At 36.6% G+C, this 144,179-nt stretch overlaps 10 protein-coding genes and 1 long non-coding RNA gene across 21 annotated transcripts in view; 4 read left to right on the forward strand and 7 right to left on the reverse strand.

The window, feature by feature from the left end:
* Window positions 1-232: 232 nt before the first annotated feature.
* On the reverse strand, window positions 233-36,069 carry pi4kaa (phosphatidylinositol 4-kinase, catalytic, alpha a). 4 transcript variants are annotated; one of them, XM_065263763.1, is made up of 55 exons: window positions 35,859-36,069; window positions 33,676-33,792; window positions 33,457-33,550; window positions 33,285-33,373; window positions 32,858-32,930; window positions 32,028-32,287; window positions 31,723-31,789; window positions 30,324-30,472; window positions 30,180-30,245; window positions 30,008-30,104; window positions 29,735-29,926; window positions 29,555-29,655; window positions 29,056-29,185; window positions 28,793-28,925; window positions 28,462-28,557; window positions 28,114-28,297; window positions 27,919-28,019; window positions 26,467-26,635; window positions 26,230-26,280; window positions 25,140-25,248; window positions 24,890-25,026; window positions 24,642-24,775; window positions 24,478-24,560; window positions 24,119-24,189; window positions 22,985-23,109; window positions 21,098-21,179; window positions 20,939-21,022; window positions 20,766-20,855; window positions 20,571-20,690; window positions 20,282-20,374; window positions 20,034-20,190; window positions 19,806-19,933; window positions 18,242-18,400; window positions 17,162-17,313; window positions 16,936-17,043; window positions 16,693-16,820; window positions 15,808-15,966; window positions 14,561-14,640; window positions 14,275-14,474; window positions 12,129-12,219; window positions 11,554-11,721; window positions 8,579-8,632; window positions 8,359-8,479; window positions 8,153-8,282; window positions 7,962-8,032; window positions 7,805-7,877; window positions 7,631-7,701; window positions 7,419-7,528; window positions 7,042-7,146; window positions 4,735-4,860; window positions 4,493-4,613; window positions 4,188-4,347; window positions 3,907-3,996; window positions 3,752-3,835; window positions 233-1,569 (listed from the first exon to the last, which is right to left on the reverse strand). In XM_065263763.1, exons 1-55 carry the CDS (start codon window positions 35,952-35,954, stop codon window positions 1,518-1,520), a joined length of 6,291 nt encoding a protein of 2,096 aa, XP_065119835.1. In that variant the 5' UTR covers window positions 35,955-36,069; the 3' UTR covers window positions 233-1,517. The 4 variants fall into 4 exon arrangements, with proteins under 4 accessions (XP_065119835.1, XP_065119823.1, XP_065119832.1 ...); XM_065263751.1 differs by having other exon boundaries at window positions 16,600-16,820; XM_065263760.1 differs by having other exon boundaries at window positions 30,324-30,475.
* Window positions 36,070-41,190: 5,121 nt separating this feature from the next.
* On the reverse strand, window positions 41,191-48,228 carry slc25a1b (slc25a1 solute carrier family 25 member 1b). Its single transcript, XM_065263738.2, has 9 exons — window positions 47,961-48,228; window positions 45,175-45,282; window positions 44,340-44,439; window positions 43,822-43,960; window positions 42,737-42,821; window positions 42,363-42,467; window positions 42,150-42,265; window positions 41,983-42,056; window positions 41,191-41,748 (listed from the first exon to the last, which is right to left on the reverse strand). Exons 1-9 carry the CDS (start codon window positions 48,070-48,072, stop codon window positions 41,634-41,636), a joined length of 954 nt encoding a protein of 317 aa, XP_065119810.1. The 5' UTR covers window positions 48,073-48,228; the 3' UTR covers window positions 41,191-41,633.
* A 928-nt stretch (window positions 48,229-49,156) lies between these two features.
* Window positions 49,157-56,168, forward strand: LOC135745424 (non-selective voltage-gated ion channel VDAC2). Its single transcript, XM_065263724.2, is given in 9 exon segments — window positions 49,157-49,264; window positions 50,068-50,139; window positions 50,222-50,271; window positions 51,556-51,708; window positions 51,790-51,842; window positions 52,730-52,924; window positions 53,015-53,165; window positions 53,272-53,329; window positions 54,922-56,168. Coding segments are annotated over 8 exon segments (819 nt in total). The 5' UTR covers window positions 49,157-49,264; window positions 50,068-50,072; the 3' UTR covers window positions 55,014-56,168.
* On the reverse strand, window positions 56,076-60,956 carry tor4aa (torsin family 4, member Aa). Its single transcript, XM_065263716.2, has 2 exons — window positions 60,825-60,956; window positions 56,076-57,978 (listed from the first exon to the last, which is right to left on the reverse strand). The coding sequence occupies exon 2, from the start codon at window positions 57,976-57,978 to the stop codon at window positions 56,761-56,763; it is 1,218 nt and encodes a 405-aa protein (XP_065119788.1). The 5' UTR covers window positions 60,825-60,956; the 3' UTR covers window positions 56,076-56,760.
* Window positions 60,957-62,473: 1,517 nt separating this feature from the next.
* Window positions 62,474-72,962, forward strand: brap (BRCA1 associated protein). Its single transcript, XM_065263711.2, has 12 exons — window positions 62,474-62,813; window positions 65,450-65,611; window positions 65,707-65,887; window positions 66,091-66,280; window positions 67,639-67,752; window positions 68,110-68,258; window positions 68,881-68,956; window positions 69,039-69,177; window positions 71,053-71,162; window positions 71,241-71,330; window positions 71,411-71,514; window positions 71,860-72,962. The coding sequence occupies exons 1-12, from the start codon at window positions 62,735-62,737 to the stop codon at window positions 72,227-72,229; spliced, it is 1,764 nt and encodes a 587-aa protein (XP_065119783.1). The 5' UTR covers window positions 62,474-62,734; the 3' UTR covers window positions 72,230-72,962.
* Window positions 72,963-74,846: 1,884 nt separating this feature from the next.
* On the reverse strand, window positions 74,847-97,177 carry naa25 (N-alpha-acetyltransferase 25, NatB auxiliary subunit). Its single transcript, XM_065263705.1, has 24 exons — window positions 97,040-97,177; window positions 93,865-93,950; window positions 93,518-93,656; window positions 93,282-93,400; window positions 93,106-93,180; window positions 92,275-92,382; window positions 92,119-92,197; window positions 91,720-91,831; window positions 90,579-90,668; window positions 90,328-90,500; window positions 90,136-90,248; window positions 87,383-87,590; window positions 85,998-86,087; window positions 85,736-85,916; window positions 84,998-85,097; window positions 80,965-81,116; window positions 80,753-80,878; window positions 80,368-80,611; window positions 80,164-80,293; window positions 79,948-80,013; window positions 79,241-79,338; window positions 79,051-79,161; window positions 76,451-76,597; window positions 74,847-76,373 (listed from the first exon to the last, which is right to left on the reverse strand). Exons 1-24 carry the CDS (start codon window positions 97,095-97,097, stop codon window positions 76,251-76,253), a joined length of 2,928 nt encoding a protein of 975 aa, XP_065119777.1. The 5' UTR covers window positions 97,098-97,177; the 3' UTR covers window positions 74,847-76,250.
* Window positions 97,178-97,804: 627 nt separating this feature from the next.
* ddx55 (DEAD (Asp-Glu-Ala-Asp) box polypeptide 55) lies at window positions 97,805-102,867 on the reverse strand. The gene is made up of 14 exons (XM_065263700.2): window positions 102,658-102,867; window positions 102,502-102,552; window positions 102,328-102,414; window positions 101,759-101,850; window positions 101,608-101,670; window positions 101,372-101,521; window positions 101,098-101,287; window positions 100,931-101,013; window positions 100,719-100,850; window positions 100,540-100,632; window positions 99,820-99,934; window positions 98,780-98,948; window positions 98,398-98,687; window positions 97,805-98,242 (listed from the first exon to the last, which is right to left on the reverse strand). The coding sequence occupies exons 1-14, from the start codon at window positions 102,763-102,765 to the stop codon at window positions 98,063-98,065; spliced, it is 1,803 nt and encodes a 600-aa protein (XP_065119772.1). The 5' UTR covers window positions 102,766-102,867; the 3' UTR covers window positions 97,805-98,062.
* Window positions 102,868-103,796: 929 nt separating this feature from the next.
* On the reverse strand, window positions 103,797-107,890 carry tmed2 (transmembrane p24 trafficking protein 2). 2 transcript variants are annotated; one of them, XM_065263688.2, is made up of 5 exons: window positions 107,571-107,890; window positions 106,617-106,809; window positions 106,110-106,130; window positions 105,563-105,670; window positions 103,797-104,749 (listed from the first exon to the last, which is right to left on the reverse strand). In XM_065263688.2, exons 1-5 carry the CDS (start codon window positions 107,748-107,750, stop codon window positions 104,625-104,627), a joined length of 627 nt encoding a protein of 208 aa, XP_065119760.1. In that variant the 5' UTR covers window positions 107,751-107,890; the 3' UTR covers window positions 103,797-104,624. The 2 variants fall into 2 exon arrangements, with proteins under 2 accessions (XP_065119760.1, XP_065119768.1); XM_065263696.2 differs by lacking the exon at window positions 106,110-106,130 and having other exon boundaries at window positions 107,571-107,888.
* Window positions 107,891-108,764: 874 nt separating this feature from the next.
* ptpn11a (protein tyrosine phosphatase non-receptor type 11a) lies at window positions 108,765-121,184 on the forward strand. The gene is made up of 16 exons (XM_065263641.2): window positions 108,765-109,008; window positions 112,781-112,903; window positions 113,015-113,209; window positions 113,306-113,498; window positions 115,186-115,305; window positions 115,380-115,493; window positions 115,609-115,705; window positions 115,791-115,870; window positions 116,126-116,281; window positions 116,360-116,491; window positions 116,568-116,722; window positions 116,810-116,877; window positions 116,992-117,143; window positions 117,925-118,037; window positions 120,288-120,389; window positions 120,492-121,184. The coding sequence occupies exons 1-15, from the start codon at window positions 108,995-108,997 to the stop codon at window positions 120,355-120,357; spliced, it is 1,782 nt and encodes a 593-aa protein (XP_065119713.1). The 5' UTR covers window positions 108,765-108,994; the 3' UTR covers window positions 120,358-120,389; window positions 120,492-121,184.
* A 1,182-nt stretch (window positions 121,185-122,366) lies between these two features.
* Window positions 122,367-144,179, reverse strand: part of LOC135745359 (uncharacterized) — a 39,335-nt gene continuing 17,522 nt past the window's right edge. For 2 of the 3 annotated variants that reach the window (XR_010531185.1, XR_012337761.1), the window contains 3 exons: window positions 128,499-128,586; window positions 124,425-124,528; window positions 122,367-124,305 (listed from right to left, as the gene is read on the reverse strand). This is a non-coding gene — a long non-coding RNA (uncharacterized lncRNA). Of the gene's footprint in view, window positions 124,306-124,424; window positions 124,529-128,498; window positions 128,614-144,179 lie in introns of all 3 variants that reach the window. The other variant, XR_010531184.1, reaches the window with a different exon arrangement.
* rph3aa (rabphilin 3A homolog (mouse), a) overlaps window positions 128,631-144,179 on the forward strand; it is a 29,559-nt gene continuing 14,010 nt past the window's right edge. The window contains exons 1-4 of one of the 5 annotated variants that reach the window (XM_065263622.2): window positions 128,631-128,741; window positions 140,347-140,483; window positions 143,222-143,351; window positions 143,760-143,843. In XM_065263622.2, the coding sequence (XP_065119694.1) occupies window positions 140,359-140,483; window positions 143,222-143,351; window positions 143,760-143,843 (339 nt within the window). In that variant the 5' untranslated portion in view covers window positions 128,631-128,741; window positions 140,347-140,358. Of the gene's footprint in view, window positions 128,742-139,940; window positions 140,245-140,346; window positions 140,484-143,221; window positions 143,352-143,759; window positions 143,844-144,179 lie in introns of those variants that run through there. The other 4 variants (XM_065263619.2, XM_065263614.2, XM_065263627.2 and 1 more) reach the window with 4 other exon arrangements.

Consider the following 144,179-nt stretch of genomic DNA (forward strand, 5'->3'; position numbering starts at 1 on the left):
AGTTCATTGCAAATGACCAAATAATTGGTGTGATGTATAAGGCTTTTGTAAGTGTAATATGGTAGATCTGTAAAGATTAGCTCAGCAATTTTGTGGCTGGCTACAACAACCAATGAAATATTAATGCATCTGTATCTAAACTCATCCTCTTTACATATAACGCACACAGTTTTCAGTGCCTATAATCAATCTCAATGGAAATTTGTGTCAAAAACAACAATAAACACATATATCTGCGCTTATATTTTTATAGATGGTTTCAGGTCTTTCATTTCTGTTCACAAATACATTTATTTACGTTAACAGCAATGAAATGTTAAAAGTGCAAATGTGGACGAACAGCGTATATCATTGGTGACAGCTTTCATGTTGAGGTTCAGAAATCTCCAGCAGATGAAGGACAAACTTCAACATTTGACATGAATGAATTGTAATGGTACAGCATTACATCGGTTTCACACAATTCAATGAGAGACTTGATTGTCAATGATGCTAAAGATGTGATGCAAATTCATTAAAACACACCAGTTAAACAAATAAAACAGATAACAGACAGAAAAAAACATTCAAGACCCTTTGTATTTATGCTATATTTCTTAGATTTATAATCATTATATTGTCGTTAAATCTTATACAGCTAAAATAATCTCTAATTAAAGTAACAAGAAAATGATTTATAAGACTATAGATTGTTCCTCTAATGTGTACAGATTATATTCAATCTATTTCATTGATAGTCTATTAAAAAAGCTAAATTTAAGACAATATTTGTAATGAATTTAATCCTACAGCAAATTTCTGTAAACCTCACCAATGAAATAAAACATAATACTCTTGTCCCACATCTTCATTGCCAAACAAGCTTTAAAAAACATGCAAAATGTTCAGCAGCTATACGTTAGTCAGTACATTATATTGTCTTTTTCGGGCGGAAAATCCCTGTTACGAGTAAACAAACAGAACCAAAACATGTCCAGGTCACCCCTAAAATCGAAATAAATTACTAAAGCAAATTTTAAAAACTAAAGTGTTATTTCTTTATTTTGATTCTGGGGTCCAATATGACCTGGACGAGTTCTCGCTCGGTTTCACGAGCTTCATTCATCCAGTAACAAACACGACAGCGTTTTTACAACGTACACTGTACGAACACAGATGCATTGCATAAAACAGGTCATTTATTGACGGCACGTAATCTACAGTGCAATCGTTGCCCGTCTTAGAAATGGCTTTCTGGGTGACATGAACTAAAAACCCAGTCGTAAAGTTTCAAGTAGAGTTAAAGGACGTGGAATGTCAAAACTCTGACGGCAGATGCCTTAAAGGGAGATAAGACGACATACATGCATCGTAAAGTTCAGCAAATCACTAGAGGCCCTGAGGCGGCTCTACAGGAAGTGACACACCTATGATCTGGGCCAATCAGGATGGGTAAATTATTTATATCTATAAAGTGCTCATTGTTATGGACTGGAACAGACGGATAATGAGATGAGAGGAGACGTGCCGGTCCGATCTCAATATGGGATTTGGTTCTGGTAATACTGCAGCATGTCGTATGTTCTGCTCCTGCATTAGAGAAACACACAACAGCGTGAGTCACACATGTTAAGATGAATACGTGAACATGTACCACAAAACCAATCATTTTATACATCATCTGTAAGCTTTCCATTGATTTATGGTTAGTTGGAACAGGGCAATGTTCGGCTGAGGTAACTATTTGAAAATCTGGAATTTGAGGGTGCAAAAAAATAAATGTTGCAAAAATCGCCTTTAATCCCTTAACCGGCGCAACCCTTTTTGACTGGAGGGGTGAAAGGTGATGTACACCTTTAAATTAATATAACTCTGACATTTTTTGGTCTAGAAGCCTAATATTGGTCTTGTTTTAAAGAAGACACTTTAAAGTTTTTCCCCATGAAAATATTCTTAAAATATATTAGTTATGAATTTTTTTTGCGGTTTACATTTATTGTAATAAACAAAAATAATGCAATAAAGTATAAATTTTATACATAAAATTATGAATATATTTCACGACAGAAATGCTATAAAATTTAAGACTATAACTGTGCGTTCACACCAGGTAGATGCGAAAAAATGTGGTATTCGCGAGTGGTTGGACACTTGAACATTTTGAGTTTACTCGCTTTATGCACGCGTGAAAGCCGCGCATGAAATTCTATTAATTTGAGACATTCACGTGGAAATTCGCGTAATGGGAGGGGTTTCTGCGACTCCGCTCGCTTCCTGTAATCATGTAATCATGCAAGCTCCTGATTGGTTAGTATCCGCCAGTTCAGATTTTTCAACGCACGCATTTCCCGCGATAACGCTCAATTTCCGTATACCGTGCTGCGTCTTCGCATTGACTTAACATGTAAATAACTCGCGCATGCCGCCTTTTCCGCATCTGGTGTGAACACACAGTAAGTCTAAACTAGCTGTGATCCAAATTTTAAGTTAAAAGAATTACAAAGTTGGTTTTACCAACAATGGCCACTAGGTGTCTACAATTTGCTGCATACTCTTGTCATAAATTAATAAATGACTGTCACTGCATTATTATTACTGCTAAAAGAGTTTGAAATATAAAAACTACATTCTTAGAGCTTTAATATAGGTTAGAGTAGTGTTTTAGTGTTATAAATATGTAAAATCAAATTGTGGGCCCTTGACCTTTTAGAAACGACATCATTTCTTTCCCAAAATGGTGATGATATATAACAACTACACTCTTAGAGCTTTCCAACACTATATATTTGTCAAGATTTTTTAGGTTTAGAATAGGGTATTAGTGTTACAAATATAAAATAACAACGTGGGCCCACCTGTGGCATTTTAGAAAATGGCTCTCACTATGTCATTCCTTTCCCAAAAATGTGACGAGGAATGAAAACAACTCTCTTAGAGCTTTCAAATGGTATACAATAAACGTTTGTCACGATTAGATTCACATGCAAAATATTAAAGTAAACTCAGGTGTCCCGCTCACAGGACAGCGCCGTCCAAATGAAGTCCTTAGCATTGCATCCACTCACAAAAATAAAGTTTTGATATATTTACGATAGGAAATGTACTAAATATTTTCATGAAACATGATCTTTACTTAATATCCTAATGATTTTTGGCATACAATGTAATTTTGGCCTGTGCTACAAATATACCCGTGCTACTTATGACTGGTTTTGTGGTCCAGGGTCACACGTGATCTAGTTATCACCAAACCAAAACCAAAAAGTTCAAATTAACATTAATTGCCTATTAATGTACACAACCTTTCAAAGGTTTAGGGTCACTTGACTGAAATGATTTTAATGATCATAAAAATATTTTGATCTGAAAACATTGGTCTGAAAGTTGGTGTGCAAATTAAGCTGGATCTGGATTTGATCTTGACTAAGACTCGACTACAACACTGGTGACAACTATGTTTTAATTTCTTTCATTAAAAAAAATTGTATATAAAAAAATCTTGAAATGATGCATTGGACTGAGTGATAAAGAAAAATCAGTTTATAGATATTAACTCCTTCAACACAAAAAACATCTCATGGTGAAACTGCTTGATAAAAATGATGTTTTGATTTATTTCAGATGCTTTTAGTCACAAGTTGCATTTGTGTTATTCCATAGTTTACTATTATCCTAAAACATAATGAATAAGTAAATGACCCTAAACTTTTGACTGGTAGTAAGGAAATATAAAGGCACAGAATGTTTTTGGTGATTGGTTTGAGGTTTGTACCTGTTGCTGAGAAAACAGCGTTCAATGATTTTAATCATGAACGCAGCGGCTTCTTTCTCGCTCATGTTGGGGTTAAACCTTTGCCTGCCAAACACAGTAAACAGGTTAAACAGCTGTCAACAACACCCCACAGCCGGTACGTGAGAGGAACATACTTGAGATATTTGATGGTTTGTCCTCTGAAGCAGGGCAGCCCCGTGTCCAACATCAACGTCACTAATGACACCACCGCGTCCATGTACGGCCTGACGTGAAGAAAAACAGACAACAGCTTCACAACACAACAATCCAACAACGTGAAACATGCCTACAACCAAACCATCTCAACAGGTTTGGGGGGACAGAAATGGCACCCGAAATCTTGCCCGAACACGCTCAAATCTCAACATGTCTGAGCTCGATCATCATCTCTGAAATATTGAAGAGTATGTCTCACCTTACGGCCAGGTATCCGCGCACACACATCTCCATGAACCATTTAAAAGGCGTGGCCTCCATCTTTCCCCCCATGATCATCACCATCTCATCCGTCAGCTTGATGTCCGGCTCCCAGCCCAAATTCCCACCTGGAGAACTTTCGAACATGAAGCCGAAATCTGTAAGACACAGAAAATACACAGAATTGTTAAAATTTAAAACAAGATTTACTCATAAAAGTAAGAGCAGATTAATATGCGTGTGTCATAATAAAAGCCTGTTTCATTGACAGTATCAGAGAAAGAAAGTAAAAGTAATGGTGACCGATATGGATGAGGTGTCCTTTGCTGTCCAACATGATGTTGCCGTTGTGTCGGTCTTTGATTTGTAACAGGAAGAGCAGGAGACTGTACGCTGCCATACTGCGAATGAAGTTATATCTGGCCTGTAAGATACATTACAGAATATACACAATTTAATAAAAGCACTTCAGTATGCACAGAACATATCCTGTCAAATTTATAAAAGCAATCCATAACACAACTATTTAAAGTAATGCCGGTTACCTTTTGGAAGGCCAGCGTGGACTCATCACCGTACTGATTCCTGAAGTAGTCGTACATGCCGAAGTCTGTCTGCCTGCCGAGCTGATCGCGGGACTTACAGTCGGGGATACATTCGATCACACCGCACTGTAAGAGTCACACGGCACACGCAGGTGAGCAGAAGTTTAAAGGAAAAAAGATGTTTATGTCTTTGTTCAGTCAAGAAGTTTTTTGAGGAAAACATTCCGGGATTTTTCTCCATTTAGTGGACCTCAACAGCTTCACAGGGCTCTAAACGATCCCAACCGAGGCAAACACTGCAAAAAATGACTTTCTTACTTAGTATTTTTGTCTTGTTTTCAGTAAAAATATCAAAAAAATTTTAGATTAAGATTTTTTTTCTTAATGAGCAAAATGACCTAGGAAAATAAGTCTAGTTTTTAGACAAATTAGTGCTTAAAACATGCAAAAAAAATCTGACAATGGAATAATAAAAATTTTCTTGAAATAACAACTTTTCATAAACACTTAATTCAAAAATATTTTTCTTATTCCATTGGCATAAGCACAAATGCTTGTTTTAAGCACAAATAAACTTAACTTTTTTCACTTAAACTTTTATGTTTTTTTGGTCTAAAAACTAGACTTATTTTCTTGGGTTATTTTGCTCATCAAGAAAATACATCTTAATCTAAGAATTTGTAGAAATTTTTACTGAAAACAAGACAAAAATACTAAGTAAGAAAGTCATTTTTTGCAGAGTACAAACTATAAAAATGATTTTAAAGAAAAAAAAATCTTAGTATTTTTGTCTTGTTTTCAGTAAAAATATCTAACAATTCTTAAATTAAGATGCTTTTTTTTGATGAGCAAACCGACCCAAGAAAATAATTATATTTTTTAGACCAAAAATATCAAATTTAAGTGACTTTGTGCATTAAACAAGCCAAGTAATCTGCCAATGGGGTAAGCAAATTTTTCTTGCATTTAGTGTTTAAGAAAAATGTTCAAGATTTTTTTTCTTACCCCATTGGCAGATTTTTTTGCTTGCTTTATGCACAAAATCACTTAAATTTGATATTTTTGGTCTAAAAACTAGACTTATTTTCTTGATGAACAAAACGACCCAAAAAAAGCATCTTAATTTAAGAACTTTTAGATATTTTTACTAAAAACAAGACAAAAATACTAAGAATTGTTTTCTTGAAAATCATTTTTGTCAGTGCAGTGATTTTGTGCATAAAACAAGCAAAAAAATCTGCCAATGAAGTAAGCAAAAAATCTTTAACATTTTTATTTAGTGCATAAAATTTTCATGTTTTATAAAGTAAATCATTTAAATTTGATAAATTTGGTCTAAAAACTAGACTTGGGTCGTTTTGCTCATCAAGAAAAAGCATCTTCATTTAAGAATTTTTTGATATTTTTACTGAAAACAAGACAAAAAAAACTAAGATTATTTTTCTTGAAAATAATTTTTTTGCATGGTAAGGGTCTTATCTAGCTAAACAATCGTCATTTTCGCCAAAAAAAAAAAAAAAAAAAACTCGTCTTGCACTAGCCGTGTGATGCGTCAGCGTGACCTTACGTATTACGTTATCACATGGAAAGGCATGACGACCGCTCCAGTGTTTACAAGTGTGGAGAAAGAGGAGCGTTCGGACGTTGTTGTATGAGGAATGATATTAATTAATGTCTTTGTGTCAGTTTATTGTTTAAAATGGTCCGCAAATGTGCGTTCACATATGTGACGCGTGACCTTTCAACGTGATTATGTAATCACGTTGCGCTGGCATGTCAAAAAGTTTAAAAGTACATATTTGATGGTTTTGCTAGATAAGACCCTTAAGTCTCGGTTGGGATCGTTTAGAGCCTTTGAAGCTGCACTGAAACTGTAAACTGTTGAGGTCCACTAAAGTCCACTATATGGAAACAAATCCTAGAATGTTTTCCTCCAAAAAATGTATTTTCGACTGAAGAAAGAAAAACAAACTCTGGGGGTGACGAAATTATCAGATTTTTTTATGAAAGTGAAGTAATCCTTTAAAGGTGGGGTGCATGATTTTTGAAAAACACTTTGGGAAAGAAAGTCGGGCCGAATACACACTTGTAGCCAATCAGCAGTAAGGGGTGTGCCTACTACTAACCAACATCGTTGCCTGAGTTACGTATGTGTGGGACGGTCTATCAAAAAAAGGCCAGATTGTATTGGGGTAGGGGCGTGTTTGTTTAAGTGATTTCAAATATCAACATTGGCTTTCAGAGATCATGCACCCCCCTTTAACATGTGAACAGTAATGAGAGCGATGAGACTGGCAAAGGACTCACTCCAGGTGCGGTGGCCACCACACGGTATGGGAACACAAACAGGTCCAAACCCACCAGCTGGAAGATGTTTTTGAAGAGGCCGATGATCTGCAGGGCGAGCATGTCCTGACACCAGACAAAATCAGTCAATCAATTTAATGATGAAAAATAATGATGATTCAAAACAAAACCATAAGTGAAAAACTTAAGTCACTTTGAATAAAAGCATCTGCCAAGCGCATACATGTAATATGTTAAGGAAGTCAAAACTAAATATATATATATATATATATATAGTTTCCAGTTACGGTAATAAGCATGAGACTTCCTGCATTACAGTAATGAGAAATCTTCCTAATGAAGATGTTTAACTGATTTAAAAGGACACACACACACACCTGTCTGCAGTCATCGCCCACTTTAAAGATGGCCGCCTGCCAGCAGACCTTCTGAGCCGATTCAGGATTCTCATCCGCTTCTTCCAGAGAATCTGAAGGACAGCGGAGGCCTGCAGACAGCCATTAACATTATTACTGAAACTGTGTGTGTTGTGTGTGTGTGATCTCTCTCGCTCTTTACAACATCACATGATTGTTATGAAGAAACTCACCCTCTTTCTCCAGCTCGCTCACTCCACACCTCTTGACTTTGAATTTTGCTAGATAAGGGGCTTTAGCGGCGCTATAAAAACACACGAATGACACCGTAAATCACTGTTAAAATGTAAACGGTTGTAATACTGCCAATAGCCAGAGGACAGGAGAGCACGGGGTTAAGATGTTACCTCTGCATAGGAGTTCCCGACTTGTAGTCGATGTCAAGGACGATGGCTTCTGGATTGCTTGGTAAATAACATCCTGATGATTAGAGAATGATAATAAATACATCATTAATAGATCAACTAACTATTGAGGTTAATCTTCAAATGATGAATAACTGACCAGGTTGAACTTTGATTTCTGACAGTGCTTTTAAACACGCCCTCTTTCTTTCATCTCCTTTTGGAACGGGCCTGAGATACACAAACAAATCGGATGTGTATATGAGAGCGTAATGTAATATTAAAAGTGATTTGTTTTATTATTGCACCCCCTAGAGTACAAAAAGTGTCATGGGCGTGTTAGGATCATACTTGATGATAGCTGAGACGTTAGTGATCTTGTTGAAGAAGTCAAACTCGCGCTGGTAGAAGTCTTTAGCAGGACCTGACAGCGAGTGCGTGATCTCTTCCACCATCTGCTCCAACAGCTCACCGATGTCCGCTGAACGAGAGGAACGACAGGTTTTGAAATACTTGTGAGTTTTGATTCGAGAGTAAAGCACATCTTTATTACGTACGGTCTTTTTGATGCCCCTCTTCATCCAGGTAGATGTTGGTCTTCATGTTCCATATAAACTGATGAGCGAGGAGCTGGGACTTCTGGGCGGCCCATAGGATGTACTCACGCACGTAACCCATCTGTCAAAAAGCACAGCACGGGAAAGATGCATAAAAATGTGTCTAACTGCCCCAGGGGTGGGATAGTTCAAGAAAGGTCACAGTTCATCTCTGTCTCACCTTGTCATACCGCAGAGCCTGAACGATTTGAGGAATGTAAAACAAAATGGCGTCCTGAAATGACACAAAACACAGGAACGTCAATAGTTTTCAGTTTGATCTAAGACCACAAGTTAATTGTTCAGTAAGCACATGGGTCGTAAAGACAGAGTTCCCACTTGAAGCCAAATTTCCTGACTTAAAGGGCTAATTTTTACTCATTTTCCCGCTCCCCTAGAGTTTGAAATTTGATTTTTACTCTATTGGAATCTATTCAACTGATCTCTGGGTCTGGCGGTACCACTTTTAGCATAGCTTAGCATAATCCATTGAATCTGATTAGACCATTAGCATCACGCTAAAAAATAACCAAAGAGTTTGGATATTTTTCCTATTTAAATCTTGACTCTTCTGTAGTTACATCGCGTACTAAGACCGACAGAAAATTAAAAGTTGTGATTTTCTAGGCAGATATCAGCTGAATAGATTCCAAAACAGTAAAACTCAAATGTTTAATTCTAGGGGAGCCGGAAAATGTGCATATTATCAAAAAAAGTGGAGTGTCCCTTTAAAAGCTGAATTTCATGACCTATGTCTAAGACAGGGTTCCCACACCTTAGTTAACTTCAAATTCAAGGACCTTTCAAGGACTTTCCAGGTCCATTACCCCTTAAATTCAAGGACTAAATGTGGGTACACATTTCAAGTGAGAGCAAGGTTACATCGTGTTACCTATTAAGATACATTGTTACAGATCCCTTTCGAGGGAACTTGCGCTGTGTCACTGCAGACACTTTTGGGACGCCTCCAGGGGTAAGTGGATATCAAATTCAACCAATGGTGAGGCTTAACGACAAAGACAGGGTGACGTGGGAGCCAGGAAGTATATCGCTATCTGAAATATTGGCAAAGACGGCCTTACAGGGACGCAGGAAGTATGGCAAGGGAGACGCAGTGTCTCGTTCCCTTCTCAGGGAACAACAGTTACATACGTAACCCGAGACGTTTTCAACTATGCAAAAAAGCATTTTGGTATGAATCAACATTCGCATACAGAATAGCCTGGTTAGCCAGACCTACATCAAGATGTAAGGTCTGGCAACTCTTCACACAAACGGCTCAATGCAAGGGGCGGGATATAAGGTTGTCCCTCAAAATGCCTCTGCACGCAATAGGATAGCGCTATGACGGATCAGAGCAACGAAGAAGGTGACGTAGTTACCGTAACCAGTCGGCAAAACTCCAAACACATCTTTCTTGCTTAAAAAGGACTTCAGTAGGGTTTATTTGCTCTTCTCTCAAAGAAAAACATAAGTCTAAGTCCTCCAGAGTCGCGGCCAAAGCCGCTTCAAAAGATAGCTGTTCGCCAGCAGCAGCAGCCATTCTCTGTTTTCAAGTAGGAACCGTTGCAGCTCTGTCGTCATCATGTTAAGCCCGCCCCACAGACGCTACACACGATGTGATTGGCCTGACCAAATTTTGGTTTTTGGACCGGTTAAGTGTATTGTGAGTGCCTAGACTAAACCCTGGCAGCAAATATATTTTGCGGCCGCTAGGGTGCGTCTAGATTTCTAGGCTACATACAGAAGATATAAGCATTTAAAGCGAACAGTTTAGCACGTGTGCTTAAAAGGCTAAAATTTGATGATATTATCCTACACTACACAGGGAATAATATGGATTTTTTTCAAGAAAACATAAAATAGTTTCAAGCACTTTCAATGACCTGTATCTATAGCCCTATTCTGATAGGATTAGTTTTACAAGGGGACCTCTGAGAAAATCGTGCTTCTCAGAGGTCCTCTGTGTTTTTAATCCCGTCCGAATCGGCCATGTCTGTGTTTTTCTCTGACAACCTCTGTAAGAATTCCAGAGCAATTTACCTACTGTTTTTCGCCGAACTCAGAGGTCCTCTGAGAAATTTAATCCCGTCCGGATGCAAATGTCTGTGTTTTCCCGCAATATCTTTTGAAAACGCGGTTCATTTCGTGTTTTGGCCAATGTGATCTGCCGTAAGGTCTTACTAATACGCGTATATTGTATTTCCCGAGTCCTGTTCATTCAGATATGGATGTTTTTTCGCATTCGGCAAAATAAAATAATTAAATCAAGACGAGCTGAATATCAAACACTGTTAAGACTGGCTACTGTAATATCATTAACGTTATAAGAAACTCTGTTCAAAGTTGTTCAACTCCGGAATGGTAATGTAAATTAATAAAGATAATAAATTGTTATTAATCATTATTTCTTCATTTCTTTGGGTTTATTATAAGCAGACAGTTATATAAAACACGTAGGCTAACGTAACTTTAGTAGGATTTGTATATTTTATTTTGATTTGTTAAAATTAAATTAATAAATTACATTCTGTCATAATTTTACATTTAAAGCAAAATATTAAACATTACAAACACGCGTATCCAGAGCACGTGCTCTTCTGCAACGCCCAAATGCATGAAACAGACACTCCCATCTCTGGAATAGCCTGCATCATTTTAATCCCGTCCGAATCGGTACATAAAATCACAGACGTCCTGGGGGACACGTTGTTTGGAAAACTAATCCCGTCCGAATAGTGCGTATGTTTGTATATTTTCAAAAACTTCGCAAGGCCTTGAATTTTCTTCCCCAGATTCACAAACTTTCAAGGATTTCATGGACCCGTGGGAACCCTGCTAAGAGGCTGTGAGCCTGATAATAAAGTGTACACCGTGAGTTTATAAAAAATTTGCTTTAACTGTGTCAAATGAATAAACAATGTTCAGATTGAAGATTCACTTAAAATCAGTGGAGGTTTGGACCCAGAAATGGCATTCCTTATGTCACAACTTAACAAGCGGATTACATTTTTAACTAAAATTTAAAGTGACAAACAAAATCCCTGATATTTCATGACTTGGTCATGGTTTCAATGACTTTTTAAAATTCCATGATATTCCATGACCTGTGGGAACCCTGTAAAGAGGATGTGGGGCCGCCCTGCTGGCACGTACCGGCGGAAACGAACGCAGCACTTTGACTCCGTACTGGGCTGTGAGTGGATGCGGTGGATACAAGCTGGAGAAGTAAGAGAGACCGGTGGGGGGGTCAGCAGGTGCCCAACACAGGATATGACTCAGCTCTGGAGAATCAGCATCAATAGTGTGCCACGTCACCAGGAACTATAGGAATAAAAACACACATTACTTAAAAGAGTGATATTTAACAGCTGGTGGTACTCAATGGGTGCAAAAAAAATTTAACTATGAAAGATCCAGTTCTCTGAAGCTATATGATAGCAAAGGTGGTCGCTTTATTTTATGTTAAAGGCACAATATACATTAAAATATCCAAAAACAGTGTTATGTTTTATTCACATGTGAACAAGTACAAAAATTGACTTGCATTTCTCGTAATTTTCGTTTTACGGCATTGTGGGTAATATCAGCCCAAAACACATGCACAGATACCCCCTCTAAAACTTCATAGGTAATAACACATCCTATCTGCGATGGCATGACATTAACCTCTTTATCAAATCATCTGGCACACGATGTAAAACTTCGAGTACGTGTACAGGGACGCATACCTTCACAGCCTCGGGTACATCGCTGACAGCACCAGGATCAAGTCGAACCAGACGGGTCACTTCTGCCACAATGGCATCTGCGTTTTTAAACCTGGTAAGCCAGAAAAGGTCATCACGTTTTTATTAAAACAACTTGAATGATTTCTCAAGAGGTGTAAATCCAAGTTGCATTTGTGACCCATGAAGGCAAAACGAGTCAGAATACACACCGGCTAATTTTGAGCAAGACGCCAAAAAGTATAAAGGTTGAATTTGAAGTTTTCATAAAAATAACTACATAAAGCCCTCGTCTAGTGATCCCAATGCTCTAAACAGTCATCAAACATCTACAATGATCTTTATTTTTCTTCCTAAATGCTTAATCAAATACAAAAGACGGTTGTCCATCCACATGCACCTCTGACATTTTGGTTTTAAAACATGCATTAATTAGAAAGTAAAGTGCATGACTTGCTTGATGTTAAAATAGCTATGAAGAGCGATAAGACATAAAAACAATCTTACACTGACTGATAGATCCGAAGCCAGCACAGATGTGCAAGCACGCGACCCTGATATATACTAGAGATAGACCGATATATCGGGCCGATATTTGCGAGTTTTATATGTATCAGTATCGGCCGATACGTGGCTGCCGTGTTCGCCGATTTTTCCCGGGATTATTTACAGACAGAGTGCTGGAAGCTGCAAGCTTGCAGTTCATGTGACTAAAAGCAACTATAGTTTTTGTTTAAGTTCAATAAATGTAACTTTTTTTAAATTGAGACGTGTAACATTTGGCATCACCATTGCGTCATTTTTATTATGTAAATTGAGTGAGCAAAAGCAGTATCGGCTCCAAATATCGGCTCAAGAAAATCGGCAGCCTGTATCGGTCATCGGCTAAGGAAACAGCAATCGGTATCGGCACTGAAAAATCCACATCGGTCGATCCCTAATATATACACACATAAAAATATCTGATTTGACAGGAATTCACGCAGATATAATATGTTATGCCTTAAGTGAACGTTTGGTTAAAAATATCAGATTTTTAACATTATATTTGATCCTTCCATTACAGAAGATCTTAAAGCTGTCTGTCTCAATGTCAATCAAACAATAAAAGGAAGAAAACAGTTGAACATATATTTTCCTCTAGATATTGTTTCGGACTTATCTATAGTTTTATCAGTTATTTTAAGGTATGAATGCAGTGATTTTACTTTTGAACTTTCAAAAATCTTTAACTCAATTTTTATCAAAACCGACCATGCTACAAACAGGTTTAGCTGTCATTTTTTGTCAGATTGCATCAAGCGTGCCGCACAAGCCCTGAAAAGTGAAGCCAAAACGTCTCGATCGCCCCCCAGTGACTGGTCCCAGTATAGGTCATAAACCCCGCCTCCCCATGTTATTCAATGGGACTTGAGACCAACTAAAAAAATTAATTACACTTCAATTATCTTTTTTCCGAAGCTGGTTTCTGTCATTTACTGTAGTTTTTATCACGCTGATGTAAATTCAAATGTTTGTTTTTAAAATAGGTTTGTGTTTAGTTAGTTATTTAATAATATAAAAACGGTGGTGTCACGTCATGATTGACAGCTGTGATATCGTGTGATATGCGCATTCTACGAGAGCGAGGGCGGGGTTTTGACTTCGCGGCTTCCCTTCCTGCTCACTACTGCGCATGACTGGTCCCGAAATCGCTATTGCGCAGACTCAAGACCCAAGATGTCAGCGCCATATCGGGACACTGGCGGCAATGGAAGAGAGCGAACAGGCGTCGTCCATCTTTTTTTACAGTCTATGGATTGCATCAATCATACATCATTTTCAAGATACTTTTAGAAAATGTCCAAATATAAATAACACATTTTTGCCAGCACGGGTCACATTTAGTCACTTAGCAGATGATGCTTTAATCCAAAGCAACTTACAAATAAAGAAGCATTTTGCCTTTAAGAGATTCCTAAATTGTGTAGCGTCAAATATTTTTCATGTAATAGTTATCACCTTCTAATATCATAGTTTAATGCATGCACGCTACTATATAACATACATCTTTTAACAAATGCAAAAGATCGCCCCGGTGGTAGCACCTGGTACCTCAAAAACGACGCTTGATAATCATAACACTAGGATGAATGTATGCTTGCCGTACCTGGCGGGCAGCTGCATGGCGAGGTAAGGAGCGATGCTCCATGCCAGATTAACGTTGTCTTTCCACTGTTTCTCACTCAGATTGATGTATTTTGACCTCCAGTTTGAGATGCTGGTTTCAACAGACTGCTCAGTGGCGATGCTCAGCTCCTGCGTGGACAGCGGGTTATACCAGGTGGTCAGTCGCTCGATCTCACTCGCCTGTAAAACAAACATGAGAGCGCTCAAGACTCGGGAAGTGATTTAACACAGATTTTAGGAAAATATCAAGGTAAAGATGTCCATACCAGTAAGGCCAGCAGTAGTGTCCTGCGTTTCATGTAGTATTTGTGCAACTGGGTTCCTCTGTTACTCTTTTTGGACATCCCTATAGTGAAAGCAAACAGTTGAAGACATTAAACAAGCCAAACACATCTCAGATAAGAAATACAGAGCCGCTACTGAAATACTGTATCGCATTGCATTTTTTTCAGATGGTCTAAGTTAGGGGTCTTCAACTACTCTTCTTCGAGGGCCAGATTTAAAAATTGTAAATATGATGCAGGCCAAACTTTTACACCTATTTTTACCTTTTATAGATTTTAACTTTTACCTATCATATATTATTATTATATATGTTATAACTTATGTTGTTTTTGTTATAGGTCATATATAAACAAACATGCCTTTACAAAAAAGAAGCACACAACTTGTATACAGTATTTTACCTCTAAATGACTGTACTTACTAACTCATTTTTTTATGTTTAAAAAACAATAGCAGTTTAAAATGGCAATAGCCAAATGTTAATAACGCAAATATGAACATCACACAAAAAAAGTGCAAGTGCAATACTGTTAAAGTATTTCCAACATATATTCAGTCTTCTCCTAATGACTAAAATTGCACTTCATGTTTTCTTTTTTAATATTTTAAAGATATACAGGCTAAACTGCTTTTCACTGTACACTACATTTGGACACGACTGTTGGAGTTCGCCCCCTAGTGGCTGTCGTAATAAAACGTCCATTTAATTGTAAATCCGTGTGGGAGAGAAGCTCATTCCAGCGCAAGAGCCTTTAAATCTACGAATATATTTATACTTAATCATTTACTTATCAGTAATCAATGGTCTTTAAAGGATTCAAGTGTTTACAGATAAAGTTAATCAAAAATTGATTAATAAGTTTCACCTTGCACACAGTATTTTGATTGGTACACACTGAAGTACATCACTTCCAGTTGGCGTGCCGCATGCATTGTACTCAAAGTAATTTTTTTTATGCATCCAAAGCTTAAATTGGATGCGAAAATTACACACGCGCAAGTGGTTGGCATACCACACAGCCCCTTTCCGACTCTCTCTCCGGTTTATCATTTGTCATGTACAATGGAAAGGCGGATTTAAAGTAACCATGCTGATTTTAAACGGGCAGGATAAAGATTATTGTAGGGCCCTGGTCTAAGATAAATCTTAGAAAAAGAGGACACGGCTTGGCAGGCGATGGATAGTCGCATCATGTTTACAGTATACGGTGGCGTGTTCAAGCAATACCTGACTTCTTGGATGTGGTGGAGATGCCGCTGGACAGAGGATAGGTGTTGATCCATCCCTGAGCGTTCTGCTGCCGGGTTCCCACACTCATGTCCATGTTATTCCTGGGGTCGGCTGCGTTCATCACAGACAGACTGTTCAGAGACGGATCCTGGTTATCTGTGAAACGACACATTGTTAAGCAATTGAATGGATTCTCCTTCAAACGTATTCATGGGGTAAATCGCATCTGGGTCACAGTTTACTCCAATTTATTTTGCATAATGAAAATAGAGTTTATATTTAATACACCTTTTTCTTTAAAAAAATTTCAGGTTTGGGGTAAAGTGTGACCTGGATATTGGTTTTGTGACATCAAGTCAACTTTTCTTTACTCCATCATTCCAGCACTTTCTCCTTTTCCATTTCCAAAGACACAGAATAAAGCTCTACAAACGACACATGCGACGAATAAATATGAGGCGAAGCAGCTGATTGGTGGTTCTGTTTGATGATGCAACACATCACACGATGGAGGGGACGAATGTGGTCAATTACACCTCATACTGTGATGATCATGCATGAGACTGATGACACAATGCTCTCTACGATGGACAGAGAGGGTGATGACGGCACAAGGAGGGGAAAGACGGGGCGGAGCCATTTCTCAATTTGCGCCCAGCGACAAATTGATAAATAGGGCAGCCGGGATGACTGGCGTGCATTTATAGCAGAGGTTTCAAATTTGCGGGGATGCAAATTTGAAATGCATTAACATGCTCCTCCTGCGCTGTTGTGGCGAGGGTGGCTTACTTAATATCGATATCGGAGACGTGCTGGAAACGATTAGCGATCCGAAAATTCCCGTGGACAGGGAGCTTTGAGGGGGATTGGCACCGAGCTCACCAGGTGGCACGAGATGACTAGCGGCTAGGTACTTCTTATCAGAGAGAATGCTGGCGTAGAATTTGATCATGACGCTGATGTCCTCGCGGAGACGCTTGTCTCCCTGCGTAGGAAACTTGGACGCGACACTGAAAAGCAAAGATGAGAATTATATAATTCAAATATCTGACCGCAGACTGACCAATCACAATTCAGTATTGTAGAAATCAGTATAATAAAGAAATGAAACATGCAGTATTTTACCTAAAGTAATCAAAGGCGGTGGAGTAAATCTTTTCTCGGAGGACATTGCGGATGGTGGCGTTGGTCACTACGTCAGAGTGCAGTAAAGCAAGTCCGAGCGTCAACAACCTGTACACAGGAAAATATCATGAGATCTTATTGTAGAATCATTTTCTGCTTGTATTTATGGGACGGACCACAAAAAAAGAAGTGTTAAGAAGTGAAAGATAGTTGTGTTCTTGCTGACCTAAAGCGAGGACCGATGGCAGCCACGTGCCGGTTCAAACTGCCTTTTGGTTCGCCGACATTGAGAGACAACGACCTCTGCAGAAGACTGCCGAAAATCTCCACCTGATCTGCACTGCAGTACTTGGCAATCTCAAACCGCTGTACCAGGAACTGTATGATTGAAAGTAACCAAAACAAATTCATCAAATTAGTGCAAGTATTCTTATTTGTAAGACTAAATGAAATGTGTACGACAGATGATCTCATTTCTCAAGTGCTTTAGAGCTTAGCAATGATGTTTTTTGATAAATTAAAGGTCACCTAAAATTAATTTTTTTTAGATGTATTATTAGTCCCAGGTGTGCCCGAGGACGTGCCTGTGAAGTCTCAGGTCCAAATACTCTACAGATCATTTATTACACCAGTTAAAAAGTGCATTTTTGGGTGTGCAGAAAAAATGCTGTATGTCTCTTTAAATGCAAATGAGCTGCTGCTTCCCTCCCTCCCCATTTACTGTCTGACAAATATCTATACCAAAAACACACAGTTTTTAATAAGGCAATCACCTTACTTCATTGTTGATAATGATGATATGCACTGATGAATTATGTAAAGAAGATTTAAATAGAAATTAAGACCAAACTGTAGTCTTTGGACGATTGTGGGCGGGGCCTGCGCAAAGTGACATCAGTTTGCACAGAAAACACCAACAATTCATCCATGAGACTTTTAAGGTTTTACGGGGATTTAAAACAAAGTAGTTTTTATTATTACAGACTGGTTGTGTACACACACATGTGACACACATTTATGTTCAACATATAAAAGTTAATTTCTCATATTAGGTGACCTTATGTGACCATTCTACTATTTCAATTATCAGGATCTCTTTAAAATCTAAATATTTAACAGTAATTTCTGGAAATTTTATGTGAACAACTGAGTATTTACTGTGAAACAGTATTTTAAATAATTGATTAAAGTGATTTTTCTCTCAAGGTGACTAAAGGCTCAAAGTATCTGTGAAGGAGTGTAAATCCAGTCCTCTCACGACAGGCTTGCTATGAACATGCCGATAAACAAGTTAACAGCCGGTAACCTCGATCCAGATGTAGTGAGGCGTGACGTCGGGGGGACAGGGGATTGGTTGGCTCTCCTCTGATGCAGCGAGGGGGTCGGCCTCAACCTGGGTGTCGGAGAACAACCCCATCTTCAGTTCTACGGTCATCTGCCAGGCACCAGCCATCTCCCGCATGAACTGACATCAGAACAGTGGAGAAAATAATTTAAAATAAATCTGTGTAACAGCTATACTTTGTAAAACAATGCATATGCACATATGGAGTGGACTACCCAACATATATACTACTGACAGGCAGGTATATTGTTGTGGCCAATATTTTTTATTATCAGATTTGGCCAATAAATCTTTTAGTTCCTTAAATTATTTGTTTCAAATGAAAGACACTCAATCTACAACATACAGTAAAATGACCTATCATTATTGACTTTTTCATGTGACGTTAGCTTGTGTTATATCAAACAAAACTCAGCAAAGTCTTACTGTGTGTTCATACCAGACGCGAATGAAGCAAATAAATAAAGTTGGACACTTAAACATTTTGAGTTATTCGCGCATAAAATGTAGATGCAAATACGCTCAATATGCCGGCTTTTGCAAGCTTGTAGTCTCAATATGTATATATATAGCTCAAATTGAGTAAAGAGCCTTTTTTTACAGCTTACCAGATTTTCCAATCTCCTCACTCACTTTCTTCCAAGCAAGGTACTTATTATTCCTGTTTCTATAAAATACAAAAATGTGTCGTACAGCTCCGGGTGTCCACATACAGCGACAATGATTTTGTCCTCCATGTTGTTTCGTATTTCTGCCTCCGCTCACTACGTCGTAATCACGTCACTACTAAAGCAAACTCCTGATTGGTTAACGCGGTGGGAATATCTGCCAAAGTTAATATTTTCAACTTATGCGATGCGCGCAAATCACGCATTACGCACGTAAAATGGCGAAAATGCTCAATTTGCGCAAATCGGGCCATTCACGCATATCGGGCCATTCGCGCAAATCACGTAATTGGCGCAAATCACGTAATTCCCGCAAACACTTCATTTGCACAAACGCATCATTCGCGCAAATCACTTTATTCGCGCAAATCACTTTATTCGCGCAAATCACTTTATTCGCGCAAATCACTTCATTCGCGCAAATCACTTCATCCGCGCAAATCACTTCATCCGCGCAAATCACTTCATCCGCGCAAATCACTTCAATCTGGCAAATTTCGCCGCAGGATGTCTATCGTGTTCAACTTGTGCGATTCGCGCAACTCATGCATTACGCACGTCAAATTGCTAAAATGCTCAATTTGCGCAAATCGGGTCATTTGCGCAAACGCGTCATTCACGCGTAGCTGGCCATTCGCGCAAATCACTTTATTCGCACAAATCAATTTATTCGTGCAAATACTTCAATTGCGCAAATTGCGCCGCAGGATGTCTATCGCGTATAACTTGAGCTTAGCGCTTCATTTGCGTCTGGTATGAACGCACCATCATACATGACCTCACATCGGCCACAATGCTTTCTTGATATTGGCATCAGCCAATAAAAACCACCACACAAGTCCACAAAAGTCTCTTACCGGGACCTCCAGCCCAGTCCTGGCCGCCAGCAGCCACTCCCAGCAGGCTATAGCCGTTTCCATACCGTTCTCTGTGAACATCTTTAATGGAGACCAGCACAGGTGATGTAGTAGCTGGGGATCACACTCTACATGGATGAAAAAACCCTGAATTAAAATTGACTCCATCTAACTCAATGTAAAACTCACTTAATACTACTATTGCAATTTATATGATCTGTGACGTGCCTTTGGAGCTGATCAGCAGGGCGGCCATTTTGAACATGGCCTCAGTGAAGATCTCAGGCTGACTCTGATCCAAAGCTTCACTCATTTGACGAATCAACAGCTTGTTCAGATCTGACGTGCTCTTCGTGGCCTCCGAGAAATGAATCATACCTGCCACCTGCACATGTGAACATTGGATTAACACACACTATTCTAATAAAACAAACCACTTGAACAATTAGCATTAAAAGAGAGAGAGATGTCTGCACCTGTCCAGCATAGCGGTTTCTCAGATTGAGAGAGGCCATGAAGTTTGAATAGTCTTTCTTCACACATGCTGGTCTCTCTGTGAGCTGAGTGGTCTGAAAAAACAGAGAGTTTTACCTACATGAAGTCTTGGTTTTACTGTGCAGGACTGTCACTGAAACAACGTCAATGGCTGACATATTCCTTCAATAACCCACGATGCCAAATCCCACCATACATTTCGTTCGTCATTCTTGTTTCGTTTAGAAATAAATAACATTTTGTAGACACATATCGTGTCCGTCATCTTACACCCAGACTGGTGCTCTGTCGGTTGTATCCGGCGAAGTGCAGGATGCTCTCTGTGGCCATAGCGAGACCCGTGTGCTGGGACAGCCCCGATACCCAGTTCTGGTGTTTATTTAGGTACTCCTGCAAAACACAAAGGTGAGATTATCAGCTCTGTCTTAAAAATCCTAGAGGATGATATTGGTGTCAGAATCTGACCTGTAGATGAGATTTGGTGACAGACGGGGCCCATTTCATGGCCTCTTTCAGGATTTCTCCACAGCGGGCGGCGAAGTCTTTCACTATACTCTACACGAAACATATAACATCACATAACTTGTTAAGAGAGAAAAGACTATTGAACAATGCAAGCAGAAGTGGTGTAGATGTACCTCTCTGGCCTCGTATGTATCAGGCACGGTAATGCGGTATGGGATGTCAGGTATGTCATAATACGGCTGGTCTTTGTGTATGTCCTGAAAGGAAGTGTAAGTTAATCGTGATTTATGAATATTTGTAAAGTAGCTCTGAGTAATGCAGACAAAACCTACAGCGCTTAGTGAAAGAGAGAGAGTCTGCAAGATATCCAACATGGTCTTCAGCACGCGGCCACTCCACAGAAGATGAGGAAAACTACAACATCAAAGACACAATAAGATCCCAAGACAAAGCTGAGCATCTTAAATGTTCATGAAATACAAACTTTAATCCAAACCACAAGTAACACTTGGTTCAACCCACAGTAAAACATCCCATCATTCAAGCTCAAGTTAGGACACTGAAAAATTATCTGTACGTGTCAGAAATGTTTTGCATAACAATGAGCCTGTCCTCCAAAATAAAAGACAAAAGAGGTTGTTTGTGAAAGCGGCTATAAACAAATGCATTTCTGGTGGGCTTAAAAAAAAACGCATGAATCATGACAGTCACCACCGATCAAAATGCGGCTTTGTGAATGTGAATAATTTTTCCAGTATTTAAATCACAAAACTTGCTTTTGCATTCAAGCACAATAAGCGATATAAATTGCACTTAATGCTTACTTTTTATTTGTGTACATGCTGCTTGGTATCGAACCTGCGATCGTCACACCGCTAATGTGAGACTACACACTGAGCTACAGGAATCAGAGTTGCAATGTCCGCTTATAATACGCGACTTTGGGCTTCTTATTTTGGCAAGTCGCATAAAAAAAAATCACGGGTTGCGTTTTTTGGGGCTTATTTAAAAAAAAATAAGGTTGCTTGTTAGGAAAATCTGTCGTTTTCTCAATATCCAATGCATTGAATGACATTGTCTGCTCACAGGTAATATAAGTGCTGTGGTGTAATTCGTAAAAACATCCCACCAAATCCGCCCCCTTCTCCCTCTCATTGGAGAAAATTCATGTTCACCGTGCATGCTTTTTGGGAATCCCAAATGAAAGATTGACATCATAAAACAATCGTGCCGATTTCTGTGCTCATGGTAATCATCGGTTGTCCTATGTCGTACTGTGAGAGAGTTTCAAAGACGTCCGTTTTCCGGGTCTTGCGTCCTACGTTAGTTTTTTGACACTGTCGGAAATTCAGTATGATCAACCTGCGTACTGTTCATCACTAACACATGCCGGTAACGCGTGCTAACATGTGCCGCAGCCATCGCAGCCTCGAATTCAATAGGTGTCATCATCCAACAGTCTACTTGCTTGTCATACCCAAGTTTCAATTATCCATGTTGGACACAGTGTCTTATAAGAGAGCAAAAATCCTGCAGTGTATCCTGGTTTTAATGCTGCATTCACACCAGCCGCGGTAGAGGCGTCAAGCGCGAGTGATTTCAATGTTAAGTCAATCTGAAGACGCTTTGAGGCGCGTCTGGAGGTCTCGTTGTGCAAATGAGGCGTTTAGCGCGGCGCGGTAGATACGTTTCCGCCTCATTCGCGCCTCTAGTTTGAGCGAATTTAGCGTATTGAGCATTGCCACGGCAAACGCGCGAGTTCAAAATTTGAACTTTGGCGGAACCAATCAGGAGCTTGCTCTAGTAGTGACGTGATTACAGGAAGCGAGCGGAGTCGCAGAAGCCTATGGAAGGCCCTCCCATGACACAAATATCAGCATTAATGTCTCGATGACTAGAATTTCACACACGGCTTTCAAGCGCAAATGAAGCGAGTAAACTCAAAATGTTCAAGCCGCAAAATAAACGCGGTAGACGCGATTTTGACGCCTCAATCGCGGCTGGTGTGAACCCACGGTAAGGCGTAAGTTTCTGTTGTATCGCCTGCTGCCAGTAGGGGCGCTAATTTAGAAAACGCTCCTGTGAGTCGTATTTCAGGTAAGTGACAAATGACCGATTTGATTGTACAAGTTGGAGGATAGGTTATGATTCTCTATTAGGAATGTGAAATCAGATTCAGTCTTAAATCAAATCTGTTAGCATAACAGAGATGAACTCACGTCTCCGCAAGACCCGACAGATATTTGTCAGCGACCCGTCGGATTCTCTTGTGAATGTGGTTGAAGTTGACCAATAGGAACTGAGCATGACACTCTAACTCCTCCTCATGAGCTTTGGTCTTGGGCTAGAAAGAATGAAATCACGATTATTTTGGTAAAAATCATAATTGCGATTACTCTGTGACTTTGAAAACATGCATTTATTTAATCTTTTTATCTAGGAAGTGTTACAATCAGTCCCTCCAGAAAAACGTGATTATGTGAACGCATGATTCAATGCATAATCAGCCAGTTTTTCAAATACGCCGCACCTTCGCAGCATAAATTGCAGATTTCTGTGCGCAAAATATGCGGGCTTGCATGATTTTATAATCCCTGCATTTCATAGCAAAAATCACAAATATCTTAGCAGAAATTTTGCATTTACCTCACACAAGCGCAGCCATGTCCCCTGTTGCCATGGGAACGTTATGAAGTGACGTGAACATCATTCAAAAGCTGCAAACAGTTTTTGCAAGTTCCTCATCGCATAAAATTGCATAAATATCCTGCATATTCCATAGCTTTTTTAAAGAAAACGTGCCGCAAGATGAAGGATTTTTGCCCACAACAATCACAAAAAAAAAATCTGTGTTTTTCTGGAAGGATTACACGTGTCAAAGCAGTGCCTTACAAACACATTGGTACAGCGGCACACAATTTATATTTTAATCACACAGTAATTATTTTACTTAAAGGGATACTTCACCGATTTAGCATTCAGCTTTGTATCTGTAGAAACCCGGCAGTATTACTGAATGACCATGTTTCCCTCCCTCATTTCCCCCTGAGAGGAGAGATATCTGCATTTTGGTTCTGCAAAAAAGTCCTCCGATGATGTAATATGACGATTTTTGCATCATCGGAGGACTTTTTTGCAGAACCAAAATGCAGATATCTCTCCTCTCAGGGGGAAATGATGGAGGGAAACATGGTCATTCAGTAATACTGCCGGGTTTCTACAGATACAAAGCTGAATGCTAAATCGGTGAAGTATCCCTTTAAGATTATCTTGTTTTTGTGATTGTTTAAATAAAAAATGTATAATTGCACAGCCCTAATATAAAGTAGAAACGACTCATGAGATTTATTTACCTTGTCAGCCATCATCTGTAGAAATACATCAAAAACTTTATCCCCCACTGCAATGACGCACTGCATCATCCCTGAGAGAAAACACATAAAAAAATATTGAAGTTTTTCATTTCGTCCTAACCAGGATGAGAAGACATTTTTGGTGGGTGGTTGAATAATTGGTGTCAAATTTCTGGCAGTCCCACCTACATGCTGATTGACATAGCGATATTTCTGAATGACCCAATTAAGTAGATTTGATGAACGTATAATACGTGCCGAGAGCATTCAGTTAATATCACTATCCCCTCAAATGTGCTGTGATTTTTTTATCTAAATCTGATGTTGGACAAATGTTATGCGTGAATGGTCTAACTCACCTGATTTGTCTTTCTGGATGGCTCTGTCCTCAAAATAGCGAAACATCACTTGGAATCGATCTGAATCCAGCGAGCGTAACACCCTAAGATAAAAAAGAAATGAGAGGACATTTGACTTCTGCTGTAGGATCTGATAAACGCGTGATGTCGTCAGACTTTCATACCTCATGTATTCCAGCCGATAGACAGACAGCAGGTAAGTGGACATGGCAAAATCCAGTTTATTAATGAGAGCTGCAACTTCAGGAGGAGGATCCAAGAGATTTATGATGGTGCTTCTTAAATCATTCAGCTCAGCCTAAAAATACAACACAAATGTGTAACACACACATGTGTAAGTACACATTTTTATTTCTACTTCAAATAAACCACATTTAACAGGGTTAATAAAGGGCATAATGAATGGTAGTACCGGTGTGACAGTATCGTTCTTCAGAGCCGAGTTATACTGAAGCTCGGAGCGGAGAGGTTCTCCGCTCGGGAACGTCAGCAGCGGTGATTTGGTTGCGATCTCACACACTCCCTCGTACCACTCCTCTGGCCACAGACCTGAAGAACACATCGCCAAAACACAACTAACATGATGTGTACAGAAGCAATATCACAATCATCCATTGAAATATTCAGAGATTAATGTAAATAATAAATGAGAAACATCTGACCTGATCCCTCAACAGCAAAGCCCATGACAACCGAATAAAGCCAGAAATCTCTGAAGAGCTTCTGTAGTCTCGGTTTGGCCTCTTTTATGGGCGGCAAACGTCTGGTCAGCTAAAACAACACATACGATCAGATGAACTGATGACTGGACACTAGGGGTGGCACGGTTCACAAAACCCTCGGTTCGGTTCGTATCACGGTTCTATGGTCACGGTTCTCGGTTCAGTACGGTTCTTGTTGTTATTTTTTCTTTTAATTTTTAACACTCCAGAAATGTATTATCTTATTAATGTATTAATTATCCATAATTTAGGATACAGTATTAAAAAAAGTTATATGGCGGGGAAAGAGTTAAATACTGCAGAGAGAATATGTGGACGAGAGAGAAACACAACGTTTACACCTGTAATATTTAAATCCGTCTCTTTTGTCCACTTTTGACCACTTCTGTCCTGATTACTTTGAGGGGCAATTTCTGAAATAAGATTGCGCAACTTTCACACGCTAGCAAAATGAAACTACGCGGAAATCAGCCGCTTTGTTTTATCAATTAAAGACTAAAAATAGCGCTGAAAACGAAAAGACGTAAAACATTGTGTTCAGTACCTCAGATTAGATAAATGGTCGAAGAGAAGGCGATCTCCTGTGGCTGTTCGAACATATTCAACCCATAGACTGCAGTTCAATCTATTGTTTTATTTCCGCTGTCATCATAGGTAACATGAAATAAAAATATGTTTCCACACACCAAACTTATACGACGCTGGCGCATCCTCCAACTGCGGGCAGACTTCCTTTTCTCTCCCACTTGCCATTTCTACACGTAACATAACCTGCAGTACTTGACACTCCAAACCAGTCACCTCTTCTTTCGCGCGAAAGGGAAACACGCTGAGGTCACATACAGGGCATGAGACTACATTGCGCATGCCATGAACCGTTGAACCGTGCGGCACACACGAGCTCCGAACCGAGACAAGCGAACCGAACGGTTCGGATTTTTTTCATGGACCGTGCCACCCCTACTGGACACGATAATGTACAAAACACTTTATTATACATCCAGAGAGATTCCTATAAATCATCTCTTACCACAGCGATGACTGGAATGAGAACTCCTAAATTACCAGCACTGCTGGATGCCTGAGGACAAAATAAAAAATGTACTTTGTGTGAAAACTTCTATACTCTATATCACTTTAACTTTTTCATCATCATATGGTTTTTTATAATAAACAAGACCCCACAAAACTGTTTTTAAGATCAATGTCTATTGGTTTCTTATCTTATAACGCAACAGAGAAATAATTTGATTTTTATTGCTGATACCTTGAGGGCCGGACCCTTCTCGCTGGCTCTCTCGCTCGCCCGTTTGCCCTCCAGTCCCAGCTGCACAAACAGTTCAAGAAGATTCACCAGCAGCTCATCCACCATCTGCTCCGTCTGCAGGTTCGCTGCGATGTTAGCCAGCGCGTTGATCACGGCCAGAGAACAGTGTCTGTTAACATGTTAAGATGCAATGGTACTGGTTGAAATAATGACCTCAAGTCTTTTTAGGGGTGTAGAAAGTTAAAGGATTAGTTAATTTTCTTAAAAAAAACAGATAATTTACTCAACACCATGTCATCCAAAATGTTGATGTCTTTCTTTGTTCAATCGAGAAGAAATTATGTTTTTTGAGAAAAACAATCCAGGATTTTTCTAATTTTAATGGACTTTAATGGACCCCAACACGTAACAGATTTAATGCAGTTTAAAATTGCAGTTTTAAAGGACTCTAAACGATCCTAAACGAGGCATAAGGGTCTTATCTAGCGAAACGATTGTCATTTTTAAACCACAACTTCTCTTCTTCCTCCGGCTGTGTGACGAGCCAGCGCGACCTCACGTAGTTGCGTAAAAAGGTCACGTGTTACATATATGAAACGCACCTTTGCTGACCATTATAAACAATAAACTGACACAAAGACATTCATTATTATCATTCGACATGCAACAACGTCTGAACGGTCCTCTTTCTCCACACTTGTAAACAGGGCGTAGTTTCGCATTCGTCATCCGTGACCTCACTTGATGTGATGACGTCACACGACCGGAGGAAGAATAGAAGTTGTGGTCTAAAAGTGCATATTTTCTTTCTTGCTAAAAATTACAATCGTTTCGCTAAATAAGACCTTTCTGCATTAAAACTGTTAAGTGTTGGGGTCCATTATGTATTAAAAACATAATTCTTCTTTGAACAAAGAGAGACATCAACATTTTGGATGACGTGGTGGTCAGTAAATTATCTGGATTTTTTTAACTAATCCTTTAACTTAAGTCCTTTTTACACAGACATTATGGTAAAATGCATCCGGGATTTGTCCGGGATTGTTTTATTTTTGGTTCATTCACACAGGAAATAATTTTCCGGAATCTAGATGCCGTAAAGATCCCATAAAGACACTTGTTAGGTTTTTTTCTCCGTAGCGTCTGAAGTTTGCTAATTATCTGTGAGTGGATATTTAAAATCTCCGGATTTAAAGAGCTAAACAATATTTCTAGTTGCGATGACTCAAGTGCATTTTTGTTTATTATAAGCTCATATGAGTGCGAGAGATCCCAAAACATTTACAGGAAGTGTTTGTGTTCACACAGAAGCTTTTCTGACCATTTTAAAGAAATTTTCTGGGACCAAAGTGCTGTGTGAAAGGGATGTTTGATGCAAGCATAAAAAAAGAAACACATTTGTCTTTAGAGTAAAAATCAAACCAGAAAAATGTATTATTTTATTTGTATCACCTGTATCCATGATCTTTGTAGTCTTTGGTGGAGTAAACCATCGAGCTGGCCTTCACACTAATCTGCTGGAACAAGTTCCACACCTCCTGATAAATGTATTGCTGCCAGAATAAAACAAAAGATTAAAGGTTAGCACCATTGGACCAAAACGAAAACGTATCTATCTCACGCAAATTTGCCCGTATGATGTCGTACATCTCCCGTGATGACCATACATCCCAGCTGGTCTATGATTAAAACATCGAGCTGTGATGGAGGCTGACAGAACTTCTGCTGAAGGATTTGAAGTATGGGCACCATAACACGTGGAGTGTCTCTCAAAGCCACAGCAATGTGTCCTAATGTGCGTATGGTGTGATCGGGAATGAGGTGGGCTTCTCTGAGAAAAAGGAACACAAACACGTTTCTCACTTCAAAGCAATTAAATAAAATGAACGCTTGTCATGAGACGTTTAATAAACGATTATAATGATAATAAAAGAACATTTATTTAATTTCATGTTGTGTTTAAACACAATTGAGAGTCTTGAGTTAATAACATACTTATCGTTTTCCTGGGAGATGTACAGGCGGTTTGAGAGACTGGCGAGAAAAGCCTCTACAATGACTGAGTCCATGATCAAACCTGCTTTCAAACCCCTAGATACACACAGGAAAAAAAAGGTTACTTATTACTGACTAGTAACTTATTTCACAAATAGTTTACCATGTAATTCTGTTAGAAAAACATTATCTAAAGCTGAGAGGCTGAACTATATACAAACTGTCCGGTCGTAGGATGAAGCACAAATTTTACAAGCAACAAGATCGTGTTTTAAACATGAAATAAAATGAGATCTTGACACTGTGTCTGAAAAACTATTATGCGTTTTACCTGCAGATGTTGTCGATGGAGATGTCTCTGAGCTGCTCATACATTGACGGCTGACTCTTTTTACTGCTGTGAGAGCTGAAGGTGGACTGCGAGTGTTCATTGGTCACATGGATCTTGATCTCTCCAGTACCTGCTAAAGATTAAGATTCATAAACTTGTCAATCTGATATGTTAATATTTGTGGGTGTTTCATATGTATGCTGGAACAAGCTTGCAGAAGATGAAGATATAAGATTGATGAAGAGGTAAGATGTGGTCCTCACCTGTGGCGTATTGACTGTGGTACTTGTAGAGTTTAACCAACACAGGTGAAGGTACCACCAAAAACTCTTTTAGAGACATAGTGACTGAATGAGCCACTACAGGGAAACGCTCGCACAACCGCCCCAATCCCTGTAATAAACATACACAAACACACACACATACACAGATCAGATATACACATAAACAGCAACAAACACATACAGGCAGAACAACACACACACAGACAAATATACAAAAGCACACACAAAGATAACCACACAAACAAACACAGACAAAGGCAGACACACACACAAAAACACACGTACATACACACACACACACACACACACACACACACACACCTTACTGTATATCTAGGGTTTCATTAATTTACTGAAATGTAATCAGTTTTCTCCTTCTCATTCAATTCATTAGATTCACATATTTTTTTCTGTAATTTGCCATAGATGTGTTTCAGTGTTTGTTTACTATGAGAGGGGGCGGAGCTCAGGGACGTACCTGTAGACAGCATATGAGGAGGGGCATGTGTGCGATGATCACTTTACTGGACGTCTTAGACTGCAGTTTCTCCGACAGCTTGGTGCAGAGGTTCTCCGCGCCTACCAAAAACACCACCACAAACACAACATCAGACAAGTCACATCACACACCACCGATTTCTCTGACAGAGAAACTCACCCTGTTCTTCAGTGACGGCCCAAACCATGAGGTCCACGCAGGCGGCGTTGGCCTGACAGCGGAGTTTGAGCGGGTTCAGTTCATTGTGTAGATACTCCACGTCATGAAGAATCCTCTGAAGCTCAGACTGACTGCTGCTGAACTGCTCCAGGACAAAGTCATGAACCTCCTTAACAAACGACGTCTGGAGATCTAAAAACATGATGTTTTTAATGTTAAATGACAGACTGGATAATAAGATGTATGGGTCAGCTGCAACTATTTGACACTCACCTTTCATGTAGTATAACGTGTCCCTAAGCATTTTAAATATGGCCACATACAGCGGATCACTAAAGGACTTGTAAAAGAGATTCGCTGCTGGATCCGTCTGTGATGAACAACAAATCAGATTAATAAAACAGAACAAACACAAAGCTAAAGTTTCCAAACTAAAAACACAAACCTCCAGCACGTCAGCCATTGTCTGATCCAGCATCTTTAAAAAGGACTCGGACACACACTGCTCCACCTGTCCAGGGTGATAAACACAGATAAATACATGCATATGCTTCAAGTATGGCATGACGGATATAAAACAAGCACTGACCATTTTCAGGAGGCGTCTCAGTAGATCCAGAGGTACGTCAATCTCTTTACTGTTGCTGCCTGTGAAGAGAGGAGACACGGAGAAACTGGAGCTGATGGTGGAGAAATAATAGTCTGGGTCTACAGCGCTGCCATCGGGAAGATATGAACCTGCTGGAGAAAAGGCATTGAGGTTAAGACACATTAAATATTACAAGCACATCTCTGAGTACTGGGAGAGTATTGCGTGCCAACAAGCATTTCATTAAATTCATAGCCCAACCACAAACATCATTATGTATATAGTATGCAAAGCTCAAACCACAATACTTCAAAAACAATATGTCAAACCTGCTGCAATGACAGTGTGCATAATGTTTAAAATAGGGCTGAATGGAATATATTGTAGAGAATTATGATACGATTTAACATGCTAAACTATGCAATATGTGATAGGATAATGCTTAAAGTTTGTAAAATCTACTTTACAATTGACAGAAATGTATATAACAAAAATAAGTTTCACGTTTTTGCTTTTTGTTGATCATCTTACAGATAGATGGCACAGATGGCACACAAGCACAAACTTCTTGTACCGGTCTTTACTAAAGCAATAAGCCCCAAGAAGCAGTGGGTTACCAGTGCCTAAAACCCCCTTAGCTGTAATAAAATGCACTGTAACCGCACTGCTTTGCGGGGCTTATTGCTTTTATAAAACGGTTGCTTAATATGCATAGCAGGATTTCATCAAATAAAACATAAATAAGTTGTAATTATATTACTACAAATATTACTCTTCCGCTAAACAAGTAGTTCCTCAGAATCAAGTGTGAACTGCCATTTTATAATAAAACTTTGACTATACATAAGCTTTTTAACAGATTAAAATCATTCAGTTTAGTGCTGCCTCACGATTTGTTGCGACTAATCGTTTGCAGAATAAAAGTTTTTGTTTACATATTATATGTGTGTGTACTGTGTATAATAATTATGTATATATAAATACACACACATACATGCATAATTTAAATAAAATAAAATAATATATAAATATAAACATGTATATACACATGCAACGTTTCTTAATTATATACATCTATTCTATACATAATTATTATACACAGTACACCCACTTATATTATGTAAACACAAAGTTATTCTGCAAATTATTAGTCACGACTAATCATAAGGCAGCACTAATTCAGTTAACTATTGCTATATTCATATTGTGGTATGCAAATTTTCAATATTATGATAATTACGGTGTGTATATTGACCTGCCCTAGTATGAAAGCAAACAGCACGTCAGAGGAGTCTGTGATAAGAAAATGTTAAAATGGGTTGTATGTCCTGCTATGTCCAAACTTTTAAAGTATGAAACGACAGCAGGATCGACACACTCAGATATTATTTACAATTACCTTCGAAAAAAGGAGCAGAGGGGTCAGACGGTGAACTGGGAGGAAGCCCGGCACGCTCAGGACTGGCCTATGTGAAAGAAAGCAGGCAACATCAGATCATTTATTTTAACCCATCATCATTAATCATTTGTCACACATTACATCAAACAGCTAATTGACAATCCCTCCAAAAATTGTATGCTTAAGCATTTATTGAAATTAAGTTTTTGATCACACCATTTGGATTGAGCGTATTTGCACACTTTCGTTTAAAAGATGCATGCAGGCGCCCACTGCTCGTGTAAAACAGAAATGAACATTGATACCTGCTGAGAGATGCTGGCCACGCTGCTGGTTTTGCGGCGCAGTGTGTCGCTCTGGCAGACGGCGAGGAAAGAGCTCGGAAGGATGGAGCGGAAATCGTTGAAGGACCTCCGTCTTATCACCTCCGTCCCCTCTGTGAACAAAGGCTGTGGGTTCGCCCGCGGGAACAGCTTGGACAGCAGGGGCTCTTCAGTGTTGCTGTAGCGGCCGAAGGCTCGAACCGCCCCGAGCAAACAGGGCGCAGTGTATTTACACTGGAATTCTGCAGATATCAGACATAATGGATCTTTAAAATTAATATAATATATAAATATATAAAGTTAACATGATATTAAAAATCTTTTGAAATATCTTACTAAAAATTTCTGGTATGTTACTCATATCAGAGCAAATAAAAAGTTGCAAAAATGTTTCTGCTAATATAAAAAAGTTTCAAGAGTTGGGAAAACAACATGTCTATGCAATCGACCAAACAAATATATCCTGTGAAATAAAATAAAATCTTATGCTGCGTGCACACCAAACGCAAAGCATCGTGTTCCTCACTATAAATTACTTGTGGGATTTCACTTCGTGTCATGCAAACTTTTTGCTTAAGTTGAATATTTCCGACTTGCGCAAAGATGCTTTGAGGCAAATAGCACGTGTTTGTGTCACAATCGTGCCATTCGCATCATCCCGTGCGTGTTCGCATCTTTGCATTGACTTTGTATATAATCTACTTGCGCAATTCGTTGAATTCGCATTTGGTGTGTACGCCCCATTACTGTTACATTTTTTATGTTACAAAAGGGATTTCATGCGTTTGTTTGTGGTGCAGAAAGACACAGACCTTTATCTTGACCTTCAATGTTCTGACATGTTTCCAGCAGAACCTGCATGAGATTCATCACAGCTTCCAGAATCTGACAGAGATATGAAAGAAAAAGGGAATCGATCAGTGCTGTTCTCATATTTATTTTCATCTGAAATTTCAGTCTGTTTAAATATGTCATACTGTTGTGAAACTGAACTACTGAAATATGGTCTTAAATGGGGCTGTGCAAACTACGGTCTGTGTAATAAATGCCGCTCCATCTGAAAGCAGCTGATGGCAATTTAATACTAATCACAGAACCGGCTTTACTGATGACACGCGCATGATAATCGCAGTCGATTTTTTGCACAGGCTGTTAATGCATAATGGAAAGCGAAGATATTCCATCTCTCCAAATTAAATGAATGCAAATTTCCTGAATCAACATCGGCAAATGGCGCACCTGGATTCGCATGGACTCGTCCATCTGGGCGACGTCTGAGAGCATCGTCACCAAACAAAAGGAGAAATTCTCGGCAACAGGAAGCGTGTCTGAAAACACAAGTGAGACCTCCATTCATGAGCAGCGGAGCGTTAAATAACAAGATGTGATAAGAAAGGATAAAGTTACTAACCTCTTCCTCTTCTCTCTGAGGACTCTTCGATCCATTGCACCCTTGGCAATCCCCTCAGCAGACTCAGCAAATATGGGACAATAGTGTCTTTGTGCTGTAGACGTACATAAACACACAATGCAGAAATGCACATTACTGTTTTTTATAGTCGAGATAAACTGAACATCAAACAATTCTGTAATATTAAACCAGGTGTATCCCACTAAGGCTAACCAGTACCTGCAAGTCAGACTCCACCAGAAAAATGCCCAAAGCGATCACAGCATCTCTCCTCCTCTCATCCAACTGGAAGACACCACGAATGTCCACGGGACACATGCATTGTAGCTTCTGAACCTACAGTACACATACAGGGTGGAGATTCAAATAATCTTCAGCACTCAAAATTTGAAGAAATATTATATGTGGGTATATAAATGTTGTACTAGCGTGTTTTATCAAAAAACTTCAACCAAACCTTTATTTTGTGGTAAACACTGTGTTCAAAATAAAGGAACAGTAACCATTGTAGCACAAAAGAAGATTACAATAAAAAGTTTTCAGTTGTCAAAATTGTATGAAGTACTTTATCATGATTCATGTCTGAGACTGCAGGACATCACTATGATTTCTTCCACATTTCAGTAACTGTTGTGAGTTTCTTAACCATAACTTTGTTGCCAAGAACTTTCTAGATATTTTCCATTTTGAATTAAAACAGGACTTTCGACATGCAGGCCATTTTACGGTGCAAAAAATAACTCTTTTACTTATTTTTTTTGTCTTGTTTTCAGTACAAATATCTAAAAATCCTTAAATCAATATGTGTTTTTTGAAAAGCAAAATGACCTAAGAAAATAAGTCTAGTTTTTACACAAAAAATATACAATTTAAGTGAGTTTGAGCTTAAAACAAGCAAAACAATCTGCCAATGAGGTAAGACATTTATTCTTGAATTTTTCTTGAATTAAGTGATTTTTTTTTGCTTGTTTAAAGCAAAATTTCACTTAAATGTTATGTTTTTTGTCTAAAAACTAGACTTATTTTCTTAGGTCATTTTGCTCATCAAGAAAATGCATTCTTAATTTAATATTTTTTAAAAACAAGACAGAAGTATTTTTTGCAGTGTATTATCTCATTATTTTTAGCTTGAAGGACCTGTTTCACCCATTTTGCAGTGTGGCCGTAGGCATATTTTCCTACATGAAAATTGCAGGTTGATTGAGAGATGTTTGCAGGGCAAGAACCACATGTTGCCAATGAAGGTCCTGATAAATATTTGCATTCACTCTGCCATGTCCATTTAGCTGTATAAAAGGCCCAACCATCCCCAAAATCCCCATGACACTTTATAACCTAACATAATGTTCCCAATAAATTAGACTTGTTTTCATCACTACAGTGAACTTTAGAGGAGTTTTTCTTTGTCTGAACAACTTGTTCCTCTCTAAATATCACCCATGCATGCATAATGAAATCTCTTAAACATACTAATAATAGTAGTAAATCCCAATACAAAAGTTTCCCTCTGAGTAGATTAAGATCAAATGTCATGGACGTAATGGAAACACACCTGAATCTCTATACATTATCACATACAAATAAACAAGAAGAGAGCACATATTTTTTTACATATTTAGTTCCTATTTAGAAGTTGATCATATGACAGTAAATGTTAAATAGCTCTTTTAAACACTGTTTGAATTTGCCATACACTCATTGTTGACAAGAAGTTTTTTCAAAGACGTAGTAAAGCATGTCGTTTTTTGTGTAAAGATCCACCCTGTCTGGTTTACCATGTTCTGTCAGATATTAACAAAAAAACAGAAGCAATTCAAGACTGACTGGTTTTATAACCAAACATATGTGCCAGACTAAATGTATATAAGCTTTACATACAGATTGTATAAGTATTATATATAACAATTTAGGAAGCATAGTTTTTAAAATATATTATTCACAAGTAAATAGAGTCTTGTCTGAGCAAAGTTTAAATATAACTGTGGTGTGACTGATGTAATTGTGTTAAATGATTCAACACTGACAGATTTATAAATGTATATTTTACATTACTTCATGTATTATGTACAATTATTACAATAATTTACTGTCTGCGACTTGACAACTGTAACTGAGCAACAAATTCATTATTATATTATAGTTTGATTTAACCTATACTCCAAATCATGACACACTTATAATAATATCGTAAATATCTTCACATCAGGGTTTATAAAGGGAAGGATGAACTGCTAAATCAGTGACTTCACAAGTAATGTCGTGTGATTTTAATTACTATCAGGACAGGAAAGTTTAATATAAACAAAATAAGTCAGCGCTAATATGAGAGTTTGTATTAAATGTCGTTTTGTTTTGGTTGTTAGCTGTTAGCTTCAGATGCTAATAGGAAGTGAATCTCTCACCTTGTCGATGGGAGCGGGCCGATGAGCAGCCAGAGAGCGCGCGAGAGACAGCACAGTATTAAAATAAAAACCTCTCGACGTCCCCTTCCAAGACATTGTTCATTTATTTATAAAACAACAAACAAATATTTACATCTTAAAATGAAACGCTCATCTACTGAGAGCGGATGAGAGCTGCGAGTACGGAGAGTCTGAAGGGACATTTGACAAGGTCAATGCTACGAGCGCGAGCATCATACACACAACACTGAGGAGAATTAATATATCGAGATAAATATTTCATTTATACAGAAGAACTATGCGTTAGCTATATCTAAACATAATTACAGTGCATTGAAAATGCGCTGTACTGTTCTTACTGGGCTTTTTATTATTATTATTATTATTATTCTTCCAACCAAATTTCCGCAATTAATACGGCTCGAACCGCTTAACTTAGAAACTTCATTCAAACTCTCAAACGTGCGGACTATTCGGGAATAGTGTGCTATGACTTTTATAAGCGATCGGGGGTACGGTCTTTGCCCCAGGGGCGAAAAAGCAGCCGAAAAATCCCATTGACTTAACATGGAGACAAACTTTGACGAGTCGTAGCTCAGACCTAGAATTTCACAGAAACTTGTGACTTGCCACATTTGAAGAGGCTGGCAGGCTCTGTAAGAACATACCTCACAATGGGGTGTAAGTTGTACCCCTGGGGTGTAAGAGGTCCCCAAATTTCCCCATAGACTTATAATGGGGCAGGAATCATGCCCATATAAGGAACTAAAAACGTCCCGGATGGGATATCTTTGCAGCGCAGTGTCATAGAAACATAGAGACAGAGCGCCGCGGGTCATAACCTGAAAACCACGCCCACCGGGGGGGAAAACAATCCAACCGTCTCCATTGACTTTGTATTGCGAGAGGCTGCCTCCTTGTCATTTCTGGCTTATAACAAAAAACAGAATAATGCCTAAAAACTGCTGTGTGACAATATCTACAGCTAACAAGCCAAAGAACCCAGAAATAAGTTTTTATAAGCTGTCGAGCCGTAAAACCCTGTCTTTAAGGAGAATAAAGTGGATTGCCGACTACGTTTCCCCCTATTGGACGCAGTTCTACTAATAGTATTACTATGAAAAGTTGCCTGTTTCCATTTTTGTGTCTTTAAACGCTCGTTTTTGGGGTCGACAGCTTATAAAAACTTATTTACAGATTAAAATTAAAAACAGAATAATACATAAAAGCTGCTGTGTGACAAGGTGTACAGCTAAAAAGCCAAAAAACCCAGAAATAAGTTTTTTTTAAGCTGTCGACCTCATAAAACGAGCGTTTAAAGAAACAAAAGTGAAAACAGGCAACTTTTCATAGTACTTCTATTAGTAGAACTGCGTCCACTAGGGGGAAACGTAGTCGGCGATCCACTTTATTCTCCTTAAAAGCTGGGTTTTACGGCTCGACAGCTTATAAAAACTTATTTCTGGGTTCTTTGGCTTGTTAGCTGTAGATATTGTCACACAGCAGTTTTTAGGCATTATTCTGTTTTTTGTTATAAGCCAGAAATGACAAGGAGGCAGCCTCTCGCAATACAAAGTCAATGGAGACGGTTGGATTGTTTTCCCCCCCGGTGGGCGTGGTTTTCAAATTTGCATATCGACGCTCTGTCTCTATGGGGGTGGGCTCATTTTACTCAGGCATCCAATCAGTCCCTTAGGATCCTTATTGAGCTATCAAGCCACGCCCCTAGCAACCATTTTGGGCACCCTAGCAACATCTCCCATAGACTGCAATTATAAAATGCCCAGATGGATATCTTTGCAGCACAGTGTCACAGAGACATGGGGGTGGGCTCATTTTACTCAGGCATCCAATCAGTCTCTCACCATCCTTATTGAGGTATTAAGCCACGCCCCTAGCAACCAAATATGAGCAGCCTAGCAACATAATAAACAAAGCCTTATATCTCTGGATCCGGACATCATAGAGACATGGGGGTTGGGTCTTTGGGTCATATTAGCTTCATGCTAGCTTCATGCTAAGTCATGCTAGCTTCGTGCTAGTTTCATGCTAGCTTTATGCTAATTTCATAATAAATCTTGCTAACTTAATGCTAAATCATGCTAGCTTCATGTTAAATCTTGTTAGCTTCATGCTAAATCATGCTAGCTTCATGCTAATCATGCTAGCATCATCTTAATCATGCTAGCATCATGCTAATAATGCTAGGATCATGCTAATTTCATGCTAAATTCATGCTAACTTCATGGTAATCATGCTAGCATCATGCTAGCTTCATGCAAATTATGCTAGCTTCATGCTAATCATGCTAGCATCGTGCTAGCTTCATGCTAATCATGCTAGCATCGTGCTAGCTTCATGCTAATCATGCTAGCATCGTGCTAGCTTCATGCTAATCATGCTAGCATCGTGCTAGCTTCATGCTAATCATGCTAGCATCGTGCTAGCTTCATGCTAATCATGCTAGCATCGTGCTAGCTTCATGCTAATCATGCTAGCATCGTGCTAGCTTCATGCTAATCATGCTAGCATCGTGCTAGCTTCATGCTAATCATGCTAGCATCGTGCTAGCTTCATGCTAATCATGCTAGCATCGTGCTAGCTTCATGCTAATCATATTAGCATCGTGCTAGCTTCATGCTAATCATGCTAGCATCGTGCTAGCTTCATGCTAATCATGCTAGCATCGTGCTAGCTTCATGCTAATCATGCTAGCATCGTGCTAGCTTCATGCTAATCATGCTAGCATAGCATGATGCTAATCATGCTAGCATCGTGCTAGCTTCATGCTAATCATGCTAGCATCGTGCTAGCTTCATGCTAATCATGCTAGCTTCATGCTAATCATGCTAGCATCGTGCTAGCTTCATGCTAGCTTCATGCTAATCATGCTAGCATCGTGCTAGCTTCATGCTTATCATGCTAGCATCGTGTTAGCTTCATGCTAATCATGCTAGCTTTATGCTAATCATGCTAGCATCATGCTAATCATGCTAGCTTCATGCTAGCTTCATGCTAATCATGCTAGCATCATGCTAACGTCATGCTGAATCATGCTAATCATGCTAGCATCATATTTCATCATGATAACTTTTTTAAATCATGCTAGCTTCACACTAAAACATGTCAACAGCCAGGTAAACTACTAGACTCAATTTCTTTTACATTTCTGTCAATCAACTTTTTGCATTTTCATGCACTGGTAATTCCTTGGGAATTGCATATCTAGTTATTATATTTTATTGTATAATATCTTATATATATAATTTATTATTTATAATTTTGCACAATTATTTTTAAGATACCCATTCGGCAAAACATATATTTTCAAATATAATTTTAAATATAGGCCTATTAAAAAATGTACAAAATATTTCTTTAATGAAATATATTTTGAAATATTTTTAAAAAATTAATATAATTTGAGCCATTTATAATATATTTGGAAAAAAACTTTGTATGTTACACACCTGTAAACAAAAGATTTTAAAGTTTTTAAAAGATTAAAATTAAATATATTCTCAATTGCAAACATATCATTTTATATGTTATACATACTTATACATTTTATGCTTATATTTCATAGATTTTATACCAACTTTTATATTTTGGCCAGGAAAATTAGTTTTTTGACATATGGGTTGTTAAATTGTAACTAAATACATTTTCAAATTTAAAAATATATTTAATTAGCCTTTACTTTCTACAAAATTTAGCATTCAGAAAAATTCACCACAGAAATATATTTTTTGCTGTATGGGTAAACTTACATAAAATAATTAAAAGTTATATATTATAGTATTAGATAAGCTTAAGTATAAATAAAATTGTATTAATATGAACAAAACAATTACAGATGATATCATTGGAGAAAATCTTGTTTTATACGCCTCTCTAAATATATCAAACACTACAGATTTTATACATTTTCATTCAAAAATTTTAAGGTCACTTCACTGAAATTTCCTTATTTAATTTTTAAAAAATCTGAATATTGATCTAAACTTAAAAAAATATTTTGACACAAAAAATACATAAAATGACATAAAAGCAGCCTAAATCCTTCAAAACACATAACTTCCCAATATCCAAATATCCCAATGTTAAATGCATTGTATTGGGCTAATTAAAATGTCTTGCACCCAGTTTATTTCTACCTAATTTATGGGGAAAAAACAAGACAGATTCATTTTACGGTCAGCATCATTTATTCCAAATGAGAACATGATCTGAAGGCACAATATGCTTAAACATTAGATCTGTCCTCAGATTTAATTTCTTGTAAACATGTCAATTAATGCATGTTTAAGGTCACACATCTGGAATGCACTCTGATGTCAGAAACACAAAATAAAATCTATGTTAACATCTGGTATTGTTCTCCATCCCAACATGGGTCAGCTGCGTTTACAAAAGCATATACATACATTATATCCGATTTGGCAACAACACAATGAACAGAAGTCTGATGGATACTGCAAAATAAAGACTTCTATGATCCCATAACCACCACACATGATGCATGGTAAAGGTAAACAGCACACATTATTAGCTGTTCCCTCACCTGGGTACGTCTTACTCCAAAACTACTGCATATTATAAGTTAACACACTTGTAAAATATGAAATGTTTACATTATGGTTTACATTGCAATGATGAAAAGTAGACATTCACTTCTTAAAATGTCATCCATTATATGTTATTTTTATATCATGTTACTTTTCCCTCAAAGATTTTTTAGAGATTTTAATGTAGTCACTTATTTTTAGATATTTGAGGTAGGACAGCATAAGACCATAAAAACATCATGTGAATCATATTTAAGGCAAAGAGTAAACAGCATTTAAGAGAAACTGGTCACATTTGTTGACCTTTTTAACATCATTAACTACTGTACATTTAGTTAAGGCCAAATAAGTAAACATTATATTTACCATTATAGAGTAATCTGTCTCTTTGGTGATGCTCCCTAAAGTAAAAAGCACTTGAGTTTCTGGGTTAAGTGGTTATGCACATACAAGTATTAAAACATGTATTCAAATTCAGCCCAAAACAGAGCAAAAGTTCGGACACAATCATATATATAAAAGTTTTTAGTAAATGCGTTTACAGCAGGGAATAATTAAATGCAATTTATGGCAATTACTTAATGTAAACAAGTATAATCAACAAAAAAAAACTATATTAATATAGGCACTTCAAATAATCATTCAACCTGGATTACTACCAAATCTGAAAGTGCATGTGTTATATGTACCACTATAAAACTATTATTTATGTTGACTTCTTTAGATCATCCAAGGTAATTTTTTAAGATGCACAGTGTTTCTGGTTTTATGGTTAATTTTACCCACTCATTAGAGGTAAAGAAAATAAGAAACAGGAATGTTTGCAATGAGTAAATTGCACTTTAGAAACAAATTATTATTAAAAAGTAAAAAGAAAATTTCTGCAACACTAAAATGCTTTATAAAATACATCTGCTTCCCCAAAAATTTAGTTATCCCTATTCATTAAATAAATCTATCATTAAAATTGGTACTTGAGCTGAAAAAAATCCTATTTATCATAAATCTAATTTTCAAGTATTAGTTGTATTTCTCACATTAGCTGGGGTCTTGAATAAACTGAAAATTAAGCACATTCCAGTGACTCAATTGGTTGTTGTCCACTGTAGGCAAATATTTTGGCCCCTGTGTAAATGTTCCCGGTCGTCACACCAGCATGATGTCATGAGGGGCAGACTTCGCCCATCACTATGTTTGATCAACATCATTAATCGGTCTTCCAAACCTTGTTGAGAACTTTGACCACTTCTTCATAGATTATAAACACTATAGCCACGTCCAAACACACACGGCCTAATCTGGGCACCGTGCCTTTGTAGAATCTAGAGAGAAGAAATCAAATTAAAGTGAACAAATAGATGTTACTGTAAATAAGGATGAATTCCCCCCCCCCCCAAAAAAAGAAAATCCTTAAAAAGAATCCTAGTGTTAAAACAAATTTCTATTAGCCTATTAATGCTCGTGTTTAATTGTCAAGAAAATGATTAAAACATATTTTGAAATGTGACCTGGACTTCACTTATAAATATCTCGTGTTTTGTGATAGTTTGACTTACGCGGCTGGTCCCTCGTGTCTCATGATCTTGACGGCACAGTCAATGGTGCTCTTATATTTGTGAGCTTCTAATCCCTTTAAATATCAATATTAATATTAAAGACATCTCTTGGGCAAGCATAACTTTAAACATGACAGTCTAATAAATGAGGATATTTAATCTCACACCTGCATTCTTGTTTTGATCACATCCATTGGCGTATTTCCAAACACACTCGCTGCTCCCGCAACGGCTCCAAACACTCCGGTTATAAGAGGGTTGATATTCTTATTAGGGTTATCACCTAGTGTTAAAGTGAACACAAAGATATTCTGAAGTTCTGATCCTTTAATAGTTTTACTTCATAACTGTGATAATGTCTGTGGATGAGTTTCACACACCTTTGTACCAGTTTCTCAGCGAGGTCATGACATAAAATCGAATGGCCTGGTTGGAGCCCTGCTTTAGTACAGTAGCTGTTAAACCCTGATATGTTCCTTTAAGTCCTGAACACAGTAAAAAAGTTAGTTTAGCTTCACTCGTAATATACAAAATACATCAATAAGATCTTAAGAGTGCTAGTAAAAGAACATGGTAACATATCATTTATATAGGTAGATGGGTTTGTAGCCTTTGTTAACAATAATTGGTAAATTATTTGGTTAATAACTGGTTCATATGGTTTATAGCTGGAGTCATGTAAGATGATGGTTCAGATATATCAGCTGTTATAAATGTGTTTCTCCAGCAGGTGTCTCTGTGGTATAACATTCACCTTGTGTTCGGACTATTTCTCTCACACCGTGGAAAAAGCCTCTGTACTTTGGGTTTGCTGAGCATTGATCGTGGATAAATTTGACCTGAAATTGAAAGAAATAGATATATTTAAATCCATAAACTAATATGTTTGTGTCAATGCTGAATAAACTATTTTACTGCATCTTGTAAATAAAAAAACTTTTGACTATTTCCCTTTCCTTCATTTCTTTGTGTACTGGGTCATATTTCTTTGGCCAAAAATATGTTTGAAATATATGTTAAATACATTTTGTAGAAAGTAAAGCTTAATTAAATATATTTTTGAATTTGAAAATATATAGTCTTAATAGTTTAATATATTAGTTTTAATCTTCATATATTAACATATATTTCTAAATGTATTTCACAGGCAACAAATACATTTCTTATTTAAAATATATATATATATTTCTTGGGCAAAATATAAAGGTGGGTAAAAAGTGTATAAAGAAAAAGTATAAAATGTATAAGTATGTATAAAATATAAAAATATAAGTATATTTTTACCTTAGTTATGTTTACAGGTTTGTAACATACAAAGTTTTTCTTATAATGTGATGTGAATATAAATGCTTTTGTGAAATATATATACATATATATTTTAAAATATAGTGAAGTGAAAGTGAAAGAAAGTGAAAAAGTGGCAAATAAACAAAAACGGCTGAAAAATATGTTGGTTAAAAATATATTTTTGATAACATATTTCAGTACATATTTTTGGCCATTTTTTATATTTAATAATATATTTAAAATTATATTTGAATTTTTTTATCTAAATGTTGAGACTGAAACTTGTTATTTCTTGTTTATTGCCTTTTTTAGATGAGTCGCTTGTTATTGTCACTTTGGATAAAAGTGTCTGCCATATGAATAAATAAAATGCAAATATATTTTTATGTATTTTATCTGGTAAAGCATGCAAGCCACTGTTTGCAATTTAATATGATTAAACTAATAAGCTCCCATCGATCTTTCTTGAGCTCAGTCTCAGTGTAGACATACAATCCAAACTATTAATGCAATATAAAAACACCATCATCAGGTAAATTTTCTCATACACACCTTTATAGTCTCCATAGGACACACAACAACTACAGCTTCAGCCACACCTGCACCCAGCCCACAGATCAAACCACGTGTGCTGTCCAACTTCCCAGATTCATCCCTCATTTTGTTACTAAGGAACTCAAACATCCCAAACCTGCGGAGGACAGTTGATGACATGAAGGCTATATATATAGCATGTGCAGGGGTTCTTTTCAAGAGTACTTAAATACTCTACAAGATACCAGCCTGCAAAGCATGACATGTGTTTGAGATTTTAAGTTACAAATAAATCAGAACTGTAGTGTTCTTCCATTTTTGGGGGACTTGAAAACATTTATGGTTCTTGGACTTTTCAACAAATGAATTTCCAAACCTTTTCCATTAACAACATGTAAAAAACTAAACTCTGATTGGTTGTTTTCCATGCCAATCAGACAGTCGCTTTCTGCCTATGTAAGCAGAAAAATTTGCAAAGGCATCAAACCTTACGCAGGACTATGGTGGTTTGTCCCAGAAGGTCAGTAAATGCTTACCTCACTGCAGCTTTGGGAATGGAGCCATAGAGGAGAGAGCTCAGTCCCCTGTACAGACCCTTCACCCCATGACCCTGTACCGTCTGCTTTACACAATCAACTGTATGAGAAAGAAATACAAGAGTCACATGATTATTACTGCTGTAATAAACAGTAGATTATTAAAGAACATTCCAATCTGAGACCGTGGGACATTCAAAACGCAAATCATTAGTGGTATGAATTATTAAAAGCGTTCATTTAGCTTTTTGGGTTTGTGTCGCTCTGATCTCCTGCAGTCGAGTAAATCATTCATCAGTTCAGAAGAGAACGTGCCCGGTGTGAACGCTCAGACTCTCCAAACCTGGCACTGTGGATCACAGCTGTACTATTGGCTAACAAACAAACGTGGCTGAACAATCAGTGCAGATAAGCGTGATGTGAAAGAAGCCAGCATCTAAAGTCCAATGGCCGATACGCTCTGATCTCAATGAATCAGATTCTGAACCTTGAACTTTAAACCCAGGTGAACTTCAGATACGCTAGTGATTCTTTAATGATAGTGATTCAATGAAAGTTTCGAACAAACTCCCGGAACAATACTCATGCAACGGTCTTGACAAACCTTTTAAAGATGATTAAAAGGTTCTTCACAGCTACAGAAAAACACTTCAGATTCCTCAAAGAACCATTCAGTTAAAGGTTCTTCAAAGTATCTAATCTTATAATAAAGGACCTTTTGGGAATCAGAAAGGTTTTTCAGATGTTTATGGTTCTTCTATGGCATCATGAAGCACCTTTATATTTAAGAGTGTATAAGATGATAACATGCATCAATATTTGAGCAAACACTCACCGATTCCTCTGTATCGAGGTGGATTGGCCTTTTCATCTAACTGTAGCTGAGTTTTCACATATTCTGTAGGAAACGTGATGCAGATTTCAATGCCACCGGCAAGTCCACCTGCAAAAAACACAGATTACATTATTAATATCAAAGTAACAATTTAAAACCCATTTTAATTAGACCTGCATGATATTGTTGGGGACTGACAGTGGAATCTTTTGATTTTCTGTGATGTCTATTGCATATGAGAAATGCTGAACGGCTTCACCTAATAATTGAAAACCTCTGTTTTGCTATGCATTCCTACATTTCTATACAAAAGATATGCAATGCATAAGTTAATAACCCTTTTTTATGCTGATAAAGGCATCTGAAATTGCTTTCCTTTTGAAATAATACTTTGAGATGTGACTATATATGTTGTGCGAGGTCAATGCCGAAATGAGTCTTTGGTTGTAACAATAATAATGATTGCAAAGCAAAAAACATCTCAATTGTATAAAAGAACTGAATTTGATTGTGCAAGCTGTAATCGCCCATGCAAAACACTTTGCCAGAATGCCAGGATGTTGGTACAGTATGGGGTTGTTGAGGTGCTTGGAGCAGTTTGCTACATGGTTCCTAGGCACTACTCGAATCTTTTAAGTGCCTGCCAGAGTTTTATTGCCGTTTGGGAAAAGGGTCTCAAGGGTATTCTCAGTGGTTGCTTAATGACCCGGGTGACAAGAGCCCAACCCGTTGTCTCTTTGATATTGTGGTTTCCAGATCTGCAGGATCTTTACACAAATGCTGCACTATAGTTTAATATACAGCACAAGTGTCTGCAATTCTTATGGTGTACTTCTTGCAAAACTCAATTATCTGTCGCCTCCTTAAATGTCTCATTTCAGCACATCTGCAGACGAGCAGCCAGCAGTGATGGGGGCGGAGAGTCTTGCTGCTATTGGTTGGATATATTCTTCCCACTGGATCCGCCCATCTTTATCTTACAGATGGGTGTGACTACGCAAACGTCCTGCTCTTTAATTACTTTTTAACTTTGCTGACGCCTACTGTGCCATTCATTCGAATAAGTACAAAACTACATTCAAATGTGACTTCAGGACAAAAATTCATAGGAAAAGTTTATTGCTCAAGTTGTTTGAATGTTGTTTAAATCTATGACTTTCTTTTAATGAACATGAAAGTTACAGACTGAGAGTCTCAGTAACCATTCACTATCATTGAAGTATCAACTTAAGTGTCTCCTTCTTAAGTTAGAAGATATAAAAATACATACAAGTGAGACCATAATGAATGAATGAGACCATTAAATAAAACGCAAAGATAAAAACAAACACACTTTATTTCAGGTTTCGCAGGTTTACACATCCCTGACGACGAGGTCTTATCTTATCTGATCTAACTTGTTTGACTTGCTGGTTTCTTCAAACCATCAAAACTGCTTGGAGGGGTGCACACGTGGACAACATCATTTACTTTTATGACATCATGAAACCCAACACCATGGTCACATTCTTCCTTAAACACAGCCTGGGTCTTTCTCATATAATCACATGAAATCACCTGATGTATCAGTATTGGGGCAAATGTCACATCAGATACGAGTGCTCACCGGACAGCAAACAAACAACAACACTTTACAAACACTACAAGGATCATTAAGTAAAGAATGATTGGCTTGATCAATAGCACTGTATGTATGAATGATGCAATTAATGCTGTTTTTGTGTCCTAAAGTCAAACACACAGGGCATATATGATGCAATAATGACCTTGTGTGTGTGCACATGTTAACCTGTCATGTTTGCGTGGTTTTTTGCTGAGCCATTGGTTTATTCATTGTGAGCGTGTGAGAGCCTGAATGCAAGCACGTACTTTTATTATAATCGTAAAACTACTGTACTGATCATGATCACACAGATAATGAATTATGCTTGACAGCTAAATAATTCACCTTTTTAATATGACACCTACCGTAAGCAGCAATGACACACACCTTATATTTGCATTAAAACACACTTGCAATTAACTGCATTCCATGCTATTGTGTTATCTGTACATGCCAACATGTAAATGCTTTTGTCATCAAAAAAATCCATGCATTCATACAGTCAACCACTGAGTGATTGCTGAGACTGGGACAAGAAACATGCAGCACATGATTAGATATGAATGAAACTATTATGAGTTGCATATTAACTCTCACTGCTGTGAACGTAACACGTGCCCCGGCAAGACATTAATCCCACTAACTAGTTATTCAGACGCTGCAGGGAAGAGTGGAAAAACACAACTACACGTTCAAGGCAGACATCAAATAAATATTTGGTATCTCGGGTTTAAGGAAATCCTAAAGGAATGTAAGCAGATTGCGAATGGAATTTCTATTAGTATTGAGTCAGAAGTTAAATAGGAAGTGAAATTTGGTTGCATTCCTTTTGGATTTGTTAAACAGAAGACATTTAATGGATATTTAATAACACATTCAGTATGCAAGCTAATATTTGACTGACACATTCCACTGCTGATACAGTCAGCTGATGACCTCACAATCAAAAGTGTTACATTGTATCAAAGTTTCTTTTAAACTTTGTATCATTCAGATGTGACGCAACAGGGTGAATAAGACACACTAACATTAACACACATCACTTGAATACTCGCCTGGACTCAGATGTTCATCTACTGTCCTGTAGGGGATCAATGGAGTAAATAACTGTAAACAGCCTGCGTGACCGCGCAAAAACGCTGATCTGGAATCAGTCACTGAATAATAAGATACAAGCACTTACCTGCTAAAATGGCTTTTCCAGGGTGTGTGAGTTTAGTTTGGCCGGCGGGGGCAGCGGCGGATAGACAGTGGGGTCTGTGGAAAGGACTCACAAATTTCGGGTTCCCTGACATTTTGTTCGTTTTAAAAGCAGAGGCACGCGCGATTCATTCACAGCTGAGGCACTTGTAAGCGGGTTAAACGGAGATCATATGTGATGTGAAGGGCTTTCTGGAGCTCTTCTGATCTTTTGACAGCCTAAAGTTTCCTCTCTCACTGTCAGTGGATCAGATGAGCTCCGTGTGTTTTTAGGGAGGGGCGAGTTTCTTCTGTAGCGCCATATTTCTGACAGACACAACAGCGCTGTTAAGGTGGAACGACATCACAGGCTCGCGTGACTTTTACAAATTTAAACCGCTTTATATGTTTATTTTCAGTCATTTTATAATTTATACTGATGTTGTATAGACTTATTACTGCTAGTATTTATGATTTTAGTAATAAAATGTAGTATTTACTATATAGATATTTTTTAGAAAATACAAGTCTAAATACAAGTATTTATTTTAAAAGCACAGATGATTTTGTGTTGTGGATAATTTTGTGTGACACACCTTGGCTTGAATATCAAGGCTAAATTTGAATAAACTAGAAAACTAAATTTCTAATTTTTTGTGTGAGGCGAGGACATCTGCTGGTTGGATTTGAGTAATGGTCAACTAACGTGAAAAACATATTTACATGACACTAGTTCACTACACAATTTATGTACTGCTCAATACACTTAAATAAATTATTTTTATAAAATCGTTACGATTCACATAGATTTTTTTATTGTCCTACATCACTCCAAATTTCAGTACAAACATTCACAGTGATAAAAAATAATAATAATAAATATAATCATTAAATTATTCATAAAAGAAAAATATTTATGCAAATACAATTACATTACCTATCTATTTAAACTACCCATTTAAAAAACTTTTAATTATTATTATTTTTTTCTAATTGCTAAGTGTTTTGTTTACGATCATCAAATCTAACAATATTTTAAATAAATCTCTTTTTAAAAATGCTACGTTTTTCAAAAAATTAAAATAAATCAGATATGAATTATAATCTCCAGAGATTTGTTTTTACGTTCATTAGCTGAGGACATTTATTTTGAAATCTTACTCCCGCTGTGACGCCACTGCGCATGCCCAGTTTTGTCTCCTTCACTGTGCCTGCAGTAGTTGAGTCTCAAATCTAAATACAGTAAACTCAGAAGATTTTGCTTTTGCACATTATTGCATTTTTCCATTGTTAACAACAGCATCCACGGTACGACTTTATGATATTATTTTTAAACAAACCATCACTTTAAATTATACGAAATTAAATATTTGACAGTAGCATGTAGATATTGATCAGCTCAAACACTTGAATAAAATGATCTAAAACCTTTTTTTTCAAGCCAGCTTTATAGTTTTGTCCTGTAACAACTTTATTAATGATATGCAAAGTTTTCACCTGTCGGTTTAACGTATTAAGCTTCTTGCATATGATTAAGTCTTAAAGGCTTTCCATGATTAAGATTATGAAGCTGAAGGACACACCCCCTCCTGCATAAACATGACTATTCGTTTTTTCTAGTCGTTCCTGCCAGTTAGGCAAATATCTGATAGCTTTACCCAAAAGGGATGTAGCTATGTTTCATCACATCAACATCTACGTCCTGTGCAAAACCCACCAAACTGATAATGATCAGTTAAGCTGATCCTCTTTTTAGTCTCATCCCTCTTGAATGAAACATTTTATTTTATTTTATTTCAATTAAACATTTTGCAGACGCTGTTAATCTAAAGTGACCCAAATGAAAAGCATTTATCAGAGCATGCATCTATCATCTATCAGACCACGCATGTGTCAGTCTTTTATCTTTTATCATCAGTACACGTCAGATTGATCTGTTGATTGATAGAACAGATTGCATGCATAGGTTACATAAAATCTTGGTTACCATTGTAAGTACACCTTACACGAGGTTTACAGTAAAGTTTTGATGAAATTTAAAAAAGGTTATTAAATATGTTTAATTGAAGTTTGATATATTTTAGATCTTTTCCCTTTTGTTAATGTGTCAGGCACAATGGCTGTTCCCCCTACATACTCAGATTTGGGAAAAGCAGTCAGAGATGTCTTCAGCAAGGGTTACTGTAAGAACCCTCATTGTCTTCCAATGGAAACTCAAAAGTCAACAGTGATTCACGTCATGTCTGGCGCTTTGTTTTCTTTCAGGTTTTGGGATTGTGAAGTTGGACGTCAAGACTAAATCTCAGAGTGGAGTTGTGAGTTAAATTTTTTGACCTACTTTCTTTTTTTCTGTTATGGTAATGAGCGTGAGGGATGAATTTAAAGTGATGATTTGGGTGTGTAGATATTAACAGAAGTTATCACCTTGATGTAACTTCTTGGAAAATACATTTAGATCATATGATTATTTGAAGACAGTGACAGTTTATGTGGGCTGGTTTTACAGTCAGGACTGTCAAGCTGTTTCTGTGGTCAACATTACATCATTTACTCTAAAAGGGGAGATTGTGTCAACAATTTTCTGTGTGCAAGTATGAATTTGTTTTTAAGAATTTTAGTTTTAGACCTTATGACCATTTCTATTCTGGAACACAGAGATCCACCTCAGCTGTTTTTTTTTAGATCTGTGCCTTAAATAAATCTCATTCTTTCACATATTATATTGTATTAGTGATGTTGTGTGATCATTCAGCATTTGTGTTTTGTATATGTGAACCTAGACACTAGCTAGACCACACATAATTTTGATTTAATTGAGATGTATACCTTAATAAATAAGCTTTCCACTAATGCATGGTTTGTTAGGATAGGACAATATTTGGCAGAGCTACAACTATTTGAAATCTGGAATCTGAGGGTGCAAAAAATCTAAATGTTAAGAAAATCGCCTTTAAAGTCATCCAAATGAAGTCCTTAGGAACACATATTACTAATAATAAATACATTTCTTATATATTTACAGTAGGAAATTTACAAAATATCTTCATGAAACATGATCTTTACTTAATATCTTAATGATTTTTGCATTAAAATAATCGATAATTTTTACCCATACAATGTATTGTTGGCTATTTCTATAAATATCCCTGTGCGACTTATAACTGAAAGGTGCCGTAGAATGTAAAACTGTATTTACGTAGTCATAATAATAAGAGTTGTGTACATGGTATGAATGCAATAATAAGGAAACTTATAATGCTTACTTATCTGCTAAATGTTTGACTGTTATAAGCAGTGTATGATTATGTAATTGCAAGTAAATTTGGTGTACAAAGTCAATAAATTTGTAATTTTATTTGTAATTGTTTGAATAATTTGGTACTCATTGATATGGATGACAAGATGTTACAGACCATAACAATATCATATTTTCTGTTCGACTTGTCTTATAGCTGAAAATCATGATTTCCTGTTACCAATGTGTACCAATGTGTTGACAGCATGTAACCAAACTGGCCTGGATTTCACAGGCAGGGTTACAAATGTATATATTGTTTACCTAATTGTTTATGTCCTAGTAAACTCTTATTGATCTCCAGGAGTTTAACACATCTGGATCCACCAATACTGAAACGGGCAAAGCTTGTGGGACTTTGGAGACCAAGTATAAGATGAAAGATCTTGGCTTAAGTTTGAATCAGAAGTGGAACACAGACAAGACGCTCAGCACAGAGATCTCATTTGAAGATCAGGTCAGTAGATAAAACTCAAGCATTCATGTGAATCTTCGGCAAGCATTCATCTGAATCATCTGTCTTCGTTTATTTTCTCAGCTTGCCCAGGGTTTGAAAGTGGCTTTGGACACGTCATTTGTACCAAATACAGGGTGAGCTGGTTTAAAAGTGTGGATCACTCATCATTTTAACTCATCTTTTATTTGCACATTGAAAAAATTTAACATAGCAGGCGAACGGACAGAGCCGTAACAGTATCACAAGCAGAAGTTCATTCACTTAGAAATAAAGTGTTTAGTTGTTTTATTAAAGTTTTAATAAAACAGCAATAAAGGCAAAAGAGTATAATTTTTATAACTAAAAGCTTAACATTTCTTCTTTGGATCATGTTCGTCTGGCTACTACTGCGGGTTTATTTGGGTAAACATGTTTCCTGTTGTTTTAAACATACTGAGGCATGACTAAAAATAATTTTCTGTAAAAAAAAATCTTTGGCCAGAAATATGTTTTAAATATATGCTCAATACTTTTTAGTAGAAAGTAAAGCTTAATTGAATATATTTTTGAATTTGAAAATATATTTAGGTTTAACCTTTATATATTCCAAAAGGTATTTCAGTGGCAACCTATATGGCAAAAAAAAAAAAAAAAAATATATATATATATATATATATATATATATACGTTTCCTGTTCATAATATAAAAGTTTGTATAAAATGTGTAAGTATGTATAAAATATAAAATCATAAGTATATTTAAAAATATATATATTTTATTTTTATCTTTTCTTTTTCTTCCAATGTGACATGAATATAAATGCTTTAAAATATATTTATTTATAACATATGTTTTAAAATATAAAACAATGGCCAAAATATATATTGGTGAAAAATAGATTTTTGTAAACATATTTCAAAATATATTTCAGGCTATTTTTTATATGTTGAAATATTTCAAATTACAAATTTGAAAATATATTTTTAGGCGTATGGGATGTATCTGCTCTTATGGCATTGTTTTAATTAAAAATTTTCTCAGCAAAAAGAGCGAAACTGAAGAACAGCTGTAACAGCTGGATTTTGAAGGCCCGGTCATGCACTCGGCAGCAGTTTTGGGTTATGAAGGTTGGCTAGTGGGATATCAGATGGCGTTTGACACAGCCAAATCCAAACTGGTGCAGAATAACTTTGCTCTTGGTTACAAGGCTGAAGACTTTCAGCTTCACACCAATGTGTAAGGTAAAACATACATATATTATATGTTAGTATATTTCAAAATATTTCAAGCGTGTTACAGATATAATGTGTCTAATGTGTCCACCAGTAATGCTGGAGCAGAATTTGGAGGTTCAGTTTATCAGAAATTGAACGATCAGTTGGAGACGGCCATCACTTTGGCTTGGACCGCCGGCAGCAACAACACACGCTTCGGAGTGGCTACGAAGTACAAGATAGATGAAGACGCCTCTTTATATGTAAGTTCATGTTTAATAAAGAGATCATTTTATAGTTAGATGTGATATTAGGCTACTTTAGTTTTTGGTTACCAACCTGTCTGTAATTGTTTACTTCCTCAAACAGGCCAAGGTGAACAACGGCAGTATGATTGGAGTCGGTTACACTCAGAGTCTACGACCCGGTAATCATTCAATCTTCTGGTTTTCCCTTCTATAATCTATAATCAGTGTTTGATCAATGACTTTATATTACAATCACAGCTAAAAATAAAGGATACTTGAATTTAGGGGTGAGCGGTGCACAAACAAACGCAGGGTTAATTGCAACACGACTACTTTATATATTTCTACATGGCCGAGCAATCTGTGCGGTCAGAAGATATCCTGTGAATTTGTGAAAGTTTTGATGTGTTTTGGTTAAGATATTGAATGAGGAGGAATGAAAGTAAATTTCTTCATCTTACGGTTTTTGTTGATTTCTGAGTTGGGTTAAGTCACCAAATCTAACCTTATATTATTTTAATCTTGTTACCTAAAACCTAACAGCATTTTGAAACATGTCAGTAACTTCTAGTACTCCTGTCACTTTTGTTGTAATTGTATGATAACGGTAGTTCTCACAAAAAAATTTTAAGTGTTCATTTGTAGCAGAGATGTTTGTGTTGATTGTGTAAAAAAATTATTCATCTAACTTTAATATTTTTTTAATGATAGAGGCAAAGCCAAAAAGCGTCACTTTGTGCCCTGCTCTCCCCTACTTTTATAAATTTTTAGTACATTGTTATTTTTGTACACTACAAATATTGGGTCCGTTTCCCGGACAGGGTTTAGATTAATCCAGGACTACACTGCAAAAAATTATTTTCAAGAAAAAATTCTTAGTATTTTTGTCTTGATTTCAGTCAAAAATATCTAAAAATTCTTAAATTAAGATGCTTTTTCGTGATGAGCAAAATGAACCAAGAAAATAAGTCTAATTTTTATATGAAATTTAAGTGATTTTGTGCATAAAACAAGCAAAAAAATCTACCAATGGAGTAAGCAAATTTTTCTTGAATTTTTCTTGAATTAAGTGTTTAAGAAAAATTTTCAAGATTTTTTTGCTTACCCCATTGGCAGATTTTTTTTTCTTGTTTTATGCACAAAATCACTTAAATTTGATATTTTTGGTTTAAAAACTAGACTTATTTTCTTGGGTCGTTGTGCTCATCAAGAAAAAGCATCTTCATTTAAGAATTTTTAGATATTTTTACTGAAAACAAGACAAAAATACTAAGATTTTTTTTTCTTGAAAATCATTTTTTGCAGTGTAAGCAAAAAAATCTTGAACATTTTTCTTAAACACTAAATTCAAGAAAAAAATCAAGAAAAATTAGCTTACCGCATTGGCAGATTTTTTGCTTGTTTTATGCACAAAATCGCTTAAATCTGATATTTTTGGTCTAAAAACTAGACTGATTTTCATCAAGAAAAAGCATCTTAATTTAAGAATTGTTAGATATTTTTACTGAAAACAAGACAAAAATACTAAGAAAATGTTTTTTTGAAAATCATTTTTTGCAATGTAGGCCTTAGTTATATTAGGTCATTAAAGTATTGTTTTTTCAAACATGCCTTCTCCAAAAACAATACTGGTGTGCATCAAAACAATGTTTTCAGTTAAGACAAGCATGCATTTTTGTCTGGGACTTGACTTAAGCCTTGTCCAGGAAACCACCCCTATGAGTGTTTTAAATGTTAATCTTTAAATCTAAATGATCTTCTCGCTGTGCAGGGGTAAAACTCATGCTGTCAGCTGTCATCGATGGGAAAAACTTCAGCATTGGTGGACACAAACTTGGACTGGGCTTTGAATTGGAAGCATAAGTGCTTAAGATTTGAGACCTTTCGGTGAACCTCAAGTCATCCCAAAATAACTCAGCACACCCAACTAACATTCAATGACTAACAACCCTTAGCATGTTAATGATTAAATCTGTAAGACACTCGGTGGCCAACAATAACATTTGCCCTTCTAAAGGAAAATATTTAATGCTCACCTAATTTATTATGCAAGGATGTTTAATTTAAGATCAAATAAGGGTGTATGTGTAGAGCACCAAAATACATGAGAAGCGATGTATTAACGACTGTGGTTTGTACGTAATAGAAATATCGGAAGTGTGTTTAGTCATGCCTGTGTTTTTTTTTACGTGTTAACCATTTGGGGCGTTGATAAGAGAAGACCGGTAGTTGCATGACACGGCACTTGTAGGGCACATGCAAGGCTTCTGTAGTTTAACTTTTACAGGAAACCAAATGGACAGAATGTTTTTTATAAAGCTTGCACACTTTCTTAAACAGTTATTGATGGTTAAACTCTGTAGTGAGAGAAAATTTCTTCACCAGCAATCTAAACTTAAAAGTTGCACTGCAAAAAACGTCTTTCCTACTTAGTATTTTTTGTCTTGTTTTCAGTACAAATATCTAAAAATTCTTAAATCAAGATGTATTTTCTTGATGAGCAAAAGAAAATAAATCTAGTTTTTAAATATATATATATTTTATTATAATATATAATATATATTATATTTTTCTTAAACACTTAATTCAAGAAAAGTTTCTTACCCCATTGACAGATTGTTTTGCTTGTTATTAAGCATAAATTCACTTAAATGTTATATTTTTGTCTAAAAACTAGACTTATTTTATTTTTTATTTTGCTCATTAAGAAAATACATCTTAATTTAAGAATTTTTAGATATTTGTACTGAAAACAAGACAAAAATACTAAGTAAAAAAATATTTTTGCAGTGTGTCAATGTTTGAATATGAACCATACGGCCACAGATGTGTAATCCCACATATAACATACTTACATATTGTAAAACAAGTCTCCTAAACTCCTAAGAATGAATTTATTGAATGATATTCAGATTTACATCAATGCACTTCTTATGAGCACTATTTTGACTGCTATCTTGAGCTTTGAATGTCCTCATTTTGTCCAACTTAAAAAATAAATAAATGAAGAAAACAGTTGAGTTTTTTTTGTGTTATTTAGATCATAGATCTACTTCACATTGAACAGATGACAAACAAAATACTCACTCATATCGTTTGTTTGCACTTTTCAACTATAATGCCCAGTTGTAACATTTTATACATAAAAACAACAACGTTGCATAAAAATTAATGCTGCCTTCACGTGCCATAATCAGAATTATGGTAAATAAGAGTTTCCTATGGTAAAAACGTGAACGTCCTCTGATGTCGTGTTAACCTCTAGGATGTTAAACAATTATGTTGATACCCGAATTCCCAAGATGGGCGAATGATTTCTGCTATGCCATTAGCTTCATTGCCTTGTCGTAGCACATATTATCTTTAAGGACACACGCAACTTTTACCCACGACACATGAAAGTGAACCAAGTGTCCTCCATTCTTTCCGACAACAAAGCACCTAAACACACCAAGCTCGTAATCATGACTTCAAAAAAGATCCAATATTTGATAGCACGTGAAGGCAGCATACGTGAAATGATTGACAATAAGACACAAAATATAGACTCCCATCTGTGTCCAACACATATCACTGTCTTGCGTTGATCATCTGCACAGCAGACTTTGTTTCAGAGAAGATTCACCTTTGCCACAACTTGCCTGCATCCGCTATGAGAAAATTCCAGCTCGCCTACGGTATAATAAGAGAGTTCTTCTGCGAGTCTTTCTACGTGCGAGCGGTCGGGATAAAATCCTTCTCTGGACATCTCGTCTATAAAACAATCCATTACGTGGCTTTTCTCTAAAAGCGTGAAAGGTAGTAACTCCACCTCCAGGAAAAGCGAGTGATACCTTTGCAGGTAGTTGCGTAGCCACGGAGTGAGCTCCTGACTCAAACTTAAACGTCCCGACGTGGAGACGCTGGAGTTGTGAAGGACAAATTTGGTGATATCTTCATGTCCCAGATTGCTGATGAGAATGTAGATTGCGTTTAAGTATTCGTTGTTGTTATGGAGGTCAATGACATCTCGTAACGTATCCAGCAATTCGCTGGGCATGTGTTCCACTTCATCGAAGATGAACAGCGGTATCTTCTCTTCTTCTTCGGCCTGTTTGACCATCTCAGTGATCTGTGCGTTTAGATCTTTCGTGCATCGTGGGATGTCTTCATCTGTAGGGCAGTGGTGTAGCACAAAGTATTGCATGACTAACCGGTCGCCAACCACCGAACGGAAATGCTGAGCCAACAATCGCCCAATGTGGCTCTTGCCCACTCCCGTAGGTCCGTGAAGCGACAACATCAAAGGTTTATTGTGAACGTAAGTTGATAGGTAATCGTGTAAATGACCCAGAATGTGCTCCCTTGCTTCTTGTTGGCCAAACACTTCCCTTTTAAGAGTCTTTTCCAGTCCCTCCAGATCATATTTGATCACGTGGTCGTCCAGGTTTTCGATGGCATTGTAAATCTGTAGAAAAACGATGATGAATAACAAGTATAGGCAGTTCTTTGCTTGGCTTCGCTCTTTCGTTGGAACGGCCCTTAAGCTGCTATTGGGATACAAAACTCGCCCCTTCCTTTTCTTTCGTTTTCGAGGGGAAACCGGGCTGACGGTAACAGGAGTGTGGAGATTTTCAAACGTGAAAATCTTTGGGCTGGTGGAGCGTTGAGACATGTAGCTGTGGGCCGACATGAGTTCCACTTTGCGTTTCTTCATGACCTGGTACTTCTGGCGAATCCGCACCATGGCACGAATGCTGGAAGAGAACTGGGCGAAAGTCGCCGTCCCATTTTCTTTCATCTCCATTTGGTTCCCTGTCAGTCTGTCGGCTGGGTCGTGTTCTTCCATCTGTCAATAGAAATAGAGATTAAACTATCAGGATGACATTTATGCTTTCAGTTAAATGTGGATTATTATAAACATCAGTGGCGGCCGGTGATTTCTCTTCCAAAAAGGCGAGAATTCAAAATATGTGTTCGGGGTGTCATGTGTGTGACTCGTCATCTCAAAATACATGCCTGCTACACACGCATCAATGGGTTTATGATAAAAGTGAAGCTCACATTCACAAAATACTCACAAGAGTATAAATCACTAAACTCTGATTACACATGAGAATGAGTATCAGGCAAACCCGAGCGTCTCTTTTATCATAAACCCCTTTGAGGCGTCTGCAGAAGGCATGTATTTTGACATGATGCATAAAGCACATAAGTTCACACGACAAACACATATTTTAACATGAAGAGCCACACACATGATGAGCTAAATACGTTTTAATGAACATTGCATTGTGCGCCCTCGAAAAATAAGTCACCGGCATCGAAAAATTAGAAAAGTTAGAGCGATATTATGGTGGATAATATGGGCAACATTACCTTTTTTTTGCTCAAAGTCTTTTCATTGATTTTTTGATAGTCGATAAACACCATTAGATGAAGGTATTGTGTCAACAACAGCTAGGGCATGATTTCCTTTTGTCTTTAAACTGGTTTGTGGAATCTGAAGGAAAAATTGATTGTTGGATTGAAGGCTTCTATTAGGGATGTACATATGGAATTGGGTTGATAAGTAAGAGGGGGGCAAGATTATTTAGGGATTGGTACACAATTAGACAGATTTTAAACTCAATGCGAAACTCTGGGCATCCAATGTAATGATCGTAGGAGGGGTGTAACATGATCAATTTTTTACAGCTTTTAAGAATTTAGCAGCAGCAGTTTTTACTATTTGAAGTTGGTAAATTTACGATTTTGTGATGCCATAATAAAGGTAGTTGCTGTAATCCAGCCGTGATGTAATAAAGGCATGGATAGCAGTCTCTAAGGAGCGCTCCGAAAGAAAAGGTTTGAGCGAAGGCGAAAAAACCTGGAACCAACAACTGAACTGTTTGTTTATCGAATGACAGATTGGTGTCAAATATAACCCCAAGATTTTTGACATGGGGAGCTGCAGTGGGGTAAAATAAGGTTGGTAGTGGGCTCTGGCTTTGGGGGGGGGGCAAAGACAAATAATTTCCATTTTATCAGAATTAAAAAAGAAGGAATTAGTGATGAGCCACGATTTTATCTCATTTAGACATGTGTGCACATGGGGTTTCTTGGTCACAGCCAGGTAGATTTGCATATTGCATAACAATGAAAAGATACATCATACTTCATAAATGTAAAACCTATAGGAAGTAGGTATAGAGTCGAGAGAATAGCATAGGAGATAAAATCGAGCATTGAGGAACTCCACAGGTAAAATGCCATTGTGAAGAGGTGAAATTATAGATTTGTAAAAAAAAACAGTGTAGGACTTGACCTCCTAGACCAGGGGTGGGGAACCCTGGTCCTGGAGGGCCACTGTCCTGCAGAGTTTAGTTCCAACCCTAATTAAACACACCTGAAAAATCTAATTCAAGTCTTCAGGGTAACTTGGAAATGAAATTCAGGTGTGTTTGATTAAGGTTGGAACTAAACTCTGCAGGACAGTGGCCCTCCAGGACCCAGGGTTCCCCACTCCTGTCCTAGACCCACATAATGTTCGATCCCGAGAGATGAGAATTTCATGATCGACACTATCAAAAGCTGAAGATAAATCCAACACTTTTGAACTTTTACCTGTGCTGTCAGTACTATGTAATGCTTTGAAACCTGTTTGAAAAATCTCATAGATTTTCTGCCTTGTTTCTATCAATAAAATAAGGTCAAATAAACATAAGCATATTTTGTAAAGTCACTGAATGAAGCTGATGAAATCTTTCAAACATGATGACTCATTCTGCGTAGGTCGTCTGATTCATTAAACCCCCTGTGATGCAAATTCAGCTTTCTATTTCTGTATGTTTTAAAGGGATTGTAGGAGGGATCTCCCGTAAGCTACGGTTTGAATTTGCAAAAGATAAATGAATGCAAACAAAAGCACAGATGTAGTTATAAACAGGGTCATGTTGTGGTTTAAACAGTCTTCATTCATACTCCTAAACTGTAGGTGGTTTAGCTGCAGACTGGCAGGGTTACTGGTATTGTCCAACTATACATATGCAAATGATACGCCGTATAAAACAGTTTCAACTGCAATGCAAAACAAAGAAAGTCAACAAAAGACCTCTTTGTGTTGTCGGACCATCAAGTATCTCATGACAAAAGCTGCAGAATCAGATTGCTAAGAGACTTCTCAATTTTCCTATTTATACGGAAACCTTCTTAAAACTACTACTAAAGTTGAACAAAGACATATTCAACCACGCTAGAAGAACTTCTGCAAACGAAACGTTCAGCATTCCTCACATTCTGCTTTTCCTTCATGAAGAACTTTGCCAAAGCAGATATGGTTTCCTTCCTGGAAGTTTCACACACCCCTTTCCCTGGAGGGCAATAAAAAACTGCCCCATAGTCTGAAACCATGACTCTGTGTGGACATTTTCCACCAATTTAATCATTTCATCTCAAGCTTTTGGCTTTGATCATTGGCCAATGAGAGTTTTGGGTCGTGCACAAACTAGTCTTGGTTGTCTGCTTTCGCTGCGACCACTGAAATGGGGGAAGTGGGAAGTTTAGAAGTGAAAAAAGAAAAGAAAGAAGTGTTGTCTCTGCTGCAATGCTTAAACATTCTCAGATGCAAACAGTTATACAGGAAGACAAATATATTAAGTAAAGTTAGAGAAAGAAAAAGAAAGTGCGTATTACAGCAAAAATGAGTTTGCTTACCTTAAATAAACAGTATGAATGGCTGCTGAAATGTGGCTTTCAGACATCAAATTCCTTCACAAGCTTCACAGTGAAGAGGAGAGAGGAGGTGACTTCCTCAAGAATACGGTCATATTAACAACCAGCAAGTTCTGACTCCTCCTCCTTTTTAAAACAAACCACACCCCCTTTAGCATATAATGCACTGCTGATTGTGACTTTAAAAATAGTCTGTTTGCACTTTATTGTTCGTCTTGTGGTCCACCGAATGAAACTATGTTGAAAATAATCCACACTATAATTTTTTTCATCTTCGGTTAAAGATTTTAGCTTGTATTTTTATGTAAATATATTTAGAAATATGTATATTATACCTCACCATTTCATTTTTTTTTCACTATTATAAACAATTCTGCCTTTACTGGTTATGTTTCCTGGTCCTTTAGTAAACGTATCACATAAAAACTTTATGAATAGTAATGATTAAAACACTAGTTAAATATTTTTTACAGGACAGGTCAACTTTCTGGGTTTTTCCCTGTAATATGTTCCTGTAACGTAATACAGCGATTTTAGTCAACTTGTTTAATCTGAAGATTATTATAATAAACAATACTATCTTTTATGCATATGACTCTATGCAGTCAACTATTCAGTGGAGATGACTAACTAATTTTGGGTGTTAATGTGATCTGTTTTGTGAGTTTACCAGGGTGGAGTTTGAGTTACTTGTTGATGTGTTTGAGACGCTTCTGATGTGATATGCAAATAAAGCAGCTTTCTATAGCTAAAAGCACTCTGTGTTTGCACACCAGACCATTACTGATAAGGTTGTGTGAAAATGCTTTTAAACTTTTCACCGACTTTTCTGGGTGTTTGTGGCTAAAACATTTTTTTAAAGAGTTGACTTGTCACACTAGTCTGGTTAACACAAATAATACTGTTAATGTGTTTTGGTATTTATTCCCATTATTGTCAAAGGTGACACATTGCAACAAATACTGCTGTATGCTATTCACATAGTAAAATATGACTTTTATTCTATATGTTTATGTACATGTTTATAGTTTCTGTATGTACATTTATATATTTTTAGTAAGTTAGCTATCTAAAGTTTATATATGTTTTTTAATGATGTAGGACCATGGTCAGGTGAGACATAACATCTCCACATAAAACAGAATGACAATACAGATAACTTGAACTAAACGTATATAATAATAATAATCCTCCTCCTATTATTTAAAGTCATATAAAATATTGGTTAAGATAGTTAATCCATCATAAATCCATCATATATGTATTCATGAAATAATCTAAGATTATAGACAAGAAATAAAGAAAATAAACAAAGATTAGAAATAATAAACAAAAATAACATAAACAAATAATCAAAGATTAAAGACATAATAGAAATAATAAACAAAATAACAAACAAATAAACAAAGATTAAAGACATAATAGAAATAATAAACAAAATAACAAACAAATAAACAAAGATTAAAGACATAATAGAAATAATAAACAAAATAACAAACAAATAAACAAAGATTAAATATAACACGCACGCACGCACGCGCACGCACGTTCCATTCTAAAAACGAACTTTTATTTTAAATAATCTTTCGCGAGCTTTTATTTTGAAATTCCTCTCTTCTAGACAACAGGAAGTAACTCAGTAATTTGTTTTTCATTTTCAGACGTCATTGTTGATTTCACGCGTTTTTCCTCTTACTAATAAAACAATACGTTCGTTAAGCGGTGAAAGTATAAAACTATGATGATAAAACACAAATCTAATCCGACAGATTTATACTTTTGATTCGTGTCTGACTAAATGAATGCTGTTTTGTTGAGTTGTTGTTTTGTCCAGCAGCAGCAGTAGCATCAGACGCGATCATTTATTGATCAGATATTGGTCATCTGAACACATGAGTGTATCTCTGGTTGTGATCAGACTCGAGCTCGCTGATCAGTCTGATTTTCCGCAGGGTTTTCAATACTGCGCCGGTGAGTTACATAACAGAGACTCTGTCACTGTACTACAGTACTGTTTGTTTACCATATTTATTTACCATGATGCAGTAAGGTACTTGTATAACACTATAGTAGTGTCATAAACATTGTGTGTTTTATAGTAAAACATGACATTTATGAGTGGTCTGTAGATATCTGAGACCACTCTTACAGAAAACCACAAATAAAGTTTTAACTGGAGAAGTATGATACCATTGTTTTAAGGGCGTTGGTATTTATGACCAAGCAAATATGGCACCTTAAAGGGATAGCTTGTCCAAAAATGAAAATTTTGTCATTTACCTACCCCCATGTTGTTTTAAACCCAAATAATTTTATTTTGTTGAATAGAAAAGAAGATATTTTTATATATGATGGTAAACCCACAGTTGCAACCAACTGCAGAAGCGCAGAACCATACATCATGACAGACTAAGGGTGCGTGCACACCAAGGCGTTTACGCCAGCATATGTTTTCAGTTGTTTCCAGTGGAAGCACAGCGCTATTCAAAAAGCAGCTGGCAGGTTTTGTCTGCGCCGAAAGTCGAAAAATGTTCAACTTTGGGTGAAACGCTTGCCAATGTCACTTTTCACACGGGCGTCCAATCACGGTGGAGGAGGGTCGGGACAAATATCACAACAACCAACCGGCGCATCGTTCAACGACTGATAAACAAAGCAGAAGTATCACAGCAACTAAAGTGCTCAGCTAAAAAAGCTAGCAAGCGCAAGCAAGTTGGTGCCCGCCTGCTGTTTTCAGATGCGTTTAAACGCTTAGGTGTGCATGCCTTCTAAGGTAGCGTGCACACCAAAGCTTTTACATCGGGGGCTGGCGTATGTTTTCGATTGTTTTCAATGGAAGCACGGCGCTTTTCAGATAAGCCAGCAGCTGGGATTTTCTTTTCCGTGCTCAGCACCAGCGCTCTGTGTTTTTTCCGCTTTCAGCGCTGAGCGCCGCAAGTTGAAAAATATTCAACTTTGGGTGAAAAGCTCAGCTTGTCGATGTCAGTTCTCACTCAGACGTCCAATCACAGTGGAGGAGGGGCGGGATAAACATCACAACACAGGGTTTCCCGCAGAAAATTTGTTAGTTAAGGTGGTAGGGTTGTGCAGGTGGGCGGGCCGGGGGCGTGGCAATCAAAGGGTTGGATTTGTGTGTATACGCGGTGTATTTTATTTAAAACACTCAAATAAAACTCAATTTTGATGAAACTATGACAGAAAATGAACACATACTAGATTATTAATTAATTAAATGTTTTATCAATAGGCTAGTTATCCTCCAGACCATGTCTTTCTCTCATTTCAGCCATGTGGCGTTTGGTGGAATTTTTTTGGACAGCCTAGTTAAGGTGGTAGGGTATCCCAGCTTAGGTGGGCCGCCCGAACTGAAAAGTGCTGCGGGAAACCCTGCAACATCCAACCTGTGCATCGTTCAACGACTGAAAAACAAAGCAGAAGTATCATAGCAAACAAAGCGCTCAGCTGATAAAACTGTCAGTCAGCGTCCGCCTGGCGTTTTCAGCCATTTAAAAGCTTTGGTGTGCAGTCCAAGTCCGGAAGTGGGCAGAGCAATTGATCTTTGGGACCGTTTAAAATCACGTTGATATCAAGAAATTTCTAAAAAAAAATTATATATACATAAAAAATTATATATTATATAAAATTTCTTGATAGCAACGTAAGCATGCATGGATGTGTATTAAAAGTAAGAATTATGATACTATTATATTACTACATACAATTGTCAATAGTTTTTTTTATGTATACCACGTGTCTGTTGAATGCTTTATTCTGATTGGCTGAGAAATGTTTGTTATAATCCAACGGCCCGTCATCAATTATTCCTTACGTATAGTTTATTATCCATTTGTTTTGTTGTGTCATAAATGTTTAACAATATAAATTGAGCACAAATCTTAAAATAAAAAGAAAGCTTGAGCATCTAAACATTTAATTTGATTGAAAAAGCATTTGTAATACTCCATTTCACAACTGAACAAAGAAAAACTACTGCGTTTCTGTAGTTACACCTATCTCCACAGTTGACTGCACCCACTGTATTTTTTTTCTACTATGAAAGTCAATGGGTGCCGTCAACTGTGACAAAATTTTCATTATTGGGTGAACTATCCCTTTAATTTCAATACCATGGTGTAAAGTATCATGTGATGTCATCAATTTGCAGAATATTAATAGTATTTTTTGTAAGTAGTGCTATGTTTTTTGGATTATGGTAACTTAGGTTTTTAAATATGTACTACGGTTTAACCTTGAAGTAGCATGTAAACAGCATATTACACTCTGGGCTATTTTCAACCCAACAATGGGTTGTTTAAACAACCCATTATAGATTAAATTACAACCAAACGGGTTGGGTTTGTCCCTTTTTGACCTAACGCCGAGTTAAAAATAACCCAGCATTTTTTTAGAGTGTATATGAATTTGGTAATCAGTACCATGGTATTACTGTGTGATATCCACGAAATGTTAGTTTTTATTCACACATTCAGTGTTAAAGCTGCCTTCCAGAAGCTCTTTCAGGTCACAACCCTATTTTGTTTTAAAGCTGTTTGCTGGTACTGGTAAAATGTGACTACTCACACCTGCATGTGTCCTCCATCCCATAGTATCTGAGATGTCAGAAGATGAGATGAGGGATAAAGGCCTGGCCTCCGCCAGAGTCACACTGGGCGGTAAAACGGACCTGGAGCGAGCAACCATTCTCCATCAGCACCTGGGCAGCCGGGTCATGAGCGACATGGTGATCGAGACCTTTCAATCCAAAGCGGGTATGGATCTCAACATTTCCTCACATATCAAAATATCTTTCTATCGAGTCTGTTATTGTAAAGAGTGACGTTTTTGTTTATGATTAAATCTGAAGAACCTGCGAAAGAAGGTCAGGAAGACGTGAAGTCCACAGATGATGGAAACCCCAAAGATCAAACGGACGTGGGAACGACTCCAGACTCGCCGTCCAAACAGCTGCCTGATCAGATCTCCTTTTTCAGCGGGAACCCGTCGGTCGAGATCGTCCACGGCATCATGCATCTCTACAAAACAAAGTAATCATATTTACGTAATGCTCTGGGGACTTCAAAGAAAACTTTAATATTACTCTAACACAAAGGTAGTAATACCATAGTACTTTATTAGAAGTAGAATTTGTTACAAACAAGAGATTTACTGAACAATAGGGACTTTGTTGCATTGTTGACATTGCCGAGACCCACCCAGACACGTTTTCACCTTGTTCCCGTGATGACAGTAAGATGACATCACTAACAGAGGACGTGAGGCGCAGCGCCATGCTCTGCGTGCTCACGGTGCCAACCACCATGACCAGCCATGACCTCATGAAGTTTGTGGCACCCTTCAATGATGTCATGGAGCACATGAAGATCATCCGAGACTCCATGCCCAACCAGTACATGGTGCTGATCAAGTTTAGAAGTCAGGTGAGCTAGTTAACTTAGAGTTATTTATTAATCATTTATTCGTTTTTTCCAGAACTACCTAATAATTTTGTGTAATTGCAACATGTTCATCCATAAAATAATGAACTCCTACGTGGATAATAAATACGGAGCCCCTAAGGGGACATGGAGCAAAAATTAAATAAAGTTTAGTTTCATGTGCTCACGTGAAACTATCGCGGGCGCACGTGAAAGCGAAAGTTTCACGTGCGCGCGCGATCGTTTCACGCAAGCACGCGAAACTAAACTTTAAAAAAATTCTGCACATTAAGGTTTTGCGTGAGCACATGAAAGTTTCACGTGAGCACATAAAACTAAACTTTTAATTTTTTTACTCCAATGTCACCTTAGGGGCTCGGTAAATAAACATTTAAGTTTGTAGTCTTCTGGGAAACCCATACGGCAAATTAAAAAAAAAAAAATATATATATATAAATATATATATATATATATATATATATATATATATATATATATATATATATATATATATATATATATATATATATATATATATATATATATATATATATATATATATATATATTTCAAAATATACAAAAAATGGCCAAACATTTTTATTTGCTGACATATATTTTGGAATATGTTTACAAAAATATATTTTTCAATGATATATTTTGAAATATATAAAAAAATAAATTTTAAAGCATTAAATATATATTTAGCCCTCCATATATTTCAATCCAAGGAAATATATTCATGTCGCATTGGAAGAAAAGCCAAAAATAATTTTTATGATACGAACCTGTAAACATATCAGTTTTAAAAAGGTTAAAATTAAATATATTTTTACCTTCAAAAATATACTATTTTTATATTTTAGCAAAGAAAACATTTTTGCCGTATGGGATGTAAAATTTAAAAAAAATTTGCTTGCCCTTAAAAATCTATTTTGAAATATATGTTAATATAAAACTAAATATATTTTTAAATTCAAAAATATATTAATTTGAGCATTATTTTCTACAAATTGTATTTAGCATATATTTAAAATATATTTTTGGCCAAAGAAATTAATTTTTTTTGCCATATGGGAAACTTACCGAGCCCCTAAGGTGACATTGGAGTAAAATAATCTAAAGTTTAGTTTCATGAGCTCACGCAAAATCTTCATGTGCAGAATTTTTTTTTAAGTTTAGTTTCACGTGCTTGCATGAAGGTTTTGCGTGAGCACATAAAAAAAACTTTATTTAATTTTTGCTCCATGTCTCCTTAGGGGCTCCGTAGGAAACTAACTGAATATGGATGTTGACATTATATATACATATAAGATTATTTCTTCCCAAATCCTGATGAATTCTTGTTTAATTTTTTTTCAGCCCGATGCGGACAGTTTCTACACAGCCTGCAATGGGCGCCAGTTTAACTCGATTGAGGATGCTGTCTGCCAATTAGTTTATGTGGAGAGGGCAGAGGTCATCAAATCTGATGAGGTAAGACTAGTTAGTGCTAATAGTGAACATATTAACGCTGCATATAAAACTCACACGCAAAACTAAATCGTGCACCCTAAAATCCTGACAAAATCATAGATTCACACATAGAAAACAACCCTTTAACAACCTTATAGCAACATCCTAACAACCATTCACAGCACCGTAGCATCACGGTGCAAGATTTTAAGCCAAAACATCAAATGAATGACTGAGGTTAACCTGTTTTTGTTGTTGACTAGCTGTTTCCATTTACAAAACACACACACAATCTTTGCGGCAGTGATTTATGTGTATAACAATAGATGTTGTGTTCTGGACTGTTTGAGTTAGTTGTGAATGCTCATAATAAACTAGGGTGCCAGTTTACCCGTCATGGATCTGACCGAGCTGCCCAAGTGTACCGTGTGTTTGGAGCGGATGGATGAATCTGTGAACGGTGTACTGACCACCCTGTGTAACCACAGCTTTCACAGTCAGTGCCTACAGAGATGGGAAGATGCAACGTAAGTTGAATAATGAACAATCGATTCAGTTCAGATTTCTACTTCATTTTTTAATAATAAGAAATATTTGTTTTGATAATGGTTTGTCCTAATATTTACAAATAACATCATAGTCCACTTTTACAATCCAATTCCTGACCTACAGCATACATTTACTGCTGAATGTAAAATGAATTCAATGTTGTTCATCACTTGAATCTGTTTTAAATATTGCATGCATTGTTTCAGTGCATTAGTTCAAGGCTCATGTATCTCATTGCACTCCTCTGTCATTGTCACATTCCTCTATTGTGACACGTTTGTGTGCATTACTTTGTTTACAATTGTGTGTGCAAACTGGTTATTTACATTCTGCGCTTTTAACCTGCTGCCATTGTTATACTAAATGACCTTTGAACTGTCTTGTGAAAAGAGGAAAGTGCTATGCTGGTTTCAGGTTCAGGTGTTTAAAGACACAAAACATTTGCAATGCATGCATCTTTTAATATGACATTTTTGATTAGATCGTGATGAATCAATGATGAATTACGTACTACGTAAGGTTAGGACCAGAACCACGTAGATTTATTGAGAATTTAAATAATTTCACGTAAAGTACTGACAGGTTGGATCTGTCCCGCAGGTGTCCCGTGTGCAGATACTGTCAGACTCCTGAACCTGTGGAGGAGAACAAGTGTTTCGAGTGTGGAGTACAAGAGGTAACAAAAATCTTTCAGTCACATTCAAAAACCAGATTAGGCCTAAACGCTAACTGAGGTAACGTCTGCTCAATTCTCATAGAATCTGTGGATCTGTCTCATTTGTGGACACATCGGCTGCGGACGCTACGTCAGCCGCCACGCATATAAGCACTTTGAGGAAACCCAGCACACTTACGCCATGCAGCTGACCAATCACAGGGTCTGGGACTATGCAGGAGGTACATGACATCAGAAAGTACACATACTTTGCCAAAAATCGCTGTTTTAAACAAAACGTTATGGGGTACAGCTGTACTGTGTCATAGGAGAACTGGTCCTCTCGGCTAGGCCGCAAGGTTTTTATCCTTATTTTGGTTTGTTGCCAAAGTTAGCTTGTTTACTGTGAGACTGCTGACATTAGCTTAGGGTTTTGTAAATTCTGTTCAGCTTTTACTAAAATGGTCCAGCTGCCATTTTAAATACATCACTAGCTGCGTTTCCATTACAGATTTGCGCCAAACTTTAGCATTTTTTTCTAAATGTAGACAAAACAAAAACGATGTTATGGGAACGTAAAAAAAACGTAATGACGTAAGTCATTCCAAAAACCAGGCTGTGTTCGGCCTCCCTGCAGTCCGACATGCGCATGACATCAAAATAATACGAAAGCTCAGTCGACTACTGAATCACACTGTTTTTTGATTGTCGGTTCTTGTATTGCTGCATAAAGTTGACCACACCTCCTCTGTCTTGTCCTCCAATAAAACATACGGTGCCATATTTAATGAATGATCATGTGACTTTTACGCATGTCAGATTGTAAATGCGGAAAAACTGTTTCTATTGCAGTTTTGTGATATATTCCTTGATCGAACTACGTGAAAAACCACCTCACCCGAGCGTAAAAACTTTTTTGCGATTTATAGGAGTTTATGCGAAATTGGCATGTTTCCATTGGGCGCATTTTCAATTTGCTACTTAAAATTGTCGCAATTTAAAAGATAATGCAAACGCAGCTACTGTTTAAATTTTGTAGGTGGGTGGTGCTGGGGAGCACTTAATGATGCGGGTTCATTATGTTATTGCAAATTCTTTATGTAATGTCAAACCTCTGCTCTTTTATATTTTTTCTTTTCCACGTAAGATAGAAAGTCATGTCTAGTTGAATATGACGCCTGTTATTTATCATAATAATTGACTAAATGTCCAATAGTCAAAGAAAAAGTATATACAATTTGTATTAGATTATGATCTTTTTATTAGGACAATAAAATTTGCAATAATACCATATATTCTACTCTTTATATAAAATTTATTTTTATAATATAATTTTTCTGTTTTTTTTCTTCTCTTTCACGTAAAGCTGCTATGAAACAATGCGACATAGTAAAAAAGCGATATATAAATAAATTTGACTTGACACACAAACAGTACTAAGCAGGTGATAGGAAAATGTATACTTTTAAGTTGGAAGTATTTGGACATACAGAAAATACATAAATACATTTAGCACAAACAGAGATAAAAAGGAAAAAAAAAAGTTTAGAAATAGGGAAAATACAAATGATATAACAATTACAAAATATATAATAAAATACATGTGTGATTGTTCTCACGTATCTTTAAGCCCTTATGTATTACATAAAAATTCATTATTGATGTTCATAAATTTGGATTCACATAAAAAAAATGTGTTTTGCAATGTGTGGTATTTAAAGCACGTAGGCTAATGCTACGTACACACCAAACGCGTAGCATCGCGTTGCTCGCTCTAGATTACGCGCAGGATTTAACTTTATTTCATGCGAATTTTTTGCTCGAGAATATTTTCAACTTGCGCGAATGTGCTCGTGTTTCCTCAGCAATCGTGCCGCCCAGCGCGAGGACGTGTCTGATCGCATCTTTGCATTGACTTTGCATGTAATCTACTCGCGCAAATCGTTAAACTTGCGTTGTGTGGTGTGTATGCCCCATTAGAATGCACATTTTATTGCAGATGAGAACTGTAAAATTTTTACAAAGCAAAAATTAAACCAGTACTATAAGTAGAACTAGAATTAGTTTGAAATGTATGTTTTAAGCTTTAATAACGTATTTTTTTACATTTTGTGCAGATAATTATGTTCATCGTCTTGTTGCCTGTAAAACTGATGGGAAGATGGTGCAGTATGAGTGTGAGGGCGACACGTGTCAAGATGAAAAGATTGATGCTCTACAGCTGGAGGTTTGTGTGTGTTTCTGTGGCTTTGTTGGGTGAAATATGTGCAGTTTTAAACCTCTGTCTGTTCTCTCTTATAAACAGTACTCATATTTATTAACCAGCCAACTGGACTCTCAACGCATTTATTGGGAAAATAAAATCCTTCATCTTGAGAAAGACACAGCAGAGGAGGTGAGAATCGCTCAATGATTTAGAGACGAATGATAGTAAATACAAAATGGCCAACATCAGCTCTTTTCTGTGTGCATTAGATCAGCAACATGAAGGCCAAATTTAAGGAGACGATCGACAAGTGTGACAGCTTGGAGCGCAAACTAAACGAACTCACCAAAGAAAAGCAATCTATAGAAAAGAAGTAACTTATTTATTTACATACCATAAAACAAACATGTCTTATGTTTTTAACGCCTAACAAAACACTTAATTTGATAACCGTACTTTACAACAGAATACCGTAGTAGCCGCAGTTTTTACTGTAAAATCTGCATAAATAATATGGGACCACTTTAAGACTTTTCACTAGAATTTGATTTATTTTTGGTTGATAGTGGTGTGTAAAATTATAAAAAAATGTATAATTATGTTACCATATGTTGGTAAAAGTAAATGTTACCGTGCCAAGAGTTGCTTAGTTAAAATTTCAGTATGAAATATCATTTTGCAATCAAGTGTGTTGACACTTTTCTTTCTTTCTAACCAGATGCTCGCAGCTTAATAACAAAGTCGTGAAGCTCAGCCAAGAGCTGAGGGAGGAGCAGGAGATGAACCGATGCCTGAGAGCCAATCAGGTGCAGCTTCAGACGCAGCTGCAGGAAGAGGAGAGGCGGAGCCACGAGGCCACGGCCAATAAAGACAGTCAGATTTCCGAGCTGCAGGAGCAGCTGAGGGACGTCATGTTCTACCTGGAGACGCAGCAGCAAATCGACCGGATGCCTGCGGATACCCGGCAGGAAATCCAGGAGGGTCAGATTAACATCGCTTCGGCCCCCGCCGCCCCACAACCCGGACCCTCGACTCACGGCGCAGGCAAACTCGGGGGCAGAAAAGGACGATCCAAGAGGGGAAAGTAATGAAATTCTGTCTGTGGATGTTATATTTGGAGGAAATGAGGGTTAATCACGTTTCATCATTTACATTAAAGGCTTGGATATAATCTAATCTCTTCAATAATATCTCATGTAAGAGCAGCGGTAGAAATGTAGCTCTACCAGTTTTTATGAAAACAAAGTGCTGTTATTGTTGCACAATTTTATTTTCGTTATATTTCATGTTCTCAGGAGAATGAACCATGCTAAAGTTTATTCATTGTCTGATTTGCTTTGTATTCGTAGAAATGTTAGCATTTTCAGCAATATTTCTTTTTTAGACCCGGCGTCCAGGTTACATTTTTACTCCAGAATTATAATTATTTTAGACCATAAACAGCTTATTTTATGCAGTCAACAAATACAAAAATTATTATATAGTATAATCATTTAATAATTCAATTTTTAGAAAGAGATTAAGATCAAACTACACTACAATAATCAGATGGAGGGGTTGGTTATTATTAGATAGAAATATATAATTTATTGTCTTGGTATATTTATATTTGATTTAGTGGTAAATTGTAACCTGGACCTAAAGGGGTTTTCCTCATACTGTAAACAGTATTAAGGTCCCAGGTGTGGTAAAACGCAACACGATGACTTCATTCAATGAAAGACTTGTACTGTATGTGAACAGGCACTGATTAAAAAGCTTGTTTGACGTTTTCATACACAGATTGTATTTGGTTTGATGATTACACGGGACTAAATCATGTGGCTTTTGTCGTTTCTTGTCTAAAACACACCTCTGATTTATTTTTAGTATGTAGTACGCACTCATCCTTTGTGTGGGCTTATTTTGGCCTCCACACCCTTCCCTCAGGTACACATGGGTGGGTTGTGTGTATTATTAAAGTCTAACGACACAACACAAATAGCAGGCGTAGCTTAATATTTGATCTGTGGGGAGGTCAGTAGGAGCTCAATGATTTCAAGCGCAACTGACGCGAGGCGATCATGTCATCATATTTTGTAAATAACACTGTCAAAAGTTAAGATTGACCCTAAATATTATTTGTATGATTTATTTAATACTATAATGACAGTGAATCATAGTGGTCAAATATTTGTAATTGTAAGCTACAGTGATATAAAAAAAAAACTATTTAGAAAACGGGAAAAAAATTTTTCACTTTCTTAACTACTAAAACAGTACAATTTAAAATACGTTAAAATCAATGAAAAATATCAATGCAGCAAAATAATCTATATAAAAAATTACATGGGGGGGCAGGCCCACCCGGGCCCCCTATTGACGTTATTAAGAGTATAGGACACACGTGCTTCGTTTTGAAGAAACTGCTGTTCTATTATGATGTTGCTAACCTTATTTAAGACACGTGCATTGATGTTCACAATACAAATTTTGCTAATACAATGATTTAACTGAACCGTGCCGAACTGCGACGCATGTGTGCACGAGCATCTCAGCTATTGAAAACATCCGTGTTGTTAAACTGTCATTTAACCAGATTACTCACAAGCTATTTTTGGCGTTCACACTTAATTCTGACAGGAAATTATATTCCTGTGAAAAATAAACCAGTCTTACCACAATTTTGGGAAATGGTACCATTTTAATTATTCGCCGCAGCAGCTGTCGGGTGGATTCTGGGATGGACGATCGTGAAAACGGTCATGCTCAGGCATGTGTAAATACCATCGTATACAAGTATGCTTACCATTCATGCAAGTTGTCACCTAAAATAAGTTATTACCATCTGATAAAATAAGTATTATACACTACCACAATCATTTTCTGATATTATCCAAAATGTCAAAATAAACTATGTTCCCCATACGAAAAAAAAAACATTTCTCTGGCCAAAACAAATTATATTTTAAATGTTTGCTAAATACATATTTTTTAAATACAATGCTCAATTGAATATATTTAGTTTGAACCATGGTTTTAACCTATACATATCAACATAAATTTCAAATTCTAATTTTATATACCTTAGGGCAAAAAAGATTTTTTTTGCTAAAATTCATTTGAAATACTGCTAAATACAAGTTAATTTTATAAAGTATATTTAGTTATTTACTTATAAAATATACATATATTAAATTTTGTAAAACCGTTATGTTTACAGGTTTGTAACAAAGTTTTTTTTTATATAAAAGCTTTTTTAAATATATTTCCTTGGTTTGAAATATATGGAGGCTAAATATATTTTTAATGCTTTAAAATGTATTTAATTTTAGAATATATTTTAAAAATAAATAAATGGCCAAAAAATATATCTGTGAAAAATATATTTTTGTTAACATATTTCAAAATATATTGGCCGAAATATATAAAAAAAATATTTTTTGCCATATAATGTTACTGATTAAATAAAACATTAATAACAATATGATTTATGAATAATTAAGTGCAAATTTGCAAACTAATACTACAGTATAGTACAGATAAATTTAATAAAATGTTAATTAAACATTTGGTCATTTAAACTAGCTTTTACTAATCTTATTGACTAACCAGTCTTGTATCTAATGAGGAAGTGTAGTAAAAAACTGTGGTAAAAATATCATATAATCAATATTTGAAGAAAACATTTCATGAATAGATTTTTTAATAATGCAAACACAAATGTTCAACATTTACATTTTATTTAAAAAAAACCTTTTTCACATTCCAGTGTTTTTTCCGATTTTCCTTACAAATGAAATTAACAGCTGACACATTTCCAATCACCTCGACATCTCAGTCCAGAAATGTTGGCGTCCTCATAGTTTGTAACAGCGACGACGTAAAATGAGCCCTTCAGTCCTGAAATGTTGACATATTAGAGACCAGTATGCCGCTCAATCCCTTTCTTAAATTAAAATATAAAAGCTTAACAAAGAAAAGCATTACACCCCCCAAAAAATCATAACGCGCTGTCACTTTATAAACATGATTCATAATGGCGTTCGAAAACGTTGTAAACAGTTGCACTTCTTCTTATACATCAACCTTATAAAAAACCTCTCTATCATGCCTCTCGCTAAATTTTATGTTTTTGGTATTCGTCAATACTAATAAAACCTAACTTTTCAAGGACATCAGTGCAATTTGACAATTTTCCCCAGTCCAAACGATAACAACTCAGCCGACCAATGACAACACGTCACTAGAAGCATTAAATACATTTCAACGTGACTCTTTGTTGGGTCAAATCTAATTTTAATAACTATACCTGAACTTTCCCAATCATGTTCTACAGAAAATGGTGTTTTTTACGTAGCGGTTAACGTTATGCTAAGACGATGGTTTTGTTTCCAAAAAGTAATGATACACACCGTAAGAAAAGCTACATTGCTCGATTGCTTGTGGCTCAAGTACAGTCATTTGTAATATACAAACATTGTAATATAAGCACTTAACGTCGTAGTTGATTGGGAACAAGCGAGTTGACAAACAACTAAAGCAAAACTAAGACCTGTTCCTACCCGACTGATGTTATCCAATTGTGCATTAAACCAAAAATTCGCACAATATTTTCGGGGTGAAACTTTGCTCTCAGGTGGTTGTGCGAGAACAGCGGCAGTGCATCGTGAACGGCTACCACACACGATCGAGTCGGCTACGATACGCTCAGAATTTGGAGCCGTCGGTCTACGGCCGTCCGGTAATAGTTAGACAACAAGGTAAAAGACAATGACAAAGGACAAAGCACTTCAATTTAATTCGTTCTTGCTGATATTATCTTCACACTATGTACAATAATTTATAGCAGTAATTCTAAAATTGCTTTTCGTCTATGTAGTTTTGCTAGTTTATTTCCACTTAAAAGTGCTGCGTGGAGCACCATAGATGTTTGTGCAGAAGCCGTGGATGATTTTACAGTGTGCCTCTATCTGAGATGGATAAATAGCGGATGAAGAAAAGGACAAAAACAGAGAGAGACTTCACAGACTTCATGTTCGCAGAGAGACAGGACGTTGCATCGGTGATGGAGGTCGCAGCCGCGTGGTGCCGTGCAGGTCAGGAACCGGATTAGATGGCGTGTTAATGTCAGATTTTAAGGGATTTTAATGAGTCTGATCTCTTTTTCAAGAGTTCTCCGATCTCCTGCAGTGAACGCAGGTAACTGCTCTGCACCTTATCCATTGCCGTCTTCGTAAACGTCCCCTCCGCCTGAACAAGAAGAGAAAATAAGATTGACTGCTGGACAAACCAAACTGAAGCAAGCTCATTCATGTGATGCGACTCACCTCAGTCTGGGTTTGTCCATCCAAAGTGAGAGATCCCAGCTTTAGTGCAGTCAAACTGCTCTCCTGGTTCTTAATGTGATCCAGGGCCTGACCGAGGAGACCCTGCAGACCGCCGTTGAACTCTTGGAAGGCCGTGAGCACCGGTGGCTGTGTAGAAGAAAATTTATAACTTTTTTTAAAAATGCAAGAAAACTAACTCTAAAATACTTTTTATAATTAAGTAAAGTGTCCTGCATGTTAATCCAACACCAGATTTAAACTCATGGTTCCCACTCTCAATTTAAATGTCAAATTTCCTGACCAAACAGCTGAATTTCCATAAGCTATGTCCGGGATGATGTAGTGTAAATTAAATGTAGCTTAAATGCGTGAAATGAATAAATAGTGCCAACAAACAGTTGTTTCAATTGTAGACAATTATGTAATACTATGTACAATAATTTATAGCAGTCATTCTAAAATTGCTTTTTCGCCCAAGTAGTTTTGAAAAATTATTTTGATAAATATAAACTATAATTTAAAGCAACAAACAAAAAACCACGACATTCCATGACAAAAAAAAATTCCCTGACTTTCAATGTCTGGAAATTTTTTTTAAACATGAATAAAAACTACATAAAAACAGCATTTTTATTTGTCCCTGTTCTCTATCTCTGTACTTTACCTTTAAATATAAAGCATCAAATTCTTCAGATATCTTTAGTTTTTTTGCATTCTTGTGTGGGTCCATATCTCATCTTTGCTTTAAATATTTTTACTATTGAAAAAGTAATATTTTATAAAATGTGTACAATTTAGTCATGTCCCCAGGATTTCTTTCAATCCCGTTACCCAACAAGATATCCCCCTCTGAAAATCTAGAAATATCCCAAAAATCACATTTTCAAGAGGAAGTGATATTATCTGGATCTTCTGAAGGCCGTGTGAAGATAAAACGTCACCTGTATATTTTATGGTATTGATGATATGACTGTAAATGTCAATCTTAATGTTCAGTCCTGTTATCTACAATATTTCTTTGATGTTTTTTTTTATTAAAACATTTTTGTAAATCACTACAATTTGCTCAGTGTCTTCATGCTATTAGCAGATATTTAATGCACCTAAATTTCATTTATTTGCTAAAGCTATGCTAAAAACTCTGTCCTGTTACCAAAATGCCTCCATCCTCCATTAAGAAACCATGTTAAAAATAAACTGTTAAAAATAAACATAAAAATTACACAAATAACTCGTTCATTTTTTATAAGTGAACTATTTTACATGTTTCTCCGTCACACTCAGTCTAACATGCTTGAGGGCAGAGTTGGCCACGCCCACTTATTTGCATTCCGCGGAATAGACGGAATAGAAAAATCTGTTACGTCTGACATTTTATTCCGCGGTAACGGAATATACCGTCATACCGCCCAGCCCTAACACACATATATACACATATACACACATATACATACACACACACATATATATATATATATATATATATGTGTGTGTGTGTATATATGTACATGTGTATATATGTATATATATGTATATATATATATATATATATATATATATATATATATATATATATATATACATATATATACATACATATATAAATATATATATATACATACACATACATATATAAATATATATATATACACATACATATATATATATATACACATACATACATACATACATATATATACATACATATACATATATATATATACATATATATACATACATATATAAATATATATATATACATACACATACATATATAAATATATATATATACACATACATATATATATATATACATACATACATACATACATACACACACACACACACACACACACACACATGTATATATATACATATAAATACATAAATATATATATATATATATATATATATATATATATATATTTATACACACACACACACACACACACACACACACACATACACACACACACACACACATATATGTATGTATTTAAAAAAACATTTAAATGTATGTATGTATGCATGTAGATAAATAAATATTTAATTATATATAAATAAAAAATCTATACATAAATAATTTTTTTCTTTAATTATTACATGTATATGTGTGTGTGTATTTATATATACACATAATATTTTAAGTATTACACAGAGCTCACACAAATATATTATACAAAAACAAACTTTTAATTTGTATGCGATTAATCGCGATTAATCTTTTGACAGCCCTAATAAAAACATTAATTTACATGTAACATAGTTACAACATGCAAACGGCCCATTGAGAAAATACTTAGCAAAGGTGTTGAATGACGAATATGAAAAACAGCACGACATCTAAACAACAACAAAAACCTGATTTTCCCACAGGTGGACTTAAAAAATAAACCCTTTTAAGTACTTAAAGTATTTATAAGACAGATCCACTGTGGATCTGACACCTCAGGGGACTGTTTGAAGAATAGGAGTACATGCCGGAGTGTTGTTGGCTTTACATCAGAGAGAAACAACAAATTTTAGGAAATTCCCAATAATATAAAGGCCACTGCAATATATCACAGCAAAACTGTCAAAGTAAATCAAAGCGGTGTTACCGTTACAGCGATGGTCTCTTTCTTCTTTTTCTTCTTCTTCTGTAAGCTGGACTTTAGGGGTCGGAGGACACTTCCACAGTAATTACACACCCACTGGACGATACAAACAATCTAAAGAAAACAAATGGATGAAGAGTTGATTTTAGTTTTTCAAGATGGCTGTAAAGTTTAGCGATCAGGTGATTCTCACTTCAACAAAGTAGACCAAGTTCTCCAGTAAAGAGGCTTGCGTGTTGCTTTGACCGTCTTGGACTTCAAACAGGTCACCTTTACACTTTTCCAACAAGTCTGGTAAAAAACAGGAATTTTTTTTTTAGATTTTCTGTAAAAGCAAATTCAAGACCCTAAGACACAACAATGACAGTAAGACCGTTTCAGACCACCAGACTTATGCTACGGACACACCAAACGCGGGGCATCGCGTTACTCTCTCTAGATTACTTGCGGGATTTAACTTCATGTCATTTGAATTTTTCGCTCAAGTTGAAACGCGCCACCCATATCGTGCCATTCGCATCGCCCCACGCGAGGATGCGTCTGAACGCGTCTTTGCATTGACTTTGTATGTATTCTACTCGCGCAAATCGTGTAACTCGCGTCTGGTGTGAACCCACAATAACAGTAGGTGCTGAGCGACATGATCTCATTTATTTCAATGGAAGCTTGCTGTAAACGGCGTCACGGGCGCCATTAGTGACAGGAAGTGGGCATGTCCAGTGACGCAACAAATTTGTTTATAACAACCAGATTTCGAAATGCCTCCTAATGACCTCATTGAAAGAGACGGGCGACATGAAGCGAGAAAGTACTTGCACTACTAAAAATATCAACTAAAAAACTGATTTTTGTCCAATGTAGCATAATTTTATAGCAGTATAGAATAAATCTGTGATGTACCTTGAAGTTGTACAGCTAAAGACTTAAAGACATTTGATATTTGCGTTTGAAGCTCTGCTGAATCATCTGAAAGTATAGAAGACAATTCAACATTAGTAAAAAAACATATAAACAGAATTAAATATAAATTCCTAAATGATCCAAAGGAGAAGATGGACATTATTTATATTAATATAAGTTAATATATTAACAAATATACGATGAATAGTAACAAACCCAGTCCGGCCATCTCCAGCTCTTGCAGGTGAAGAGGAAGCTGTAGAGACGTCAGCAGACACTGACAGCAGCCGCTGGCCAAAACCCGAACCAAGCGAGACTGTTCGGGACCCAGAAACGGGTACTGATGCTGTGGATCGCATCAATCATCAAACTCACAAATCTCAGACAGAAATAAACTCAAATCTCAGAGCGACATCTGACCTGCGCATGTTTCTCTGTGAACTGGGCAGCTTGGTTTATCGTGTTCTCCAGCTGAGACAGCAGCGTCTGCAAAGACGACGGTTTGGACGCCACGCCGTTCTCGGTCGTCTTTTCCGAGTTACGAGACGCTGGCGGGTGATTCAGCGTAGCCACGCAACCAATCAAACGTAGAGTAAGAGACCGCAATCTCAGCCACAGGGTTTCTTCCTCTAGAGAACGCTGTCTGTGATCGTCATTCAAATCCCTGTAAGACAAAATAACAGTACATCACAACCGGTCACAAGGTATAACTAAACTAACTATAAGTATAGGTCAGAATTTTGGGATTATCTATCCCATATACATAATCTATTATGTATGAGACCAAAAGGTTGGCGTGCAATACCGGTCCCTGGGGTTCCAGCCAACGAAAACCGTCAGGTCACGGTTGTCCCTTAAGTTGTCCCACGAGATGTCGTCCTCTTCCGGACAAAGCGACATTGACTTGACGCTCTCCTCTAATGGTGATGAACTGTATAAAAGACAGAAATATCATCACATAAAAACTCCACCCATGTTTTAAACTACAGGTAAACAGGTGTCAGGTGTAGGACTAACATGTCAGCGTCCAGAAAGAGGTCCAGCAGCATTCTCTCTGTGCGCACCTGGGCGAAGTGCAGCGAATGATTGAGTCGATTCCTGAAGGCAATGAACTCTGGGATTTTCTCAAAAGCACCGTATTTATATGCTTGAATAATGTATTCTGAGGTCTGCAAGAATAAGATGGAGTTTAGTCTTCAAAAAATACTGTAATTAAACAATGAAAGTTGAATGTAGTGAATGAATTTTGTCAAGCCCCCTCCCCAAAATAAATTATGTCATAAATAATAAAAAGTACCATAAAAGCAGTCCATACATCTTAACAGAGCCCTATTAATACATTATGATCACATACAATATAGATTAAAACACATAAAAATTTTATGGATTACTATTATTTATTGTGGCTTTACATTCATCATTTTCGAGCTTCATTGCATGGGACCGCTGGACCAAAAAACTTCTTATAAGGGTAAAAAAATTTAATTGGAATTTATACATCATAAATAAATTAATTTTCCATTGCTGTATGGTTTGTTAGAATAGGACAATATTTGGCCGAGATACAACTTTTAAAAAATCTGGAACCTGAACGTGCAAAAAAAAAAAAAAAAAAAAAAAAAAAAAAAATCGAAATATTGAGAAAATCACATTTAAAAAGTTGTCCAAATGAAGTCCTTAGCAACACATTACTAATGATGAAAACATTTTTTATATATTTACAGTAAGAAATATACAAAATATCTTCATGGAACATGATCTTTACTTAATATCCTAATGATTTTTAGTAGGGCTGCATGATAAATTGCCTGTTTTGTTGCTTTGACATTCTCATAAATGTTTTTTGTTTGTTTATGAAATAATTTTCACACATTGTTGCGCTTATTTCAATTAAATATTTTGCAAGGTTTACCTGGCAGTACATATTAATACACATAACACATACTTAAAAGTAATCTGATACGATCTTGTTTATACAGGCACTGCAGCTCCCCCTTGTGTTTTTTAGAGAGATGTGCAATCATTGCGGTGATCTGAAATCATCGCGAAGAGGTCAAACAATCGCAGTGAGGCGATTATTTAATCATTGTGAATCCCTACGATTCATACAAAAATACGATCTTCTTCCTAAATGAGGGTGATTCACTTGCATGTACAGTATTTTCCTGTATTTAGATGCTGCATTCACGTGTTCGCGTATTTATTTTACAACAATCCATGATGCTATATCAGTCAAACTTGGTCACACTCACACAGTGTAAAACCAAACCCTACTCATTCACTATTTAGACCCGATCATTTCTCTCCTCTCTCGGCGGCAGACCTAAACAGAGTTTGGCTAGAGGGGATACAGCTACAGCCAAATCTTGCGAGATATTGGGTTTAGGGGTAGAATTAAGATGAAAAACAGCGGTTTTGGCTATATCGAATACAGCTACGGCCTAAATCTTGGGTTGGGCCCTGAAATGTTGGGTTTAGGTGTAGGATGAAAATAGCGCTCATCCAATAAGATATTGGGCCGTAGCTGTATCCCTTTATAGCCTCAACCCACATAAACTATTTACTTGGTAGATTTGGAGCGGCAATTTTCACACAAAAGAAGGGGAAAAAAATTGCGAAATTTGCAAAAATCCTGCTGCCCCTGGTAAGAGTGATGATGCAACAATATTTGTTCAGAAAAAAGGAAGGAAAGGAAATACCTCTGTATCCCCATCAGAAAGGCATTTAATTTTAACTAAAAGTCGTAGCACAATTTTTACTTCAGTGTTTCCCATACATAGGCTCTACTTGGGCGCTGCGCCCAGGTAAATTGCGACCCGCCCAGGTAAAAAAAATCACTTTACGAATTTCCGTATTTTCTGAACTCGACTGGATGACCCGTGTTTTGGAGAGAGAGAGAGAGAGAGAGAGAGAGAGAGAGAGAGAGAGAGAGAGAGAGAGAGAGAGAGAGAGAGAGAGAGAGAGAGAGAGAGAGAGAGAGAGAGAGAGAGCGCGTCATAAACTCATCATCCAGCGCGGCAAACTGGATCAACTGCAGCAGCACATACGGAGCAGCCAGGGAACACACTGCGACCAAAATGGTCGCATATGCTTATGTGCATATGTGTTTATAGCATCTAAGTTGGCTTCATTTTGCGTGCAAGCACGTTGTGTCTCTCCCGTTGAGTGTCCGTTCACGTGCTCTCTGTTTCTCAATGAATTGGGAGCGACGCGAAGCAACCTCAGTGTCACATTGTATCCTTTCATGTTTCTGAACATGAGCAGAGTTTTACCATTAGAGGTCTTTCTTCACTGAGACGCGGGACCCGTACGGTTCCGGGTTTATATTTTAAATGGTCAGATGGGTCCGGGTCGGTCCTAGTTCATTACTTCGGGTCCCAAGTCTGATTAATATTGTGTGTAAAACCCGAGTCGATCGGAGAACGGCCGTGAGCGCTACCGCGCTAAAGCTCGAGTGCTGTTTTAGCGTGCCTCCGGTTTCTATGGCGATAGCAACTGGCTTTTGTCACGACCACGCGCCGCTTCATTTTCTTTATCCCATTTTTTAATCTTACTATTAATAGACAATATCTTTACTAAAATCTAAACAGTTTGCACAGAGATTGTAGCAAAAAGCAGTGCTAATACTGAATGAGCAAAGCTCTAGCTGACTCAGGATATAAAAAACGCAAAGCTGTAATGTAAAGTCTGTCATCGGGACAGCACAGCAAGTAGACTTTTAAATCTGAAATAATTAGTGGATTAAGCTTTTTTTAATCGGCAAAAGAGAAATAGAAAGCAGAAGCAGTAAAAGTGCCTATCTTATAGAAGTTATTAACATTATAACATCAGTCACATTTATAATCTATAGACCTGCACTGTCTATATAGGCTATAGTATACATAGTATTGTATATAATTGAGTTTGATAAAAGGGGTCATCAAATTGCTTCATATATCAGTGCAAAAACATAAAGTGTTTTCGTGGTGCTTTGACAAACAGTGTCAGCTTTGTTTATGGCAAAAAAAGTTTGGGGTGGTTAGATTAATGAACTATAATGTGAAATTAATATGAATGTTTTATAAATCAAAGTATTGTGTTGTGTCACACATTATTAGTTCTTTATTACACGGCTCTCTGGAATGCTTGATTCTGATTGGTCAGTTGAGACATTTGCAGGTTCGTTCTTTTCGAATAATAACCGCTCCAAAATAATAACGCATAGCCGGTACTACTTTACGAGTAAGATCGCTCCGCGCCAATAAAGATCAATAAAGATTACTGTCTGTTTGGCGCCATCTTGTGACAAACACTCGACAACCACGACAAGACACAGAGAGCTTACTGAGACTGAACTTGACAAAATAGAGCATGACAGCTACGAAGCCAACACACAAAAAAATACAGAATGGGCATTAAAACTTCTCAAAGACTGGTTAAAGAGAAAAAAATGGAGACAGACAAGTATGAAGCAGAGGATCTTAATAAGGTATTACGATCATTTTATGCATCTGTGCAAAGTTTCGCGGAAGGATAAAAATGTTAATTTAAAACAAATATGCCAATAAAATGTTTCAAATTCATATTCATGTCCAGTTTTTTTTCTTATGTGACAAGTAGCCGTGTAATAAGCGGGATAATGTAGAGTCAGCCGGTAGTTATCGGGAAATAAGCCCCTTCAGTGTGATACAAGACCCTCCGCTTCGCGTCGGGTCCTGATCACACTGTCGGGGCTTATTTCCCGATAACTACCGGCTGCCTCTACATTATCCCTTACTTGTTACATGTATAGTAGACCATTTTTTTGTCGGTGGATAATAATGATTGCCCTTTTCACCAGCTACCACCACAAGTAAATTTCAGATCTGTGGGAAACACTGTACTTAATCGCAAATGTTTTTGTTGAAAAAAAAAAAACCCAATGAGAATCAATTCCCATGGAGTTAAATTTATGATTTTATGAATCGTGACGCCCTAATTGGCTATTGCTACAAATATACACGTGCAACTTATGACTGGCTTTGTGGTTTTAAGAAATTTTTAAGAATTTGTGTACAAAAATCCAACGTACATCTTTCTGGTTGGAGTGGAAAAACCTGAGGGAGAAGTTACAGGACTGGGAGGCAGCTGCGAACTGGCCCAAAGCCTCTGCATAACGGGTTAATAAATACCTGTACCAAACAAAAACAAAACAACAGCGTTACCACCTGCTGTGAAACAGCATTCACGATGCATTTTAACTTTATAATGTATGCCACTGTGAAAATATACAGTCCACAGTAAATAGTAAAAGAATAAACTATTCATTGACAAGGTCATAATAAACTCATCTTAAAGGAAAACACCACGAGTAAGTATGGTGGCACAAAATGTGATAATTTTGTTAAGCGTATAAAAATTGAGAACTTTATTGTATGGCTGTATTGTATATTAGTACAATAACATACTTACTTGTGTAACTACTCATGTCTTTAAATAGGGAAAACATGTGTTTGGTGGCTTCTAAATTCATCCCTGTTTGGATCCTAAGGAATGAATGGGGCTAAGCTAAATGCTAACACATTCACCACGCACTGTACAAAGATTAAGTGCATGCATTGAAAAAAGATAAGTATGTATTAATTCGTCTAAGTTGAGGTAAGAACATAGTAAATATTGAAAAACTGTGGTGTTTTCCTTTAAGTCTGATACATGGACCTAATAGGAGAATAACTATCATGATTCTCTCAATATGAGGACTAGGACAAGAAATACATAATATTTGGAGTATTAGTTTCACCACGGGATAAAGAGACCAGAGTTTCGTTACCCTATAGTGTCGTGCTGGACGTGTTTGGCGTCCAGGCTGGAATAAAGATCCACCACTGGCTCGAAAGCCCCCAGACGACAGTACAGAAGTAAAAGCAGCAGTTTAAATTGAGCGTTGGCGGGGCTGTGAGAGAGACCTTCTTCTAACAGACCAAGACTCTGCCACAACATCTTCTGATCACCTGCAAATAATCACACCATAACTAACTCACCACCAGTAACATCAACCAAAAACAAGAGAGAGGTCCGAGGCGAACGCTTACCCGTCTCTATCCACAGGTCTATGTACAGATGAGCTGCCATGAGGCAGTACATATCAGAAAACTGGAGCTCTGTTTTTAAACAGGAAGTTCCTGCAAACAAACAGGGAAAAATACAATTCTGCTTTTTAATTTAAACTCAAATCAATACTTACAGGAGTAAATTCATAAAGCAACTCGATGGACAAGAATGCATCAATGTTCATATAACGGCTGTCAAAAGATTAATCGCGATTAATCGCATACAAAATACAGATTAATCGCGATTAATTGCATACAAAATACAGTTTGTGCTTGCATATCATATTTGTGTGTGTATTGTGTCTAATTATTATGTTTATATAAATACACACATACATGTATTGATTGAAGACATTTTTTATTAATGTAAATTTTTTTTATAAAATATATCAAAATCTAAATAAATCTAAATATATTCACACATGGAATTTTTTTTAAAAATACCCACATACATGTATTGATTGATGAGTTTTTTTATTAATGTACATTTTTTTATAAAATATATCAAAATCTAAATAAATCAAAGTATATTCACACATGGAAATGTTTTTTAAATACATACATGCATGTGTTTTAAATATATGAAATTAGTGCTGCCTCACGATTAGTCGCGACTAATCGTTTGCACAATTTAAGTTTTTGTTTACATATAATATATGTGGGTGTACAGTGTATAATAATTATGTATATATAAATACACACACACATACATGTATAATTTTAAGGAACAAAATATTTATATAATAAGTATTTATATTTATATATAATATAAATTATATGTAAATATAAACATGCATATACACATGCAAATGTTTCTTAATTATATATATGCATGTGTGTGTGTGTGTGTGTGTGTGTGTGTATTTATACATAATTATTATACACAGTACACACACACATATTATATGTAAACAAAAACTTTTATTCTGCAAACGATTAGTTGCGACTAATCGTGAGGCAGCACTATATGAAATAATTACACAGTGCACAGACTGCAAACACATACATTATGGAAAAAAACATTTATTTTGTATGCGATTTATCACGATTAATCGTTTGACAGCCCTAGTTCATATGCATTACTACCATTTTATTATGTCCAACCTAACCAACATATTATTGTTTGAAAATAATCTGTAGTGCTGTGCTTTTCATTTATTAACTAACACAACAGCACTTACACATTTTCAGTGGTGACTCTGTCAAACTACCCGATGGTGCCACAGCAAAAAGCATCTATTTTACTTGAAACTGACCACATCTATATGATTTATTTCGCGTTGAGCAGTTTAACTCAGGAAACAGCCAACAGTTTGAAACATAACAATTGGAAATTTAAATCCTAACCTGTCTAGTCGTCTGCTTACCGAACTGTAAACCGTGATGGTAATGTGCTTTCAGCTCTTTGATGATGCCCAGTTTACCCTGCGTGTCGGGCGTATGCTGTAAACCCAGACAGCGACTGAGCTGGGTAACACACAGGTGTCTCTGCAGTGCCCGAGTGTCCTCCGGTACGGCCACACCGTCCTCTCCGACAGCGCTTAGCGGCACGGCCTCCATCAGTCTGTTTATAAACTGATACACACACCACTGGGTTAAAACAAAATCTGACAGGGATTATCTGCTTGAACACAATGCATTATGGGGTTTATTATTATTTATTACTACATAAATACATGTCTTTGCAATGAAACTAAATAAAGCAAATTCATGACACAACATCCATCTGCTGGTATGTAAACTGAAGTTAACAGTGACCTCTATGGGTGCTGGCTAGGAATATGGTGAACATGGGTTTCACATCATAGCAAAATATATATTTATATATTCAAATATATTTTATAAATAAATATTAAATTTGTTTGCTTCGATCGAACACTGCATTGACCAACCAGAACCAAAACGATCCATTTCAGGGCTGTGACTAAAGATTATATTCATAATCAATTAATCGGGCGTTTACTTTTCAGATTAATTGACTAATCGGATAAAAACTTAAATATTACTCCATTTGATTTTTCATTTGTTGTAGCTAAATAAAACACTTAATTAGGGTATTCACATATAAAAGTGTACTTTTAAAATTGCAAAAGCCACGCACTTCTAGAGTTTTACTAATATAATCTTTTAGATTTTGATATTTGAAGTCTTAAATAAAAAATTGTGCAGCTTTTAAATAGTAAAACATTTAGCCACAGATTACTAAACTCTTTTTAACCTTCAACTATAGACCTTAACATTATTTGTTATAAACAAAATAAATAATCCATATGATATGAAATACACGTGTGGTTACAGTCCTAAAAACCTGGATTTTTCACTTACTTTAAAACAGTTGCTTAGTTCAATACTATTTTTATGAAAACCCAACAACAAATATAGCTGCAAGCAGCAATAGCGGGCCCTCGCACGGTTTTTTACCGCTACACGGTGCGTCCGAGAAAACGATGCACGGTGGGCAAGGGCATCAAGTGGGTAAATATCAGTGGGCTATTTCATGTTGCTACTGACCCATTTAGGTACAGTAGGTAAAAGAAACCCCATATTTTAGACAAACGGGGGCGCTAGTCAGCCACTAAATAGACACACCTTTATCTGACGTTTTGTCAACACTTATCAGCCGAAAACTCTGATATGTGTGCCAAATTTAAAGTTCAACTAAGCACGCCAAGAGCCTTAAACATGCCTGAAATTAAAGTAAAGTTTGACGCGTTGCCATGGGAACAACGTTCGAGATGTCAAAAATTCCTTCGCAATTTATCATCTACAATGTCTCAGCATTATGTTGACCACTTCTGGAGTCAATCACATTATTTCCTCAGGAGGAGTATTTAAAAGTTTACCGCATGCAGATGTAAGGTTTAAATATGCCTTAAAACTGAAAGTAAAGTTTTGACAGGTTGCCATGGGAACAGCGTTCAAGATATCAAAAATCCCTTTGCAATTTATCATCTACAATGTCTCGGCATCATGTTGACCACTTCTCGTGTCAATCGCATGAAAATCCTAGAAGGAGTATTTAAAAGAACATCGCATGGAACTGTCAAAAAAATTCACCTTTGTGACTGATACACTTCCTGGCGCCTGCTGGTGGCGCTTTACCCAAGAGTCACAATAGGCACATCGATGCGGTCGGAATCTTCAGATGAACAAACACCCCGCGTGTCATCACAATAAGACATTTTTTGCCTTAGATATTAGACACTTCCTGTTTCTCTGATTTCGCCCAAAATTTGTCGGCTCGCCATGGCAGAACCGTTCGAGATATCAAAAATCCCTTCGCAATTTAGCAAGTCCAATGTCTCGACATCATGTTCACCACATTTGGTGTCAATCGCATGCATCCTCTAGGAGGAGTTCAACGCATGCATTTTTTAAACAATCCAAAATAGCTGACTTCCTGTTGGGCAGAGCTTAAATCTTAGAGGGCGAAAGTTGTTTGGGTCGATGAGATCTATATGCGTACCAACTTAGGGTGCTCGGGCCCTAATTAAACAAACACAAACTCACTTATATTAAAGGAAATGAAACCTTTGTTAACCAGCGTTCGTTTGCGCTTTTGCTTTCGCCATTGTCCTGTCGGGGTTGCCAGATCCGTGTAACAAAACCAAACCAATGGCCATTCAAAATTAGTCAAAAAGCATCCCAATGACTTTTCACAGCCCAAATACCAACAACTAATGAACCAAATCCTTCAATCTCTAATTTGCAAAAAAACCCATCAACCTGCTGAAAGAAGCCCAAAGGCAGAGGACCTGGCAACGCTGCGATCCGGGCAAAGCTGCATTGCTTTTAAACAAGCAGGTAGTGCGGTGTGAGGAAGAAGCACCTAATAAACATGCAGCTCGCGTTGTATGAAGAAAACGTACCTGACTTTATTAATAAGCGCACAGTTTGCGCTGTATGAAGCAGAAGCGTGTGACGTCACGGACCAACTAATCGATAATAAACTAATTTCATTATTGATTTTTATCGATTAGTTGTTTTGCAAAAAGCTAATATTGGGAATGTTGAAACCAATATCCCTTTATCTTACTGATCAAATCCTTAAAAAGGAAAAAAATTATAAAATAGACTCTTTATTTTAGTAACGTGCACCAAAACTTCCCAAAGTTCTTACCTGCACATGTTGGTCGGACGCTAGAAGGTTCAGAAAGATCTTCAGGTCCGTGATGCAGCATGGCTTATCTCCAAACTTCACAAAGAACTGAAACATGAGCTCCAGCGGATCACCTGCAAAAAGACGATTCGACATGTCAAAAACATTCAGCAAACATCCATGCATAATGTGATTGACAGATCTCTGTCGTACCCAGCTGCTGTGCTTCAGGACAGCTCCGCTCTCGGAGGCGTCCGATAAGCTCAAGACGGGCCAGGTAAGGCCCTCTGAGATGTTTGGACTCCTTCGCCTCCTCCGTATTCAGTCTCTCCTCTATGAAGCTAATGGCCTGGGCCACAGAGGAGTGCACGTCGCCCTCTGTTGACCTGAACAGGACAGAGAAACACATCATGAACTGAAAGAGATCAGGTATATGTATTTTTGATCTTTATATTTGTACGTACTGAGGTCCTTCCGATGGAGGCGTCCAGCTCTTATCCAACAGGTGAAACAAAGAGTCAAAATACGCCAAGTAGGACTGCCAATCATCAGGGCTGTGACAAAGAGATGAATAAAAAACACTTTAGCTTACTTTATTACATAACGTTTTTCCTAGTTTTAGGATCAGGTTACCTTTCTAACCCCTAAACTGGCGCTGGTACGGGACACCTGAGTTTACTTCGATATTTTGCATGTAAATTTTAATCTATCAGAACAAACTATATATAGGTGGAAAGTCTAAGAATGTAGTTTTCTTATTTCAAAACCTTTCAGCATTAATAATAATGTAATGACAGTAATTTATTTATACGTGACAAGAGTATGCAACAAAACTCTGACACCTAGTGGCCGTTGTTGGTAAAACCACTAATAGTGTAACACAAACCTAATTTTCTGTGATAACTTTATGTATAAAATATATACTTCAATGCATTATTTTTATTTATTACAATAAATGTAAACTGCTATAACCCTTTTTTTCATATTTTCCCCTCCAGACACTTCAGTGTCATTAAAACAAGACCAAGATTAGAAACGCAGCTAATCTGAGACAATAGTATCCTTAGTGCTACACAGGCTTATAAACATATTTAAAAAAACTTTTCGGTAAAATTTACTAGGGAGTCAGTGGCTGTGGGCGGGGCTTTATCAATGTGATGTCACATTAACAAGAGAATAAAAACATGTACATTTTAATCTATCACAACAAACTATATATATAGGTGGAAAGTCTAAGAATGTAGTTTTCTTATTTCAAAACCTTTCAGAAGTAATAATAATGTAATGACAGTAATTTATTAATTCATGACAAGAGTATGCAGCAAAACTTTGACACATAGTGGCCGTTGTTGGTAAAACCACTAATAGTGTAAGACAAAACTATATACTTCATTGCATTATTTTTATTTTTTTACAATGAATGTAAACTGCTATAACCCTTCTTTTTTCATATTTTCACCTCCAGACACTTCAGTGTCTTTAAAACAAGACCAAGATTAGGCTTCTAGACCAAAAAAATGCCCGAGTTATATAAATTTGAAGGTTTACATCACCTTAAAAGGGTTAAAATCTTAATAAAACATTGTATAGATCAGCAGGACTCACTTCTTTAAGAGCAGTTTGCAAGAGAGTGCGTTGCACTCGGACCAGCGCTCTAGACGGCGATACAGCATCATGCATTTGTTCTCGCGGCTCTGAAGTTCGCTGGTTAACTTCTCTGAGAAAGAAAAATAAAAAGACACAACCGAGAGTAAACATCTAATCACGCTGTCTGATTTCAACATTTAAGACATTTGTGAATTTTTGTAGGAAATAACGTTAAGGTAGAAAATAATCTGATTGGATCATGAAACGTGCACTTTGATATCACTGGTTAATATCTTATATATATGACCCCACAGCTTTTTGAATAATCTTAAATCGTCCATGAGTCCACTTTGATTTCTTGTAGCATTTGATTTTATTTGATTTGTTTTGCAGAACACATTTCATTATTTATCTGACCTCCGAGCGGTCCCCGTACAACCTCCAGCGCTTCCACATACTTCCCCAAACGCTCCAGGATCATAAAGTAAAGCTGGACCTGGAACAAAGCAAGAAAATGGGCCACATTCTTTCTTTGGCTAGAATCACAGAGGTCATTATTTAACATCATCTTACCTCGGCTTCGGCCTCAATCTTCTCCTCTTTCACCATCTTTTCCACCATGCGCTCGGCCAGGGGTAGGAACATAGTGTGAGAGAGCTTCTCATCTTGGGCTGAAATGGCCTGAAACAGGATGGATAAAAGGATGATGCAGTTTTGCATAAGGATTAGGTGACAACAATATAGTTGTGGCATTAAAGGGGACATATTATGCCAATTTATAAAAGATGTAATATAAGGCTCAGGTGTGCATAGAATGTGTCTGTGAAGTTTCAGTTCAAAGTACCCCACAGATCATTTATTATAGCATGTTCAAGATGCCTTTATTTGGGTGGGTGCAAAAAAGAAGTTTTAGGGAGTATGCGCCTTTAAATGCAAATGAGCTACAGCTCCTCACTCCTTTTGCTTAAAAACAGATCTGATTTAAGTCTGAAACAATAGTATTTATAGTTTTTGGGTAAAATGAACCAGTGAGTCAGCAGCTGTGGGTGGGGTTTTATTAATGTGATGTCACATTAACAAGATAATCAAAACAGCATGTCTTATGAGACTGCTTTGGTCAAATGGGGTTTAAAAAAGATGAGGATTTTTTTTCATTGAAGGGTGGTTGTGTTCACACAATGCCAACAGACATTTATGTCCAAAGTCCAAACACCTTGTAAAAGTGGATTTTGCATAATATGTGCCCTTTAATATTTGCACTTAAACATGCTGACAAAAGAATTATAAATCAAGATTTATTACATTAAAATGTCACATGCATTATTTCATATTAATAACCATAAATGATATATAAATAAATGTCACATGGCCTTTATAACCATCTTTATAAACCTCAGATCATACCTGCATTACTAAACTCATAACCGACCAGAAGTAATACGGATTTTTAGGAACAATTTTGTACAGCGCCATTCCAGCCTGTGAAAGAAAGCCAAAACTTTAACACAAGTTTAAGTCCAAAAATATCCATTTAACCTAAAAAACAGACTTGTGTTATTTCACTGACAGATGAATGTCACCTGTTGCATCTTCTTGTATTCTCCGACCCGAGCGTAGGCCATGAAGAGATGGGAGTGATATTCCTCACTAGTCGGAACCTTCCGGACGGCGGCTTCGTATAGCTTGGTCACTAACTCGGCTACAGACAGAAAGACAGATTATTTAGATACGCAAAACATTTCAAATTAAAGATGCTTTCAGATAGGACAGATAAATGATATAACACTTGTTAAGTAGATGCAAACAGTGAACTCACGGCGATGCATCTCTCTATAGAGAATGGTTAGCGCCTGTAAAGAGTTGTCATCTGTGGGTTCGAGAACGGCGACCTCCTGGGCCAGCGTGAAAGCTTCATCCTGTCTGCCGGTGCGTTGGAGACCGATGGCCTTCAGGACCTGCAGTGGGACACACACAGCATGACTAATGCAATTGTTTACAAATCATGTGACTCATTTATCAATATATTGAAACTTTATATGTCGCTGGCTGTCCATAAGATGATGTGAAGCACAGCATAACTGCAAAATGATTCATGATGTTGGAGTCTGATGGAGAAACTGGAACCAGAGAGAGGCACTGCGAGGAAAATGACATCATACACACCTTCGCACAATGAAGATCTTTGTGCTTCTTGAGCAATTTGTCAGCCTGCTGGATCGCCATCTTGTTATTGCCATTGTCCAGGTAATCTAGAAGACAAGATCATGAATTTACCCAACATTCTTATCAGACTTATCAACTGCTTAATGGACAATTGAGGAAATATTCTGAACTTCTGGCCTGTATGCTTCGTTGATGTTTATGCATGTGAAAGACAATATGTTTCATTTGGCTGTGTTGTAATATTTGCTGTGGTATGTTCTACACGTTTAAAGATCTTCGGTGGTGAAAATAACGTTTTTGTTGTTTTTATGTCTATATGCTGCTTTAATATGATTTAAGAAAACCATGCGGATAATTTAAAACCAAAGCTGCGGCTTAAAATCACCTTGGTTTCTTACATCACAAACATGTAACCAATCACATCAACACAGCTGCTGAACGAGTGGATCAATAGTTTGTAGAGCCATAGATATCATGTATGGATGCTGCATAGACTCGACGCTGAACCAATCGCAGCACTGCTTCTGTGATGCAAGCATGCACACACAGGCACATGCAGAACGGACTTAGCAGTTGCGTGTCTGAAACTGCAGAATGTTGCAACTATTTACATATGTAATAGGGATAGGAAGATTCCTTGATTCGCTCAGTGCATCGGCATAAAAAGTTAACAATACAACGCATTGGTTTAAAAACTGTGCATCGGATACAAATAAGCATTTCAGTCCTTCCAGAAAAACACGATTATGCGATCGCATGATTTGATGCATAATCACCCATAGTCCGTATTTATGCGGGGGATGCATTTTTTCAAATATTTCAAATTGTAGATTTCCGTGCGCAAAATATGCAGGGCTTGCATGATTTCATAATTCCTGCATTTTCGTAGCAATAATCTCATATATATCGTAGCAGAAAGTTGAAAAATGTTGCATTTACTGCACACAAGCGCAGTTTCCAAGTACCCGCAGTTTTTGCAAGTTCATCGCATAAAATTGCATATCCTGCATATTCCATCGCATTTTTTAAGAAAACATGTCGCAAGATCAAGAATTTTTGCCCGCAAAAATCACAAAAAATCTTCTCTTTTCTGGAAGGACTGGCGTTTGCATCGCATTGCATCAATTCTACCATATTTTGCATTGGTAAAAAACTGATTTATTTATGTATAATCATTAATAGATATGCAACACTTTTATTATTTAGAAAGCAACCAATATTTTGAGATTGCTACGTGCTGCTGACGTATTACCTGCTGACGTATCACAACAACACTACGGAAACCAAGGCATGTCATGAAATTTACATAAAGTACAACACGGAAGAGGTAGATCTGCATCCTCCACCAAGTAATAACAAATCCAATGTGTAGAAACTATCTGTACAATATTTAATTGCACAGCATCATATTTTTTCATTGCATCATACTGCACCGAATGATACCATGATGAACCGAATCGAAATCTAACCGCATCGCAATGGGGTGAATCGTATCGCATTGGTAGCTGCTTTATGTATAATGTATTGTATCGTAGGCTATGCATTGAAATTGGGCTCAGTTATGGAAATGCACATCCCTATTATATATCTATGGTCCAAGGTAGTGCACATAATTAATACCCAGAGCGCATGACTTTACTAAATGCATATGATAAAATATTAAGAGTAAAACCCCCACAAAAAATAGAAAGTCTGTAAATGGCAGTTTACATTTGCATAAACAAAAACAACCTCAGAGCCTTTGCATGGCGATTCATAGCCGGCATTTCACGACTGCAAACACTAAAACATGATGAAATTTCCTTATAAAACAAGAGAATTTAGTACAGGTGACCAATCACATGCAGAGAATGACACAATGAAGCACTACATCATCCAAACATGTTCATCTGTGACTGTGAGATCGTTCTCTCAATGTTTTCGCAGTAACCCTCCCTCCTCCCTCCCATGAGTCTCTACTAAAAGTACACACAGGACCATTTCACATGACAGCTGGACGCCAAAATTAACCAGACCAGACCGGACAGAAGATTTCTAAAACAGAACCAAGTTTCATTCAGAAGACAAACAGCACCTTTATATTTAAGAGTATATGGTGATGGACCAGTATATTATCTAACTAGAACTGAATATTACGGAAATATTAAGTGTTTGTTTAAATTCTAAGCACATAATATTTGCTATCTTTAAACTATACTTCAAAAACACGCATTATAATCTGCAGTCTTCTTGATATGGAAAATCAAACACTTATATTTAGCAAACATTAAAGATGCACAAATTGAAATAAAACAATGTGGGCACAAATATCTACAGGTGTCTTTCACAATAGCTTATTTACGTTATTGATGTCATATGAAATTATACAGCCATCAATATGAGATGCTTTACTGGGCGCACAATAAGATATCAACATGTATCTGCCTTACATGCATTACTACATGCATATATTTACATACAATTACTATACACTGACTAAATGCATGCATGCATAAATATTTCATACATGTAATTTAGGATTTCAACCACCATTGTCAGCAAATGACTCAGTGCTGTTCATTCATTGCTGTTCATCAATACATATTCATTTAATCTAAGAAAGGCACTTTCTACACACATTTGAATAAAATGTACAAAGAAATACATTTTAAGTGCAAGTACATTATCATATTAATCATGATCATTAAAGGTCTAACCAGAAAGAGTAAAACCCGGTTTATCTGCATGACTCTATAATATACTCAAACGTGTTTCCATTATTAACTAATTCAGAATGTATATTAACTATAAGAGACTCCATATATGTAATAACACCAAATATATGAAACATAAATTAATAAAAACATGCATTTACTCTATCATATAGATGTCATGTCGTTGACATGTTAGATCACATGTGAATGACATGCATGTTTGGCTATTAAGCACAACTAGATTTTACAACGGAGCTAAAATACACGATTTCACCGGTGGAGGCGTAAGCGTGTATCCGGATGAGGACGCACTGTCACCCGGCTCCGCAGCGTAATCGAGACCGCGGCTTCAGCAGTACAGGCCGCTACAGATCTCCAGAGCTCCAGCGGGTTTTGAATAAACTTCACATCCCGCCGGTCTGCCCTATTGTACTAACCGGCCCCGTGTGAGTGTAGCTCCAGTGTTGTGGTGCAATTCTTACCGTAAATGGGTCGCAGTCTCCTGTCGTTAGGGTCTTGCACATGGCCCCTAGCCGCCATGATGGAGGTGAGCAGGATTTACTGGTGCGCATGCGCAGCGTGAGCACTCCGGAAAGACTTTAAAAAGAAGCCGGTGACACGAAACACATATGGCATTGCTATGTTGTTTTCTTTCTTTGATCTTTCTACATTTGGTGAAAAATTGGTACTAGCACAAAGACAAATCCGTTAATGCACCGAATTTTTTTTGAATTACAATGTTTTATGAAGTTGTGCTACCTCAACATCAAAGCGGTTTAAAGTGATAGTTCACCCAAAAATGAAAATTGGGTCATTATTTACTCACTCTCATGTTGTTACTAACCTGTATAAATTTCTTTGTTCTGATGAACATGAAAAAAGATATTTTGAGGAATATTTGTAACCAAACCGATCATGAACCCCATTCACTTCCATTATAGGAAAAAATACTATGGACGTGAATGGGGCTTATTAATGGTTTACAAACATTGCTCAAAATATCTTCCTTCATGTTTAAAAGAACAAATTTATACAGGTTAGTAACAATATGAGTGATTAATTGATGAGTAATCTATCCCTTTAATTTCATATTCGTATCTGATATAAAATATATTATTATCAACCATGTTTATTGTTTGCAATAATCAAAAAATAGCAGAAGTTTTAAACAAATAATGTTTATCCATTATAAAGGCCTTAAATATCATATAACTGGTTTTAAAGAAAAATAAAAACACCCTGCCATGAAAACACTCATATTTTCACATATTTAGAAACCTTTATTTTACTGTTTGTGTTGGGCAGTGATATTTTAGCAGTCAGTATCATTAATACAAATCACATATTTGTAAAAAAAAAATACATACTTATTGTACAATATACATAAAATGTTTGTGATATTGACACTGCTGATACAGCATGTCTTCTAATTTGTGACACGACACATATGGCTATGCGTCTTCTCAATTTTTTAAAAGAGTTTCAATGCAACAGCCAATCAGAGCTTATTCTCCGTCTCCATCAGAACCGTCATGAGACGTAGCCGCTCGTCCGTGTTTTGAGGTTCCTGCTGCGTCCATGTGTTTGTCAAAGTCTTCTTGACTGATCTTACCCTTCTTCAGCTTCTTTAGCAAACGTGTATCATTTAGGAGCTCATTGATGTCCTCATCATCAACATCTGACCCCTGGAAAAACACAGAAAACTGGAATGTTTAACATTTAGATTTAATAATTTTAATAAAATGCTTTAAATTAGGTGAAGGGCAGTATACTACTATTCAAGATTAGGATTAAAGGATATGTAAATAAAAAAATAAAAGCACATTGAAGGTATCAGTACCTCATTCAGTTTTCTTTTGGCAGCCACCTTCTTCTTTCTGTCCTTTCTGGTCTTTTGTTTGGACCAGGCTTTGTTTTTAACAAAGTGTCTTCTCGACGATTTTTCAGTTTCTTTGTCTTTTTGCTGCGCTAACATCACCTGCCTCTGTTTCTCTCTGTTTTTATCTTTAAATCGGATTGCGTCTGTATCCTTGATCTCTGTGAAGTCAGGAAAGGTCTTTCCTCTCAGCTCAGGCATTTTGGGCAGTCGGAGGAGAGCGAAGCCACGAGCCAAAGCAGCAAAATCCAGATCTGTACAGGGTTTACATCACTTTGTGAATTATGTATGTAAGTCAAGAGACGATATTTTAAAGAGATTGAGCACAAAGCTATCGGTCGCTTACCTTTAATGCGAAATATAAGACTGCACTCATGTTTGGCATACGCTTGGACACACGAGACAAAAGCTTTCATCCCTTTTTCAAACATTGCTCGATCCCCTAAAGCCATCTCCTTCACTTTGGGTAAAACATCTACCACATCTTTCACCGGTGGAAACTTCTGCAAAGGGCACTGTGGGAACACATGAAATAAGAGGTTACCACCTTCACAGACCGGTCATGTTATTACATTTTTAAAGAAGAGGTTACATGTGCACCAAGTACAAATCTTATGTTTTTTTGGAGAGAAAAATATTAGATATGATTTCTCAATCAACCATGTTAACATAGAAGTTACCAAATACTGTACATAACTTTCGGTTACTGTGAAAACAATCAAAACATTTGGTTGAGTATTGTGTTAGCATTGCAAAAGTTTGTGGGTTTGATATAAACGTATAGATTGAATGCACTGAAAGACAGTTTGGATAAAAACGTCTGCTAAATGCACATCTTAAAGGAACAGTTCACTCAAAACTTGTGTCATCATTTACTCATCTCTTAATGTTGTTACAAACCTGTATGAATTTCTTTGTTGTGATGAACACAAAGGAATATATTTGGAAGAATGTTTTTTTTACAAAACAGATCTGGGGCACCATTGACTTACATAGTAGGACATTTTTTATGGAAGTGAATTTGTAGTGATCAGAACAAAGACATTTACACAAGTTTATGACAACATGAGAGTAAGTAAATGACAGAATTTTCATTTTTGGGTTTATAAATCCCTTTAACTCATGCGACCGGTTATCTTAAAGGCGGGGTGCAAGATTTTTGAAAAACACTTTGGAAAAGGGAGTCAGGCCGACTACCAAAACACACTTGTAGCCAATCAGCAGTAAGGGGCATGTCTACTAACCGACATGCGGGTCTTTCAAAAGAAGGCCCAGATTATTATTGGGGTAGGGGTGTGTTTGTATATTTAATTTCATATGTCAACATTGGCTTTCAGAGATCATGCACCCCGCCTTTAAGTAGCACAAAAACAAATTCTGACTGACCTTCTGATTAATGGAGAGGAAACTAACATACGACTCTTCCATTGGCAGCAGGAAGACAAGCGCACTGCCATAGTTTCCGATTCGAGCGGTACGTCCACACCGATGCACAAAAGAACTAGAGGAGAGATAAATATTACCCAACACAGTATTTTCAGCAATGATCTCAATGACTGTACACGACGGCTGATAAACCGGAAGTCATTCATTCCCTATGGAGAGTCACGAAGGGTCTGTGTGAGGTGTCAACTATCTGTGGATGCGTAATTTTCGGATCCGTTTTAAGTGTTGGATCCATTAAAAAATTTTAACTTGTGCAACTAAATCGCATGTGATACGCCTACTGTAAGTGATGAATTTCAGTTTATTCCAATAAAAAAAAAAACTGTGTGTGAGGTGAAAATTATTAATGCTTTTTTGTTTAACTTTATCAAGAACACTGATAAGTAATAAATTATTAATCTATTATTTACACAATATTATTTGTCATATATGGATAGCCTTTTAATTTTGTATTCATTTATTTATTTCACTACAGTGAATATTCTTTAAAGGCTCTTGCGCTGGAATGAGCTTCTCTTCCATGTTGGCACGGATTTACGATTAAACTAAAATTTAATGCCGACTGCCACTAGGGGGCGAACTCCGACAGTTGTGACCGAATGTTGTGTACAGTGGAAAAGCAGCTTTAAAGGTTTGTTCGGCATTGTATGTCCTCGTTACCTTGCACTGCTTGGCGGGTCATACTGCAGAACCCAGTTGACTTCTGGGATGTCGATGCCTCTCGCCATGACATCAGTGCACACGAGAATCCCGCTGCATGGAAAAAAATGCATTGTATGTGATTCATTGATTCATACTTTCTCTCTCTCTGTCTGCAAGAAAGATACAAAGATCTTTACCTCTTCAGCTCGCGAAAATCTGCGAAGATCTTGTTTCGTTTCTCCTTCATCTTGCCGTGGATGCAGTGGACAGTGACGCCCTTGATTAAGATTTCCAGGGCTTTACCGAAATACTCCACACATGCACAGGTGCTGCAGACACACGTGGGTGATTATAACAGGGTTAATGGAAATTATTTGGAAATTTCTGCATGACAGATCATTCGACAAACCTGAAAAACACAAGCTGTTTCTCGTGTTTATGCTGTCTGAGAAACGCCACCAGAGTGTTGAACTTGTCCTCTGCTCGACAAACCTTTACATGACAAAAACAATGTTAATATAGAAAAAAGATTTGTATATTGTCCCTGATTTTTACGGCTTGTTGTAAATGACTTACGGTGTAATAATTGCTGAGTCTCGCTGGGGTTTTCTGCACACTTGAGGCTGCCACACCTTTCTCTTTCACTGTAATACGAACAGGGTTTCTCAGACCGGCCCTCACTAACTTCTCCAGCTCCTGCGTCTGTGTGGCAGAGAAAAGTCCTGTGCGCCGCTGCTTGGGCAAATACCCTAAAATAGCGTTTAGACTTAACAGGTAAAGAAAGGCGTTGTATTAGGGGAGGTGAATATACAAAAAACATCAATTGAAAGTTGCCGAACAAGATCAATACCTCATTTCAAAGCCCATGTCCAACAATCTGTCCGCCTCATCCAGGACTAACACATCCAGAGACTTCACAGCAGTGGCCAGATCAAGTCCATCTGCCTTTCTTCTGAACATATCCTCCAGACGGCCAGGGGTCGCAACTACGATATTGCCTCTGTGGAGAAAACAAATAGTTGTATTTGCATATATATTTTAAGCTTTAATAACAGCGACCTGGCATAAATGATGAATAATACTCACCCATGAGTTTTAAACTTCTCAACATCTTCGATAGGGTTACTGCCACCGATTAAGAGAATCTGTCTGCAAAAGTCAAACACATTTTATTAGATTTCAATTGTAAGGTAGTTCAACAGACAAACACCTTATCACCTTGTTCTTCTCTACCCACCTAAATTGAGGAAATTTTTCCAGAAATCTTCCGATCACTTCGGTGATCTGCAGGGCCAGCTCACGGGTTGGTGTTATAATCAAAGCACCGACCTAAACACACATTATTACATATTTGAAAATGAACTTCAATAAGGATGTGCAAAGATCTGAGTAGTAACTTGGCATTTTGCTAACGCTTTGGGTAAAAGTAAGTAAATTTGTCTTAATGTCACAAAGTGCATTTAATGACTGTCTGATCCATATTGAATTAGCAATCGTTTATAGATGTATTATATAAAATGCACATTATCTGCTTAAATGCACATTATTACATACTGATATAAAAGTATACCTTGTAATGCACTGTTAGTTACTTTGGTTACTTTAAATATTTGATATGTGGACCTGATCTGACTATGTCACATTTATGTATACTTTAGTCCCTCTGATGTAAATGTCTTAATTAAAAACAATGATGAGGACTCATGGATCATGCTTTGCCAGGTTTGAACCAGCAATCTTTTTGTTATAAGCCTTGAGTATTAAGCACTGCACTACACTTCATATCTTCAGTTATTTCACACTGACCTGCATTTTTCTTAACTTCTCTTCTCGCTTTAAGAGAATTTCTAAAACAGGAATCACAAAAGCAAGAGTCTTTCCACTCCCAGTAATCTGAAATGACATGAACACATTTATATTTAATGACGTACTCCCTGACAGACAACTGTCACGTTTTATAAACAATCACATTGTACTCACCGCTTCAGCAGCAACATCTTTATTGCTCATAAACAAAGGGATGCAGGCAGACTGAAATTAAGACAATTAGTTAGCAAACTTCTATAATCAGACACTAAATTTTCTTTAGAAACGTGCGTACAGAGAACTGAATGCTAAAGATGTAGCTTTAAGTACCTGGACCGGAGTCATGTTTGTAAACTTCAGCTCTTTAAGAGTCTGTAATATATCGTCATGAAGTTTCACGGGCAAACTGTCCCATTTTCCATCGGTGATATTTTCCATAATGTAAAATTTTACAGGAGTCTAATCCATTAAGTTACTGCCTACATGTACTTCACATGGGTTGAATACGTGTCACGTGTAACTCGCTCCGAGCGGAAACACACGGAAGTGACAAACGTTCCGGATAACTTCCGTGAGAGCCGAGAGGTAGCATGCAGGCTGCATACATCATCAAGCCTGGTTTATTAAAGTTAACTGAGCATTAAATTCGCAGGTAATAAGCACATTACAACAATTTACGATTAACTAAGAATAAAAGTCAACTTTACAATAGGTAATATTCTGAAAAAAGATGGACGTGTGCATCCTAAAAATGCGACCTCCGGAAGCTGCAGCCTTCGGATTGAGAAACCATACTGCAGATCTCTAGGTATCATGTTAGAAAATTTATGTTTATGTTTATGTTTTATGTTTAAATCTATTAACTCCAATGCTTTATTTATAACCTACAACCCGCCACCACTTAAATTCAATAAAAAGAGTGATACTTCAGATTTTTGTATTTAAATCAACACATAAACAACACATTTGCATTATGATATGAGAATAGATTTTCCAGTTTCTTAAGAAATTATTAAAATATTATTACACACATACAATGATAAACATAATGGTGAAATAAAAAAAGTGCATAACTATAATTAATGCATATATTATTATATTATACCACGGGCCTGTTGAATGCTTTATTCTGATTGGTTGAGCAGGGTTCCACAGGTGTTGATTATTTTTCTGTAAAACTCACACCTAACCTGTCATATGTCTTAAAATAACACCAGAGCAATGTCAGTCAGGTGTGCAGTTATTGAAAAATAATGCATACCCGTGGAGCATTTCTAAACAAATCAGAATAAAGCATTCAACAACCCCGTGGTATAATTGAAAATAATGCACACATGCAGCGTAACAACACAACGCAAATTACACCCTTGGGTGTGCATTATTTTTTATATAATTCCACGGCCTGTTGTCAATTACTCCTTACTTGATGCATATATTAAGCTAGGTCTACAAATATGAGAAAAGACACATTTTAAGAATTTGTTTCATGTTTATTAAACCAATTCCATATTTGACACACTCACTGAATTTCAGAAGTTTACAGTCTTATCCTCAGTTTTACCAGTAGTCTCAGCCAAACATTTTGCATTGTCTTGACTGTTTTCTAAATAGTTGGTTTAGACAAAAAAAAAAAAAAAAGAAATTGTACAAAACTACATAACGTACTCTCTGTGTGAAGAGACTGAAGATAAAGAGGAAAAATCGGGCCAGAACTATCCCACCTAAATATTTAAAAACACACCAGAAAATCAGCAAAAAGTAGCTAGGCAGTCATTTTTACTGCTGTTCGCATCGGGTACACGTATGTGCCATGAAGGGTATGGGGTAACAAGCTGTATATGAATAATGAACAGTGAATAACTTATAAAAATGTGCTTGCAGTGACATTTCGCTTTACATCAGTGACCGCCGACTTACCATTTGCTCATGTTATGGTTTAAATCATGCAGTAAATAAAATCTTCTATTATTTTGCACATTCTTTCATTGGGGCAACACCACATCATCTCTCATACTAATGTGCTCTTGTAACAGTACTGGAGAAAAAAACAGGCCTGTCCAAAATAAATTGACAAAAGCTGGGTTAAATCAAAAGCAATGATTTTATAATGACAACCGAAATTGCACCTTTCACCAAAACAAACATTTAAGAGATCTACAACTGGGGCAAATAAAACAAAAATACAGACTGGTGGACTAGAGAACGACCAGGTTCTTTCGATCTCTGCCCAATTGGACGTCCAATTCTTGAAACTGGAAATCACAGATGTGGTTATATACTGGAACACGGACAGGATTTTAAACGACTCTCCGTACTTCAAAGAATCTCTTCAGATAGTAAATCTGTCCGAGGGTCATGGCCACCAGCACCAAAGCTTCAAAAAACGACCAAAGCACCACCCTGCTGTTTGTGTTGTCATTGACTGAAAGAGAGAGAGAGACAGACAATGTAAATTTAACCAAGATCTACACATAAAGAGCAGCAGAGGATATTTACACATCTAAGCTTTACATTATTTATGTATGCATGGAAAAGCTTTAGCTAAAAATGTATAGAAAATAATATACAGCACATAGGGCTGGGTAAAGATTTTAATTGATCTTCAATTTAAGGAAACAATATCGACAACAATTTCAGGAAATCCCTAAATCGGTTCTTAAAGGCAGGGTGCACGATCTCTGAAAGCCAATGTTGATATTTGAAATCACCTAAACAAACACGCCCCCTACGCCAATAGAATCTGGACCTTCTTTTGATAGACCCGCCCCACACCCTTTTCCAAAGCGTTTCTCAAAAATCATGCACCCCGCCTTTAATGTACATGCTTTACATCAGAGGACTTCCCTCTCTTTCCAAAGATGTTGTGATCTTGAACACCTATTTTCGTATATCCAGACACCAATTTTAATAGTTTTTTTCAGTAATGTGTGCATTGTTAATTTCATGCACCTTGTGTGCATTGTAGGCAGATATTTATGATTTCTTGTTACAAATGTTTATTACTCAAAAGTAATTAAACAATTGTGTGGATCTATTCACGTAAATGTTCATGTATAATATATTTTATAAAATATTGATTATTACTAATCAACAACTTTATTATTAAAAATCAAATCGTAATCGTATTACCAAACCGGTTGCCATAAACAGCCCTAACAACATATTAACGTTCACACTGTGTAAGTAGTATTATCTACTATGACAGCTGGCCGTTCACACGTTCAGAGTCTCTTACTTGCGCGGTGTATTCTCTCTCGGACCTCCATATATTCCTGCTCGTGTTTGACCGCCGTCATTGCAACGGCCAGTTCATTGATCATCTCCTCTAGTTTATTCTGATGAGCTGGAAACACAAAATCACACATAAGCTTTGTTTGCAATGGCAACATGCACATCACCATAAAATGATCAACAACAGAAACATACAACAAACCTGTGAGTTTGTAACCACATATTGTTTGACAGCAAACACGTCAAATCTACATGCAAGAGGTTTAGATTTTGTTGCAAATATGAAAATGCCATTAAAACAAGTCATTATACAGACCAAATGTTTCAGGCTATTTTTACACCTATACAAACGACACCTGCACCCGTTTACATTAGTTCTTATTACTTCACCCACATGCCATCGGCAGCACATCTGTAATAAACACATCAGTAAGTGAAATACGCTATCAGTTACACTGTCTCTATACACACACACATGTGCAAACCAAACGTTAGCATTTAAGCTTTATGTTCTTCAGATGTTAAATGAGTCTTTTATAGTCTATGCCTACCATCCCAGCTGTCACCACCACCTGGGTCAGGGAGGGAGAAAGCCATTATAAAGGCGAAAAAGCATTTTATCAACAATGCCAAACACTTTTACTGTAAAACGACTGATTTGTTTGCTTAAAGTATTTTCATTTAAAAAAAAAACGATAAATCAGACAAAGTGCTTATGGATATAACTTGCATAAAGCGGTGTATTTTGCAACTAGATATTCAATAAAGAAAAGCAAAGTTGGACTTGATTTTATTCATCTTGAAGTGACTGCGAGAAGTGAATTTTCAATACCAAAGCATAGTCAGGTGGTTGGAGAAGTTCAAAAATAAAAGGGATTGATGACAAAACCTGAAGTGTTATTGAAGATTCCGAGAAAGTCTTTACATTTAGATGACATTTACTGATGAGAATTGTGTACAATAATCAGGAAAGTGCATTTAGAAAATAAATAGTCAATTTTGATATTATCATGTGACAGAATAGAGACCCCAGCCCCTGTATGAGTTTATTGGCTCACCCTCTGTTTCCATGTCTTGTCCCTTGGGTGCTTCACCAATATCAATAGTGAACATCACAATTTTAGGGGTCATTGTTGACATCTTGTTGCTGAAGCAGAACTTGTAAGTTCCGTCCATATGGGCAGCCACAGAGTATTTGCCACTGGACTCACGATCTCCTTTATAAATCTGCTTTCCATCTGGTCCTGTTATCTGTTAAAGACACAGTAACATTTTAAAACAGATCTTGAACAGGTAAACAACAGGTGCTTCATAATGGCAGGTGTTATCCACTGTGCAGCCAGCAGCAAGCACTGAAGAATTGAACATTAAATTATCTTTGGGTTATATGGGGTCATTGCACATCATGTCTTTTTTGTTTTAAAAAACAAGTTATGGTCATTGAAGCACTGAAAGAATTGTAACGTAAGATACAGCATTAGACCTAATGCAAAAAAGTGAATCGTCAATTATGAGTCAATAAAGAACAATGAGCAGCTAGAACAATGAGCACCCAGAAGGAACAAGCATCTGGTGTGAGGAGTAAAATAAACAAACTAAACCAGTTCAAACAACATTAACCTTGCTAAATTTACAAGGTTTATAGAGTTTAAAGTGCATCTTTAAATATTTCAATCTAAAAGCCCAATACAAATCTAAAAATCAGTCACAAAGATACTGTCACAGCTGTTTCTGGTTTGATCAAGCATCTAGTATAAGCACCGAACCAGCCACAGAGAATTTCACTATAACAAATAAATAGATTTATTAATTGGTAATTTAACTATTTTAATGTATACTCGGGAGTATTAACATTGACTCTTAGACAGCTGTCCACTTCCGGTCTGATCACTCATCTCAAGAGAGCGACAGACAGACAGACACTCCTGCAAATCCCCAGAGAGCGAGATTACTGCCCATCCTGTATTATTATTAGCACATTAAGGAATTTATTTATGTATATTAATGTTCACCTCCACGTCGATGTCCAGGAACCCTCCCTCCGCGACCTCAAACATCAGGCCCATCTTGGTGCCCGAGTTCACGCGCTCATAGAAACATTCATCCGCGTGCGCGTCAATGCTCACAAAATAACCGGACGCGGTGTAGGAAAGCGCGCAGAGCAGCAGCACGAGCTCCGAGAACGTAAACATGTCTGGTGCGGCTTATCAATGAAGAAAATAACCCATAAAAGAGAGTTTAAGCCGCGCTGGACCGAATCATGAGCAGATAAAGGCGGAGACTGACGAGCTCGACCTGCTGCTTCGCTGACGATGCCACGTCAAGCTTTGAACGGGTCGCCTGATGGGACAAAAAGAGAACGTAAGCGCAAAACGCGATTGTAAAAACAAAGAGATGACACGTCAAACAGTGACAGCAGTGCCTAAAGTTGCATTTATATATATATTTTTCAATAATTATTACACACACTTAATAAATAATACATACACTATTACATAAACATGTTATGAGGAAAAATTATGATTCATGTATAATCGTATGAAAAGTATTAAACTGTATTTCCATAAACTTTTAGGATGAATAGTAATACCACGTTATTTTTTATTGTACGTGTCTTAAAGCCATGGTAAAGCAAAATATAATTTTGTTACATTTTTGTCCATGAACTTGAATAAACGTTTTCCAGCTTCCACATTCAAGTTTTAACAAAAGCAGTTCAAAAGGAATTATACAAGTCTCAAGTTTCCACAATACCATAACAAAAAATTCTTAAAAACTGTAAATACATAAAAAGTTAAAAGAAAGTATAACTACATAAAATGATATTTAAAAAATATTTAATACCGAAAATATTCGTTTTTTTTGCTTTGGAACTTTATAAACTTCTCAAGGTCTTGAAAAATAATGAAAGCCTACTTTAGAAATTGGAATATCAAATGTACATACAAAAACAGGCCTGGAATAGAAAAAAATAAACTACTAATTGTCAAAGGCAGACACATTGCACCATAAACAGTTACAGTTCAAATAAGAGAATACAAAGAAATGATTTAAATAATATAAATAATGAGGAAAAAATGGAATTAAAGAAGGGAAAATAAATAACTAATAGTAAAAATAAAATATTTAAAGTGTTTAATGTTGACAGGGTGGTGCTGTTTTCGTCACCGCTAGAGGGCGCGTACGTACGGCGCGTCATGACGTGTGTCGCAGGTTTTGTGACGTTTTTCCAATCGACTCGAGAAAAGTCTCTCCGCCGCCGCGGCCTAGCATTCACCATCCCTCATTCCGGTGATTTTATTGCCTCATGTCCGTCCGTACGATCCCGAACCGAGCGGGACACGCTGTTTTATGACGGACTGAACAAGCGACTGTCGATTTAAACGGAGTTTTACTTTGAAAGCTAGTGAAAAACAGCCAGCAGGGCGCGCGAGCGATGACATCCCGGAGGTGAGAATTTAGCAAAAACAAACCGCATATTCCCCTTTCTCTCTTCTCTTAACTTATTTCTCATTACTGACTCGCCTCTTGTTTTGGTGATTACTCTAATACATGTATTCGTGAAGATGTCTGAAGTCTGACATTGAGTTACATGTAAAGCAGTTAACAAATGATTAAAGGACGAGATTGAACATGTTTGAGTCTGAAAGTCTATGAAATGAGGAATTAGATTTAATGAGCAGTTTTATTACCATAAACCTGCATCATGATAATCTTTCATATCCAATGGGGGTTGTTGACAGGTCATATTATTTTTAGCAGATTTGACCACAATCCGAGATGATCAGGGGAAACATGAAACTGTGTGTGTGTGTTCATCGAAATAAAATGAATCAGCAGTCAGTGAAAACTGCTCGTTGCATTATACAGTGAGCCCAAAAAGTATCAGAATATTTAAGTTTCATGAAATATTCCTGTGTATTAATGCATTAGATGCTAAATATCAAAGAAAGTGGCTTTTTAAAAAAAAAACAAAAAAAACAAGACACTTTAACAACAAAGCTTTGAACAAAATAGGTTTGGGTTTGAAATATCAAAACCATAGAAAACAAAATGGAGAAAAGAGCTTTCTACTGTGAAACCTTGATAACAAGTTAAAGAAGACATATCATAAAAATCTGACTTTTTCCATGTTTAAGTGCTATAATTGGGTCACTCCCCAGTGCTTCTATCAACCTAGAAAATGTGAGAAAGATCAACCCAGTAACTTAGTTATGGTAAACCATTCTCTGCAACATGTGAAAAAATAGGTCATTGAAATTTGACTCCCTTTGTGATGTCAGAAGGTGATAATACCGCCCCTTAATCTGCACTATCCAACCACGCCACTTCCATTAAGTGCAGAGATCAACTCATTTGCATTTAAAAGGACACACCCAAAAATCACACATGGTTGCTCACACCTACAAAGTGGCAATTTTAACATGCTATAATAAATGATTTATATGATATTTTGAGCTAAAACTTCACATACGTACTCTGGGGACACCAAAGATTTATTTGACATCTTTTAAAAGTCTTGTGAAATGTCCCCTTTAGGTCAATAGAGATAGCAGAGAGTCTGGTGAGACAGAGAAAGTAATGTTTTATTTTCCAAGAAAGAAAAAAACTTTTATAGAAATTATTTAAATAGATTTTAATGCACTTAATGGCAGTGCCGTGGTTGGATAGTGCAGATTAAGGGGCGGTATTATTATATTAAGATCCCCTACTGACACCACAAGGGGAGCTAAATTTGAATGCGCAATTTTTTTACATACTTGCAGAGAATGGTTTACCAAAACTAAATTACTATGTTGATCTTTATCACATTTTCTAGGTAGATAGAAGCACTGAGGACTCAATTATAGCACTTAAACATGAAAAAAGTCAGATTTTCATGATTTGTCCCCTTTAAAACTTTGACTGTGCAACTTTTTGAAGGAAAGTTATTTACTTTATTAATTTAGTTATTGTAAATAATTTTTATATGCATATTTGCGGTATTCACACTTTCAGTATTGCTGTTGATTTAAAGTGCCATGAGGCCCTGAAATTAAATATATGCGGCCATCTACAGTATCTAAATATTGAATAACTGTAGTAGTTTATTGATATGTGTAAGTTATTTTATAGCTGGTTTCAGCAGTAGCAACATAAACAAACGGCTTTCGTGGAACAAACGTAACTTTCGTTAAACTTCACAAAGAATCACAACAGTGACTTTTAGGAGTAGTTTATTTCTGATAACAAGCAAAATAAACGACAAGAAGATTACCTTAAAATCATAGCTAAAGCATACCAAAAACTAGGGGTGACCCTGAATAGTCGAAGATTCGATGCATCGATAGGAGAAGCCTGATTCGACTACCAATCTCACAGTCGAATCGTCGCAGATGTGTTATGAAATGAGGATCATTCAATTTTGGCCGTATATGGGTGCACACATTATCTGATTTCACATATAACAGCTTTTTCACAATATATTAATATACTGCATATTATGATATATTATGCAAATAATATGTGAAGTAGCAGCTTTCAATAAATATTTTTAAAATGCGTTAATAAATCCAACAACCCCTGTGACCGAGCTTCACGTCCATAGGAGGTTTCTATGTTAATAAACCATTGCCTCTTTGTTTCTACATTTAAAAGACAAAGCTGGCAAATTATATTATGCCTTTCGTTCTTTTAATAATTTCTTTATTTTATTTTATTTATAAATCACTTTGGGTTATCTGATTTAACTATTTAGCATGGCTTGTATTTTGTTTCCGTGCACTTCAGGCATTTTGCATATTTGTTCTGCACTTTGTTCTGACCTAATTTTATTTAAAAATTTGCTTTTATTATAAACGTAAATTCTGATCTAATTTAAGTCTGTAAATTTTGGATAGCTTTTCGTTGTATCGATGTTGCGCTATTGCGTGCTGGCCATGCTTGCGCATGTAATTTAGCCGAACGGGCTAGGTGCTCTGCGTCTCATATTTAGGAGTTCATCAAACTAAACATTAAAAAACTGATGTTTTTCGACGAGTATAAGTTTTTAAAAGTGGTTATCTTGTCAAAAGTTAAACTAAAAAACCGGTTAGCTGTTTTTTTATTTCGGTGATGAAATGGAAACTAGTATCTGCACTGAACCTATTTCTGCCTGACACGAATGTCTTTCTTGTGATTTAATACTATGGTCGGTTGGTGTTCACTTTCAAATGATAGCAAAGAGATACCTGAAATAAATAATATTATCCGGTCTTTAAAGTGAATACAGAGATGATCAAAGTCAAAGCAAGCAAGCAGGGATTTCTGTGCTAAATAATAACGCGTAGTGTCTATAAAATCATTAATTTCAGGGTTTTTCTTGTTATAAATTAACGTTTAATGAATTGTATCTAAAGATTAGTTTTTATCATTTGCAGTAACAATCACAAATTATTTGTCATTTCTCATTTGTCGGGTTTTTTTGGTAATGACTGCTTTCACGCGCTATCTCCAAATTAAATAAAAACACTTAATTGTAGCCGGAGTTTCCAAGGCAGGATCACCTTTGTTATTTTTTTTAGGTTTATTTATCAAAATGTATTTTTGTGTGATGTTCTGTAGATCGTGGCTTTAAAATGTTATGAGGAATAATTAAACAAATGTTGCCTTACATTTTACCTTAAAAAATATATATAATGCATCGTCAGTTTTGTCTTCGTTTATTACTTGAAAGACAGTTTCGGTCACTTTATCAGAAAGTTGTTTCTGTGTGCTGCTTGTGAAAGAAAATAAAAGTTACCAATTTGTACCTGGTCTGGCCCCCTCCCAACCCATGTACACAAACATAGATAATTCGACTATCGGTTGATTATGGAAAGATTCGACAATTCTGATTCGAATATGTAAATCCTACCAAAAACTATAGCTAACTTTGAGCAAACGTTACGGTGTAAAATTTGTATTATATAATGTTAACAATGTTAACTACAGATCGGCTGCCAAACCTACATCATATAGCGCTGATCCATAATCGCCGTCTTTAGGAAACCAAAACATTTGTTATTTTCGATGAGGTATTTGTTCCAGAGTTCAGTTAAACCGCTAGTCAGACCAGTAAACAAACAGAAACCGGAAGTTAAATTCCGCCCAGACACTTAACTACAACCACTATGGATGATTTCATAGTGGTTATCGCAATGTTATTGTCCAAGATGACTCTTGCCTGTGGTGATGGTCTGTGGGTCTGTGGTTTTGTTCACAGGTGGTTTCACCCCAACATCACCGGAGTCGAGGCAGAGAATCTTTTACTTACTCGAGGTGTTGATGGAAGTTTTCTGGCCCGGCCCAGTAAAAGCAATCCAGGAGACTTTACGCTGTCTGTCAGGTAACAAACAATGCCAGGATTTTGCACAGAAACATTTATTTCAGAATCATTATGCAGATGTTTTGAATTTGGGGTTAGGGCTTAAAATTGGTCTGAATCATTTTTTCCTAGGCGAAATGGTGCCGTCACTCACATTAAGATTCAGAACACGGGAGATTATTATGACCTGTACGGCGGAGAGAAGTTTGCCACGCTGGCTGAGCTGGTGCAGTACTACATGGAGCATCACGGACAGCTGAAAGAGAAAAACGGAGATGTCATTGAACTAAAATATCCACTCAACTGTGCCGATCCCACCTCAGAGAGGTGACCGCAAACATCATCTGTTCTCTCCATGCTTTCACACCAGAAGGGGTGCTGTTTTAGTGATGTCTCATATCCTTTACATTGTTTTCTTTGAAGGTGGTTTCATGGTCACCTGTCAGGCCGCGAGGCGGAGAAGCTCCTGACGGAGAAGGGAAAGAATGGAAGTTTTCTGGTGAGAGAGAGTCAGAGCCACCCTGGAGATTTTGTGCTGTCGGTACGGACCGGCGATGACAAGACAGACACCAGTGACGGCAAACCCAAAGTCACACATGTCATGATCCGCTGCCAGGTAAAGTTCGGAAGAAAAATGATTGTTTTGATTCTATATCGGCCTATAATTGGTATCAGGAGATAAAAGCGATATATCCCACTATTGGATATCAGCAGATTGTATAAAAACAGCTGAGGATCAGGGCAGATTATATCCTGGCGATCAAAAGGGGCAGAAAATGTGATTATTTTGAATCGGTGACAATGACAACAGAATTGGAGTTTATAAGCTCTGCACTATAGAGCTGCACGATTAAATCGTTAAAAGATTGTTTATATTTTCAAGAAGGAGGGATGCAGTCTCGTCAGTTCTCTTGAAAACATGCAATCACAGCGGCCGCGATGGCATCTTGATGTCACATTTTTTATTGCACACCTGACCTGATCTGCTCATGTGGTACAGCGGATGCTTTCGCCGAGAAGTTAGACAGAAAGAAACAGAAACTAAAGAGAATGGGTGAGGCAGAGCAATGTGCAGGTACGTCCGACAAGAACCCTGACGTCGTTTTCGTACCAAAAAGAGGATCTTATTCTGGACTTTATCCCTTCTGAAAGGATTTTTAGCACAGGGGGAAACATTGGCTGTGTCCAAATAACCACACTTGCTGTCTTTGCACTTGACTGCTTACATTACGTTTTCCTGTATTTGGCCCAAGTGTTGCAGGCGTGAAGATTAAGCATGCATGTAGTTTTTTCAGCCGATGGGCGTGCACGCCGCCATCGAGAGCGTCAAAAAACGCTCTGATGCTCAAATGCATTCTCTGGAATCCTCTGAGGTTTCCGCCTTGCGATTGGTTGCCGCCGAAACGCATCATAGCTCATTACCATAAAGCAATGTCAATCCATGTGGCAGCATTTTGCGCAAAAACACATTCGTTTTTTTTATTTAGGCTACTTAAAGGGGTGGTTTCCCGGACAGGGATTAGCTTAAACCAGGACTAGGCCTTAGATTAATTAGGAAATATAACTTAAGATATGTCAGTGCAAAATCTGTATATAGTTTGGACAGCTCATTCATTTATTTTAGTCTAGGACTAGTTTAATCCCTGTCTGGGAAACCACCCCAAAATGTATATTTTAAATATTTTTCTTTAAATAAAATGAATACATAATCACTCTACAATTAACATTAACTGAATGTAAAGATTATCTACACTTATCTGAAACATAACACTTATTAAGCATAAGGGCAGATTCACACCGGATGCGTGGCGTGAGCGTCTCAGAAAACGCATGACACGCACGTCTCAGAAAACGCATGAGGCTAGGAATAGGACCGACGCCTATTTTTCACGCCACACGCAAGCGTCTTGGAAGCGTCAGGTCAGTTTATCAATAAGAAACATACATGTATACAGAATAGGCTTGCAGCAGCAGCGCCGCGTCAGAAATGCTTCTGGTAAGCAAGAGCATAGAAAACGCCACGCAGCTGCCATGTGAAAGACACGCCACGCATCCGGTGTGAATCGGCCCTAATTCTTTACACCTGCCAGTATCGGTAGATGTCATTCTAAATAATGAACGATTGGTATCAACACAAAAAAATAGTATCGGTGCATCCTAAGCAGTAATTGACTGCTTATAGAGAAGTTAAACTTTAACATTGTTGAGAGATGTGAAGATGAATGTCTCTGTTTGAGAGCCTTTTAGAAATCATTTATTTTGAAGTTTGTGAACTTTATTTAAACTTGCCTGTTGTTTTTCAGCATGATCTGAAATACGATGTCGGTGGTGGAGAGAAATTCGACTCCCTCACAGATCTGGTGGAACACTACAAGAAGAATCCCATGGTTGAAACTCTAGGTACCGTCCTGCAGCTCAAACAGGTGCGTTTACCTTATTGATTTGTTAACGAAATGTGTACGACTGTGATGTGTTTACATGTTTTTGTCTCTTGCAGCCTCTGAACACGACCCGCATCAACGCAGCAGAGATCGAGAGTCGGGTACGAGAGCTCAGCAAGCTGGCGGAGGCCACTGATAAAGTCAAACAGGGCTTCTGGGAGGAGTTTGAGGTGAGAGCCAATCAGCACCTACTAGTGTAGTTCCCACGAGCCAATAAATTCACTGGTATGTTAATGTGATGAATGCTTTAGTTTATTCGGCAATGCTTTATACCTGCATCCTCAGACGCTTCAGCAGCAAGAGTGCAAACTGCTGTACAGTCGCAAGGAAGGTCAGCGGCCGGAGAATAAGAACAAGAACCGATATAAAAACATTCTTCCCTGTGAGTGACTCTTTATCTTCTTATAACAGCCCATAGACCTGTGAGCTGATCATGTGACTAACACATTTGTGTGTCTGATCCTCAGTCGACCATACACGAGTCATGCTGATTGATGGTGATGCTAATGAGCCGGGATCCGACTACATCAATGCCAACATCATCGAGGTAATTAAATGCTAAAAAATCCAACCCGACCAAGCAAATGATTATTTAAAGCTTACTGTTGTGAACTGGGGTAAGATAAGGAGACACTAGCTGTGTTTCCATTTCCCTTTAAATTGTGCTAACAGAAATAGCGAATTGAAAATGCGGCCAATGGAAACAATTTTGCATAAACTCCCAAAGTGTTGCAGCTTTTTAGAAACTGTTATTTAAACTGCTTGTGATCGCAACAAAATCAGATTTTTTCTGGTCTTCCAGCCTGAGCTTGAAAACAAGGGCAACAATAAATTAAAGAGGAGCTACATCGCCACCCAGGGCTGCCTGCAGAACACCATCAGTGACTTCTGGAGGATGGTGTTCCAGGAGAACACGCGCGTCATCGTCATGACAACGAAGGAAGTGGAACGTGGAAAGGTGAAGGCGCTTCCCAACAAGCCCCTTCCTTTGACTAAAATACTCCAGTCTTAAAACTCCATTCTTCTTTGTCGACAGAGTAAATGTGTGAAGTATTGGCCGGATGCGACGGCACTGAAAGAGTATGGAGCCATGCGTGTACGCAACGTTAAGGAAACGCAGGCGCACGATTACATCCTTCGAGAGCTTAAGCTGTCAAAAGTTGGACAGGTGAGGTTAACGTTGAAACGCTTGCATCACTTACACAAGAGTCTGTCTATAATTTTACTTTGTACTGATGTCACAGGGTAACACTGAGCGTACAGTGTGGCAGTATCATTTCCGCGCCTGGCCCGATCATGGGGTGCCCGGAGACCCCGGCGGTGTCCTGGACTTTCTGGAAGAGGTCAAGTTAAAGCAGGAGGGCATTACAGGGGCTGGACCCATCGTGGTGCACTGCAGGTTATGAGAACACATTCAGAAACACTTTAATGAATCCCCTGTAATATCAAGATGCATGTCGTAACACTTGTGTATCTGTTTCTGCAGTGCTGGGATTGGACGAACAGGAACGTTTATTGTGATTGACATCTTAATAGACATCATCAGAGAAAAGGGTAAGCTCTTCTGCGGTGTATCAGGCCCAGATGTTGGGTTTTTAGGCAGTACAACTTTTCAACACAACTAAATTGGGACTGAGTCATGTGTGTGTGTGTGTGTGTGATCTGCAGGTGTGGACTGTGATATCGACGTCCCAAAGACGATACAGATGGTGCGATCTCAGCGTTCGGGAATGGTTCAGACGGAGGCGCAGTATCGCTTTATCTACATGGCCGTACAACATTATATTGAGACTCTACAGCGTCGCATAGAGGAGGAGCAGGTGCGTATGCATGTTAAGTTACGCAGTTACGTTAAATGTAAAAAAAAAAAAACTTGTTTTAAAAGCATGCATCAGGTTTATTTCAATGCACATTTATGTTAATTTTATGCAATAAAAAATTACATTTGCACCATGGACCTGAAAATGTCAAATGGTGTAACTGACAATTGTGCCGAAGAATGAGAAATATTAAATATTTTATACACCTTTATGGCATGTAAGCGTAGTCATAAAAATAAAATAAAGTCATTTTAAAATATAATTTTATTAGTTATATCTAAATGTAAATTTTAATGAGTTTTGTAATATTTGTCCTGAAATATGCTGATTTTAAATTGTTTTCTAAATATTTTTTGACAAATGGTGTAAAAATGTATGTAAAAAACATATTACATATTAACATATTATAACTAAACTAGATATAGTTTATTATAGATATAGTTATTTTTATTCCACATTGTTTATGACTATATTTATATTTTAATAAAAAAAAAATACTAGTTACACCAATTGACACAGACCGGTTACACCACATTGACATTTTTGCAATTAACCCCCAAATATTCTTTCAAAATGTTCCTCAAAAAACAAAATGTGTGCAAATTTATTGTGAAATTTTAACCTTTTTACATTTAATTTATCCATACGGACACAAAATAATTAACGTCACATCATTGATCCACAAATGATGCACAGGCTATGGCATTTTTACACACTTTGCAGTATTGCCACATGAATTAGTTTCTGTTAGTACTCAAGGAGGCTCATGTTTGTCTTTTAGAAAAGTAAAATTAAAGGACGTGAATATACCAACATCAAATACTCGCTGTCTGATCTGTCTGGAGGAGATCAGAGCCCACTGCCACCCTGCACACCAACACCAACCTGTGTCGAGTAAGTGCCCTTAATAGTCATCATCTATAGAGGAGAGATCTTCAAGCTGAGACTGGTCCATACTTGGGCTGTAAAATGATTTATCGCAATTAATCGTTTACAGAATAAAAGTTTTTTTTGTTTTAAATCATATATGTGTGTACTAGTGTATAATAATTATGTATATAAATACACACACTTAAGAAATATTTACAAGTGTGTGTGTATTTACATTTTTATATTTATATATTACTTATGTTATATATATATATATATATATATATATATATATATATATATATATATATATATATATATATATATATATATATATATATATATATATATATATATTATTTTTTTTTTTTTTTTTTTTTCTTAAAATGATCCATGTACATATGTGTACTCATCGGATCAGGTCGGATACCTAATGGGGTTTTGTTTTCCTACTTGACCGTTTTGTCCTACAGCATAAATTATAGTCATGCCTTAGTGTTAGGGGTGTGACGGATCACAAAACTCACGTTTCAGATCACATTGCTGTTTTTGAGATCAAAACAACGTAAAAGGGGTGAGAAAAATCTGTTAAGAATATAGAAAGAAATTACAAACATTTATAAAAAAGAACAAAGTTGCACATTAAGTAAGGTTTAAAGTTAGCATTAGTTACAGAAATTGAATCAAATGAATAATAACACTGTCTTTATTGTATAAATCAAATATTATTATTATTTAGAGCTTTGTCTTGGGTTGTTTGATTAACATTAATGATACAGACTTAAGTAGGTTTATTGAGGTTTCTGTCTCTAATCTATATATAGACACTTAAGACATAAACAAATGTTTCAATTAGAAAAAAGAACACTGTGGTATTTCGATATCATTTTGTTTGTATGTGTCCTGTCAAGAACCGAAAGAATTTGTTAGCTTGCTTTTTGAAACGCGTTTCTCCATGTATGCATTTTTGAGTGCACTTAAAGGGACACTACACTTTTGTTGAAAATATGCTCCAGCTCCCCTAAAGTTAAACATTTGATTTTTATCGTTTTGTAATCCATTCAGCTGATCTCCGGGTCTGGCGCTAGCACTTTTAGCTTAACTTAGCACAATCCATTGAACCTGATTAGACCATTAGCATCACGCTAAAAAATAACCAAAGAGTTTCCATATTTTTCCTATTTAAAAATGCTTTTGAAAGATACCATGGGGACTATTTTCAGGCAGTGTGTAATATCACTACGCCTGCTGCAGCCATGTCACATCAGCAAAGTCCTTGATTATTACACCAGAATGAGAGTATAGTTCATAGCCATATCTGCCTAGAAAATCACAACTTTTAATTTTCCGTCGGTCTAAGTACACGATGTAACTAAAGAAGTACAACTACAAGTTTTAAACAGAAAAAATATAGAAACTCTTTGGTTATTTTTTAGCGTGATGCTAATGGTCTAATCAGATTCAATGGATTATGCTAAGCTATGCTAAAAGTGCTGGCGCCAGATTCGGAGATCAGCTGAATGGATTACAAAACGGTAAAAATCAAATGTTTAACTCTAGGGGAGCTGGAAAATTAGCATATTTTTTCAAAAAAAGTGGAGTGTCCCTTTAAGCGTGTGTGCACACACAGACGGAGGGCAAATTCCAAAACGGTGCTTCTGGAAAGAGACATAAACAAATAAAGTGAAAATAAACTTTATTACCAAATGATATTTTGAGCTAAAACAAAGATTTTGGCTGCCAAACATTCGGTGCATCCAAAGCATATTTTTACCGGCCAGAATAATAAACCGCCTTTTTTTGTCACCATATACATTAATTTCATTTTCTGTTTGACAAATGAGTTGTTTCTGAGTCTTGGAGCATAGAGACGTTCTGTGGCTAGCTCACCTCATCCCCAGATTAGTTACTGGCAAACACATTATATTGCATTACTATTTTGGTATGAAAATCACCCGCCAGTGTGGCGGATAGCCTTTTGAATTTAGTCGCCAAACAGAAAATCTACCCGCATTTGGCGCTTGGCGGGTGTTAATTTTGGACCCTGGGTGCATCCCTATAAGATATATTTAATTATTGATGAATGAACATCTAAAATACATGGCAGCAATATTGTATTTTATTCCAACAAAATGAGTTTGTCTTTGTTTTCCTCTCAACATAACAGCGTACACAACATTTCCTTCATATTTCATCTTTCTCTCTCATAGTAAATAATGATTTATGCATGCCCGTGAGCACATTGTTCATGTTGTTTTTGTTTGTGTCATACAGTATGAGAGATGACAGCTCGCGGGTTTATGAGAATGTGGGTCTAATGCAACAGCAGAAGAGTCACAGATGAGATTTGGGACTCCATTGATGTCCAAAACACAGGTCTGACCTCTGTCTTCACATTAACAACCCATTACAGTCGATTCGGGTGTTTCAAGTCATCTAACACTCAATGGTTTCTTTCTTTCTTTCTTTTTTTGTCAGGAAGTGTTTTTTGTTGCTCTTGAAGGCCGGAGATGTGACCATATACAGAGAGACAACATAAAAAGATTTTAAAAAAGACAAAAAAATCCAAAGATGGTCCACACAAGCTCAGAGACATGCGGATGGAGGGAATTTCATTTCTTCATCCAGCTACGTAGCCTTTTAACCCCACATGAGAAACCACTGTGACCATTTAAAAGCCTTATACTGAATAAACCCAGAACAAGCCCTGCAAAATCCTCTTCTGTCGGGTGTGGAGATCTCTCAGATGATTCAGGCTACATTTAGCACGTGTGGATAAACCTTCACTCTCTCGTTCGTCTCTAAAGTCGTCCCTTTGTTAGTCTGGTTTTTTAATTGAAGCGCTTTTCAGCTGTGAATGATTATTCGAAGAGAAAATCATGTCAGCTTTTACTCAAATAATCTGGATAAAATAATCAGGAAAATGTGATTCTCTGGAATACCGATTATTGTTGTACTTAATTGAAGCAGACTTACTTTTTAATATCAAGTTATTGGCTTCATATGTCCTATTGTGTCATTGTAGAAGTTTCATCATGTCTGATTTCACATTTTTTGCCTTTGGTTTAAGCCTAGCATCCTTAAGAACTTCAGCAGAGTTGGGTCCGTACAAGGGCTGCAAACCGATTAATCGCAACTAATCGTTTACAGAATAAAAGTTTTTATAAATCATATATGTGTGATTGTGTGTGTACTGTGTATAATAATTATTTATATATAAATACTCACACATTTAAGAAATATTTACATGTGTGTATATACATTTTTATATTTATATATTATTTATGTTATATATGAATATAAATACTTAAACCATAAATATATATTTTTCTTAAAATTATACATGCATGTGTGTTTATTCATATACATAATTATTATACACAGTAAACGCACATTTGTGATGTAAACAAACTTTTATTTTGCTAGCGATTGGTTGCGATTAATCGTTATGCAGCCGTAGTCCGTACATCTTTGCTTTGCCTTTTCCCCCACATCAACAAATGTCCTGATGACGTTTTCATGGGATGTCTTTGACTTGTTTGCATTACTATCAGGTGACCCTGTGGCAGTTTGTGATCGACTGCTAAATCTGTTTGTTTTTTGCTGTCTTTTTTAAATTTGTGAATAATTTACGTCAAAGCACCGTATGAACTTAAGTTTTAAAAGCGACCACACATCCTGGTGATTTCTAGCTTGTTAAGAGCATCAGATATGTTAGGGATTTTAAAGTGTTATTATGGCCCTCTATGATGGACAAATTTTCTTTAATGGTTGAATTGTTTTTGCCACAAGCCTGAGTATTCTTGCAATGCTATCTTCTACTTTTCTACAAAATGTTTTCACTTTCCTACTTTTAACACTTTGCTTACTAAAACCAAATTTTCTCATCTGGTCAGTATTCGTTTATTTAAAATAGTTTTCGCGAGTGCTTTGGAAAGTAAATCCATGTTGTCATTTCAAACATAAGCGTTGGGCCGCCAGACATTTTTGCAGACGCTCTGGTACTTTCACGAACGTGTCTTTTTTTTGTTCACAATTACATTGATACGGCCTTGACTTTCTTGTTTTCACCCTGAACGTCGGTCTCGTAAACCGTGTAAAAATGTGAAAAGGCCGAGTGCGTGCGCTCTTTGAGCCCAGGGGTTGTATCATGTGTCTGGTGTACTGTACTGTGTTTATTGTCCTGAAGCGTGCGAGTGCGTTTGTATCTGGAGACTATGGCTGTTTGCTCTTTGAAGTCCAATGTTTTATTTATGCCACGCTTTTTCTCTTCCTTCATGCATCAACACTTTGTCTCGATGATGTAAACGCTTTCACGCGCCTGTGTGTTTCTGTCAGTGACCAATATCTTTATTTCTTTCTTTTAAAATGAATCTTACACGGCTTGAGTCCTCTTCGCAGAAAGCATACGGTCCAAAACAACTAATGTGAATAATTGTCATCGTGAAGAGAACGAAATGGTTGTGGAACTCGATGCAAACAAACTATATATTTTTAAAACTTGTATATTGTACATGAATATCTTGTAGAGAAGAATGTACTTACTAAACATATAATTGCCATAAAGATATACTGTATGTTTAACCCAGCATCTCTTGTGCCAGATAGTGGGCCTTACAGAAGCTAAAAGGGTTGATTGTGTTGTTTGGCTATCAATGCAATTAACCGACTCCTTAATAACAATAAACACAAAGCTCACAACTTTATCTTTGTCTGAATATCTTCTTTATGGATCTTCTGTACCCTAACATTGCTGTCTCTTCCAGAACAAGAGGTTTATGATAAATAGATGGTTTAAAATTTTATTCTTATACCACTTTTTTCACAATTAATTGTTCCAAAGCAGCTTTACATGAATAAAAACAATAAAAATCATAGGACAACAAAGTAGCAATGTACAGTAGCTACTGTACTAGTGAGCGGAGTAATAATGCAATGTATATGTAATGTAATGTATATAACGGATATGTCAGCCCAATCCTTGGGAGAAACAAAAATATTATAAAAATATGTGAATTAATAATAATAATAATAATGCATTTTTACAAGTACAATGCCACATTATAAATGCAATAAAAAAAATAAAAATACAACACAATAAAAATTACAAAGTTTTTAAGAATTTAAATAAAAGCAAGCGATTGGTTGTCGCTGGGAAAAAAAACATATCTCTTTAAGATGTTGCTGCTTGCTCAGACCTCAGTTTAGATTTGCTATTTTGCAAAAAAGTTTAGGATTTAGCTTCGTACTCCTGAGCATCATTGGTCACCATGTGATATTTCTTAAAGGGGCCATGGCATGAAAATCAGATTTTTTTCCATGTTTAAGTGCTATGATTGGGTCCCCAGTGCTTCTATCAACCCAGAAAATGTGAAAAAGATCAACACAATAACTTAGTTTTGGTAAACCATTCTCTACAAGCACGTGAAAAAATAGGTCATTGAAATTTGTCTCTCCTTGTGATGTCATAAGGAGCTCCTATTAATATAATACCGCCCCTTAATCTGAACTATCCAACCACAGCACTGCCATTTAGGGCAGAGAGAAAGAGAGAGAAAAAATTATTGACTGCGCAATTGAGTTTGAATTGCATCAAACCACCATCATCGTGATCAGTGTTTGCATTATCAGCTCATTTTGCATATTAAAGGACACACCCAAAACAACACATTTTTGCACACACCTACAAAGTGTCAATTTTAACATGTTATAATATATTATCTCTATGGTATTTTGAGCTAAAACTTCGCATGAGTATTCTGGGGACACCAAAGATTTATTTTACATCTTAAAAAAATATTGTGACATGGCCCCTTTAAATATGGTGCCCCAAAAGCAATGGAGTTTACATCATAGATTTTGTTTTATTGGACTCGTATGTTGTCCAGCTGGATGAGCAGTATGGAGATGTGTTAAGTCCAGCCTGATCTCATGAGAAGAGTATTTTACAAGTTGGCTCATTATGAAACCGCACCAAGTTAAACCGTACAATTGGTATAAAAAATAAAAATAAAAAAATTCCAACCACATTGTTAAAGGGCAAGTAATACAGAAATGTATATATGTGGTGGTACGAATTAGCCACCTCACCCAAAATGCATGAATAGCCATGAGATGGTGTTGGTTAAGTCCGTATATTGGGTGATAGCAACCTGTTTGCATGCCAGGCTCTCCAAAATTAGGCTGAGGATTTTTCTGGAAGTCCAGGGATCTTGGCAATGGCATTCTCATGGGAGAAAAAATCACATGAAATCTTAGATGTTTCTTCTAGACCAGGTGTTTTCAAACTGCACTGTAAAAAAAATTATATTTCTAACTTTAAAAAATAGGTTAAATAACTTAAACTTGTATTTGTAAGTTATTTCAACTATTCAAATGGCAAAATTTAAATAGTAGGTTGATTTGACTTACAAAACTAAGTTGTTTTAACTTCATGCTTCCTTTTTTCAGTGTGGGGTCCGGGAACCCTTAGGGGGCCTCCCCTTCAGGAGTTTTTAGGGGGTCCCCAAAAATTTCTGAGAGAAAAGACAAGCGAAAAGTAGTTTAGTTTTTTCATTGTGTGTTTATTCTCATTTTCTGCTGTAGATCCCAGAATTGTTTATATTTATATTCTGGTCAAACTTTTTAAAGTCCAATTCTCACTATTAACTACTTTAATTACTGCTTATTAATACTTAGTAAAGTAGTTAAGTTTAAGTATGGGGTAGGATTAAGGATGTAGAAGGGTTTGCAGAATCAGGCATAAATATGTGCTTCTTCCACCCTGAAGCTATTTTGGGGATTTTCGCCTGGATTTGGCCTACCCAATTTCAAAAGCTTCCCATACCCACATGCAGAGGTTTACAAACAAAAGTTTGGTATAATTTTACAGGAAACCCTTTGAAATTACATAAAACACTGTTGAAAGTGCTAAACATGGTTGTTTGTGATGTCAGGCCTCTAATAAACACAAAAATAAATAGGCGCTTTTTATGTTTTTTTTCTAAAGTTTTTATTTGAAAGTATATAACTCTGGTCCTGGGTATCTCAGGTCCCTGCAGTTTTGTTTGATTCCAGCAATTGTCAGCTTATAGAGGAAAAAGGAATTTTTTCTCTATCATAATCTATGCAAAAGTTATTTTACTCCAACTGAAGGGAGGAATAATACGCTTATGGTGTACAATTTCTGCCAAAAAACATTTGAAGTGCTACCATAACCACATACAGTGGAATAAATGCAATTTCTTTATATCATTTTAAAGAAAACCCTTTGAAGTTACATAAAAAGCTGCTGTTTGTGACAAATATTGTTATTTATGTGGTTTTTCATATGATGAAACACCAAATTTTCTTTTTTATGTTGTAAATACTATCTTTGATAGTGTATAACTCTGGTTCTGGGTGCTCTAGCAGACTGCAGACAGTTCTGGTTGTTAGCAGCAGCAGACAGTAAACACCCAAAAAAAGAATGAACTCTTTATCATGTCGCATTCAAAAGATATTCTTATTTTACTGAAGGGTGCGGAAATACATTTTTCATAAAAATATTAATTTTTTGTTTTGCACATATAATAAAAAGCTAGGGATTAATTATGCAAACAACCAAAGAAAATGCTGTGAATGGACTCATTGTTTAGAGTAGGACCTAAAATAAAAGATGGTGTAGCATTTGTGGCTATCTGTGCTATCTGAGGCAGCTCACGCTCAAGTTTCACATATGTTTACAAAAGACCATTTTTTACCTTATTATTCATTCGATGATTGTTGGATATGTGTTGATATTAGAACAAAAATAACGCTGTAGCCTTATTCTTGAGAGTGAGAGCTTTCATTTGATATAAGACTTTCCCATGTTTGTCATTTTTGAAAAATATGAAATATGTGAATATTAAATCATATAATAAATTGTCGGGGGGTGATAGTGTAAATTAAGTGTAAATAACTTTCTTACAGTAAAAGATGTGTCAAAGTGATGCATATCTGCAGAAAGTAGAGACTCTAAGCTTTCAAACAGTGTCTCACATGTGGTACTGGGGTCCATGACGGAGCATTAAACATTAAAAGAATCTTTTATATTAAGTCAAAATACGAAATTTTGGACCCGGGACAGGGTCCTCAGGGTTGAAGAGGTTTACGTATTAATAAACAGTAATATTAATGCTAATAACCAACCAGTTAATAGTGAGAATTGTAAACTACACACGAGTGTTACCATTATTCTTATTAACTCACCAAAGTATTTAAAAAACATGCATTTTAACCGTAGACTTTAAATGTTGATGTTAAATCCACTATTGTATTATAGATAAATTACTAGGTAATCCTTTACTTTACTTTTTCAAGGTAAAGGTAGTTTTTGATATGCTTTAGCTATGATTTAAACTAAGGTAAACTACATATCAGAAATAAACTACCCTAAAAGAACTCTATTGTTATTGATTTTTTGGTTAGTTTACCAAAAGTTACATTTGTTTCACAAAAGCCATTTATGTTGTGTATAGTTATAATGTGAATGTCCCCTTACGAAGCGTTCCCTCTGGACTGTAAGATTAATGTTTCTGTGACTCCAACACATTTTTCGATCTCAGTAAAACATGAATGCTGTTGGTTTGGTGAATTATTACAAAAATCTTGTTTGCTGAATTGTCAGATTACAAACACTTATTACAACAAAGCACCGGAAAGTTCAACCTTGCTGATCCCACGGAGAAATTTGAAGATATTTATAGAAATGTTTTGGTACTTGAGAATAATGAGGTGTTGTTGAGATTGCACTGCTTGAAGAGCTTTAATAATGATTGATTCTGGCTCTGTTTGGATGAATCCTTTAATACAGCACATCATCTGAAGCAGCTGAAGACTCAAGAGAAAGGTGAGGTGTTATTGACTGCTGTCTTTATATGACATTCAAACTATATAATATACTGTATATCAGATCTGTCAGGCTGTAAGTGATGAGAACTAACAGAGGATCATAGTTTGAATCTGAGCGAGTACTTCACTTTCTGTCTGTGTCTCTTTCTATCATTCTGATTTCATCTGATCGGACTGCAAGATCTCTGACCTGAGACCAGTGCCTGAATAAGTGCTGTCCCAAAAGGTTTTACAACCTGACCATTATGTCAAAAGCAAACCAAATCAACCTGAGTCAAGAGTCACAAAGTAGGGCTGTCAAAAGATTAATGGCAATTGATCGCATACAAAATAAAAGTTGCATGCATGCATCTATTTAAGAAACATTTACATGTTAAATATTATGTTAAATATATGATGTATGGGCTTAAACAGTTTTAAACAATATTAAACAAGCTAACATTTGTCCATTGGTAATCTCTTTAAACTGCACTATTGTTATTATCAATAATAATATACAATTAAAAAACAAGTTGACTTAATTTCATGCTGAATTTTTTTTACATTGTACAGTGAAAAAAAAAATAACATTCAATTTACTCTTGTGTATTTATTTTTTTTTTTTGTTTAAATTGATTGTAACCACTTACCTTAAAATAATTGAGTAAATTGAATGAATAATTTTTTTCAGTATATGCTAAATACATTTTATAAAAAGTACAAAAGCTTAATGAAATATATTTTTGAATTTGAAAATATATTTAGTTTTAACCTACTTATATTAACATATAATTCAAAATGTATTTCAGGGGCAACAAATAGATTTCTAATTTTACAACCCATAGAGCAAAAAATATATATTTCTGGCCAAAATATAAATTTATAAAATTTATAAAATATAAAATTATATGTATAAGTTTGCAATTGAAAATCTATTTAATTTTAACCTTAACAAACCGGTTACATTTACGGGTTTAACATACAATCTTTTTTCCCAATGCAACATAAATGGCTTAAAATATATTTCAAAATATACAAATAAATTGGTGAAAAATACATTTTTGTAAACTTATTTCAAATATATATGCATATATTTTTTTGGCCATTTTAAAAATATATATTTTTTTTTGTTTCAGCATTTTACCATAGTATCTTCATATTGCACCCCTTCAAAAAACAGCATAAAAGAAAAATAAAGTCATGTGTGAGCATATAAGGTCAGAATTAAAGAAAGTCATTTTGATATTTCTTTTATTTTAATTAGTTTTTACCTTTTTTGTACTACTAATAGCTATCTGTAGAAATTGGTATAGGTGCATGGTTATAATTGGTAAATCACTACAAATGTAATCACAAGGGGGCAGTAGAATCACATAACAGCACCTTCATCATGTTCAAAATGACTGTAATTTGACTCAGTATTCATAATTATAAGAAGTGATATCATAATTGATGATTTTAGTTGCACTGAGGTGAATGTGACCTTTTGAAATTATTGAGGTGACGTGAAAGCATCACCCCACAAAATTGAATAATGAGAAGTACAGAAACTTGTTTGTGTGCATGTAAAAATACTATTAGTAAAATGATTGTCTTGAATAAAAGCCACAGTATAGATGTGGGTTAACTTTCTTCATCATCATTATACATTACCTAGATATGAATTATCTGCACTTTCTTATTCAATCAGAGCTCAGCTCGGTCAGATAGGAGCGAGTGGAGGGGTTGGCGTTGCTTCTCCCTGAAGACAAATATTAAAGCATCACTCCTGCATCACGAGAGAGAGAGAGACAGACAGACAGAGAGAGAGAGAGAGAGAGAGAGAGAGAGAGAGAGAGAGAGAGACATCTTCATCTCATCTGATGCTGAGCGGTGAACATCTCAACATCAGAGACGGTAAGTGACTTCACATCATTGACACCTCACATCAACTTATATTTCCACAAAAATCTTTCATTTCATTGACGGTGTGCAGAATCTCCATCTGTGTTTGTCTAATGTTGAATGAACGATGTGTGCACGTGGCTTTGATTGATTTCATTCAAAACATTTGGGTGAAGTTGGTGCTGCTGAATATGTGCCTGTTTGTTTGAATGAATGATCTCAAAGTGCACATGAATCTGCTGAAGTAAGATGTGTCATGGTAATTATTCAGCATGTTTGAACAAAATTTTCAATCTCTCGGACCTGTCATGGTAGCACGCTTCTATTATTAGACGTAGACGCAGAAGTGTAAGCAAGCACAGATGCTTCAGCATTGCAAACAGAAAGCAGATGGCTGAGAAATTTGATTCATGCATGCTGTGCGATTCATGCGATAAGTGACATAAATAAATGCATTTGTCACTTTTAAATATGTTCTGAGATGCATAAAGGTTATTATTCATCTTTAACTAGTTTCCTAACCAGTTTTAGATTCAATAATTGCTTAGAATCCAATGAGACAGCACATCAGATCTAGTGAACACAACATCCTCAAGAGTCGAATGATGCTTGTGTTATATAATTGAAACTTGAGTCTCTTCTCACCGTTTGTGCTCAAAGATCTGACGGCATTCAAGTCAATAAATGCTTCCTGACGCACAAATCTACAATAGAAAAGAAGAAAGTAAATGCTCTCAGCTAAAAATGCCTTCTTACTTTGCATATCAAAGTATTTCATCAACAAACTGTGTATTGTTGAGATGCAATCACACGGCCGCAGGGCACCGTGGGCTGGAGAAGAGGTCACGCTTACGTCCAATCCAGGTTTTTTATCATCTAAACCCCGGCAGTCTTTTCAGTTCAAATCTTTGTCTAATTTCTCAATGCTTGACTGGAGATTTGCATCATTAGTTCTCTTGTAAGGTCACGAAACAAAGTTTCAAGAGGATCTTGTTTTGACATCTTTCTAATCTAATTCAGAATAGTGAACGATGATAAAACAAGTGCATTATTCGCCATATATGAGAGACATTGTGATTAGTAAAACGCCAGACAGACCGCTGTGTGATGTAGATGCTCAGAGCTGAGATGAAGTTTTTGCAAATCATTGCATAATAGATTTCTAAAGCAGGGTGGGATTTATTTCGTTGTATCTATCTTGAGTAAACCGAGTCTCTGTGGTTGATAAATAGGTGGGCTGGGTGTCATCAGCCAAAAAAGAAAGGGAAGCAGAATATTACATAGAGGAAGAGAGAGATATTATATACAGTATGAAAAATCTCCAGTAAAGACTAAATTCAGTGTATGAATAAAAGAGTCCTCTGTTTGACAGGTCAGCTCAAATGCAGATGGATTTAACACTTCTGCATCCGATATTCAAAGGAAAACTTGTCAAAATGGCAGTAAAGGGATAAACGGTTCTCAGTAAGCCGGTAAGCCGCTTCTTACCAGTGAAGCTCTGGATGTGTACAGTCGTTTGATCATCTTAGTTAACCCAGCAAGTAGTAACTATCATTTCACAACCTGAGTTGACTATAGACCCGATATACACTGCAAAAAAAAAAAAAGTATTTTTGTCTTGTTTTCAGTAAAAATATCTAAACATTCTTAAAGGGGCCATGACCATAATAAATCTTTAGTGTCCCCAGAGCACATATGTGACGTTTTAGCTCAAAATACCATATAAATAATTTATTATAACATGTTAAAATTGGCACTTTGTAGGTGTGTGCAATAATGTGCCGTTTTGGGTGTGTCCTTAAAAAATGCAAATGAGCGGATGAAATTTAAACACTGATCACAATGATGGTGGTTTGATGCAATTAAAACTCAATTGTGCTTTTCTCTGCACTAAATGGCAGTGCTGTGATTGGATAGTGCAGATTGAGGGGTGGTATTATTATAATAAGAGCTCCTTATGACATCATAAGGAGAGCCAAATTTCTATGCGTTATTTTTTCATGTGCTTGTAGTAGAGAATGGTTTACCAAAACTAAGTTACTAAGTTGATCTTTTTCACATTTTCTAGGTTGATAGAAGCACTGGGGACCCAATCATAGCACTTAAACATGGAAAAAGTCTGATTTTCATGCCATGGCCCCTTTAAATTAAGATGCTTTTTCTTGATGAGCACAATGACCCAAGAAAATAGTTTTTAGACAAAATGTATCAAATTGAAGTGATGTTGTGCATAAAACAATCAAAAAATCTGCCAATGGGGTAAGCAATTTTTTCTTGAATTTAGTGTTTAAGAAGAATGTTCAAGTTTTTTTTGCTTACCCCATTGGCAATTTTTTTTGCTTGTTTTATGCACAAAATCACTTAAATGTGATATTTTTGGTTTAAAAACTAGACTTATTTTCTTGGGTCGTTTTGCTCATCAAAAAAAGCATCTTAATTTAAGAATTTTAGATATTTTTTACTGAAAACAAGACAAAAATACTAAGACGTAGTGCAGTGTGGTCCAGCTATACTTATAGCCAAAATATAATGATCAAATAACTTGAGATATTTTGAATCATGTAAGCAAAGTCAACAGTGTTTGCAAGCTGTTCACTTTCATTTATTTATTAATTTTATTGCATTTATTTTTGGGCATAAAATTTTCACTGACAGCCCAAATTTTGAGTCTAGATGTCTGGCGTGTGTGGACGGCTATTGGATGTCTTTAAGGGTGTTTTCACACCTGCTTCGTTTGAGCCCTCCAAACGCTCTCAGAGCAGTTCAGGGTGTCACATATACTTAAATTAACTGTATTCACGTCTGGAGGTGGTCCGAGTACGGTTCGCTTTTGGGTTCTTTTGTGGTTCGATTTCTTTTTGATATGTGAAATCAATGAGGTCCCGGTCCGTTTCGCGTGTGGTTTTGACATTGTATCAAAATCAACTGCTGCACAGAAAGCTGGGGTCTGAGTTCTTATGAAGTTGTGATGTGAACAAGAAAGGGTCTGAGATCACTTCAGTTCTGAAGAGGACTAAAAAAAGAACTGGGTCCTCTTTTGAGTTCACTATATTGTGAACACCAAAAGGTCTGAGGTCACATTCGGCTAGTTCCTTTTCTGGTTCACTTTAAGTGAACTGGGTTTGGTTCTTTTAAAATGAACTATATGTAAAAACACCCTAAATCACAGAATTGCTTGCTTGGAAGTGAGTCTAAAAAGCTTTTAAATATTTTTATGCATGCACTTACAACGACTGTAGACCTTGGTAACTATAAGAAACATCACATCTCCATCCTTTCTGTTTTGCAGCTGATCGTGTAGTAAAAGTAAATCATATCCTGAGTAAAGAGAAGACGTGCATGATGTGATAATACATTAAAGAGATAGATCACCAAAAAAAATATTTTCTCATCCTTATGAGGTTCTAAAGCTTTATGAGTTTTTTATTTTTATGCACACAAAAGAAGATATTTGATAAATGATAGTACGCAAACAGCTGATTGTAACCATTGACTTCCAGGAAAAACAAATATTATGGAAGTATTGTGATAAAATAATAAAGAAGATATTTTGGTAAGCACACAGTCTCTTTCGAGGGGGTGCAAATTCAAAATATGTGTTTGTTGCGTCATGTGAAACAATGTCAAGATATGTACCTGTTGCACACACGTCAAAAGAGTTTATGATAAAAGAGATGTTCACGTTCAGAAAATACTCTCAAGACACTCACTTAACACTAAACTCTGATTACACATGAGATTAAGCGAGTATCAGCGTCTTTTTTATCATAAACCCATTCGAAGCGTCTGCTGCAGGCTCGTTTTTTGACATGACACGTGATGCACATGGTTCACATTACGCCCCGAGCCACATGCATGACGGGCTACATACATGTTTTAATGAGCTTCGCATGGTGCGCCCTCGAAAAAGAAGTCACCGGCCGCCACTGCAGTTGATGCTTGAATTTTGATTGTATTTGTTTTTCCTACTATGAGAGTCAATGCTTACCATCAGCTGTGTACTTACCATCATTTATCAAAATATCTTCTTTTGTGTTCATAAAAAAAAAGAAATTCATATGGTTTAAGATCAACATGCAGATGATAAACTGATTCTTTTTTGAGTGAACTTTAAAGTTTTATGTATGGCCTTCAAAATCAATGCTCAAAATGATTTTGCCAAGTGGTTTATGTCCTCAACATATTGTGTTGACCCAAGGACAAAATGTTTCTAAATAAAACCTAAAACCAACCCTAATCATAACCAAACCCTAAAATCCTTTGCAGAAAGACTTTTTCATTATAATGAGATGTGACTTTGTTCAAATCCATTTTATGCAACAAATCCTCAAAAGCTCTTTTGCATTGGGAATAGCTTGCTGTATTTTTTCAAATGGGGAGGAAAAGCCAAAATAGTATTTTCATCATACACTGTTTTAATAAAGGTGCTTGTGATATCTCACATAAGGCTTTGACTTGCATGTAAATATCGCTCCGCCCCAACACAGTTAAAATTCTGTAAAGCTGAGTTGTATTGTGCATTAAAGCCCTCGGTTTCATTTTGACTTGATGTCAGTTTATGGAGAATGACCCTGGGCTGATGACGGCTCTCCTACACGCTGCCTGTGATGAATTTTAAGTGACAAGGGTTTCTCTCTTGGCAGAGGACCGAGGCAGATCCGGTGTCACTCTTCTCTAAGCGACTCACTAAATATGTGGCTGTTATTTCTCTATACACCTGATTTATTTATGTCAGCGCTGGATTCTGTTTCAAATTGATTCTTACTCAAATTATTTACGTTTGAAAGCAAAAAATGAAGAAATCAATAGCACAGGAACACAATGCAGGCTAGATTGAAACCCACATCTCCCACAAGAGCACCATGACTGCATGAGTCTCTACAGCTCTGATGATTTGTGGTATCAATATTTGTTTGATGATTGTTTTATTAGTTTGGCAGTGTGATTTATTTTCTAAAGGGAATTACAGTGAACTAATGTGACATTAGTATCTAATGTGTGTTTTTTTTATCCATCCCTGCTCTCTATCTCTGTACTTTACTTTTAAATATAAAGCATAAATTTCTTCAGATATCTTTAGGTTTTTTTTTTTCATTTTTGTGTGGGTCCATATCCCATCTTTGCTTTAAATATTTTTTACCATTGAAAAAGTCATAATATTTGAGAAAAAATGCACATTTTAGTCATGTCCCCTTTTACCAAACACGTTCCTCCTTTAAAAATGTAGGAATATTTCACGTGTCACATTTTTAAGAGAAAGTGACATCATCAAGGCCATATGAACATCAAAAGTCACTTTTTTGTATATTTTATGATATTGATGCTAAATGTCAATAATGTTTAGTTCTCTATAATATTTCTTTGATGTTATCGTTTTTTTGTTTTTTTTTATAAATTACTAGATTCACTATTCACTAAATCACTGTTAGCACATATTTAATGCAGCTATATTTGATCTATACAAAAAACTCTTGTTACCAAAATGCACTCAAAAAAATTTACTTTCATGTTTGCCATTTTTACTTAATTCTTTCATGTTGTGAAAATCAAATAAAAAATCAATTTAACAATGTGAACTTAATTTAATCTAAATAAGTGTGTCTTGTCACCTTTACTTAAAACTTATTTGTTTAGCCAACATAATACTGTTGCATAAAAGTAACAGATTAATAAAACCAATACAGACTTGCATCTCATTGGCTGAGGATTTTGCAGAATTGTTGTTGAGTTTACTTAAACTTCTTTTGTAAAGTGAACTAAATTATTGTTTGTTGAGATTACTTAAACAAATTGCGTGGAACCTGTAGACATAATATTTTTAAGTAAACCCAACACTTCATTTTTTTGAGGGCCACCATTCTCTATTAAGAAACCATGTTTAAAAATAAACTAGTTACCTGAGATTGACCAATAATTTTAATTTTGACGAGTTACTACATGCAAATAGCACCGGTTCGGTGGAATGACCCTAAAAATAAAAAGTGCTGTTCACAGCAATGCCATAGAAGAACCATTTTTGGTTCCACTAGGAACCATTTAGATAGCAGTTGACTCCAGGGCGGATTCGAACCAGAGCTGCCACCTTTGGCGCGGAACCGGTGCGGAATTGGCCCGAAGTCTACTGCTGGAAAGGTTCTTTAAAGCATTTCTTTAATACATTGTTGTTATCCAAAGGACATTTTTTTACTACAGAGAACCTTATTGTAAATCAGAAATGTTCTTCAGATGTTAACGGTTCTTTGTAAAAACAATAGCATCTTACTTTTAGAAGTGTTGGTGAGTCAGTGTGACTTATAGATGACATATAGTCTATATGACTATCAGTAGTCCATCTGCACTATAACAATCATTTTATTTGAGGAACTGATCAAGATTTAAGGCACTACTAAAGCACTAGATTTATGCTTATTTCACCTTGCTTTTTGTCCTTTAATCTTTTTACAGTAAATAATATGGAGTTGAAGGGAAATAATAACATGTATTTCTATATACAGTAACAGCGCTCTATGTGAATCTAAACCCTCATCTGGTTTTGGTCCAGCAGTTCCTCTCTTATGTAAGGACAGCTGATGTGTTTGTGTAAGGAGTTTTAAGTTAATGAGTTTATAAACAGCATCTCTCCATTATCCACCCACAGCCCCAATTAATCCAAACGCCTCATTATACCAAATCATGTTAACCTCCAGGAGATTTTGGATTGAAGCGAGGTGACCCACATCCTGAAAGTTATAGATGTGATAGAAGAGGAGACAGAGGGGTACATTTGGAGAGGGGAGGGGGACTAAGAGAGAGCAGGTGTCGTTCCTAAAGGCAGATGGATTGGTGGGGGTTAAACAAGCCTCAAGACGTATATAAATCACAAGAGAAAGCTCACCGGAGTGTATTACAGACAATAAAATAAACTTTAGTGGATCCGCTGAGGATATAGATGTGTGTTTGTGTTTATGTGTGTGTGCATCTCTGCATGAATGCATGTGTGTGTGTGTGTGTGTGTGTGTGTGTGTGTGTGTGTGTGTGTGTGCAGAGATGTTGGCACGCTTAGTCAGGTGTAGAAAAGAAGCAGCTTTGCCAAATCCAAGCGTGTTGACAGACAGCCGAGCTGACAGTCCTCATCAAACCGGGGGTACAATCTGTGTGCCAAAAGACTCATCTGCTTCCAGAACACCACATTGTTTATGCCACATTCACATTTTATTATGTGAAGTCCAGTTGCAGATGACTACCAATTCAGTTCAAATGTTTTCTTTACTCGTAAAAGTAATGTATGTATGCTTGATAGTTGAAAACATATTTAAATTATCCAAGTTAAAAGCAAACACATAAATGTAGAACTTTGTTAATGCTTCGATTTGTGGGAAATCTGCTGAGGTTTCTATGCAGATTTTGTTTTAGTCTGGCTATCCCAGCAAGCAATTTTGGGTTTAATAGACTTCTAATAGCCGTCCACTGCCCAGACGTCTAGGCTAAAACAAGGGCTATCAGTAAAAATGTAATGGACGTCTAACCATAGAACAAATATAAATAAAAGCAAACAGCTTGTGATCACTGTTGAATTTGCTTACATGATGGAATATCAAAAATAAAGATTTACATTTACACTCACATGAAGGATTATCAGAAACACCATACTAATACTGTGTTTGACCCCCTTTCGCCTTCAGAACTGCCTTAATTCTACATGGCATTGTAGAATTAAGAACAAGGTGCTGAAAGCATTCTTTAGGAATGTTGACCCATATTGATAGGATAGCATCTTGAAGTTGATGGAGATTTGTGGGATGCACATCCAGGGCACGAAACTCCCGTTCCACCACATCCCAAAGATGCTCTATTGGGTTGAGATCTGGTGACTGTGGGGGCCATTTTAGTACAGTGAACTCATTGTCATGTTCAAGAAACCAATTTGAAATGATTCGAGCTTTGTGACATGGTGCATTATCCTGCTGGAAGTAGCTATCAGAGGATGGGTACATGGTGGTCATAAAGGGATGGACATGGTCAGAAACAATGCTCAGGTAGGCCGTGGCATTTAAATGATGCCCAATTGGCACTAAGGGGCCTAAAGTGTGCCAAGAAAACATCCCCCACACCATTACACCACCACCACCAGCCTGCACAGTGTTAACAAGGCATGATGGATCCATGTTCTCATTCTGTTTACACCAAATTCTGACTCTACCATCTGAATGTCTCAACAGAAATCGAGACTCATCAGACCAGGCAACATTTTTCCAGTCTTCAACTGTCCAATTTTGGTGAGCTTGTGCAAATTGTAGCCTCTTTTTCCTATTTGTAGTGGAGATGAGTGGTACCCGGTGGGGTCTTCTGCTGTTGTAGTCCATCCGCCTCAAGGATGTGCGTGTTGTGGCTTCACAAATGCTTTGCTGCATACCTCGGTTGAAACGAGTGGTTATTTGAGTCAAAGTTGCTCTTCTATCAGCTTGAATCAGTCGGCCCATTCTCCTCTGACCTCTAGCATCAACAAGGCATTTTCGCCCACAGGACTGCCACATACTGGATGTTTTCCCTTTTCACACCATTCTTTGTAAACCCTAGAAATGGTTGTGCGTGAAAATCCCAGTAACTGAGCAGATTGTGTAATACTTAGACCGGTCTGACATCAACAACCATGCCACGCTCAAAATTGCTTAAATCATCTTTCTTTCCGATTCTGACCTTCAGTTTGGAGTTCAGGAGATTGTCTTGACCAGGACCACACCCTTAAATGCATTGAAACAACTGCCATGTGATTGGTTAATTAGATAATTGCATTCATGAGAAATTGAACAGGTGTTCCTTATAATCCTTTAGGTGAGTGTATATTCGGATATGGTGATGTCACAGTTTCGTATTAATTGAATAAAGGCAATGAATCGTTTATTTTGGCAAAAACGACCATCAAGTTTATTTTGGCTAGAAGTGGGTCACTCATAGCCCTACTATATCGGGTGTATAGTTAACCTATAGATGGTGAAGTGATGACTATGCTTGCTGGGTATGGCTCTTTGACATTTTTGAGATCATCAAAGTAATTTCCGGTTTCTTGCACTAATAATGTATTTGGGGAAATTAAATGAAAGTTCTCATATCATGAGTAAAATGTGCATTTGTGGTTGTAAGTGAAACCTTATTTCTTAAGAAATGCTCATGCAATCCATCACACAGGGTTTAGTGAGATTGTGATGTTTATATCAATTTCGCTCAAGGATTTCGATGCTTTGCTCGCTTTGACTGCCCAGATTTCCTGGCTCTTAATGCAATAATACGATCAATGACCCAGCATGGAAAATGACATTAAGGGCACATTGATGTTCTGCCCCCAACCCTAACAAAAAGACATGGACTGCCTGCTTAATCTAATATAATCTGTGACAAAAGCTTTTTGGTTAACCTGTAGAGCAAAACACCCTTTACTGTCTTCTGTTTGTCTCTCTGTGTATTAATCTAACGTTCAGTCAGAATTTCAACGTTTATATTTAAGTGAAACACTCCAGTTTCTGTTCACATCCTGTCAAAACATTTGATTTTTGATTGAAAATACAGAACGACATCAGAGAGGCCAGAAACGTCTGCTTGTGCCAGAGATGCACGCTACACTGCAAAAATGCCTTTCTTACTTTGTACAAATATCTAAAAATATCTAAAAATTCTTAAATCAAGATGTATTTTCCTGATGAGCAAAATGACCTAAGAAAATAAGTCTAGTTTTAGACAAAATTGATCAAATTTAAGTGAATTTGTGGATAAAACAAGCCAAAAAAACTGCCAATGGGATAAGCAAATTTTTCTTGAATTAAGTGCTTAAGAAAAAAGTTCAAGATTTTTTTGCTTACCCCATTGACGGATTTTTTTGCTAGTATTTGTGTTTTTTTTTTTTTTAGTAGACATTTCAAAAAATTCATAAATCAAGATGTAGCAAAATGACCCAAGAAAATAAGTCTAGTTTTTAGACCAAAAATATACAATTTAAGTGAATGTGTGCTTAAAACAAGCAAAAATATCTGCCAATGGGGTGAGAAAAAAAAATTGAAATAAGTTTCCTTTTTTCTAAATTCAATATATTTTTTCTCACCCAATTGTCAGATATTTTTGCTTGATTTAAGCATCTTGATTTAAGAATTTTTAGATATTTGTACTGAAAACAAGACAAAAATACTAAGTATTTTTTGCAGTGCACTGCAAAAAAGTATTTTTATGAAAAAATTCTTAGTATTTTTTTCTTGTTTTCAGTAAAAATATCTAAAAATTAAGATGCTTTTTCTTGATGAGCAAAACTACCCAAGAAAATAAGTCTAGTTTGTAGACATAAAATATCTAATTTAAGTGATTTTGTGAAAAAAAAAATTCTTAAACACTAAATTCAAGAAAAATGTAAAAAAACTTTCTTACCCCATTGGCAGATTTTGTGCTTGTTTTATGCACAAAATCACTTAAATTTGATATTTTTGGTCTAAAAACTAGACTTATTTTCTTAGGTTGTTTTGCTCATCAAGAAAAAGCATCTTCATTTGATAATTTTTAGATATTTTTACTGAAAACAAGACAAGAAGTTTTTTTCTTGAAAATCATTTTTTGCAGTGCATTTCTATCCAAAATAATCATGAATTTGGTTACATGTCATTTTTGATAAAATAACTTGTGAGATGTTTGATATTACAAGATGTATGCAAAGTCAACAGTGATTACAAGGTGTTTGCTTTCATTTATTTATTTACTTTATTTCATTTATTTTTGGGTTAATGTTAGACGTCTCATAAAATGACAGCCAAAAATTTGTCTTGTTTTAGCCTAGATGTCTGGGCTTTGTTCGGATGACAATTTGACATCTTTTAAGCACAAAATTGCTTGTTAGGATACTAAATATATCCAAATGTGATATATTTTTTAGTACTTGTTATGCCCTCCTTTTGCATTAATGACATCATGCATTCAAGTTGGCCTGAAATCCCAAAAGTATCCCAGTGTGATCCGAGAACATATTGTGTGCTCTGAATGCAAACAGGAACGTCCTAAATATAGAGCAGAATCTTAAAAACATCTTATACTCGTTTTATGCCATGCACAATTGTTCAATATTATATCCAGGTATGTTTGATATAATGTGGACGTTTAGTGCATAAGCTCAGTTTATTTTCTCATTGACTGCCGGTGCGGCTTAAAGTGAATTTTGGAGGCTGGTGTGATGTCATTTCTGTCTCTCTTCCTCTCATTTTCTCTCCTGCCCCAGATGGCAATCAGTCTTGTTCATTTTCACGTCCCCTCTGTTACCTCCCTCTCTCTCTCTCTCTCTCTCTCTCTCGGTTTCATTCTCTCTCTCCCCTCAACATTTTCAATCAACGGTTTGAACGCCTCTCTGGAGACCAAACTATATTTGCCCAGCGTGCTGGAAAGTGCAGCGCATTGACTCAATAATGATATGACATGCTTTAATGTCAAAAGCCTCAGAAATGATTTCTGACTGATGCATCTCTGTATGCGAGGTGTACGGCATCTCTCTCTCGGTTATTGTGATTGGGTAATAATACGGACAGATGGGGCTGCTGGGGATGTGGCTTTGGACTCTGCTTCGGTGCATGTGTGTTTGGGTGTAATTGACTGTTGTGGTTCTGTGCTTCAGGACGGCTGTAAGATGTACGGCAGGCAGATGGAATCCACGTCTGGATCTGAACAGCTGACAGATGAGGAGAAGGAAATCATCAACAGCGTGTTGGCGAGAGCAAAGATGATGGAGGCCATGGAGCAGGAGAGGATTGGGTGAGATCTTTGACCCGGATGGAAGTATTCATTATGTCCTGTTCCCATAGGAATGAAAAAACAGAGTTTGCCACTTTTCCACCTCGGCTGGCACCGGAGCATGAACCTAATTTGGTTACCAAACAAAAACTCAAACTAAAGGAATAGTTCACCCAAAAATGAAAATTCTGGCATCATTTACTGACCCTTATGTTGTTCTAAACCTGTATGAATTTCTTTATTTTGATGAACACAAAAGAAGATATTTTGATAAATGATGTAACCATTAATTTCCATAGTATGAAAACAACTATTATGGAAGTAATGTGATAAATGATGAAGAAAATATTTTGATAAAGGATGGTAAGCACACAGTTGACGGTACCCATTGAATTCATTGGAAGTCAATGGTTACAATAAGCTGTGTGCTTAAATATCTTCTTTTGTGTTCATCAGGTCAAAAAAAATCATACAGGTTTAGTACAAAATGATGACAGAATTCAATTTTTTGCAACCCTAAAATCTTGCTGGTCTTGAACCCGTGACCTCAGTAGGCGGAGCTTCCACTACAGACCACAGTTTGGTGTGGGTGAGCATTCGGTGCCAAAAGGCCGTTTCACACGGTACGCGGCAAGCGGCCAAATCGCCGCACGGTTTTAGCTTTTCTCTTGTGTTGGAAGCGTTTTGTGCAGCATTTAGTGCAAATATGTTTATCTTCAACGCCGCCTGCCATGAAGTGCCATGTCCGGAGAAGGGACAGGATTTTGGGTGCACGAGCAAGGCATGTTGACCAACTCTGCTTCACCTCTGTAACTGCCACCGTTTTGCCGCTTTCCGCAGTCTCCTATTGAAAAATAACTAAACACTTGCGGTTGCCGCGTACCGTGTGAAATGCCCTTAACCCCGGTGGAAAAATGTTTTAGGTGTACTACTTAAAATTAAATCGAGAGCATTCGGGGACCATCTCCAGCTCCTGTACAGTTTTAGCAGAGATAACCCTAATGGTTGAAACAATAGTTTGGCAACACACCACAACACACCAATTTGTAAGGCTGAACACTTTCCATGGGAATTAACAGGAATATATGGGAGCCAACTCGGAATTTGAAAAATTGCAGAGTTGCATATATCAGGGAACTTAAATGTAGTTAAAAAACTTGTTTACAACAAGATTTAATGCAATTTAAATTGAATTTCTACCACACTGCAAAAAATGATTTTTCAAGAAAAATTTCTTAGTATTTTTGTCTTGTTTTCAGTAAAAATATCTAAAAATTCTTAAATTAAGATGCTTTTTCTTGATGAGCAAAATGACCTAAGAAAATAAGTCTAGTTTTTAGACAAAAAATCTAATTTAAGTGATTTTGTGCATAAAACAAGCAAAAAATCTGCCAATGGGGTAAGCACATTTTTCTTGAATTTAGTGTTTAAGAAAAATGTTCAAGATTTTTTTGCTTGTTTTATGCACAAAATCACTTAAATGTGATATTTCTCATCTTAATATAAGAATTTTTAGATATTTTTTTTTACTGAAAACAAGACAAAAATGCTAAGAATTTTTATTCTTAAAAATCTTTTTTTTGCAGTGCATGCACACAGCGCACTGCAAAAAAATGACTTTCTTACTTAGTATTTTTGTCTTGTTTTCAGTAAAAATATCTAAAAAGTCTTAAATTTGGATGCATTTTCTTGATGAGCAAAATTACCTAGGAAAAGAAGTCTAGTTTTTAGTTTTAAAAATCTGCCAGTGGAATAAGAAAGATTTTCTTGAATTATGTGTTTTTGAAAAAAGTAAACTTATTTCAAGAAAATATTTCTTATTCTATTGGCAGATTTTTTTGCTTGTTTTAAGCACTAATTTACTTAAAGTTTATATTTTTTTGTCTAAAAAACTTTTTTTTGACTTTTTTAAGTCATTTTGCTCATCAAGAAAATACATCTTGATTTAAAAAAAAAATAGATATTTTTACTGAAAACAAGACAAAAATTTGCAAAAAAAATAATTTTTTGCAGTGCAGGCACTTATTTCAACAAAACACATGATGCACATGGTTTACATAACACATATTTTGAAAACGCAAGCAACACACATGACACTCCGAACACTTATTTTGAATTTGCGTCCCTCGGATGATCAGTCACAAGCTGCCACTGATTCAAAATGAATTTAAAAACAGAAAAGTTTCAAACTTCCTTGTGTGCAACGACATTATAAAATTGTAAAGACAAATACACTGACTTAGAAATTCCCGTTAAGTTTCCAATTTGGAACATTTCCAAAATTCCCATGGAAATTTACCGGAAACTTTTCACCCTTTGCAACCCTAGGTGCAACTCTGTTCTCTGTTATCAATTGACTAACTGGCGTATTTTGCAATGCAATTACAATTTTCCCCCTGGGTTTGAGATCAGTCTATTATAGCACACAAAACTGGACTCAGATCAGTGGCAAAAGCAATCCTCCTTAACACCTGAGTCCACCGTAAGACAGACAGGAACATTGCTTCACAGTTTCTTTCATTGCTGAATGTACCACCGAGTAATTCGATTCAAGCACATCTGTCTAAGCGATGAGGATGATTCAGCTGAAGGAAATGAATAGTGCTAGCTTGACAAGATCCGCTTTTTTCTTACACCATGCATCTCTCCCCTGAAATCAGCACTTTGTAAAACGCTTAAACATCACAGTTCTTTACATCAATACATTTCAAGCAGGATTTAGCTGCGCATGTTAAACTTTGTCTCGTTCTGTCCCCCAGGCGTCTGGTAAATCGCCTGGACAGCATGAAACGGACGGCCTGCGGCGACGGTTACACCGCTTGTTTGCTCTGCGGCCAGCAGTTTGGCCTGTCGGGCGTCAGCGCTGTCGTGTGCGCCGACTGCAAAAAGGTATACGTGCGTTCATCCACCCTGGAAACTTCAATCTTCTGCAATTATCTAATGTGTGTGGAGCACTAGAGTGACTGTCTGAAAATAACCAAGTAGAAATGAATAAGGAGCATGCACTTAGCTTTATTATGTCCTGCCCATTACTGAGCCATGTGCACGTAAGACGGATGCCTATCAGTCGACAATAACGACGCGGTCGAAGTGCATACACCCGTAGAGTAGCTCTATGGCTTGTGTTTTGTGATGCAGACTGATAGATCAATAGATAATGTATTGATCCCCGAGGGGAAATTTTGTGTGCGAGCTGTTTTTCAGCAGTGATGGAGGTTCACGGGAGGTTAATGCCTTCTCGGTGCAAATACACCTGCGCTGCCTCCTGAGGTTTGTTTGTGTGTTTCATCCTCACAGAACATGTGCACTAAATGTGGCGTACAAAGCGTCGGGCGTTGCGGTCCAACGTGGTTGTGCAAGATCTGTTGCGAACACAGAGAGGTGAGACGCGGACATCAGCAGGTCTGAATGCTGCTCTGCCCAAATATTTTGTTGTTTAATCAACCACATGTTTGCTTTTATATTTATACTTTTTATCTTATCACTGCACTGCAAAAAATGATTTCAAGAAAAAATTCTTAGTATTTTTGTATCTTGTTTTCAGTAAAAATATCTAAAATTTCTAAAAGGAAGATGCTTTTTCTTGATGAGCAAAATGACCCAAGAAAATAAGTTTAGTTTTTAGACAAAATTTAAGTGATTTTGTGCATAAAACAAGCAAAAAAATCTGCCAATGGGGTAAGGACATTTTTCTTGTATTTTTCTTGAATTTAGTGT

The sequence above is a fragment of the Paramisgurnus dabryanus genome, chromosome 10 (assembly GCF_030506205.2).
Source record: "Paramisgurnus dabryanus chromosome 10, PD_genome_1.1, whole genome shotgun sequence".
In the NCBI taxonomy this organism is placed as follows: Eukaryota; Metazoa; Chordata; class Actinopteri; order Cypriniformes; family Cobitidae; genus Paramisgurnus; species Paramisgurnus dabryanus.

Coding starts and splice junctions, on each gene's coding strand:
- ddx55 (XM_065263700.2), bottom strand. CDS start 102,765: ATGGAAAATATCACCGATGGAAAATGGGACAGTTTGCCCGTGAAACTT. Junction 102,415..102,501: donor AAGATGTTGCTGCTGAAGCG/GTGAGTACAATG, acceptor ATGTCATTTCAG/ATTACTGGGAGTGGAAAGAC. Junction 101,288..101,371: donor GACATGGGCTTTGAAATGAG/GTATTGATCTTG, acceptor TTACCTGTTAAG/TCTAAACGCTATTTTAGGGT.
- pi4kaa (XM_065263748.1), bottom strand. CDS start 35,954: ATGTCTTGGAAGGGGACGTCGAGAGGTTTTTATTTTAATACTGTGCTG. Junction 20,191..20,281: donor GAAACCGCTATGCTGGACAG/GTGCAGACATCT, acceptor TCACATGTGCAG/GTGGCAGGTATGATTCATTT. Junction 17,044..17,161: donor GCCATCGGTCCTCGCTTTAG/GTCAGCAAGAAC, acceptor TCCTGTGTACAG/GTTGTTGACGCTCGGACTTG.
- tor4aa (XM_065263716.2), bottom strand. CDS start 57,978: ATGGAAGAACACGACCCAGCCGACAGACTGACAGGGAACCAAATGGAG.
- tmed2 (XM_065263688.2), bottom strand. CDS start 107,750: ATGTTTACGTTCTCGGAGCTCGTGCTGCTGCTCTGCGCGCTTTCCTAC. Junction 106,810..107,570: donor TCCTGGACATCGACGTGGAG/GTGAACATTAAT, acceptor TGTCTTTAACAG/ATAACAGGACCAGATGGAAA. Junction 104,750..105,562: donor AGAGAGAATACACCGCGCAA/GTAAGAGACTCT, acceptor TCTCTCTTTCAG/TCAATGACAACACAAACAGC.
- slc25a1b (XM_065263738.2), bottom strand. CDS start 48,072: ATGTCAGGGAACCCGAAATTTGTGAGTCCTTTCCACAGACCCCACTGT. Junction 45,283..47,960: donor TGGAAAAGCCATTTTAGCAG/GTAAGTGCTTGT, acceptor TGTTTTTTGCAG/GTGGACTTGCCGGTGGCATT. Junction 42,266..42,362: donor GCTGAGAAACTGGTACAAAG/GTGTGTGAAACT, acceptor CTTTAACACTAG/GTGATAACCCTAATAAGAAT.
- brap (XM_065263711.2), top strand. CDS start 62,735: ATGAGTGTATCTCTGGTTGTGATCAGACTCGAGCTCGCTGATCAGTCT. Junction 65,612..65,706: donor GACCTTTCAATCCAAAGCGG/GTATGGATCTCA, acceptor TTAAATCTGAAG/AACCTGCGAAAGAAGGTCAG. Junction 66,281..67,638: donor TGATCAAGTTTAGAAGTCAG/GTGAGCTAGTTA, acceptor ATTTTTTTTCAG/CCCGATGCGGACAGTTTCTA.
- naa25 (XM_065263705.1), bottom strand. CDS start 97,097: ATGGCGGCTAGGGGCCATGTGCAAGACCCTAACGACAGGAGACTGCGA. Junction 90,249..90,327: donor TCCTGAAGCACAGCAGCTGG/GTACGACAGAGA, acceptor GTCTTTTTGCAG/GTGATCCGCTGGAGCTCATG. Junction 76,374..76,450: donor ATGGACAAACCCAGACTGAG/GTGAGTCGCATC, acceptor CTTCTTGTTCAG/GCGGAGGGGACGTTTACGAA.
- ptpn11a (XM_065263641.2), top strand. Junction 113,499..115,185: donor ATGTCATGATCCGCTGCCAG/GTAAAGTTCGGA, acceptor GTTGTTTTTCAG/CATGATCTGAAATACGATGT. Junction 118,038..120,287: donor CCAACACCAACCTGTGTCGA/GTAAGTGCCCTT, acceptor TGTGTCATACAG/TATGAGAGATGACAGCTCGC.